The sequence below is a fragment of the Myxocyprinus asiaticus genome, chromosome 5, assembly GCF_019703515.2.
Source record: "Myxocyprinus asiaticus isolate MX2 ecotype Aquarium Trade chromosome 5, UBuf_Myxa_2, whole genome shotgun sequence".
NCBI lineage: Eukaryota > Metazoa > Chordata > Actinopteri > Cypriniformes > Catostomidae > Myxocyprinus > Myxocyprinus asiaticus.
In genome coordinates, this window is record NC_059348.1 from 40,502,656 (window position 1) to 40,617,759 (window position 115,104).

Below are 115,104 nucleotides of genomic sequence, written 5' to 3' on the forward strand. Positions count from 1 at the left end.
TTCAGCGTGCTATAAACCTAGTCTTCAAACCAAATATACTGAGGAGAGTAACTGGACACCATTTGACTTCCTGTCTCGTTTGGTAAAGGAGTGGGAGGGGGCAGGACAGCTTCCTGAAAACAGTGCTAAGAAAACAAGACAAGTCATCATTCGACCAGGTAAATGTCTCAGCTGTGTGCTCAATGTCACCTGCAGTGTAACCATCACATGAAAGCTAATTTACAAAAATAATGAGTACACTTTTAGTAGGTGAAGATACTGGTTTGGCTGGATAGTTTTGTCTGTATTGTAATCATTTTCACCCACTCACCCCCAGGTGCAGTGTTAGGGCGTGATGGTGGTGCTATGAAACAAATGATGATCCCCTTCTGGCTTGGCCTCGGTGGGACTCTTGGCTCAGGCCGACAGCCCTTCCCTTGGATTCATGTCTCAGACCTGGCTGAAATCATTGCCCATGCCCTTGAGCCCCATACAGAACCACCATCCACAGAGCCAGATGTACTCAATGGAGTTGCGCCTGCACTAAATACAAATTTTGAATTCACTAAGGAGTTGGGCAGGACCTTAAAAAGGCCTACTATCTTCCCTGTGCCTGGCTTTTTCTTGGATGCCTTCCTGGGTTCTGAGAGAGCTGTTATCCTCACACAAGGCCAGAAAGTGGTGCCCAAGAGAACTCTAGAGTCAGGCTTTGAGTTTAAATTCCCAGATCTTACTTCTGCTTTAAAGGAAATTGTTGGACAATAGTGATCAGTCAAAACACAAGCCCCTTGGTCAAATAAGGAAGAGCAGATACAGTACCTTGAGAGATTTGGGAAAATCAAAATGAGTTCTCTATTAAAAGTGTGGAATTTAACTGCATTATCTCTACTGTAAATATATTTCATTTTTAGAAAATCATAGGTTTACCTCTCATCATTTTGAATGGCTATATTTGGCTCAACAGTCTGATCCATGATTACTCTACAAATAAAGTTTACAACAAATCTCCTCAGATGCCATGGGCACATCTATACTCAGGCAGCCAAATTAGAATATTTTGCATTACATCCTCTTCTTAAAGGAATAGTTCACCCAAAAATCTTTTACTTACTCTCATTTTGTTCCAAACCTGTATGGCTTTCTTTCTGAAAGGATATGTTAGGAAGTAAAATGTTATTCTCAGGCACCATTCACTTTCATTGGAACTTTTATTACATAATATGAAAGTGAAAGGTGACTAAGGCAAAGTCAACATCTCCTTTTGAATTCCATGGAAGAACGTAATACAGGTTTGGAACAACATGAGGGAGGGTGAATTATGACAGAATGTTCAATTTTTGAATGTTCATAGCTGTCCTTTTAACACCAAAATCAGATCAAAGCTGCCCTTGAATAAACAGCCATTAATCCCTAATTAAGTTTTGTATTTAAAAAAATATTACTATAGACATACTTCAGGATCTTGATCTTAGCAGATGAAGACAGTTGTAATACTGGTCTATTGGGCCTTTTAATTATGCTTTTGTGCAAGCATATTTTGGTGGTTTGCATGTTTTAAAAATACTGTATGTAATATAGTAGTATGTACAAAATACACCTCTTATGGAATTCATGCCATTTCTGCTTTCAATGAAACTGTAAAAAGACAAGAAATAATAATAATAATAATTTAAAAAAAAATTTAAGCTCAAAATTTATTGTCTTCATACAGAACTTAAAAGTACAGTTTTGTGGAACTGATTTTGGAATATTTATGACACTAAAACTATCCTAAATAAATACAGAGACCAAAAAAGGTTAACTATGAAGCATTTAAAGGATTATTCCAGGTTCAGTACAAGTTAAGCTCAATTAAAAGCTTTTGTGGTATACTGTAATGTAGATTACCACAAAAATTAATTTGGATTTGCTCTTCCTTTTCTTTAAAAAAAAGAAAAACTCTGGGTTACAGTGAGGCACTTATAATGGGAGTGAATGGGGGCCAATTTTTGAACGTTAAAATACTAACTTTTTCAAAAGTATAGCCACAAGACATAAATAAGATGCATGTCAACATGATTTTAGTGTGAAAATATCACTCACTAACCTTTTCTGTGTAAAGTTCTGTATAAAAAAAAAAAAAAAAAAATCGTGTTAAATGTAATAAAATTCTTAGCTTCAATTTTCTGCCTTTAAACCCTTCAAAAATTGGCCCCAATCACTTCCATTGTAAGTGCCTCATGTAACACTGATTATTGCTTTAAGAAAGGGAAGGGCGAGACGAAATACATTTTTTGTGGTAATCAATATTATGCCACAAGTCCTGTCGATTGAGCTTAACTTTTATTGAACCCGGAATATTCCTTTAAGCATAAGATCAACAGGTTTTAAGATAATGAAAATATAAATTCAGTCAAGTAAGTTTTAACTAATAGTGTGTATAGAATAAGTACTTCACTAAATGCAAACATCTTGATACCTGGATTGACCAATCATTACAAATTAATTTCCATAAACCCCACCCCGGCTGTTCGACTGAATTATGTCTTCCATGTTTTTCGCCAAACAACGAAATGACAATTGTCTGAGGGAAAAATACTGTTCTAAAAGAACTATTTAAAAAAAAAAAAAATTATTATCCATGAGTGAAAGTGGCCATATACAGGGTGGTTACTGAGATTAAGCAAGTAATATATGGCTGGTCATGTGATCGTATCATGGCAGCCTCCATGAGGAGACCCTCTCCATGTAGAATAAAAAAGCTTAGAGTACAGATATGACTGGAGTCTTCATCTCATGTGAGTGCTCATGATTTTATAAATTTGTTTCAAAATTACAGTTCATTTCTAAAGGAGTACAACTTTTTTTAATGAGTAAAATATTTCAGATTGCAAATAATGATTTTATGTCACATGTGGAACAGTATCAACTTTAAACACATTTGGATATTGGTGCACATCAAGAAAGAAACTACATTCCCTAGTCTTTGTAATAAACTCTTTTGAGGACTGGTCAAGAGCTACAGCAAAATATCAGTACAAAATCATGTTGCATAGATACATTTTCTTTATTTGGAAATAAACATGACAAATGTCTGACTGTGCACAAAAACATTAACAAAATATTGCATTAATAGATGATTGTTCTAGATTTCATAGTTTCTCATCATTTTCAGTGGTTTCCTCTGCATGATTTATTGGCAACAGATCTCCCCAGTTGCTGCTACGAGCACATCTGTACATGTCCCTGTTAGAACAATAAAAACAGCATCTTTTATATATTTATATCATCCAATGTGGCCACACAGTGGTTAACACTTGCCAAACCTACTACAGGTCATTGCTGAAAATGCAAAAAGACCTACTGTAATAAATGAAAGCATAACATACCGTCCATGGTGACGGGCTGTTACAGCAAGTTGTTTGAGTTCTCCATTGGTGCAACAGAGCTGACACTGAACATGTCTGGGCCGGCGATGTACATGTGCAGTCAGTCTAGCCATGTCAAAGCCCTCGGTCTTCCCAGCCTTCTCTCCCTCTGACCTGGATATAATTAGGTAACTGAACTTCTCCTGCTGCCTTTCTTGGCTCTGTGATGATTGGTTGGTAAAGAGAGGTTGGAAAGAGAGATATCACTGGATTGTACACATCTAATCTTTTTAGAAGTAAACAAATGAACTGAAAACTGAGCACTGTAGTCAACTTACCCTGGATAAGGGCAGGGAATAGTAGAACTGGGAGAAGTTGCAAGGTACTATAGGTTGCTTGATCAACTTGGGACAAGGCAGCTCATGAGTACACTGTCCAAAATACAAGAAACAAAAAGAAACTGATCAGAAGATAATGTCAGTTTATGATGTACCATGTTAAAGGAATAGTTCACCAAAAAATGAAAATTCTCTCTTCATTTACTCACCCTCAGGCCATCTCAGATGTGTGACTTTCTTTATTCTACTAAACACAAACAAAGATTTTTAGAAGAATATTTCAGCTCTGTAACTCCATTATATGCAACTGAATGGTGGCCAGAACTTTGAAGCTCCAAAAAGGACATAAAAGGCAGCATAAAAGTTATCCATACAACTCCAGTGGTGTAATTCATGTCTTCAGGGGTTCTCCTGGGAGGGGTTTAATGTGAATAATTGATTCTGTATTTTATGTTGTGTTTGCATGTTTTATGATTGAAAAAATTGTTAATAACAAAAAAATAATTCTCCTCCCTGCTCAGTAGGTGGCGATATGCACAAAGAATGAGAATCACCAGAAAAAAAAGAATGTGAAAGTGAAAGTGGAGATTTATTGTAAAAAAGGACTTAAATATTGAACTGTTGCTCACCCACACCTATTAAGGTGTGGGTGAGCAACAGTTCTGAAGGATTACCTGCCATATTATGATGAATTACATTTAGGCTGCCTTTATGTCCTTTTTGGAGCTTCAGAGTTTTGGCCACCATTCACTTGCACTGAATGGACCTAAAGAGCTGAAATATTCTTCTTAAAATCTTCATTTCTATTCAGCAGAAGATAGTCATACACATTTGGAATGGCATGAGCCATATGAGAGAATTTTCAGAATTTTTGGGTGAACTATTCCTTTAATGCAGTTCAGACTGGTATTAGAATAATTGTTTTATTGATGATATTTCAACGCACAGGGGCAAACACAGCTGGTCTCCTCAAGTCGTATGTTACCTCCTCTTCTCCCTATATTCATACAGCACAAGTTAATATAAAATTGCATGAAAAGCTCACTGCTATTTCTAAAGATTTCTAAAAAAGTTCTACTACTAAAAACTCATGCAGAATAAATCTAACACACTGTAAAACATTTATATAATATGAGCAGTTCATTAGAAACCAGACCTTTAATATAGTATCTCTAGCCTCCATGAGGATTTGATGGCCTTCCTTGGTTGCATTCTCCACCAATACCTGTACAAAGTATCAAGAACAGCATTTAGCAACAGGAAATCTCCAAAAAAAAAAATGAAAAAAGTACATATATCCAATGTCACAATTTAATAAATGTACAACTCAGCTTAATTATTACTGTCTCATCTCAACTCAGCATCACTCACGAGGTAGGAGTTGGTTTTTCTCCACAGTGTGAAAATCACATTAATTCTCTCGTTCAGAGTGGCTAGTTCCGACAAAGAGAAAGCAGCTATCACAAGATCAAACTGCACCTGCAGAAAAGATTGAACTTCGTTATATATTCAGACATGTAAAAGTACTGTAAAACTTAGGCAAACAAAATAAAATACATTTTAGGAGCAGCTAAAAATACCTTAGGTGAAACAGGAAGGAACTGACGGAAATATACTTGTTTGATCACTGGATTATCTATCTCACTGCCCCCTGCATGGTAAACAAACAATCATGAAACACTGAGCAATTTTGCCCCAGATTTGTGTATATAACACTGTGCTCAAAGGTTTGAATGAATGATCTAACCTGTTATGAGTTGTTCTGCCAAGGTGTTCATGTCTCCAGAACTGTCTACACAAACATACTCCTTTAAAGAGTCTCCCCAGAGTGTGTGTGATGCCCTTAGGGAAAAAATAAAAGATTAAAATATAAGCTAATTACACTGTTCTGTAGCAGACAAGACAATATAATCTTAGCAGCTAAAAACACATCTTTTAAAGCAAATTGAGAGCAAATACCTTAACTAGTTCTCACATATAAATATGTACAGTATATTAACATAATACTCACCAAGTACCTGTTCCAAGTCCTGATCCAAAGTCCAGGAGAGAATATGGTACAAATAAAGGATCTCTCTTCTTTATCTAATATGTGTAGCAGTGAAATATTGAAAAAGAGGTAGAGAGACAGTTCATGTCCAAACAAAATACAAAGTGAAGAGAAATAACGCTTAATGTGTATTAAATACCTCATTTAATGCTCGAAAGATGGCAGCATATCCACCCGCTAGCCTTGCAGCCATATACACCAACCCAAGATCTTCATTGTACCTATAAAGATTAAAATAATCTGAGAAACACAGGCATTCCAATATACCAGAGCAATCAATGTTGAGTCTATTCTATGCAAAGTATTCCACACAAAATATGCATTTCTACCTTAAGGTAGTCCTGTGGTATGTTGTTCTTCTCAGTTCAGATAATACTCTCTTTCTTATTCGAGCCTCTAGCTCATGATCATTTCCATCTAAGAAGAAACATTTATATTTATACTCTTAAATGCACAGTCACGCCACTCCATCTGACATTAGTAATACATCTCTCCTAATCTTCTTTACCTTCATTATAACTCACCTTTATGCCTATCCCTCTCTTCCTCCAAAAATGTCCTCTCTAAAAGGATGGCTTTTTTCCTGAGTTGTGAGGTTTCTAATGCCCGCTTCCTGCTCCAAAGGAAGTTAGAGAGCTTATGTGCCCTTTCAGCTAGATCTTTTACCTCTGCCCCTACATATCAAATAAGAGAATCAATTTCACACAAATGTGATATGTAGATATGAGAATACATGATCTGATTATTATTTTTGCCACTAAAACCACTATTTATACTCTAAAAAGATTACAGATGCATCAACGCTTACTCACTTTGTATGATGGATAGTGCTGTGCCCTGAAGCTGCTCTGGCAGGCGCACAATATTAAGGTTTGTCACACCTGGGTGCTTTCTGTGAGGAGCACCAGTCAAGAAGCTGGTCTTAGCAAGAGGTGCTTCTGTACTCTGACACTTTATAAGCAGAAAGACACAATGTAAATGCTTTTGTTAACCACAAAATAAAGCTTGAACATAATTTTCCTTTGCAAAGCTAATGTTTAAATTTAAATGAATTGGTCAATGATGTGACACTGACAAGACACTGTTTTGTCTGGACTTATTAGGTTACTTAAAATACTGTACATTAAAAATGCAACTCACACAAAATAATTACTTAAATACATCTCTACTATGACAAACATGCTTTTCAGCCATTTTGTTGTCATGTGACAAAAACATAAATCAGAGAGGACCCTTTAGACTCTTCTGACTGTTTAAGAAGATTTAAAAAAAAAAAAAAAAAAAAAAGTAAAATTGTATGTATCTAAAAATAGAGATTTAAAAAACAAACAAAAAAATTCAGGTCAAACGGAGCAACCCTAAGAAAACTTTATGATATTCATGACTCAAAAAAATAATGATATATGTAAAAAAGTATATTTTACCAGATTTGTTACAAATTAATTATTAAAAGGATAGTTCACTCAATTTGTTTTTTTCATTTTCTCACCCTCATGTCATCCCAAATGTTTATGACTTTCTTCTGCAGAACACAAACTAATATTTTTAGGTGAATATTTTAGCTCTGTAGGCCTTCACAATGCAAGTGAATGGGTACTAAAATGTTGAAGCTCCAAAAAGGCAGCATAAAAACAATCCATATGACTCCAGTGTTTTAATACATATCTTTTAAAGTGATATGATAGATGTGGGTGAGAATCAGATCAATATTAAAGTCCTTTTTTTACTATAAATTTTCCTCTCTGCCCCGTAGCTGGCGATATGCACGAAGAATGTGTATCTCCAAAAACATACAAAGAAAAATGTGAAATTGAAAGTGGAGATTTATAGTAAAAAAGGACTTAAACATTGATCTGTTTCTCACCTACACTTATCATATCACTCACATATCATATCACTTATCATTGTTTAGCAGCTTCAAAATGTTGTTACCCATTCACTTGCATTGTATGGACCTACAGAGCTGAGAAATTCTTCTAGAAATCTTTGTTTGTGTTCTGCTGAAGAAAGAAAGTCATACACATCTGGGGTGGCATGAGGTTGAGTAAATGATGAGATCATTTTCATTTTTTGGGTGAACTATCCCTTTAATAATTAATAAAACAAAATCAAGGTAAAAATACTTTTTTACAAATATCAATAATTTTGTAATCATGAATATCAAGAAGTTTTCTTAGTTATTAATTCTTTTTTTCTTTTCTTTTCTTTTTTTATCCCCTTTTCTCCCAATTTGGAATGCCCAATTCCCACTACTTAGTAGGTCCTCGTGGTGGCGTGGTTACTCACCTCAATCCGGGTGGCGGAGGACAAGTCTCTGTTGCCTCCACTTCTGAGAGAGTCAATCTGCGCATTTTATCATGTGGCTTGCTGTGCATGACACCACAGAGACTCACAGCATGTGGAGGCTCATGCTATTCTCCGCGATCCACGCACAACTTACCACGTGCCCCATTGAGAGCGAGAACCACTAATTGCGACCATGAGGAGGTTACCCCATGTAACTCTACCCTCCCTAGCAACCGGGCTAATTTGGTTGCTTAGCAGACCTGGCTGGAGTCACTCAGCACACCCTGGATTCATACTCGTGACTCAAGGGGTTGTAGTCAGCCTCAAAATATTATTAATTCTTAATTATTTAGTAAAGGTACAAAGAAAGTATTTTAATACCTTAAAAGAAAATTATATAAATGTTTACATTTATGTTTTTTCCTACAAAAAATAGCTTATGAAACCAAAATGTTTTAAACTAATAATAATAAAGATTTATAATGTTTATCATCTCAGACAACCTTCTTGAAAACTACCTAAACTGATACTAATAATCTTCCTAAAAATTGTTTTTCTCTCTTCCAAAATTTTTTCTTCTCTCTTCAAAAACAAAAAAACAACAACAACAAAAAAAAAAATTTTTTTCTCTCTTCAAAACAGTTTTTTTTTCTGTCTTCAAAAAAAAAATTCTCTCTTCAACATTTTTTTTGTTTGAAATTGTTGGTCTTTCTAAACCATCTATGCCGTAAACACACTGTCTTTAAGAGAGAAAAAATTTTGAAGAGAGAAAACTTTTTTTTTTTTTTTGAAGAGAGAAAAATTTAAGACTTAGGCTCAGGAAGGAACTGAGACACTTTTCCACCTTGCGATTCAGAGCTTCCGTACTTTCGAAACGAGAGACTAGTTTGACCAATCACTGCACTGCGATTTACATAATCCAGTTATTCATTTGTTGCGTTTCACATAACGAAACTCAGTCAAACAACAAATTAGGTCAACAAAATATCATTTCTCAATGACAACTGGCCAGACCAAAATTAAACTATAATAAAAAATAAAAAAAACAAACAAACAAAAAGAAAACATTTTATCCCTCACCGTGACTGAACTGAATCGCTTGTTGGGCATGCTATATAGAGCAACCTCCCACATTCTCTTATTCGCAGCGGTGGGAAGCTCACTGTAGAGGTCACTATCGGAGTGTTAATCACTCATTCACTCACCTCGGGGAAGGTCTGAGAAAAGAGCCAATTGCTGTCCTAACAGGACATCATCTGAATAGATGAGCGAGCGCACAGAAATCATGGGTCACCGCGCGGTATTCTCGTACGAGATGTTGTTCCTTGCAAAATACGCATAACAACGGATGCGAACCCCGCTGACTTGGAAACACTCGCGGCTGGCGCAATGAGTTCAATGTGTGAGCTAGCACAACATGCTAGAACCCAATTCAGACTACTCTCCCTCCGCTGTTTTATTTCTACTCTATAAAATATGCTTATTGATATGTACTCACCCGTTGAGCTTCTTTCAAACATAAAGCAACAAGATATCTTGAACACTGAACATACACTCGGCTGCAAAGTAAAAACATGTTTTATTCGCGATTAATAAACAGGATACATTTGGTCACTCGATCGCGTGTTCATGTGCTCGTCGGTAATACGGCTTCAAAACAAATCCGGCTAGAAACTAGTTGAAATGTGTTCGTTCCTAGACAACGGCCCGCGCCGTCATTACGCTTTTGGCGCCATTGAAAACAAAGTGAAGTTCTTAAATCTCAGGTTGGTGTTGATATCAGTCTTAAATCTCATGTTATGGTTAATGTGTAAGAAAGTAAGCCGTTAATATATATTCCGGTCTGGCTCTAATTTTAGTTTTGACGCAATCTCCATTGCCTGTGCATACAAAAATAGACCCGTGAAATTAAGGAAGTAGACTTAGAGTCACATCATAAGTTTCATCATATCTTGAATAACTGAGTTTGTCATATTGATACACGAAACATTACTAACACATATGGGAAACGTGTCATCTGATTTCAGACGCTTTTTTTGTAAAGTATGCGGCGAACAAGAAGTTGCCGAGGCAAGTCTGAGGCACAATCAGGAAGTGAAGCTTCGGTGGTGAAGACAGGTATATTTCCCCTTTAAGTGAACATGCCTAAACAACTAATAGTTTCACAATAAGCAATGATGGTTTTGTTGTCATGCACTAAAGCTTGACAAGCATTCACACATTGCATATTCACATAGATTGCCTTTCTCAACAAATTACCTTATACATAACGACATCAAGTTGTTCAGTTGTAATTGAATTGCTCAGAATCACATTTATTGGTATTATTTAGTTTTAGATTACCATATGGAGCAAAACACTCTAAAGTTGCTTATGCAAGTCTTTTTTTTCCAGTTTGGCAGTGGAAGGGCGATGATGGTGAGTGGGAACCGTACTCTCCAGAAATATGTGTCCAGTTGGATACAGCAAAGCAGGCTGGTGAAAAGTCAGTGTCACTGGCTCTCAGACCAGGTTATGAGGTGGATCTTGTGAAAATGACACAGATTAACACCGTCACCAAGTATAAGCGCAAAGTACGCCTTCACAAAGTGAAGCCAGGTACGCCAGTGTGTCAGCACTACATTTGTTTGTAATGTTTCCACAGAGAAACTAACAGCAGCTGATTTGTTGCATTACAGAAGATCAGAATGAAGGGGACGCTTTGAATGGTAATAATGGAGGCACTGGTGTTGTTCAGATTAAAGAAGAGAAAGAGGAGGAAGAGGAGCAGCCGGTCTCAAAGAAAAGACGCAATGAAGGGAGGAGTCAGAAGGCAAGCAAAGCCAAACCTATTACAAAAGAGGAAGGTGAAGGTAATGCTTCTCTGATAAATAAGCTTCCTTCTTATTTACAATGGCGTGTGGAACCTGCAGCATTATAGGGATAGTTCACACAAAAATTAAAATTCTCTCATCATTTACTCACCCTCAGGCCATCCCAGATATGTATGACTTTCTTTCTTCTACTGAACACAAAGATTTTTAGAAGAATATTTCAGCTCACCCATCCTACCTCTTCTGCCATTACATTCCCTTGCACTGTACATAACCGATTTGTATTTAGATTTGCACTACGTATGTGTATGTGTGTGTGTATGTATGTATATATGTATATATATATATATTGTCTATTGTGTATTCTATATATACTTTTTTCTTTTCAAAATGTATCTATTTTTTATTCAATTTTAATTATTTTTTAAAAGTCTTGTTGCTGTTTTTTGTATTGTGTACTGGAAGCTCCTGTTACCAAGACAAATTCCTTGTATTTGTAAGCACACTTGGCAATAAAGCTCATTCTGATCCTGATTCTGTAGCTCCATTCAATGCAAGGGAATGGTGGCCAGAACTTTGGAGCTCCAAAAAGCACACAAATGCAGCATAAAATTAATCCATACTTCAGTGGTTTAATCCATGTCTTCTGAAGTGATATGATAGGTGTGGGTGAAAAACAGATCAATATTTAAGTCCTTTTTTACTATAAATCTTCACCTTTGACCAGCCCTGACCAGTAGGTGGCGATATACACGAAGAATGCGAATCGCCAAAAAACAAAAGGAGCAGAATGTGAAAGTGGAGATTTATAGTAAAAAAAAAAAAAAGGATTTAAATTTTGATCTGTTTCTCACTCACACCTATCATATCGCTTCTAATGACATGGAGTCTAATGAATTACTTTTATGCCAGCTTTATGTTCTTTTTTTGAACTTCAATGTTTTGGCCACCATTCACTTGCATTGTATGAACCTACAGAGCTGATTTATTTACCTAAACATCTTCATTTGTGTTCTGGAGAAGAAAGAACGTCATACACATCTGGAATGGCATGAGAGTGTGTAAATGATGAGAGAATTTAAATTTTTGATTGAACTATTCATTTAACAAACAAACAAAGCATATCATATGTATAAGGTTGTTATAAGATACATACATCTGTATGCTTGTGTCTATATAGACCTTGTCTGGTTCAAAATGTGTTGTGCTTGAATCAGCAGCTTAATTTTTGTGGAAAAATCTTGTTTCTTTTGTATAAATTAGAGATCGACCGATAAGATAATGATTATTTTTGTGTTTAAGTGTCTGATAACCGATATGCATAATGGATTTTTAATTCTTGTTTTATTTAAGCTTTTAGACACATTAAAAACTGAATCATTCATCACTAACCTCAGGTGAACTACTTTACAAAACTAATATTGTGCACAGTCTACAGAGAAATAATTACACTAGTTTTAGATACAAAATACACTTGTTCAGAGCCCCTCATTTAGCCTAATGAATGTTTAAAATGAAAGTCTTTTGTGTCCAACATTATCAGTAAACCTGGTATTAAAGAGCCGATGACCGATTAATTAGAAAAGTGTAAATATCGGTTAAAAAGATCGGTCAAACCGATTATCAGTCTATCTCTAGAATAAATACAGAGCAGTGTATATGCAGAGTTTAATGGGGAACTTAAGAGGAAGTGTGTCACTATGTGCATGAAATTTAATGGATAGACTTATTTCAGCTTGTTTGAGTATTGAGGAGACCACTGTGCTTGCACATTTGCTTTAGATCCAGTTACTTATGGCCTTATACTTCTCGCATTTTTAAGCAGAGGTTGTGAAGACGGTGGTTATGAAGGGGAAGGCCCCAGTTGATCCAGAATGCAAGGCTAAAATAGGAAAGGTAATTGTCTTAAATCTGTTGCAGGATCACATGCAAAAATAAAAAACTACTGTACGGTGTTTAGATGATTTTGGTTTAATTGAATACATGTATACTCACCAGATTTTCTGCACAAACATGCATGGTTTGGTGTAAAACATGCTTCTGAGTAGATTTCCTCCCATTTGTTATTCACAGGCCCATGTTTACAGTGAGGGGAATGATGTATATGACATTATGCTGAATCAGGTGAATAATAAGTATCTTCATCAGTCTATCTAGAATGTAATTTGCAGGATATGACAATGTGTAATGTCTTTTTTCCCTCTGATTTCAACTATATTACAGACTAATCTTCAGTTCAACAACAATAAATATTATATGATCCAGCTGCTTCAGGATGACAATGCAAAGGCCTACAGTGTGTGGATGAGGTGGGGGCGAGGTATGTGTGGAGGGTGTGCTTGTCGGTCCTCTAAAATGATATAGAGACAGCTCAGACACTTTCCCAGGAGCTTAAATAAACACCTGGAGCTCAGTTAATCACCATCTATATTCCATTTGTTTTCCTTTGCAGTGGGTAAAGTTGGACAGAACAGCTTGGTTAGCTGTGGGGGGAATCTAGCTCAGGCCAAAGACACCTTCAAAAAAAAGTAAGCTCATCTTCTACCTGTAATTCATCATGCTATTGATTCATGAAAGATACAAGTAGATTATATCACGATAAAGGTGACAGAAAAATTACACGTGGTTTATATGTAGGTTTTTTGATAAAACCAAGAATGAGTGGGAACATCGAGCACATTTCGAAAAGGTTGCAGGCAAATACGACATGGTGTTTGTAGACTACAGCACTGAGTACAAGGTAAGAAGACACCTCCTTGTTTTACTCCCAATACCACGTGATCCATTGCTTTGCCTTTGTTTCATTTCCCTTATAGTCATTTATAAACCTACTTTTACCTTTCGCCAGGAGGAAGACAAGGCCAAGGTGTCCTCTCCTCGCCCAAAAAAGCCCTGCCAACTGAACAGCAAGGTTCAGTCTCTCCTAGAGCTTATATGTGACCTCAAAGCCATGGAAGAGTGTGTGCTGGAGATGAAGTTTGACATCAAAAAAGCTCCATTAGGTCAGAGAGTTTGCTTCTGTGTTTCAAACGCACACATTCTTAGCAATGATGAATGTATACAAACCAAACAACAAAAATCAAAGTGTTTTTTAATACAGAAAATTGTAAATGAAACAGCAGGACTCTGTATTGATAATATTTATTTTCTCTTGAAGGAAAACTAACAGCAGAGCAAATTAGAGCCGGTTATGCTTCTCTGAAGAGGATTGAAGAGTGTTTAAAAAGGAAAGGCAGTAATAAAGAACTCCTGGACGCGTGCAACCAGTTCTACACTCGCATTCCCCATGACTTTGGGTAAAAGAAATTACTCAATGACTCAGTAGTTACATTTCATTGGACATAAAATCTGTATAATGTCCTTTTATTACTGTTGTTATTTTTAAAGCATTTTAATCCTGATCACTTCATTTTCATTTTAGGTTGCGGACACCCCCAGTCATACGATCAACGGAGGAGCTAAAGGAAAAAATTGCTTTGCTTGAGGTTTGACAGAGTGTTATCAGTGCTTGCTTTACAGGCGATACACTGCTGATTGGGTGTTGAATAGGGTCGGATTTTTTAGCACATTTTAACTGCATTCTCATTGTATCGGTCTCTGTTTTTGGTCAGTTCGTGCAGACTTTACGTTTGTGCTCTCATTAAGAATCACTATCAGTCTAAAATAAAGAAATTTGCTCCTGTTTGATGTCTTTCACTCTCTTTCTGTCTCTTAGGCTCTGAGTGACATTCAAATAGCAGTGAAAATGGTTCAGTTCAGTGTTCAGAGTGATGAGCATCCTTTGGACAGACAGTATCGCTCTCTAAAGTGTGGACTGCAGCCACTGGATTCTGACAGCAATGAATACAAGGTACATACAAGAAATACAAAACCTGCTACTTTTATCATTGAAGTATAATCTAGATAGGTTAGGTTTGTCAAAACAAACATGGACGTTGGCTTGACAAAGCCTTGTCCGAAAGTTAGTTCTAAAAAATTGTAGATTGATAGATGGATAGATGGAGACAAAGGCAAGAAAGAGAGAAAAGCAGAAAAGAAAGAGGCAATGAAGAGAGAGTAACAGTTAAGACCTTGTGTGGTTTTGTTTACATTTAAATTTTTGCATTTTTAATTTTCTGACAGTTGGATTTTGAACAGTCTTGACACGTTTAAAAATTGTGACAGTGTAAGACAGTGGGATTTGGGGGATGTTTGATTGTCCGCTGTGCAAAAAATGTAATTCCCATTAGTTAGAAACATCATAGCCTGAAGGTCTGTGCCAAGCTTGGTGGATGCAGCTTAAAGCTCTAGGTCTGGGACAAGTGTCAGAAACTTTGATCTTGGTGTAGGGATAAAAAAAACAACAACAACAAAACAACAAACACTAAACCAATTCTGTAGAATAAAAGTATGTTGACTTTGTCCAGCCAACATAGTTATTAAATCTTGGATGAATTATGCACAAGCTTTTTTTTTTTGCCAATATGTGAACGGCTTGTAACGCAACTTAAAAAAACGAGCCCTTCACGGACTTCCAAGGTTGCTTATTAAAGCCTGTAGACTGATTTTTATGCGAAGGGAGTGGGTCGCCAGGAAAATCCAAAGGATGTGACGTTTATGCGTGCTCCTGAGAGCCTTGCCTCAGACAGTAGCTTCTCTTCCATGTCAACAGACAGTCTGCAACACTAGGTAACATTATCTTAGAGATGGAATCCAGCAAACGTCCGGCTCCTACACAAACTTAGAGTAAGCCAGAAGGACCTGTAGAACATCCGCAGAGGGCACAACATGCTCTCTGGTCCATAACTCTTTAACACACTCCCTCAGAATCTTTAAACACTCTTTAGCTCTGTCCTCCCTTCTCACTTGCTTTTGGGTATGGTTACTTTTGAACTATTTTTTCCAAGGTGATCCATGTAGGCATAATAATCCAAAATGAGGAACGTCTCTTCTGATAATATGATTCTGTTATGATGTCGGTGAATCACGTTCAGTCTCTTTGTACGTTACGTCATTGTTTTGGATAATGCTCGCTCGCTCGCGTCCCTATGGAGTGTGTGCACGAGCACGAGCAACAGGTAGCTGGCTGCAGTTCACTTAACGGCCACAGGTGTCATTAATAACAAGGGTTTCTGAATCTTACATACTGCACCTTTAAATTTATCCTGTATACCTGACTTTTAGTATAAAGAGAAGATCGTTGAAATTATTTGAAAGTTACGAAGCAAGGTAGCTTGCAATTCCTCAGCATTAGCAGGCAAGATCAAGTTAGCTAAAATTACACAGATCAATCCTTATGGCACTATATTTCACATGCTTTGCAGTTATGTAAGCTTACCTTTCCAATAAGAAGAATGCCAATTCAGGGTCGGTTTTGATCCCCAAAACCGAACGAATTTCCCTCCAGGAATCAAATGCCCCGCTGATGTTCACTCTAGTTTTCGCTCGACCACGATCACGTTCCCGCTTAGCCAGACGGGATTCAGTAGATAAAGTAGAAAACTGACTTACAGAGTTTGTGTAGGAGCCGGACGTTTGCTGGATTCCATCTCTAAGATAACGTTACCTAGTGTTGCAGTTTGTTGTTGCTGTTGAATAGCAGAAGAGAAGCTACTGTCTGAGGCAAGGCTCTCGGGAGGGCGCATAAACGTCACATCCTTTGGATTTTCCCGGCAAAAGCGACCCGCTCCCTTCGCATGAAAATCAGTATACAGGATTTAATAGGCAACCTATGAAGTCCGGGAAGGGCTCATTTTTTAAGTTGCGTTACAAGCCGTTTTCACATTGACAAAAAAAAGGCAAATATTACATGAAAAATGTTACATATTGCACCTTTAATCAAATACGCTGGTTTCTTATTCGGAGTACAACATATGACATACAAAACCTACAATAGTGCAACATCTGGTATAGTTCGGTAGTATGTAGCTATATGTGTGTATCAGTATGCTATGTTAGCTGATAAGTAGTTTTAGTTTAGTCTCAAAGTTTTTAGTAAAACAATAATAACTGTGTAATTTGAATTATACTACCTCATCTGTCAGCATGATGCCAGTGATTCACGTTGTCTCTTTGTACGTTAAGTCATTGCTCACGTCCCTATGGAGACTGTGCATGAGCACGAGCAACAGGTAGCTGGCTGCAGTTCATGTAATGGCCGCAGGTGTCATTAATAACAAGGGTTTCTGAATCTTACATACTGCACCTTTAAGGTTTTTTTTGTTGTTTTTTTTGTTTTTTTTTTGCATTCATTTTTGTCCTGATGACCCCAATTTACACCCCTCTATGTCTCTTTGAAGATCATAGAGAAATATCTTCAGACTACTCATGCACCCACCCACACTGACTACACAATGACTGTTCTGGACATCTTTGCTGTGGAGAGAGAGGGCGAGAAGGACAACTTCCACTCTCAGCTGGACAACCGGTACCAAACCACTTTCTCTCATGGTAGTTTTGCCAGTTGGACAAATATATGCTTTTTACACTTTGAATGTCACTTTATGTAGTACTCCAGTCCATATAAAGAGGAACTACCCCAGCCACTTCTTTAGTTCTGGTTTTACTGTGTGTGTGGCTTTGTATAATGTAAGTTTGTCTATGTATTACACATTATAGAAGTTATTGGGTTTTTTAATGTGTGAAAACTAGGATGCTCCTGTGGCATGGCTCTCGTCTGTCTAACTGGGTGGGGATCTTGAATCAGGGGCTGCGAGTGGCCCCCCCAGAGGCTCCTGTAACTGGATACATGGTGAGAGGAAGATATATACTGTACTCTTGCTGCCTCTTTATTTCAAGTAAAGTATAAAACAATGCTAAAAAACTTTTTTCCTCCTCCTGTAGTTTGGTAAGGGGATCTACTTTGCAGATATGTCATCTAAAAGTGGCAATTACTGCTTTGCCAATCAGAAGAACAACCAGGGACTCCTGCTACTGAGTGAGGTTGGTTTTTACAGTGCATTCAGATTGTAACCAGACTTCATTTCTAAACCTCAAAACTGCCACTGCTAGACTTCATTACTAAGATGACAGGTTTTTCCTCTTTCCTTTACAGGTTGCCCTTGGGGAAAGTAATGAACTCTTGGATGCAGATTACAATGCTGGCAAACTACCTTCTGGGAAACATAGCACGAAAGGCCTGGGACAAACTGCACCTGACCCAAACAACAATGTAACATTGTGAGTATGCTATTACATTTTATTGGTGTCTTGTTTTACACAATTGAGTCATATGTTAAAAAATTCTGTCATCATTTGTGCGCCTTCATATTGTTCCAACCTATATGGTTTATTTCCTTCTATGGAACACAAAAGGAGATGTCAGACAGAATTTTAGTCTCAGTCACCATGCACTTTCATTGCATATTTTTTCCACACATTGAAAATGAATGGTGACTGAGGCTGCCAGACCCTAACATTCTGCCTAACATCTCCTTTTGCATTACATGGAAGAAAGTCAGTCATACAGGTTTTAAATGACATATGTGTGAGTAAATGAAGACAGAATTTTAATTTCTGTGTGAACTATCCTTTTAATGCAGTGAACTGAAAAACTGAGAACACTGATCCTCTCTTATTTTGTCTTTCTTTTTTGTCTCTCAGGGATGGTGTAACAGTACCCATGGGGCCATGTGTAAAGACTGGGGTGGGGCAGAAAGGTGGCTACTCCCTTCTTTATAATGAGTACATTGTTTATAACCCTGCCCAGACACACATGAGATACCTCCTCCGAGTTCAGTTTAACTTCTCCTCACTGTGGTGAGGTAGACATGATTCTTTACATTTAGCACATTAACAGTCTTATAAATAACTGTCTGTGGTGGAGGACCTAACCTATAGTTATGCATAGATAATATGTTCATGAAGGGGAACAGGAACTCAAGAATGTTTTAGAAGAAGATATACAGATTGTTCTGCTGATGTCAGTTTGACTGCCAAATCAATTGGCTGATTCCTCAAAATAATCTGTAACATCATAGTGTCTGTTTGTATACTGTTATAAAGTTATATTTGCTTTTGGTGACATTTTTCTTAGTGAGTGCAATCTATAAAATATTTTTTAAATCCTTAACCAGTTATCATAACAAAATAATAAATGGAAAAGGCATGGAAATTCATTGCTCAAAGGGGTGGGAACATATGTATAAATATAGCAAAGTTTATTAGTATTTCATTTAAGCATAACTGAGTAGCAATGGAGTCACATTATAATAGATGAGAAGATAGGTGTTGAGGAGAAAGATAATCATGAATTCATTATTCAGTCAATATCAACAAGATAGACCGTGTGTTTATCACTATAGACATGCCCTTTTGCCATGCACTGTGTGCATATTTGAAGTGCCATGTTATGTATGAGTTTAGTTTCTGGAGCCTCCACCCAGAATCATAAGTATGTAGAGGAATATCATAATGATATCCAGGTAGAGAATTAAGGCAGCGAAGACATACTCTTCAGCACTAAGGCGGTATTTCTGTCTGCCCATCACCAACTGACAGTCCACTGCCAGGAACTAATGAGAAAACAATGAGAAGCAAATTTTGTCATTTACTTTGTCAGGCATTTGCATGTAGTTTTAGGTTCATGGTCAGCATTATTGAACATTGATTACGCTTTACCAGTGCATAAAGAAGGGCTCCCAGACATCCGTAGACTATTTGCAGAATAGTGGAGTAGAACAAAATGCAGAAGAATCCAAACATGAGTAAATCGATTGATAGTGTGAGCAGAATGCCATTACAAACAGTAAAGTCCACACGAGTCTGAAAGAAGTACAGCAAGTCAGAAAAGATGTAACTGAAATACAGTAAGTGGTAAAAAGGAAATTATCCAGAAGGTGCCTTTCAGTGGTTTATTTGATCTAATAGATTTGAGAGAGATCAGATGCTCCTGCAGCAACTTGCAAGTGACTTGCTCAAGAGTAAAAGGGAGGAATTGTGTAGATTTTAGTAACTGATTCTGAGTATCTCTCAACATAGCCCCGGAACTACGAGTTGTTTTATTAGAATGCCTAAACTATCACTGTAGCCTGCTTGATTGTGGTCTTGGGCATTATTTACATGTCCACAATAGTTTCTTGTAACTTGTAATTCTCTATATACTGTATTGTTATTTATAGACAAATTGAACATACCTGGGCTGAGAAAATGATAATGGTAAATGAGATGACCAGAGTTGATCCTAAAGCAATAATCACAGCAGTTGTGTTGTGATATGAGGCTACAGTTCCCACCATGTAGGACAGACTCAGAGTGACCAATGACTACAGAGACACAAGAGTTTAATGTGTTGAGTGTAATTACAACATATTCTTCCTGCCTCAAAGCCAGCCTATACTGTTCAAAAACCCTTTTTTTGATTAATATTTAAAAGGCAACTGTGTTTTTAAATAGATCACACAAAGTCAAAGTCCTAATATGTTCTATAAAAGCTATGCTTCTAATAAAATGCAATTATTAGAAGCATAGTTTCACTTTGCACTTTGTGAGGAAGTGTAGACTGTACCAGCCTGTCTGTGTGCAGAGAAATCGCAAATTACAAGATATGATGTGGTGACCAAAGGTTGAAACCCTGGGCATTACTTAGGAACCAACAAGAGGAATCTGCTAGATTTAGGTTTATACAGTCTGCTGATGTTACCACTTTCAGGGTTATATCAATGAGGAAGTGAAATCTACAACCAGCTTCCAAGCACATCCTCTAAACTGAATATGGGAAAACAGTTAAGTGAGGCAATATAATGAGAAAACTTCATTATATAACTATAGGTCACCGTCATGGATATAGTGTGATGTTATAGATATAATGCAAAGTATGAAGACATTACTGCACAAACTCACCAGTCCCACCAGGTTCCACAGATGAGCTCAACTGAATGATGAACAACAGCTGAGACACATGGCCACCACTAGAAAGACAATGCATGAGCTGAGGTATACCCAAATGTTACTCTGTAGCGCTGCCTTGACTGTGCTTCAGAAGGTGAACACACAGACTATACTGAAGGTGACTAGTAACTGAAGTGTTACCACACTGAACACCTATAGAGGTAAACAGAGATGTGAGATTACAATGAGGACCAACACATTTATGGTGGCACACATACACAAATATAGACTACTCACCTTCCAGATAAATGCTCTCCGAATAGTTTTGTCCTCAAATGATGGCGTGATTAATTGAGTGCTCTCAGTTGGATAACTGTCACCTGTTTTAGAGAAGAAAAAAACCCTAAACATTATTACTTAATACTTATTATGCACATATGATCACTTATGGGGGAGACTGGAGGCTAGTTGTCCTAAGGGCTATGTCTTATACAGGAACAATACGATTTTGAGTCAAAAGTCCATTTTCACAAATGTGCCTATTTTTTCTTTCCTAGCAGTGGTTTTAAACACTAGTTTAAACCCTCTTTATTTACAAAAGTTTTTTTGCAATATCATATTGTTGCTATGGCTGTTGGGTAAACAAGCTATCACTATAAAACCACACTAGCAAGTGTCAACTATAGGAGAGAGTGGGGTAAGATGAGAATTTGTACACATGTTTTGTAATATACAAGGAAAAACAATGAAATAATGCTAGATACAAACATTTGGCACAACAGTAATTTAACTTCCAACATAAAAAAAAATTACTTTGGCCAACAAAAAAACGTGTGTGTGTGTGTGTGTAAAAACACACTTTTCCTGCATGCTTCTCCTCTTCACAACCAGATAAAAATGAGAAAATCTTCCTGCTTACAAGGCCACATGACAAAAATACATAACGTTTAAGACGGGGTTGGTTGGTTCATCGTACACTATCCCTTACTGTAAAATGAAGGTAGATTTTAACCAAAAGGTTTAACTGTTTTTCAGGACAAGTGTATTTTTCATTAATGTCAGGTCGGCAGCCATATGCTGTCACAACATGTCTTGCTATTGAGGCATGTTGTCACAAAAAGTCATGTGTGTTCAATGAACTGTATGCCTGTCTTTTTTGCTCAATAGCTTGTTAGCAGCCAAGATTTTAATGGGATAGTTCACCCAAAAATGAAACTTCTCTCATCATTTACAATCCCAGATGTGTATGACTTTCTTTCTTCTGCAGAACACAAACAAAGATTTTTAGAAGAATATTTCCGCTCTCTAGGCTCATAAAATGCAAGTGAATGGGAATCAACATTGTGAAGCTCCAAAAAGCACATAAAGGCAGCATAAATTAACCCATTCGACTCCTATGGTTAAATCTACAATTCAGAAGGGATATGATAGGTGTGGGTGAGACACAGATCAATATTTAAGTCTTTTTACTATCAGTCTCCACCTCTGACCAGCCCCAACCAGTAGGTGGCTGAATGTAAAAGTCATTTTCACACCAGAATGTGGAAGTGAAAGTGTAGATTTACAGTTAAAAAGGACTTAAATATTTATCTGTTTCTCACCCACACCTCTCATATCACTTCAGAAGATATGGATTAAAACACTGGAGTCTTATGTATTACTTTTATACTGACTTTTGTGCATTCAAAGTTCTGGCCACCATTCTCTTACATTGTGAGGACCAACAGAGCTGAAGTGTTCTTTTAAAAATCTTTGTTCTGCAGAAGAAAGAAAGTCATATACATTTGTGATATCATGAGGGTGATTAAATGATGAGAATTTTCATTTTTGGGTGAACTATCCCTTTAAACTCAAGAACTGTTGTGCAGTCCGTAATAATTTAGTGTACATGGCCATGGCAAACAGTAATACACTTTTGTTAGTGAAGTAGAGTACCTGTTAAGTCTACTTGTGCACTTGGTTCTTCTGCTTTGCTGAAGCCAGCCTCTTCTAGTGGCATCTTGGGTGCAACATAGCCGCCTTGTGCAGGCATGGATGAGGGGTACATCGCAGGGCCTTGTGGATACGGAGGGGGCATATAAGACGGAGGAGAATTCAGTGGTGCAGTCGCTCCATAGTTAGGACTACTCTGAGTCGTATTGTGGCTCTGTTTGTCCGCCATACTAAACATGAGGTTAGTTGTCATTGTAGTGTCAGAATGTCAAAAGAACAGAAAAGAAGCCTGGCACATCAAATAAAAAACATCTCACATCTCACATCTCATCTCACATCTCATATCCAACACATCCTACCTTCTGCCATTACATGCCCTTGCACTGTATTTAACATATTTCTATTTTAATACACAACTACGTATGTGTATGTATGTGTATGTATATATATGTATGTATGTATGTATGTGTGTGTGTGTGTGTGTGTGTGTGTGTGTGTGTGTGTGTATAGTGTATTCTATATAATTTATTTTCTATTCAATTTTTATTTTATTTTATTTTATTTTTTAATTCTTTTTTATTATTATCTCTGTCTTGTTCCTGTCACCAAGACAAATTCCTTGTATGTGTAAACTACATGGCAATAAAGCTGATTCTGATTTTGAATTTGAATTCTGTCACTATTATTAAGTGAATATTAAGAAAAAGCTTTGTAAAAAATTTATTTGCAATTACTTATACACATTTGCCTTTTCATTTTAACATTGGCAGTCTTGCCTCAAGATTGTAGTGAAAATGAAATGTCAAATCATCAATTTTTATTTTTTAATTTGACAGGGATGATGCATTGTTATAGTGAAAATTAAAATGAAAATCAAATCATATAATTGTATTTTTGATTTTGGCACATATTTTGCGTACACGTTTTTTATTTTTATCCTTTTATTAATTTATTTAAAATTGGCAGAATCTGCTTCCCATACACTCCAAGCAACTAATCTAAAGTAAATAATTGTGTGTTTGTTGTGTTTTGAAAACAGCTGACCCATGACACACTTCTGAAAAATTTGCTACTTTTAGTTCACCGCTATCCAATATATATACACTATATTGCCAAAAGTATTCGCTCACCCATCCAAATAATTGAATTCAGGTGTTCCAATCACTTCCATGGCCACAGGTGTATAAAATGAAGCACCTAGGCATGCAGACTGCTTCTACAAACATTTGTGAAAGAATGGGCCGCTCTCAGGAGCTCAGTGAATTCCAGCGTGGTACTGTGATAGGATGCCACCTGTGCAACAAGTCCAGTCGTGAAATTTCCTCACTACTAAATATTCCACAGTCAACTGTCAGTGGTATTATAACAAAGTGGAAGCGATTGGGAATGACAGCAACTCAGCCACGAAGTGGTAGACCACGTAAAATGACAGAGTGGGGTCAGCGGATGCTGAGGCGCATAGTGCGCAGAGGTCGCCAACTTTCTGCAGAGTCAATCGCTACAGACCTCCAAAGTTCATGTGGCCTTCAGATTAGCTCAAGAACAGTGCATAGAGAGCTTCATGGAATGGCTTTCCATGGCCGAGCAGCTGCATCCAAGCCATACATCACCAAGTGCAATGCAAAGCGTCAGATGCAGTGGTGTAAAGCACGCCGCCACTGGATTCTAGAGCAGTGGAGACGCATTCTCTGGAGTGACGAATCACGCTTCTCCATCTGGCAATCTGATGGACGAGTCTGGGTTTGGCAGTTGCCAGGAGAACGGTACTTGTCTGACTGCATTGTGCCAACTGTGAAGTTTGGTGGAGGGGGGATTATGGTGTGGGGTTGTTTTTCAGGAGCTGGGCTTGGCCCCTTAGTTCCAGTGAAAGGAACTCTGAATGCTTCAGCATACCAAGAGATTTTGGACAATTCCATGCTCCCAACTTTGTGGGAACAGTTTGGGGATGGCCCCTTCCTGTTCCAACATGACTGCGCACCAGTGTACAAAGCAAGGTCCGTAAAGACATGGATGAGCGAGTTTGGTGTGGAAGAACTTGACTGGCCTCCACAGAGTCCTGACCTCAACCCGATAGAGCACCTTTGGGTTGAATTAGAGCGAAGACTGCGAGCCAGGCCTTCTCGTCCAACATCAGTGTCTGACCTCACAAATGCGCTTCTGGAAGAATGGTCAAAAATTCCCATAAACACACTCCTAAACCTTGTGGAAAGCCTTCCCAGAAGAGTTGAAGCTGTTATAGCTGCAAAGGGTGGGCTGACGTCATATTAAACCCTATGGATTAAGAATGGGATGTCACTTAAGTTCATATGCGTCTAAAGGCAGATGAGCGAATACTTTTGGCAATATAGTGTATATATATGAAAATTCTGAGTGGATTACAACAAAGCAAATGGGCAACATTTTTCTACTTTCGAGAATGCACCATTTAGTGTCAAAAACTTTTGATCTTATGTTTATGACAACTTATGTTAGCACGTCATAGTTGATTAATCATAATAAGATCAAGGTTTTCTTACATATCTAATGATCAGAGCATAATTACATGAATTTTTGCATGTATATTTGATAAGGAGATTTTTCAAAGACATAACAGAAAGTAAAAATCATGCTTACCTTTTCCTCCTCAGTCTTTTTGTGTTTGAGGTCTGAACACACAACGCTCTTTGATGTTTAAAGCCTCACGTATTGTTTCATATAGGCTGAAGTAGTTTTCACATCCTCTGGTAACATGACTTACAATAACTTATGTGTGCAAAATCTGCTGGTCTTTGCCAAAAGTTGTTTATGGAGTATTTTACGCCACTGACTTTCTTTCTCACTGCCAACTTTTTGAATCTCTACACAATTTACCAAAAACCTCAAGGATTCACCTGATAGATTAAATGGCAAAAAAAAAAAAAAGTTTTATTATGCTTCAAGTATGTAAGCAGCTGTATTTCTGGATAGTGACAGAAAGACTGGTTTATCTAAATACTATGCAGCTCACTTAAAACAGTCTTTTGACTAAAAAAGTGTCTGTAGTCAATGCCCTTTATAGCACATTATTTTACACACAAACATTTTGCTGGTGTGTGTGTGTGTAGGCCCTTTAACATGACCCAAATAAAATTGTGGGTCTGCTTTCAGTGTCATGTTTTGCATGATTGATTCACATGTAAATGCACTATAGCCTACTGAAGAACTGTGAACACTCAGATTCTCTTAACAAGAGAGAAATAGTACAATATCATTATTAATCAAAATAACACTATATGTATTATATTTAAATGCAATATATTTAGTATATTTATGTTTTGTAATACATCTACAAAGGTGAGACAAAGAGACCCAAGAGTAGAGGAACAGTTCAAAGGATTTATTAATAATAAATTATAATTTCAGCAGAGCCAGGTGAAGTGTAGAGATCCCAGCACTAACCACAGTAGAAGGTGATGGGCGTGTTTGTCGATGAGAGCGCGCTGAGCACGCAGTGAGCAGATCCATAAGGAATCCTTTGTGAAGAGTGTGTTTGTAGGCGAGTGTATACGTTGTGGTAGTCAGGAACAGATTCGGGAGGAATCCTCAGTGGTCGAAGAGAACAGACATACAGCAAACTGGAAGGCAACCACACTCCCAACACGCGGGCTGAGACAGGCAACCAAAACAGATACACAAGACAGGACCAACTAGGCAGAGAGTGCGAGGTGAATAACTTCAACACCAAACAACAATCTAGCAAAGAACATGACACAAAGAAGGGCTTAAATAAGCAGTGGAGAGACAGGTGCTGCTAGCACGCTATTTAGTGGCGTGATCAGTGTTCCCATGGAAACACTGATCATGCATGCTGACAGCACCAGAGACACATAAGGGATAGAAATAACAAAACAAACAGAACAGACAGACAAACTCACCGGAACCGTGAAAGAACCACCCCACCAAGTTCCTGATTCGCCCGCTCTGCTTGCCCATTTGTCTGGGGGTGGAACCTAGAGGACAAACTCACACAAGCCCCCAGCTTTCGGCAGAATTCTACCCAAAAACGTGACACAAATTTGGGGCCTCTATCAAAAACCACATCAATTGGGAGGTCATGAATGCAGAAGATGTGGTTAATGACTGCCACTGCTGTCTCTCTCGCTGTTTGGGGAGGGGAATGAAATGAACCGCCTTCGAGAACCGGTCCACAACAGTCAAAACTACTGTGTTGCCATGGGAAGGGGGAGACCAGTAACAAAATCCATGGCTATGTGCAACCAGGGTCTCGAAGGAACTGACAGCGGTTGGAGGAGCCCGGCTGGGGGGTTACTGGAGATCTTATTAGTCGCACAAACAGGACAAGTGGCCATGAATCGGCGTACGTCCTGCGCTAGTGATAGCCACCAGAATCGCTATCTAATGAACGTCTGGGTGCAAGCCGCCTCTGGAAGACAAGTGACATTGGATGAGTGGCACCACTGTTGGACATGCATCCGAACTGATCACAGAACAAACAACCAATTCGTTGGACACGTAGCGGGAGACGCAGTGTTTCGTATTACAACACGGACTTTAGTCTCCACATCCCAGGATACCATGCCCACCACCCGAGTGGTGGGTAGAATGGTATCCGTGGGATGGTAGAGGTCTCGATTTCGAAACACTGAGACAATGAATCGGGATTGATGTTCTTAGAGCCTAGGCGATACAAAAGGACGAAGTTGAAACGGGTGAAAAATAGTGCCCAGCGAGCCTGTCTAGAGTTAAAATGTTTAGCACTATGAATGTACTCTAGGTTCTTATGATCAGTCCAGACCATGAAAGGTACCCCCGAACCCTCTAATCAATGACGCCACTCACCCAAAGTCAGCCAGACAGCCAGCAATTCTCTGTTACCAATGTCATAGTTCTGTTCGGCTGATGCATCACAGATGCATCTTTCTGTCCGAGGAAGAGCATTGCGACAGGACCGCTCTGACACCACCCTCCGACGCATCCACCTCCACCACAAACTAACATGCAGGGTTGGGAGTTATCAAAATTAGCGCAGTAGGAAACCACTTCTTTAATTTAGAAAACACAGCCTCGGCCCTCGGGGACCAACAAAAGTCAGTGCGGGTGGAGGTGAGATCAGAGACGCGGCAATTAGGCTGTAATTATGAATAAACCTACGATAGAAATTAGTGAACCCCAGAAACCTCTGCAAAGCCTTGTGAGAATCTAGGGTTGGTCAATCGGAGATGGCTCTGACCTTGGCAGGGTGCATGAAAGACTGTGCATGAAAAGTGCACTTATACGCCTTGACGAACAGCCGATTCTCTAGCAGTCGCTGAAGCACCTACCTGACGTGCTGAACATGGTCCTGGATATTCTGGGAGAAGATCAGAATATCATCTAAATAGACAAACACAAAATGGTCAACCATGTCTATAAGCACGTCATTCACGAGCCCCTGGAAGGTGGCTGGGGTGACCAATCTGAAAGGCATAACCAAATATTCGAAGTGCCCCCTATGGGTGTTAAAAGCCGTCTTCCACTCATCCCCCTCCCTAATCCGGACAAGGTGATAAGCATTGCATAAGTCCAACTTCCTAAAGACGGGCTCTCCCTGCAAGAATTTGAAGGCTGAGGACATCAATGGCAAAGGATAACGATTCTTCTCCATGATGTCATTCAGCCCCCGATAATCTATGCATGGTCTAAGCGAGCCGTCCTTCTTCTCCACGAAGAAGAACCCCGCCCCTGCTGGTGAAGAGGAAGGGAGGATGAGACCGGCTGCCAGAGAATCATTGATACACCTGTTCATGGCCTCCCTCTCAGGAGCCGAGAGCGAATACAGCTGCCCGTGAGGAGGAGAAGTGCCAGGGAGCAATTCAATGGCACAGTCGTACGGGCGATGAGGAGAAAAGGTCGCAGTGTGTGACCAACTGAACACACCCTCAAGTCATGGTATGCCAACGGTACTCTGGATAAATCCGCTGGTTCATCCTGCAATGAAACACAAGTCTGGACAGGGGAGACAGCAGACTTAAGATAGTGTGACAAACAGTAAGAACTCCAAGCAAGAACAGTATTGGTTGATCATTGGTCTATGTGTGGGTTGTGCATTACCAACCAAGGATGGCCCAATACTATTGGCGCTGATGGAGATTGGATCAGGTAAAAGGACAACTGCTCTGTATGATTTACAGAGATGAAGTTGACTGGTTTGGTGGAGTGGGTGATGACGTTCAAGGGTGTGCCGCTGAGGGTGTGGGCTGTGACAGGTTCGTCCAACTGGATCATTGGAACTCGCAACTTGGAAGCCACATCGAAATCCATAAAGTTCCCTTTGGCTCTGGAATCCACCAATGCAGAGACAGTGTGACTGGTTGATCCGTACAGCAGCCGGGCTGGGAGAAGCATGCGTAATCCTGGGGTTTTGTCCAGGGGTGTTACGCTCTTCAATAACCCCCTGTCTACTGAAGTGCGGTGTTTTTACTGGACAGGAAACAGAGAATTGACCAAGATGTGCACAATGAAAACAGAGTCCTTGAATGAGGCGTCCTTGCTCCTCATGAGAAATCTGAGCCCAACCGATCTGCATGGGCTCTGCCTCGGACCATGATTCCGGTGACCTCGCCAAAACTGGGGACTGGGTATAGTGGTCAGCTGCCCGGGTAAGTGGAGAACAGCAGCGGCGTCGTAGGGCTAGACATTGATCCACTCGGATGGCCAGATCCACCAAGTCATCGAAGCGGGAAAGCAGGTCCAAGGGATAGATTTCATCCTGATGTCGTCAGAATCCCATGCAGGGACTGATCCCACTTGGCGTGATTGTTCCACTCACAAGATGCAGCAAGGGTGCGGAACTCATTGGCATAGTCCGCGCCCGCCGATTTCCCTGAGACAGTCTGGATAAAACCCTCGCCGCCTCATGACCTTGAGCCGAGTGATCTAACACCCGGCGGAGCTCCATGGTGAATGCTTTTAATGAAGAAAAACAGGGATGTCTGTTGTCCCACTTGGCGGTTCCCCATTCACTGGCCCTTCCGGTGAGGAGCGTAATAATGCATGCCACCTTCATTGTCTCTGAAGGTAAAGCAGAGGGCTGCAACATGAAGAACAAGGAACATTGTGAAAGGAAAATGCTGCAAGACCCTGCTTCACCTGAGAATGGAGCTGGAGGGTTGATGCGAGCCTCTGAGCATTTAGAAATGTTGGGAACCGCCAGAGCAGATGAGGGCTCTTCCTGGGTGGAACCGGAATTGGGAGGCTGGCGGAGTTGTTGAATGAGCGAGCTGCGGCGCCATCATCTCCAGAGCCCGGTTAGAAGTGGAGAACTGATCCTGCAGTAAGGCTCCCTGTAAGGCTCCCTGCAGAGACAGGGCTGAGTGAAGAGTAGATTCCTCCACTGGGTCCATCCTTGCTTGATTGTTCTGTCACAAAGGCGAGACATAGAGACCCAAGAGCAGAGGAACAGTTCAAAGGATTTATTAACAAAAAATTATAACTTCAGCAGATCCAGTGGAAGCATGCTAATTAGTGGCATGATCAGAACACTGATTGTTCCCATGGAAACACTGATCAAGCATGCTAACATCACCAGAGACACATGAGGGAGAGAAATAACAAAACAAACAGAACAGACCAACGAACTCACCGGAACCATGAGAGTTATATCCCAGATAGCACACGTATGTCTCCTAGATGTCTGTTTCAGAGTGTTTAATCTGAAAAGCATCACATTTTCATTAAAATCTGTTAAAAATCTTAAAAAGAGCAGATTTACAAACATTCTAAATCATAAATGTCTCACAGACATCTGATGAATGTCTCTTTGACATCTGAAAAGAAACGTCTTATAGACGTACAGTATGTCAGATGAGCAAACAAACAAATAAATATGTCTTCCAGAGGTAAACACACACATCAAATAGACTTGGGTCATGTACATGTGCTATCGGGGACATGTGCTTTTATTGAAGCATCTGTGCAGTTCTGTGAAGCAGAACAATATTTATTAATCTCAAGTAGAAATAGAACAGAATTTATTGATTTCATTAAAGCATAAATAGAGTCACATTACAGCGTGTATAACCTGTTGACTGGTGTGTTTATTATTGTAGGTCATTTACATTTAAAGGGATAGTTCACCCAAAAATGAAAATTCTCTTATAATTTCCTCACCCTCATGCCATCCAAGATGTGCATGAATTTCTTTCATCTACTGAACACAAACAAAGATTTTTAATTTCTCAGCTCTATAGGCCCATACAATGTAAGTGAATGGGTGCCAAAATTTTGAAGCTCCAAAATCCACATAAGGGCAACAGAAAAGTACTCCAGACAAATCTAGTGGTTAAATCATGTCTTCAGAAGCGATATGATAGGTCTGAGTAAAAAACAGATCATTATTCACATTCTCCTTCTTCTGTTTTTGGTGATTCAAATTATTCTTGCATATCGCCCCCTAGTGAGCAGGGAGGAAAATTTATGATAAAAAGTTACTTGAATTGAGTCAAAATTGAAATGAACTGATCTGTTTCTCACTCACACCTATCATATCGTGTCTGAAGATATGGATCTAACCACTGGAGTCATATGGATTACTTTTATGCTCCCTTTATGTGGATTTTGGAGCTTCAGAATTTTGGCACCTGCATTTACTTGCATTGTATGGACCTACAGAGCTAAGATATTCTTCTAAAAACCTAAATTTGTGTTCTGCAGAAGAAAGAAAGTCACACACATCTGGGATGCCCAGAGGGTGAGTAAATCATGAGAGAATTTTTATTTTTGGATGAACTATTCCTTTAAGGCATTTAGCAGACACTCATGCCTCACATGTGAAACTGGAGAAGAAGTGCTCTTGTACAAATATAACACTTACCCTAAAACCTGTACAATTTAACCTTATTCTATAACTGCTCTCAAACAGATGCCAGAGAATGTTACCACTTTCAGGGTTACATCAGTGAGGAAGTGAAATCTACAACCAGCTTCCAAGCACATCCTCTAAACTGAACATGGGAAAACAATTAAGTGAGGCAATATAATGGAAAACTTCACAATATAACTATAGGTCAGAGTCATGGATATAGTGTGATGCTATAGATATAATGCAAAGTATGAAGACATTACTGTACAAACTCTCCAGTCCCACCAGGTTCCAAGGATGAGCTCGACTGAATGATGAACAACAGCTGAGACACATGGCCACCACTAGAAAGACAATGTATGAGCTGAGGTACACCCAAATGTTACTCTGTACCGCTGCCTTGACTGTGCTTCAGAAGGTGAACACACAGACTATACTGAAGGTGACTAGTAACTGAAGTGTTACCACACTGAATACCTATAGAGGTAAACAGAGATGTGAGATTACATTGAGGACCAACACATTTATGGTGGCACACATACACAAATATAGACTACTCACCTTCCTGATAAATGCTCTCCAAATGTTTTTTTCCTCAAATGATTGTAGTTTGTCATCAAATAATTGAGTGCTCTCATTTGGATAATTGTCACCTGTTTTAGAGAGAGAGAAAAAAAACCCCAAAACTTTATTATTACTTATTATGAACATATCTTTACTTATGAGGGAGACTGGGGCTAGTTGTCACACTGGGAAGTTGCCACAAGGGGTGTGTATCTCAGGAACTACAGTTTTGTGTCTAAAGTCCAAATACTCTTAAACTTTAGCACTGGTTTGGTATATTGGTCTTAAACACCTTGTTCTAAACCATTTTTATTTACAATACATTTTGTGAATTTTATCCTCCAAGCCAAAATTCAGAATGCATTATATTTTTTGCTATGGCTCTTGGGTAAACAAGTGAATGCAGTAAAACCACACTAACATTTCACTATTTAATGAAGTTAGATTTAAAGAAGTAGTTGTTATGTTGTTAAGTAGTCATATTTTTGGATAGGTAATCAAAATACTTTTTGAATGTAACTGTATTCTAATTACCAACTATTTAAATTGTAACTGCAGTGGAATACAGTAACTTATATTTTGTATTTTAAATACGTAATCCCGTTACATGTATTCCGTTACTCCCCAACCCTGACATCATGATAGACATATACATGTGGGATAATTCTTTAAACATAAGAGGGATATTTCAACGGTATTGTTATTCATTAAAATAATATGAATTCTAAATATGTATTGTGACACATGCATTGTATTTTCTACTTATACAGTGTACCGTGTTAAATAATGTGCTTTTGTTGACATTCTGTGAAACTGAACAGAATTTTTATTGAAATATATACATAAAACAATGCATCGAACAGAAGTTTTATTGAAATATATAAACTAAACAGAGTTTCTCTATTTGGTAAAACTTTACAACAAGGTTGTACTTGTTACCATTTGTAAATGCATTACGTATCATAAACAAATAAAGAACATTTCTTTTCTACTGCATGTAAAAGCATGTTAATTCATAGAAATATACTTGTTCATTGTTAGTTCATGTTATTTCATAGTGCAACATAATTAACAACTTTTCATTTTAAAAATGTATTAGTATTTGTTGAAATTAACATTATCCAATATTAAGAAGTGCTGTAAAATATATTGTTCATTGTTACTTCATGTTAACTAATGTTAACAAATGGAACCTTGTAAAGCATTACCACTGATTTAATTAAAGCATAAATAAGAAAGAGTACAGTCACATTATTATAGCTGAGTATAAGTTTGAAAGGATTTCATGATCCACATGTTTTCTGTGTTTATTACTGGGAACTAGTCATTTAAATTTAAAGCATTAAGCAAACACTCTTATCCAAAGCATCTTACAAAAAGTGCTTTAGCTTCACAAATTGTGATCAACAGATGACAAGCAAAAAGATTATCTGCTAGTAAAAGAAGTGTGCCCTGTACAAATATAAACAAGTTCCATTGTTTTAATAGCCACCACAAACTATTGTTTACTTAATCTAAATATTGTTTACATTTACACATTTGGCAGACACTTTAATCCAAAGCAATTTACAGTGCCATTTTTACAGGGACAATCCCCCTGGAGCAACCTGGAGTTAAGTGTCTTGCTCAAGGATGGTGGTGGTGGCGGCTGTGGGGATCAAACCAACAACCTTCTGCTTACCAGTTTGGTGCTTTAGTCCACTATGCCACCACCACTTTATGAGCCTTTAAAGAGTTTAAAGAGATGAGCCTTGAACCTGCACTCGAATGAAGATTGTGTAGGGGAAGTTGATTCTACTATTTGGGTAAGCAAAGTTCTTAGCCCTTTTGGAGGGGCATTGAGGTGAGGGTATGACAAGGCATGTTGTGGTGGTCAGTCGAATTGGGTTAGTCTAGGCATCAGAACAGGAACAGGAAACTATATAGGAGAGTGCATGTCCATTGACTGACTGCCTTGTATGCCAGGACAAGTGTTTGGAACAGAGTAAGGAGTGTAGCAGAGGTGTGACGTGAGAGTACTTGGTCAGTTGAATATCAGCCAGGCTGCAGCATTCTGGATAATCTGCTGTGGTTTGCTTAAATCCTTTTGAAAACAAGATGTCAAGTACTGTGCACATACTGTGTGCAGACTTGGAGCATCACTGAGTGTGTGCACTGTACTGAATATGTTAATGTGTTTGTGTCTGTATGTATGTGTGCATGGATCTATATGTACAGTATGGGTTTAGTTTTTGGAACCTCCGCCCATAATCATAAGTATGTAGAGGAATATCATAATGATATCCAGGTAGATTATTAAAGCAGCAAAGATGTACTCTTCAGGATTAAGGCTGTATTTCTCTCTGCCCATCACCAACTGACAGTCCACTGCCAGGAACTACAGTAGAGATAGAAACAATGAAAAGAAAATTATGTCATATACTGTACAATCTCACTTATTTACAGTAATTCACTACCAGTCAAGAGTTTGGACTCACTGAATTTGTTTCTTACAATCAAAACATTTTGATCTATAGGCTTATTGTAACAGTAAATACTCTAAATGAATTTTGTAGACAAATACACTAAAACATTTTTTTAAGCTATATACTGTACATTTCAATTACATAACAAAATTCAATCAAACTAAATTGTGTCATTTAAAAAAGTTAATCAATCTATATATATTTTTAAATTTTTTTTATTAAAGATAACTCATTCAATTTAATGGAATTTTGTTATGAAATTAAAATGTGTAAATCTTAAAATTATACAACTATAATAAGTGTTTAAATTGTGCATACATGTAAAAAAACAAAAACAAAAAAAAAAACATTTTCATCGATGAGTTGGACCAGAAAGTGAATAAAAAAACCGCCAACAAGTTCCCAACTACAAAACTGTTTAAAAAGCATGCATCCCAGGTGGCACCTCATGTACTTGTTTGATATAATGTCCTCATTTCTTAAATGAGAATGAAGCTAAAACCGTTTTGATTTGCTTAACATGTTTTGGTTACTACATAATTCCCAAACTTCCAATTGCGTTACTTTAGTTTTGATGACTTTACTATTCCTCTAAAATGTGGAAAATATGAATAAAAAAGAATGGGTAAGTGTGTCCAAACTTTTGAATGGTATTTTATTTGGGAATTTGGCACACACTTTTCTTTGCCAATGTGGCAAACTCCTTTTCTCTATGCTTGACAATTGCATTTATTTATTTATTTTGCATATACTGTAGTTTTAGATTTGTGATCAGTCAAATTTGGATGCCAATTAATATTGATTACGCTTTACCAGTGCGTAAAGAAGAGCTCCCAGACATCCGTAGACAATTTGCAGAACACTGGAGTAGAAAAAGATGCTGAAGAATCCGAACATGAGTAAATCGACAGAAAGTATGAGCAGAATGCCGTTACAAACAGTAAAGTCCACACGAGTCTGAAACAAAAGAAGCAAATCAGAAAATACATAACTGAAATTAGCCTAGAGGTGACAGAGCAACAAGAAAGATGAAAGCTCAGATGATACTATTCCGATTGTCTTTCATTGGTTTCTCTGATCTAATATATTTGAGAAGAGATAAGTTGCTCATACAGTTGCTTGATCAAGGACAACATGCTGATTCATAGGGAGGAACTGTGTAGCTCTTTGTAACTGTGGTTCAAGGTTAGTTAGACTATGGTTCTCATCTTGACACAACTACACAACTAGGACTATAATTTTTTGGTATTCTTCTCAGATCTGTATCTATTAGAATGCTTTTTGTGGCCATAGGCATAATGTACATCATGTTCATTATTTCTTCACACTTGTAATAGCTGATGTCAGATTAGTGCGAATTATAAAGTAACTGAACATACCTGGGCAGAAAAAATGATGATGGTAAATGAGATGACCAGAGTTGATCCTAAAGCAATGATCACAGCAGTTGTGTTGTGATATGAGGCTACAGTTCCCACCATGTAGGACAGACTCAGAGTGACCAATGACTACAGAGATACAAGCGGATGTTGCATGAAACACGACAGTTTTATAGAGACATGTAAACAGTGTATATTGTGTTATAATGAACTGCAGCCTCTATGTCTGGCATGTACAGCTTTATTAAATATAATTACATTAAACACAAGTTATATTAGATATAATTACACAGCTCTTTGGAATTCTTGATTATGGCTGGTCAATAAGTATGTATGATGACCTCTACACTTCATAATTGTCTGTTGTCAACTATTTCTTACATAGCTGCAGGGCTGTTTCTAGCTATATGTGGTATAAGCGGCTGCTTAGGGCCCCCGAGCCACCAGGGGACCCTGCAAAGCAAGGTTATGTATTTTTTTATTTTTTTTTATTTCCAAATATACGAAAAGCTGCAACTAAGACCCAGGCAGCTGTTATGGCTCAATTAGACAGTTTCATGGGGCCCCCTTGTGGCCAAAGAGGGAAGGGAGAATGTAACTGCAAGGAGGGAGTTGTAGCTAGATGTTACAGGGGCCTCCAAGTAGGATTTTGCTTAGCGTCCCCATATGCTCAGAACTGCCCTGCATAGTTGTATTTTGTATACTAGTTGTATATCTCTTGATATACTGCACAGACCTTTTCTTCTCATATTATTATAAAATTTCAGCTCCATTCAATATTTCATGCCCATTTCTTGATTCATCTGGCAGTAGCCATGTAATAAGTGGGATAATGGATAAACCTTTTCACCCTGTCTGGGTTTATTTTGCAGTAATGACTGGCTGACGGTACTGTACATTTTCCCTTACTTAAACCTTAATATACATCTATAGATTACTGCTCTTTGTGAGGGGGAAGTACATTTTGTACCAATCTCTCACAGAAAGGATATCACCATGTTACAAAAAGTAATTGTCCTATGGCTTAACCTATATAATTATTACTAAATGAAGTAAAGATGGAAACTTTGGAAAAGACTGAGGAGCCAACAGGAGGAAGCAACTCAGTGTAGACTAGTTCACTATGAAGCTTTTAAAGTTACAGAGTTCAAATGCAGTCAGTTTATAAGCTAACCCTCCACAATTAATACGGAGAAGAATCGCGTGAGGCATTCTAATGGAGACTTTCAGTATCTTTTAATCCATAGGCAAATTTTCAAAGTCAGAGTTTTAGTGTAAAGCCCTAAATGCAATGCAAAGTATGAAGATTTATTACTACACAAAAACTCACCAATCCCAGCAGGTTCCAGGGATGAGTGCGACTAAATGTGGAAAATATAGCAAGACACCCAGCCACCACTGCAAAAACAATGTATGAGCTGAGGTACACCCATAAGTTACCCTGCACAGCTGCCTTGACTGTGCTTGAGAAGGTGAACACACAGACCACAGTGAAGGTGACTAGTAACTGAAGTGTGACTACACTGAACACCTGTAGATGTAAACAGAGATGTGAGATTAAAATGAGGACTGACAGATTACATTCAGAGTCATTATTACATTTAAGGTGGCACACAAGCACATGCATACTCACTTTTCTTATAAACGCTTTCCGAATTTTTTCATCCTCAAATTCTGACACAATAATTTCAGTTTCCTCAGCTGGATAAGTGACACCTGTTTAAGAGGAAAAAAACAAACAAAAAACTTTTCCATTGAGATGCATTTGCCTCACATTCCTACAAGTCATTGGGCTACAGAGCTATTTTGCAGCACACAGAATGTTTTAATGTCATTAGGTGGTCATCGATATGAAACGTCTTGAAATGTACTTAGATTATTTGATTACGTGATTGCTATATGGATCTTGGAAACAATAAAAAAAAACTCTCCTGTCAATGAAGAAGAGCAGCGATTCCTGACCAGGGGGAACTTGGAAGAGAGTTTCAGTTTTGCATCTTTAAATTTGTATTATTAGTGATGATGTCCACTATAATAAATTTTAAAACTAACTCTAAACTCTAACTAACTAATTTATGGTTTGATGTCAATGAAGGGGTACTTGAGCCTTACTGTTGTAGTTGTGGGTGTACAAAAGACAAAAACCATTTGGAAACACTGATGTAAAGTACCTGTCATGACCACAGGTGCACTTGGTTCTTCTATTTTTCTGAAGCCGGCCTCTTCTGGTGGCAGGTTGGGTGCAACATAGCCGCCTTGTGCAAGATAGGGTATGGGGTACATGATAGGGACCACTGGATACGGAGGGGGATCATACATTGTTGGGGCAGTTCCATAGTTAGGAACACTCTCAGTCGCAGTATCGTGGCTCTGTTTGTCTGTCATCCTAAACAAGAAGTGGTTAGATGACATTGCAGTGTCAGAATGTCAAAAGAACAGGAAAAGGTTTTGCCACTTTGGAGTAAGAGTGACTTTTTCATGTTTCAATTAAGAAAGGTAAATTAAACCATTTATTTTTGTGTCATCTTGTGTGAGTGTGCTTCACAGTTATATTTAGTATGTCAACACCTTTAGCCTGAAATTCATTCATTCATTAATGTAAAAAAAATGTGTTGCATGTTAAATGGAATTAATGGATACTGTTGTAAAAGGTACACTGATAAAAATCAAAATGTGATGTTTTCATTGATTCTAAATTTCAAGTAGTTTTCAAGTATATCTATTAAACTATATTAAAAAAATGTCCCCCTTAAAATGGCACTAACTGTTTAAGATGTCAGGAAAGACAGCAAAAGAAGAACATAAAAATGAAAATTCTATGCCTATGAAAATTGTACACAACATATGCTGAGACACTGACATTACTCTATTGCTTAATTATGATGAGAGGAATTTAGCACACAAGTATGTTACAAATGCTCCCAGTTTATTTTCTACATTGTACCGCCAGCTTTAAATAATAATTAAAAAAAAGTAAAAAAATAAAAGAAGCAGCACAGCAGTTCATTTGAAATAGCATTGCTGAGTGCACTTCAATGACAAATCCACAATTTGTTGAATGCAAGATGATTACAGACATTTTCCACCCTGATATTATTTATTTCAAATGATTTTATCACTTCATTTTAAAGAGTTCACTGATTATTTATAATTAGATCAGATTTTCTTTACAGATCTACAGATCAGACAATAGATTTACAGTGCATCTTCATTCACTAGAGCAATCTTCTCTGTATGATTTCTGCATGGATATCAAATTAAAATAAATAAATAAATAAATAGTTTGGATTTGGATGTTATTAAAACCACAACTGGTTTTTTTTTTTACCTTTTTTCCTCTCAGTCCTGTAGGTCAGTGCACACAGAGATCTCTGATGTTTAATGCCTCACCTTTGTTTCACACAGGCTGAAGTAGGTTTCACATCCTTTGATTACATCACTGGCAAAAAACCCAGTGTGGAAAATCTGCAGTGAAGAAGTTCAGATTGCATCTACAATTGCAATACAAGTTACTAATGGAGAAGTTCACACTACTGGCACGTTCTCAAAGTCCAAATTTTGAACTGGTGCATTGCTAACACTTTACAATAAGGTTCTATATTGTAGAGCCGAGGAGGGCGGGGCCGGGCTGGAATGAGACACACCCGGTCCCCAATCAGCTTGATGGGGCGCGCGAGGGATAAAGGCGGCCAGGGACGACAGTTCGAGAGACAGAGAATGACAGACAGCTGTACTGTGTGTTTATAGTTGTGTGTTTTGTTTAAGTTGTTTATTAAATTATTATTTAAGTTGTCAAGCCGGTTCTCGCCTCCTCCTTTCCACCGAACCCCCTTACACTGGTGCCAAAACCCAGGATTGAAGTTTGGGTTGAAAATGGATGGAAGTCGTCCCGTAGAGTCCTCCCAGTTGGCGGAGATCCTCCAAGCCCTCGCCAGCCTACATCAGAGCCACCAACAGACACTGCTTGAGCTCCGACAAGACCAAGATCGCCGGTTTGTCGAGCTCCTGCATGCTCAAGCCAAGGACCGGCGATCTGGAGCCTCCTCAGCCAGGAGGCGTCCTCAGCCGCGACCCCAGACGCTCCCACACCATTACCCCCGCCAGCTTTACAGAAAATGGGGGCAGCGGACGACCCCGAGGCCTTCCTGGATTTGTTTGAGCGGACCGCCGAGATCTGGGGTTGGCCGCTCGGCCAATGGGCGGCCCGACTGATCCCACTATTGTCCGGGGAAGCCCAGCTCGCGGCTCAACAACTACCAGCGACAATCCTCCTGGCCTACGGAGATTTAAAGAGAGCCATCTTGCAACGGGTTGGTCGCACTCCGGAGGAAAGTCGTCAACTCTTCCGGAGCTTGAAGTTTGAGAGATCCGACCACCCGTTTGCCTTCGCCCAGCGGCTCCGTGACACCTGCCGAAGATGGCTGCTAGCGGGGGACCGTGACGTCGATGGAGTTATCAACCAGGTGGTACTGGAGCAATTCACACATCGACTGCCAAAAGGGACGGCGGAGTGGGTCCAGTGCCACCGCCCGGCGTCATTGGAGGAAGCTGTCCAGTTTGCGGAGGACCACATGGCGACGATCCCAAGAGCCCTCCTACATTTTTTCTCCTCCCTCTGTTTCTTCCCCCTCCCCTCTCTCCTCCCGTTCTGCTCTCTCTCCAGGTCCCGTTCCTGCCCCACGCAGACGAGGAGGACTTCAGCCCCTGAGATCAGTTCCCCGGGTGTGGGAGGCGACACTTACCCCTATCCCAATGCCCCGCTGCTCTCCCCCTCGGGGGGGGGGGGGGGGGGCGCCCACCGACGCAAGTGTGGGCGTAGCGCCTGGGCCGGCCTGTTGGAGGTGCGGAGACCCGAGTCACTTCCGAGATCAGTGCCTTCTGATGGAGCTGGGGACGGTGGTGCGGGTCTCTGACCTCCCACAGGCTGCCCCCGACCGGGCCGGAGCGTACCGGATACCGGTAAGTGTCAAGGGGGGTACTCACCAGGCGCTGGTGGACACAGGATGTAATCAAACCACTATCCACCAATGCCTGGTTCAACCCGAGGCATTGGTCACAACTAAAACGGTGAAGGTGAAATGTGTACATGGGGATATTCACAAGTATCCGGTGGTGACCCTGAAGATTAAATTTCGGGGGAGTGTAGAGCCGAGGAGGGCGGGGCCGGGCTGGAATGAGACACACCCGGTCCCCAATCAGCTTGATGGGGCGCACGAGGGATAAAGGCGGCTGGGGACGACAGTTCGAGAGAGAGAGAATGACAGACAGCTGTACTGTGTGTTTATAGTTGTGTGTTTTGTTTAATATATGTTAACAGTAATTAATGCATTAGGTACCATTAACTAACAATGAACATCTTTATGCAGTTTAATAATCCTTTAATTAAAAAAATAATGTTAATTTATATCTATACACTATATTCCAGTAGCAAGAAAAATTATTTAAACCCTTTGGAATTAGCTGCATTTCTGTGTTAATTATTCACAAAATGTGGTCTGAGCTTCAGCCAAGTCCTAATAAGCAATCTGCTTAAAGTAATGATAAATAAATAATTGTAGTTTTCATGTCTTTATTGAACATGTTTCATTTTTCCCAGTCCATGCTGGAAAAATATGTGAACCCTTGCATTAAATAACTGTAGAACCTCCTTTGACAGCATTAACCTCCACCAGACGTTTCCTGTAGCTCTTGATGAACATTGTATATTACTGAGGAGGGATTTTACACCATTCTCCCTACAAATATGTTTCAGTTTATCTGGGATTTCTTGCATGAACAGCAGTATTTAGGTCATGCCACAACATCTTAATTGAGTTAAGGTCTGGACTCTTGACTTGGCCTTTCCAAAACATGAATTCCTTCCTCTTTAACCATTCTGTTGTTGATTTGCTTTAGTTATTTTGGGTCATTGTCTTGTTTCATCACCCGAGCTCTTTTCAGTTTCAGATGACAGACCACTACCTTGACATTCTCCTGTAAAATCTCAAGGCAGTTTTAAATTCATTGTTCCCTCAATGATTGATGATGCTTCACAGTAGGGATGAGGTTTTGGTGTTGGTGTGAAGCGCCTTTTTTCCTACAAATAAAATGTTCTGTGTTTCTGCCAAAAGGTTCAATTTTCGTATCATCCGTCCACAGATCATTATCCTAGAACCTTTGTGGAGCATCAAGGTTGTCTTTTTTTTCTCTCAGTGGTTTCCTCCATTGTGTCCTCCCATGAACACCATTTTTGTTCAGAGTTTTTCTCACAGTTTGTAGAGATTTTTGCAGATTGTTTGCTGTTACCCTTTGTTTTGTTTTTTTACTTCCTTCGTCACTGCATGTTGTGCTCATGTGGTGATCTTTACCCACTCCTAGGCAAAGTATATCAACAGTGCTGAATTTCCTCCATTTGTAGGCAATTTGTCATACAGTGGACTGGTGAACATCCAGGTCTTTACACTAAGTGCCCAATTATTAGGCAAATTGTATTCCTCAGGATTAATTTTATTGTTGAACATACACAATGCTCTCAGTCAATCCAAAAAGTTATTGAACCTCAACCCTGAATGTTTAACAAAGAATAAGTGAGTTTTGTCTTTCTCAGGGGAATATATAAGTGTGCACAATTATTAGGCAACTAAATTACAAAAATAATTTCTCCCAACTCAATTGTTTATTCTCAATTTTTAGAGTAGGTGCAACAAATAAGTAACACAAAATGTGATCAGTCTCCGGTCGCTGCCATCTCACTTGACGCCGAAAAGGCATTTGATATGGTAGAATGGGATTATCTTTTTAAGATTTTGGAAATGTATGGGTATGGGAGTACATTTATTGGTTGGATTAAGTTACTTTATAGACACCCTGTAGCAGCGGTACAAACAAACAGATTAATTTCAGATTATTTTACTCTGAATAGGGGCACTCAGCAGGGTTGTCCTATTTCCCCATTATTGTTCTGTGTTGCCCTGGAACCATTAGCAGCCGCGATAAGAAAGGAGGATGATTTTCCAGGGGTGGCGGGAGGTGTGGCGCATAAGCTTCTGCTTTACGCGGATGGTATTTTATTATTCGTTTTTGACCCTACTAGATCTATGCCTTGCCTCCACAGAATTATTAATTCCTTTTCCAAGTTCTCAGGATACAAAGTCAATTGGTCTAAATCTGAGGCTTTGGCTCTGACAGCATACTGTCCAGTGACGGCCTCTCAGCCGGGCGCCTTCCAGTGGCCTAAACAGGGCATTAAGTATTTGGGTATTTTTTTCCCAGCAAATTTGTCTGATTTAGTCAAAGTTAATTTTGACCCTTTAATAAAAAGGTTTTCGAGCGATGTGGGCAGGTGGGCTTCATTACATTTATCAATGATTGGGAAGGTTAATGTTATTAAAATGAACTGCATTCCAAAATTCAACAACCTGTTACAATCTCTCCATATAGATGTCCCCCTCTCTTATTTCAAGCAATCTGATAGCATAGCGAAGTCCTTCATTTGAAATGGTAAACGTCCCAGACTACATTTCAATAAATTACATAGGCCAGTTGACAAAGGTGGGCTATGCCTACCCAAGATTTTGTTTTATTATTACGCATTCGGTCTCAGACATTTGGCCCATTGGTCGCTTCCACCTGAGAGAGCCCCTTCCTGGTTTTCTACTGAACAGGAAGTTCTTGACCCTATTTCGCCACTGCAAAGCCTTTCTATCAAACTAATCGGAGAAGTTAAGTCACACCCCGTTATTTCACATTTGCACGTGATTTGGACAAGAGTGGCCAAAGTGTTTAATTTGGACATTTATTTAAATGTTGCCTCAAGCATATGGCTGAACCCCATATTATGTATCAACAAGTCCCCTTTCTGTTGGTCAGAGTGGATTGTTAGGGGGGTTACTACACTCGGTGACCTGTATGAGAGTGGATTGTTGAGATCTTTTGAGAATTTGGGTCATCAGTTTGGAATTCCCAGATCTCAGTTTTATAGGTATTTACAGCTGTGCCACATGCTCTGTACTGTTTTTGGGAGTAGCACACCCCACCCTAAGGTGGCAGATGCTTTGGGAGAGGTGATTACTGCTTTTGAAAAAAGTCATGAGGTATCAGTGTATTACTCCCTGTTAATTCAGAGTCTGGGGGACGGAGCTTCAACTTCTCATGAGTTTATGGGAGAAAGATTTAAACTTGGTATTGGAGGAAGGAGTGTGGGCTAGGATTCTAAAAAATTCAAGTCTGTATCTAGAGATGCAAGGGTTCGCCTTATTCAGTTCAAGATTTTACATCGATTCTATTGGACCCCCTCTAGACTGTATAGGCTTGGTCTGAAAGACACACCTACCTGCTGGCGATGCCAATCGGAGGATGGAGATACAACCCATGTTTTTTGGGGGTGCATTAATATGCAAGGGTTTTGGTTGAGAATTCAGAATTTTGTATGTGATGTTTTGGGCACTCGGGTTTCGTTTTGCCCTAGATTCTGTATTTTGGGAGATGAGGCAGAAATCATTGTGGAGAATAAACATGTTGAGGATTGGGTCCTAACGTGTGTTATGGTCACCAGGCAGGTGACTTTGAGGGGTTGGAAGTCGGTTGGAGCACCCCCGTTTCAGGAGTGGTGCTCGGAGATGGGGAGAGTGGCAGCCTTAGAGGAGGGGTCTTATAGAAGACTAGGGAATCCGGCTTTGTTTGTAAGAAAATGGGGTGGATATTTAGCATTCTTGGAGCACAGAGATTGTTTTTGGGTGGAATAGTGTAGAGAGAGGGGTAATTGTCAGTGTGTGTGATTTTGATATTTTTATATATATGTATTTTTTATTATTTATTTTTTATTTTCATCTCTTTTAGTTGTTTGGTTTTTGTATTCTTTTATATGTGTTCATCTAAGACCACAGGGATGTTTGTTGAGGTTTGGTGTGGGGTTGGGGATGGGGAGGGGGAGGAGAAGGGGTGGTAGTGGGTGTTAAAAGTTGATTTTGTGTATTTATAATTATGTTTTGTTTTTCTGTGTTTTAATAAATAAAAATGTTAATCATAAAAAAGTAACACAAAATAACAATTAAATAACATTTTTGGCCTTTCAAAAATATTCAGTGACCAATATAGCCACCCTTCTTTTCAAAAACTGCCATGAGCTTTCCATCCATGGAGTCTGTCAGTTTCTTGATCTGTTCACGATCAACTTTCACTGAAGCAGCAACCACAGCCTCCCAAATGCTGTTCAAAGAGGTGTATTGTCTTCCCTCACTGTAAATCTCACATTTGATAAGGGCCCACAAGTTCTCTGTAGGATTTAAGTCAGGTGAGGAAGGGGGCCAAGTCATTATTTGGGCATCTTTGAGGTCCTTGCTGGCTAGCCAAGCAGTGGAGTACTTGGATGCATGTGATGGAGCATTGTCCTGCATAAAGATCATGGCCTTCTTGAATGCTGAGCACTTCTTCCTATACCACTGCTTGAAGAAATTACTTTCCAGAAAATGGCAGTAGGTTTGAGAGTTGAGTTTCAGTCCATCTTCAACTCAAAAAGGTCCAACTATCTCATCCTTAATGATAGCAGCCCATACCAATACCCCTCCTCCACTTTGCTGGCACCTGACTCGAAGTGGTGCTGTGTCCATTAGTGATCCAGCCACGGGCCCATCCATCTAGTCCATCAAGAGTCACTCTCATTTCATCTGTCCATAAAACCTTTGAAAAATCTGTCTTCGTGTATTTCTTTGCCCAATCTTGACGCTTCAACTTGTGAATATATTCAGTTCTTGACCTTGGCCATGTCTCTGAGCACTTGGCACCTTGTACTTCTGGACACTCCAGGTAGGTTGCAGTTCTGGAATGTGGTAGCATTGGAGGATAATGGGTTCCTGGTAGCTTCACGTTTAATTCAAGTCTTTTGCAGTTAATTTGCGCCTTTTCTTCTCCATGCGTTTTTTTGCGCCCCAGTTGACTATTTGCAACAAAATGTTTGATTGTCCGGTGGTCACGCCTCAATAGTTTAGCTATTTCATGAGTGTTGCATCCGTCTGAAAGGCATTTTATAATATTTGACTTTTCAGTGTCAGTTCAATCTCTTTTTTGGCCCATTTTACCTGAGGTAATGAAGCTGCCTAATAATATGCACACCTTGATACAAGGTGTTAGTCACTTTTGCCACACCCTCCCTCATTACACAAATACATACCACCTGAAAATGATTGAATCCAATAAGCATTCAAGTTTATATGGTTTGGAGTTGGGAAAGTGCATGGAAATAATAAGATCAGAATACTCACTTGCCTAATAATTGGGCACACAGTGTAGAAATGTTTTGAGCCTTTTCCAGATTCATGCATCTCTGATCCTCTGACATTTGTTTTGATTGAAGCATGGTTCACATGCTTCTTGAGAAGCTCAGACTCTGTCAAAACCCAGACTCTACTGTTTTAATATAGCAGGGCACCTCTACAGTCCACACTTACAATCAAAACTCAATGACTGAAACACCTGCCTCCGATTAGCTTTTTTTCTTTCTTTAGAAGTCATTAGCCCAGAGGTTCACATACTTTTACAACCCTAGACCTTGAATGTCTTTTTCTGTCTTGCTGCGTTTCTTTTTTCACCACAAATATGCATTCCTTTTTTCAACATTTTATTATTTACCCTTATTTCTTGTTACTTTTCTTTTCCCCCTCTTCTTTTAGCCTGTAGGACAGGAACCGACTGAAAATCAAATCTTTTGAATTAGGCCAGGAAATAATTTTCTTTCGCTTTTAAACTTTTTTCCCTGTATAAATAAATAATCTCAAATGGTATATTTAGTATTGACAAGAACAAGTGCAATTATTTTTTTATCATTACTTTAAGCAGCTTGTGTTTGTTAGTTATTAGGACTTAGCTAAAGATTAGACTAATTAGAATAATTAATGCAGAAATTAAGGTAATTCCAAAGGGTTGACATACTTTTCCTTGCCACTGTTATATACTATTAATTACCATGTACAACCGCATTTCACCAGTGCATTTTTTTTTTACCACAAAGAATTCACCAGACAGATTAATTAAAATAATGCGGATATGTACAATTAGTATTAAGCAACAGTAATTTTTTTAAATGACATAAAAAGGTGTGATGAAGATAGACTGGCAAATCCTGCTTGATTACGCAGCTCCCCTCTGACAACTTGAGGAAGCTTGTTTACATTTGCAGAAATAATGCAATGCGCTTGGCTGTGGTTAATGCACTTTTTTTTCACACATTATCTTACAGTCTTTTGAGCGCTTTCCTGGGCTGAACAGTTCTGAGCACCATGAGAAGTAATGCTTTCTGTAAAATTTCAACTTGAGCATGAATTTACAAACTGTTCCCAGCCTGGAATTCTCAGCACGGTTGGCTAACCGCACTCAAGACAGAGGAGCGTTTTGGTGGAACAGCTTTACTCTGGTCAGGGTAAATTGTTTCAAAGAAATGCTGTCGAAAATAAGAAGAGCTGTCGAAATATAGGATATACTGGATTATGACACTATGTGGCAAAACCCTCAACTCAACTCTGCTTCCTTTCTCTCCAGGAAGAAACCACTCTCCATGTGATATGGGAGCACACTCTAATGTACATAAAGATGATTAAATCCAATTATAATCATAAACAGCTAAATGTGATTGTAATCTGACTACTGCAAAAGTTTTAGACAAACAAATTTTCTGCCACAGTGGGGTCACAATGATCTGCCACTGAATGCCCCCCTTTAAAAACATGAATTCAAAGGTAAAGTAGGGTCAAATCAGATCAGTGACAATTCACTAATATTACATGATATCTAGGGTGCAATGTTAATAATTTTCATCAATGACATCAATAACAGTTATTTTAGATTAGGAAAGATGGTCAAAAACATGAAAGGAAAATAGCCATCATCACACACAAGCATATTTATTGTAAAAAATACATATAAAATTTTTTCTCAGACATACAAAAGTTTTAGGCATAGAAACAACATCATGGACAAACAAAAGACAAAGCCATTTTGAAATACATATTTACACTTTAATAAATAAATACTCAATTGTTCTTTAGCAGAATGAAGGCAGATTGTCTGTGTCTGGGGATGTGAATATACGCATTATAAGAACATTCCCACCGCATTCATCTTTGACCAACCATTGTCAAAACACAGGATCAAGAGGGTAAATACCTACCCTAGCACTGAATAATTACACAACTTTCTATGGTATTTATACTGTAAATGTAATCATATTTGAAGGAAAAAAAACACTACCTTTGGAGTTAGCAAAGCTCAAATTAGTATAGTTAATATGGAAATATTGAGGTATGGCACCACTTAAGTTAAAGGGCAAAAGCTAACTTACAGAGCTTAAAAGATTTTCAAAATACTCTGACAACACTTCCCTCCACTGTCCACTCCAAAATGTACTACACCATAAACACTAAACAAATGTAACTGTAAAGATGATTCTTTCCTTTGACTCAAACGATTTATTTTCAAAAAGAAAAGAACCGTTTGACTCTCCTCTAAAGGAAACACATTACAATACTTTCAAAGGTAGGAGCGATTGGAGATGATATCCCTCTGATGAGGTAAGCAACCTTCAGTGCTTTACCGACAAGCCTCAGAAAACCTCTTTCAAATCAAAGCTCCAAATATAAACCCTCAAGATAAGGCAAAAAGGTAACAGACCAACTGAACACTACAAGACAATAAAACTGAGAACATAACACCCACAATCAAGAAACCCCATAAACATTTCATCTGAAAGATCTTCTTTAAAAATATTTAACCAGCATCTCTGTGCTGGCCCCCCCAAGAGTATTGCCTCTCCGCTGTATTTACTCCTGTTCATTGTTCATTCATGGGGCCAATAACATTGTCATAACTATCACCTGTTCCAAATCACCATCCTCAGACTAGGTATGCGCCACTTGGCGTTAATGTGCCTGACATACATCTCCACACCACAGATGGCTTGATTCACATGCATACAACATAGCAGAGAAGGCCTTGTACTATCTAGGTCTACAACATCTGAAAAGCATATTCCTATTTCAGAATGTTCACAGTCTGCATTCATCTCCTGCACACAAATCAAGCCAAACCTGCCCTCCAAGCCTAATACATGAAGCCTTGAACCAAGTCAGGTCATCAGCATCAAAATATAGGAGCACACACTTATACACACTTCACTGCAACCAATGATACAGTCGTTAATCTAACTACTAGTGGAAGTATTGCTTGGGTCTGTTAACATTGTACAGTTCAACCGAACAAAAGCTTTCAGACCAAGAGGTTTAAAAGAGCTTAATGGGTTAACAAGAGCGAGTTTAGTCTTTGCCTCAATTATATGGATAAAGTGACTACACTTGGTAGCATGAATTTAAATTTAATGAATCTACGGGAAATATCACTCTGCCTTTGAAATGTTTTTATAGTAACAAAAAAGGAAAACCAATAAAGAAAACATCCCGAAACATCATTTAGTATAATTCAAAATACAAAATACAAAAAACATCATGCCTCATATGTAATCCTGTGCAATATTTACGCATGTACAACTAATTCCTTTTAATCCAGGATCTGCCCGAGAAACTCAACAAATTCAGGAAGTAGCTAACTCGTTCAAGCCATTGCAACACCAGCTGCGGTTTTCCCAGCATGCTGCACAAAACCAAACACAAAGCCCAAAAACCCAGCAAAAATGACAGTGTTTCAATAGTATGAGAAACCCAAACACCATCCCACAGAGGGAGACCAAGATATCCACGAAGAGATGTTCCATTTGTTACTTTTTTCTCCATTTAAATATAATTTTTCTTATGTGAAGGTTCCATCTCAATCTGAGCTTTATAGTAAAGAGTTAAGAGAGGAAAGGCAAGCAGAGCATACCTGCCATACAGACAGGTGCTTTAGAGCAGATATAAACCAAGTTTCAAGAGTCACATCAGATAGTAAAATCCAGGCTTCCTCGAGCCAGACTGATCCAGTTGGCCAAAGGTTTTGATGCTTGTTATTTGTTTTGTTCATTTGTGTCTTTTTCTCAATCCTCTCATAATACAATATATGCTCCTGCAGGGGGTATTGTCTCCTAAAGAGATGACACAGAAAACAAACATGTTAAGGGGAAAGCACCTTAATGGACAATGATGCACATCATTGCAAACATACCTATAACATCCGTCGACATCAAATACTGAAGTAGCTATAATGCACATGACATATATATATACATTATATATACATTATATATATATATATATATATATATATATATATATATATAAGGACTGCTAGCATCACAGTGACATCTGCCCTACCGGCGGATATGCACGTGACGTTAACATATCAACTTACATAAAAAACCTTACGAAAACTTGAAATAAAATCCTGAAATATTTAATGAGTATAATAAAGTATAAGATTTTTAGTAACTGTGTTGTGGATTATTTATCATAGAGACACAATTTTCAATTTTTTGGAGACCTTGATTTTGTGCATTGATCTGGTAATGTCATATCCACAAGATACGCATTTAGTGGATAACTCAAGCCAAACACACACCACGAATAGGTGCATCAAGTATGCCCATTCATCCCCGACTGAAGTTACAATTCCTAAATTCCTTTATTCGTGATAACACGTCAACAAACGAACTCAAGCTCCGTTGTGCATTCGCTGCCTTTATTGGTTCACAGATTTAAGTTATAATATTTTATTCATGTTGTTGCGATAGCTGATTAAGCTCATATTTAGGCTATACACAAGACGCGTTTGAACATAGGTTATCAAAAAGCGTTTCAGTTTATCTGGGCTCATGCACGAACAATCCTCATTACTCTCTCTGTTCAAGCTCTGTTGTGCATTCGCTTCATTGCAGATGTAAGTTGTACTAATATATTTATTCTGTTGATGGCTTGTTTATTTCATATCCATATGATGCATTTGAAAATAGGTGGTTATAAAAGTGCTTCACCTTGGATTAGCCCTTTCATCTCTCGACACGCAGTTTTGACGAAAAAGAAAAATCCTCAGAATACAAAAACTGGATTATTTGAATAAACAAGGTTTTATTCAACAAGATTTTTTCTTCTAAAACTTTGTGAGTGCATTGGTAATATCTTGCAGTGTTTATTTATCGTCATATTTTCATCAACAATGTTTGAAGTAAAATTGTTACTTCAAAATTGTCGCAAAAAATTAAAAGCATCTAACAATTGAAAAGCTTCCAGCAAAGGACTGAACTATTTAATTACTGTCCAGCTGTTTAGTGATATTTAGTCATGTTGAATATTGGAGTTTAACAATATTAACAGAATTTGACATCTCGAATATTTTTAGTCCATGATGTAAACACGTTACTGACGTATCAGATCGACTGTATAGTCCAATAACACGTTTTGTATTTATTCATTTTTGGGTATTTTGTGATGTTTTACAAAGAGTTTAATTTTCATTTCGTGTTCAGTGACGCACTTTTTTAAAGTTTTATGCACAATAAATGTGTAATTTGCACATACTCCCTCCCCCGCCCTTCAACCACCGTTTACCGGTGGTGATTGGCCCTTAATCACGGCGATGGTAAAAAATTGCCACCGGAACAGCCCTAGTATATATACACACATTTCTAAGTTATTGGGAACTAAACACTGAACAAAACCCCCAATTCTTTGCCCCCGCATTTGTCATTTTCAAATGGCATTTTGTCCCGAACCCTTGTAAATTTTTTGACTCCGAGTGAAACCTACATAAATATACTTTAGTGAATGCACAAGCTCACCTGAGTCAAAGTGTCATTGCACATGGACACATGAATCAATCAAAAGGATGCTCAGGGCAGCTCGGCTTCACTTTGCTCCAAGTGTCAATGCAGCTTTTTTAGATATACAAAAAAAAATAAAATAAAAAAAAATATAAAGCATTAGGCCTACATTTTTGAAAGCATACCAGTACATTTATACAGTCCATCTAATTAGAAGCATTAATATCAGGTTGTAATTAAATTCCAGGTGGTTAGTATAATTTATGGTTACCTTTTATGGTAGACGCACAGGCAGGCAAGTCGGGCGATGGTCTCTCCCTGCAGTAGGTCCTCAAGACAGATAGAGCACTCTCCACTGTCCTTAGCCAGCACATCCGCTGATGGGCAAAGATGATGAAATAAAATTAAAAGGATAGTTCATCCCAAAAAATAAACATTGTGTCATCAACTAGAATGCCTTCCGTGGAACACAAATGGAGATTGTGAGGCAGAATGTTAGCCTCAGTCACCATTCACTTTCATTGCAAACAGAAAATGTACAAATTAAAGTCAATGAGTCTAACCTTCATTCTGCCTAACATCTCCTTTTGTGTTTCATGAAAAACAAAGTCATACCCTAGTGCTATTCCAAAAGCACAAGTTTCTGGGTGAACTATCCCCTTAACACTGCAGATATTGTCAGGAGAAATAGACAATGAGAAAACCAAATGGGAAGCTTACTGTTATAAGGAAGAGGTGGAGAAGTGAGACAACTTAAAAGGTGGTCCTCAATCCGCCCTCCAGGGAACGGCTTGGTGCAGAAGGGGCAACGAATAGCTGATAAGAAGGGAAAACAATTTTATGAACAAATCAACAAGTAGGTCTTCACAGAAATAATGCATAGCCTATGGGAGACTTCCATGCCATGCCGGCCACCTCATTATAGAGGATGGGACAGTAAGCACCCATATGGCTTACTTTTCCAAGCCCTCATGCTGGGCCGTGGCCAACTGACCCATATAGTACATAACAATATACCACACATACAGACCCACAAACCATCAGTAAACCGGGTTTAGCTTTGGTCTTTGCCTCCCAGTTGATCATGGATCAACCTTTCAGGAACTCCTGAAATGTCTATAAACCCAAAGCCTAACTCCACTACAATACCATTGCTCTTGTGCAGACCCATTAATCTCTTTTAATAACCTTGAAATGGAAAAATACGTGCCTGGAAAAACTAGCATAAACTGTAAAAATGAAAAGACACCATTTGGGGTTCCTCTGCTGCCACAAACTGGCAGAGCCCTCTGAAGATTCTTCAGACATCCTTTCAGTTTTTGGAGAAACTTTTAATTCCTGCAAGAACTCTGAAGACTCCTGCACACTTCCTATGAAATCGAAGAACGAACGGGTGTGAGGTCATTTAGAACAAAATCTGGTCAAATAGAAGGTGTTTTTGATGACGTTTCGGTGGTTCGTAGCAGCTTGCTAGAGCGAACTTTCAGGAAAACTTCATACCAGCTGTTAAACACCTTCTTACTACCATAAGTCCAGTCTTGCCTACATCTGTACGATCATTCGCACAGAGACATTTTCCAAGAACATGTCATGCGATTTTTTTTGTTTAATTATTAACAATTTTAAATACTTCCATTAATCATGCAGCCCTACTTTAAATTATTTATTCTGAAAACAGTGACTGATGGGCAACAATTCTTATTGTGAAGGCTCATTCACACATGACTGCACTATGCATATTTCTTCAATTAAATTACAATACAAAACTCATACTCTTAAAGAGCCTCTTATATGCACATTAGGGCTGGGGAATATATTGAATATTAATGATATAATCGAGAAAATTTGCTGACAAATGTAAAACTGACCAATATATTGAATATCGTGATGATTTTAATGTGCTTTTATTTCGCCATTAAGTTTCATAAAGAGCGCATCAGTAAACTAATTTCACGATTCTTCAGGGCTGCACAATTAATCAAAATAAAATCAACATGGTGAGTTGGACATATGCGATTATTAATCCACAAAAGGCTGCGATTTAAAGATAGATAAACATGGTCTGTGAGTGCTTCAGAATAAACCGGTGACGCGCTGATCTGTGTGCATGTGCACGGAGGAGCTCTCAGATCAGTTCATGTGCATTGTGAAATCAAAGCAATGCAGGTTCAAGAATTCACGCAATTACAAACATCGGTAACAGTTACAAGTTATTATACAAATCTAAAAACAGGCACCATATAACAGAAAAGGAGGAAATTACAGCGTTTCATGGAAATGCGGAACATTGTGAAATATCAACTATACATCGACTTTTCTGTTTCGAAATAAAAACTTGTGAAGTTAAAGTAAATACGGCAGCTCTTTCGGTGTCAAAATAAAAGCCCCAGGTGAAGGTGAAGTAAACAGGACAGAAATAAATGACATTTGTATAACAAAAATCGAATAATCAGAAAAATAATGATAATTCAGCATTATATTATAATAATAAACCTGACGTGTCACACAGTAATAATTTTGTATTATGCAATGTTCAACTGGGGTTTCAAAAATTAGTCAGTGAAGTAGCTTTGCACACCTTGTTCATTCACACAAATGTATTTGTAAAAACATTTGAAGGTAAATAATTATTTTTAAGCTACTATGTATCATTGTACATGCAATATAAATATAAAGTGCATATCAATGAAAATGAATGAATTTCATTCTCCCTTGTGTTTGTTTACTGAAAAATGAATTATTATATTTTAATTTAAATGTCTTTAAAGTATTGCATCTACTTGGATGAAATGATGGTTCCTCTGATGATAAAAAAAAAAAAAAAAAAAAAAAAAAAAAAAACACTTCAGCTGATTTGCTAAAGACTAGAATGAAAGTATCGTCAAATCAACGTGCAACGCAAGGAAATTGCTTCTCTTCTCTGCAAACGATACCAGAGACAATAGCGAGGAGGACAATGAAATTCAGTGAGATTACCAGCTAAAACCAGGACATAATTACATTTTTTAGAGAATTGTCGGGACACACCTCTTAAAACCGAGACTGTCCTCTGTTCTTTGTATACTGAATGTTCTTGAAAATATATTTTTGCAATGTTTTGTCCGTGGAAAGATCCAAAAACACTTTAAACTGCAGTACAGCCCATTGAAGAAACTGTAAGTCTATCCCTCACAGCCTCGTTTTTTTCCAGTCAAAAATCAAAAATGGCACTGCTGTGAATAAGGTCTATAGAGGTTAGGGATGCCGCACTGTGAGTTTTTGACGGTGAGATTACCGTCTGAGAAAAAAATCTCAGTTAATTATTTGCAATTTTTCTTATTTTACAACAGCACTGATGCTAAAAAAAAAAAATGCATATCATATCACAGCTGAATGTCTTAGTGGATGTATTTCCTGGGGAATATGTGGATGCTAAGGGCAGCCCTACAATAAGAAAACTGATAAATACACAACAAATAAATAGGAGGTATATAATAACAGACGCTCCAATACAGAGCATGACACCGCTTAAGTGCATCCTGAGCTCAGTGATGTGCTTCAATGTAACCAGAGTGCTGTCCACAACACCTTACAAATAAACCTGTGGACTCCGCATAATAATGGGAACATTGCTCACATCAGGCAATTTAAAGTCCGATAATGACTAAAATGTACATTTATTGTTGAACTTGATGAATTTGTACAGAAGCAATGCTTTAAATGAGGATGAAAAACTAAACTTCTCAAAGTTTACTCGCTGATAGTAACTACATGCAATGCACCGCACGCTGTCAGCATGCTTAAACATTACAAAAAGTAGCATCTTTTAATTCATCACTTTAAAATCACCACAGCTAAAAATATTAAACTTACTAGTTTGTTGTTGTACAACTAGTGGAGCATCCTGTCCCATTTGTTGGATGTGTATATTTCTATGACTTCTGTCTGCATAATTTACATCCGTCGTCTTCAGTCAGTTATTTAAATACTCCCAGACAGCCGATCGAATTCCTCCATTACATTTTGGAGTTTGTCTGTTTAAGCCCCAGTTTCACTTGAATTCAAAGTTCACGTTCAGTCCGCGACACCTGGCCTTAGCACCACGTGGCCACCATCCGTAACCATAGCAACAGCTTCAGTTACCCACATAGGCACAAGAGTTTTCACATTTAGGCTTACAAAATCTTATGAATAACTCTTATGTATTATATATTTATATATTATATTATTTTTGCCATGTCTAAATAAAGCATTTCACTGTTTTTAACTGTACATTCTACATTTTTGCGGTTAAATTAAACGTGGCATCCGTAATAAGGGTGGGTAAAAATATCGATTTTCTGATGCATCACGATTTTCATTTGAACGATCACGATATCTATTCTTAAATCTTAAATAAGATCGATCTTTTACACTCTGCGCAACCCTCTCCTACAATGAGAGGAAATCACTCGCACTGGCAACCAAAATTCGCGCTATGCAACTAAAATGAATATATTTTTCAACTGGCTGTTGAATGTTCAAATTTCAATTGCCAGTGATTGTGTTGTAAAGTGGTGATATATTCAGCAGAGAGATCCTTTCACTGCATGTGGAGAGTAAAAGTTGTGGCATGCATCACGTTTCCAAAGACGAGATCCATGCAATCCATTTATCATTTATTGAATAATGTCTCTTTTAATACCCTTTCTGTTCTTTACAATCAGTTGTTAATTAAAAACAACAACAAAGAAACATTTACTTCTAGTAATGCATAGCATGGATGAGGTAGAGCGGTTCAAGTCTCTCTCATTAACATGCACTTATTTACAGACATTCTTTACAAACATGCTGGTTTTGTTAAAGAGACAGTACCGGTTTTTAGCACATGTTCAACAATTCAATGTAAATACCTGTAAATAGTACAAACGATGCAATTAAACAATAATCATGTTATAAAAAATAATATATGCAATAAATATGTTTTGGCCAAAATTTAAGATAGCATTGTATGTATCCTTCTCTGGGTAGGCGGCCCCGAATGCACCGTGATGAGCTTGGTGGAAAAAATTAAATCCAAGATGGCGGATGAAGCGAGAGACATTTTAAATATAAATACACTCATAATCCTTTCAATCCTGTAAAGTATCGATACATTTTTTTTTAATATGATAGAAAACTCACTATTTTACTTAAAATGTGTGAATGCTGTGCATATTTATGCTCATTATAGGACTGTGTCGCTTCTGGAATCACCTTTGTTAAAATCAGCACTATTTGAATGATGCATGGAGATTCTGCTTATGTAGAGTAGGGCTGAAACGATTAGTTGGCGTTATCGACAATAAAAAATTGTCGACAAAAATTTTCGCTGTCGAATAGTTGTTTGATCTTAACGTAACATAAGATCATATGAAACTCTAATGATTGCACACAAGAGCAGTACTGCAGCTTGCGCCTGACTGAGGAGAGGAGAATTACACAGCTCACAGTCCAGATGCACTCTAAACTTTCCAAACAGCTTCAGGTGATATAGATCGCAAAGTATGAGGGAATTATAATGCAAAAATACAAAATAAGTAAATACAGAAGCACTCTTGTTGTGGAATAAGCAGAGCCGGAGCTGATGCTCAGCTTAAGCAAAACTTGCGTGTCGAGCGTCTTTAAAGGAAACACCCCGGCGTTACATCTTTAATGCAGTTCTATTTAATGCGTTATAGCTGTATTAAAGTTAAAATAATAAGGAAACTGGCATTTCTCTGTGAGGTCAGCGCCTCTTCTACGAGTTGCGCGAAGTGTCCCGATCTAAGGGGAAGAGATTGAAACTGCACCCGGCTGAGGTACACTCTGTTGCGGGGGCGCTCATCCATCGAGGGCGCGCACTTAATGCAGCTAGATTATAACGCAATACCAACTTACTGAATCATAATATATGTCACTGTGCATTTCTTATCATGAAGAAAATTGGCAATACGCAGTTTTATTAATAAGAGAGAGTTTGTTTTTTTGTGAGTTAAAAATGGATTGAAGTGAACAAAAAGGTGAGAGAGGGTAGTCTTCGTCCCATTATTCACTGCAAAAAAATACATTTTTGATTTGTTTTTGTTTTGGTTTGTTTTCCAATATAAATATCTAAAACTCCTTTAAAACAACATACATTTTCTTTAGCAGCTATACTGCAGAATAATTAATTTTTTTTTATCTGAGAATATTGAATATAATATTAAAAATACAAATATTTTAAAATATCTAAAAATCCTTTAAAAAAGATCCATTCACCTGAGAAGCAGCATAGAAGATGTTTAGACTTGCTTTTAGAGAATAGATCTTGAATATAAGTATATTTTGTCTTTACTGCACTCGCAGAAGTATAACCAAGTGAAAAATTACACTTATATACAAAATACACTTATATTTAAGATACATTCTCTTAAAGCAAGTCTAAATATCTTATATGTTGCTTCTCAAGTAAATGTATCTTGTTTTAAGGATTTTTAGACAATTTTAAATGGAAAACAAGACAAATACACTTGATAATAGAATTTTTTTGTAGTGAAGTTTTTACTGAATTAAACATAATAAAAAGTATTTTTTTCCCTTTAATTCAGAAAGTCATTTGGAGGTATTTTTAAAAGATGATTTTGTCCTCTTTATTGTTAGTAAGCACGTTTAATACAATCTTTAAGTCGGGGCACAAGCTGAATAATTGGTTAAGAGCTAATGATTAATCGTTGCAATAATCGCCCAAATAGTCGAATAATCGTTCTAATAATCATTAGATTAGTCGATTATCAAAATAACCGTTAGTTGCAGCCCTATGTAGAGTGTTCCAAATCGCTCTCTTATGAGGCTCCATTTCAGTTAGGATGCTGCCATAGAAGACAGCACCCAAGTAGGCAGGAGATAGCAAGGCAGCTCACTAAGTTTTGGAACAGACCCTATAACTGAAATATACCCATATGAATCGATATCGAATCGAAAGCTTGTGAATCGGAATCGAATCTGGAAATCTGTACCAATACCCAACCCAATGGCATAATATTAAAAAAAAAAATCTAATCGTCTCTTGTAATCACTTTTTATAAACAGTAAGGCACTTAAAATGGCAATGAACAGGCCAGTCCATAAACACTCAAATAAACACGGTTTCAATAGTATATCCACAATATATACATGTTAAACTGATTTGTGTGATAAAACAGCTTACTAACCTAATCTTTCAAAAAATTATAACCAAAAATGGGATTACAGGGTTTTGTTGTCATGATAAAGAAGGTGTAATCTTGAAAATAACTTTACACAGATATGTTCAGTAAGTGATTTTAGCCCACTAAAATCACGTTAACATGTATAATGTTTACATCTTGTGTGGCTTTACTTGTAAAACAGTGTGTATTTTAATGTTTATGTAAAGACATTAAACCCCATTGACTTCCATTGTCGGACTGTAACTGCAATTTTTTTTTCTTTTTTTATAAATGAGGGGCGAGTCCACATAAAGTTTTTGTGGTAATCAACATTATGTCACAAATGCTGCTGATTGAGTTTAGCTTGTATTGAACCCAGCCGGAACATCACTAATGGGTGTCTAGAGAATCTCCAGAGGATTCCCCAAAAAGTGTCAAGTTTCTTTTAATTTTACAGTGAGCAGGTAAAATCGGGCCACTCCAAATTTCCTCCAAATGTTAAATAACATACATATAATAATAATAATAATAATAAAAAAAAAAATTTAAAAACACCTATATAAAAAGTGCCATACATAGGTTATCTTTGGGTTTTGCTGAAACGTTGAGCTCTGGACAAACCTGTAGGCTGCATTTTTCGGAAACAACTCATTACAAACACTGCAGTTTAAATGCGACAAAACTGTAAACGGGGAATGAATAGGGTGTAACGTTTGAAACGACTGTTTAGGGAACGGAATGCTTTTCAACTTACCACCGTGGCGGTTGTTGACTCTATAGAGGCCGATCCACGCCTCGGACACCGGTCGAGCGTTGGTCCCTCTCACCCGTGCAGACCTGGCAGTGACGCCGCTCCAGGAAGAATGGCGTCCAGCGGGCAAACGCTCCGAGAAAGTGCGCTGCGGTGCACGGCCCATTTCCTCCCCGTTGACAGGGCCTCCCAGACTGCCATCCTCCTCGCGTTTCTCATCGCCTCCATTCTCGTCAGTCGGCGAGACCTGGCTGCTCAGCGACGGCGACATGTGGCCATCTGCGGGGCTGCCGTCGCTGCTCGCCTGCTGCCCGGTATCCGAGTCGCAGCCCTCCTCCTTTGCCTCTGATTCATGGTCGAAGCTACCGGAGAACTCCACCATAAGACTGGTGGGCCTGGTGCTGCGGATTCGTCGACAGGACTCTCTCTTGATGCCATCTTTATCGAAAGGCGAGGAAACAGCCTCCTCATGTAAACGGCTCGATCTCGTCCCCATGTTCAACCGCGCGCAGAGCTCGTGCACTCCCTAATACCGATCGATCGACGACTGATCAGCTAACCCGATTGCTTCCGTCACTAAGCCCCTAGGCCATATAACCATACGCAACATTTATTTAAAAGTCCTAAAAACAATACTGAGGTGCACTGTATATTTTTTTAATTCTCTTTCAGTTATGCCAACTGTCTACCGCACTTTCTTTTCAATTATGTTCTATGGTCCCTATTCAACGGCAACGCACCAAACCGGAAGTTTGCCTCCTTCCTTCTTCGCTCAACCTATCGTGTGACGTTACGAACTGAATTAACTTTTTATCCAATCACAGAACAAGCGCATGAATCGTTTGAAAAGTATGTGATTTTGTTTTACGAGAATTAAATATTAAGCTTTATGTCATTCATCCCAAGATAGTTTACAAGAAGAAACGTTTTTACAGTGATTTCCTCTAAAAGAATGACTTGGGTAAGACTGTGCATCTGCCCTATTAATCTCAAAACTATTTAATGAAGAAGAATGCAGCAGAAGCTGATTAAATCTGAGGTATGTTATTTCTGCGCTACTTGCTTTACCACACAGAATTACAAAAATATTCATTTTCAAACAGGTTTCCCATACTCCCTCCATCTGCCATTGATCAAAAAAGCAGATAGTCCTGCCCTAAACTTAAGCAGATGGTGCTGTGTCAAACTGGAGAGGTCGCTCAAACAAACGGCAATTTTGGAAAGCGTTACAGAGCTGCAGTATTTACTCTTTTCGTGGAAATAACTTGTCTCTACATATTGAAGGTGCACTCAGTAATTTTTTGTGTATTTAGTCTTGGACTTACACTGACACCTAGGGGCGTGGATGCAGCATCATTCAAACGCAATAGTTTTCAGTTATTGATACCATTGTTGAAACTGAATCTTCACAATCAGCCATGATTAATTTAATCCATGAGTGAAATTGTCCAATAACAGGGTAGTTACTAAGATTAAGCAAGTCGTTTTTGGCTAGTCATGTGATCACATCATGGCAGCCCCCATGATGGGACCCTCTCCATGTAGAATAAAACAGCTTTTACAAGGTTACAGATTTGACTGGAGACTTCATCTCATGTGAGTGCTCATGAATTTTATACATATTAAAAAAGTACTTTTCATTTTTTTTTTTTTTTTTTTTTTTTTTTTTGTTGTAACATTTTTGAGGAAAAAATACTGAGTGCACCTTTAAAATGGGATAGGAGCAAATATTTTGACATCGAAAAAATTACACACATTAGCTTTAATATCTGCATTGGAATTGTGTTAATCATGTGGCCTGGCAAGAAAACAGTGAATACACTTTATAATTTTCCAAATATTAATTAGAAAATATACTGCAGATATTGGATAATATTGAATAATATGCCAATTATATCAAGAGTTTAATCATTTAATTATAAAATTATAAAATGTTATTTAAAAATGGTACACAGTATCTTCCCTTACAAAAAAAAAAAAAAAAATCTAAATTTTGCCACTAGTTATTTTCATATGCAAATGAGCTTGTGACTCTCAGTCTACAAAATAATCTTCATTAATGCCGGAAAGGCATATGACCCAAACACGAGTCATTTATGCAGTTCATAATTCTATGTATGTACAATGTGATGTACATGTTTACTCGTATCAAAGTAATAAAAGACCCTCCTGTACAGTTCCTGAACACAAATGTGTGTGTCTTGCAGATATTTTTACAGCACCTGTGAATGGAGTCTATTTCTTTAGATTTTATGCCCATTCTCATCCTGGTAAACAAATGGCAGTCAGTCTCTATAAGAAGTTTCTAAAGCAATGCTCTGTGTTTTCACTGAAGCCTAAGACCAACGCTAATGCCAGCAATGGTGTTATTCCTACACTGGAGAAGGGTGATCAAGTGTACACACGGCTGTGGGAGAACAGCTGGGTGTATGATTATGAAAGCAGCTACACCGGTTTCAGTGGTTTTCTACTTTTCCCCATTGTAAATGTCAGATTCTTTAGTCCACTGAATTCAGAGTTGGATGTGACAGAAAAGTTCAAATAACTTTCTGTCTGAAAAGAGAGTGTATATGTCTTTAGGTGAGATTTTATGCCTTGAGCCTAAAAAAAAAAGTGAAAAGAATAAATTCAAAGATGCCTGATACTGTTTATGTATAAGGTAGGTAATTAGGGCATATTAATTAGCCAAGACCCATAAAATAATTTGTTAATAAAAAGTAATTACTTTTTAAATCTTTAGTATTTAGACAGCTGGGTGGAGGACATTCTAGTGATTGAAGCACACCTAGATCTGTTTTGTTTCTCTAATCAACTTCATTGTGACCTTTTATTTCTTTCTTGCCAACTTGCCAGCATGGTTGTTTTAAGTTGAGATCTAGCACAGATTTCTCCAGTTCAAAGGCAAATGAAAATTACTGATTTATCAATGTGCATTCATCTGATTTATCTGTGTGTCATTTTCATCAACCATAATATAATTGTGTAACTACTGGCCAATCGGTATCATAATCATGGTCTTACAGGCAATTGATTACAGTAATAAAGGTATGAAGAGGTAATTAGTTGGAAAATATAAATCCAAATGTCCAGTGTCTAAAAAACAACAAAAAAACAAAAACAAAAACACAATCACTTGAATTTTACAGAACAGTAAAATGTGTTAAAATATTAGTAATTAAGTTGATTGTTTTTAAGAGGATTATATTAAGTCACTTTACTCTGTATTCCATAAGATTACCTTTATTCCATCTTCATTCAGACATCAGAGCAGAGTCATCATGTCTGTTAACAATAAGAACTGATGTCAAGGATGAGACCAGAGATTCAAGTGCGGAGGCAAAGTAACAGACTGTGACGAGGAGGGCGGGGCTGGGCCGTGAGGACATACGCCCGGCCCTGAATCGGGCTAATCACCCGGGATGGGAAAAAAGAGGAGCTGGAGGCGCCACTTCGAGAGAGCCAATAATAGGGTTCAAAATTTAAAATTTCCAACATTCTTTTGAATGTCCATGTACTTAATAAAATATTTGATGTCATGAGTGTACCTTCATTTACTATTATTTTGAATGGCCATGGAAAATGAACCAATGTGATAACAATTTGACCTGGTCGCAAAATGTAGTCCATTAATTTACCTGATGAACTTTCACCTTTTGCTGACCCTTTGCTTCGCAGAGCTAATTTGTGCTTCTAAATCACTTGCACCTTCACTAGCAACTGACACATAAGTGCCAGCTTTACATGTCATACATTCTGCTTCCCACAGATCTCGACCTGGACGAAAGCATGGGAATATTTTGTGCAAATCTTCTGTAAATTTGCACTTTCGTTTTGGCATTGTTTCCACTCAGCGGTCATTTGCTGCTGCTGTCAAGCAACTGTTTGATGCCGAACACAACAGCACTTTGCGTGTTCGCGGAGAGATTGACAGGCAGGAATTTGGCCAATAGTTTCTGCAAGCCTCTTATAATCAACCAATTGGTGTGCGAGAAGGCGGGACTTACAAAGAGGGGTTAAAGCATTGCAAATATGCGCACACACACAATGAAGTATTAGATCAGATGAACATCATAATGCAACTAAAGCCGAATCCCGGACATTTTCAAATTTAGAAATCCCGGCCGGACGCTTTTTTAAGGTCCGAAAAACAGGACGTATGGTCACCCTATCCAGTGTAGAAGAATAACCGATGAGGAATACTCAGGTGAAGCGTCTAGTCGAGCGATGCAACCAACAGGAAGGTAACCACAATCCCGGCACTACAGCACCTGAATCACATGAAGAGAAAGTAAACACAAACGGAATAAACCAGCAGTCTCACCGAGACCATGACAGCTGAAGATTTCCAAATCCTTACTTTAAAACTAGGGTTCACACGCATACTGGAAATATCAGGGAATTTTATAATTGTGATTTTCAGGCCTGGAATTGTCATTAAAAACAAATAATAAAAATTTTTTTTTTTTTAAATTGATCAAAAATAATCTAAAAAGGTCATGGAAAAATCATGGACATTTCTATAATCATAATATATTTTCTAGTTATGCTATTGGCTAGAAATTGATCGAGTGTAATATCTATATAATGATATAAAAAAAAAAATTCCTTATCCAGAAGCCAAAAACAATTGGAAAACTCATGGAAATGTATTGGTCAAAAAGTGTGGGAACTCTGTAAACTCATTCATTACATTAAAAGTAATCTGACTGTAATCCGTTTCACAGTTCGCACACCACATGCCATTCCGAGTCACAGTAAGTGTCGTTCCATTCACCAATTTTGTGAAGAACTGTACAGTGCTCCCACTGTTAGCATTGTTAGGCTAATTTTTTTCCCCTCCATTTGGTGAAAGTTAGAGGTTGGTTAGCAATATCTACAAAATGCCCCTCTTTCTGGTTGTCTGTTGCATCGATGAATATGTAAGTAGACTCAAAATCAGCATGCATTGAAGCTAGAATTTATTTTCAGCTTCATTTCGGAGGCAACCAGGATTCATCCTCCGCCACCTGGAGTGAGGCGAATCACTACGCGACCACGAGGACTTAAAGAGCACATTGGGAATTGGGCATTCCAAATTAGGGAAAAAATCCAATATATATATATATATATATATATATATATATATATATATATATATATATATAAATTTGCTGCCAGCCCATCGGACACATATGTTTCTCTTATTTTCTTGTACAAGCGAAATCCTAGGACAAACCATCATTTAAAAAAGGAATGTTAGCATTATCTTACATGTAAATTATTTTTACATGAATAAACACAAACATGTAAGGCACAAATATTACTTAATAAGGGACAGTCTACTTTACTGCAGTGAGTCTGTCTGTTAGGTATTTCACATCTGACTGAAGTTTCATTATTAATGTGCTTTGAACACTGGTGCCTGTAAAAGATATAATTACGTAACTGACAGAAATGCTCAGAAAATGTGAAAGACAAATATTAGATCACAGTCAAGTTCTTTATTCAACATTCATTTTACACTATGACCTAATTTTTTTATTTTCTGTAATCTTAATTAGACAAGAAAAAAGTTCAACTAGAAAATGTCATGTTTAGATCTTTTCAAATATAAAAAATAGCTTGCTATTGTCCAATATTTTTGTTTTTCTGTTCTAAGAGATATGGTATTTTATTTATTAGCATAATCCAATGTAATTTTTATTTTTTTGAAGCCAGTGCGTTGAAAATAATCACCACAGGATACAAAAATGCCACAGCAGATCAGGGGCAGATTCCAATTGCGAGTGATCCTCCCTATACTCACTCTGAACTGCAGAGCCCTTGAAGTGGGTACTCTGAAAGAAACATGGCATTACTGTATGAATGTACCCTTCGCTATCAGTCATGTGGAAGGGCCCTCCGAAAAAAGATTCATTTTCTCACTTTTGTTTTGAACAAGTTTTCGAAGTGCTGGAGTGCCCTTCAAGGAAGCAAAAAATGCAGTTTTGAATTCGCCCCAGAACATCGAAGTGCTGTTACCTCAGACTAGTAACAAGTCAGATAAAAAGTCTACTCCATGTATTGTGTTGTAAGTTTATCAAAAGAGTAATACTCGATTGCTACCGCATTTCCGACATCGTGTAAATGCTGTGTAGACAGATTTATTAATTATAAATGGAGCAGTCATGTCGTTTTCAGAGATATAAATTAAATGAGTGTTTTATAGAATATTGACATAAACTGAAGGAGTTGTCAGGTTCAGCCAAAGCCAATTTGGTTTTGTTGAAACTAATAAGCCATTACACATCACTTTCAGAAAAATACCATTAAGCTATCACAGTATCGCAGCTCCATATAGGCATATTACGCAGTCTGCATAGGGCACCAACTCCCTAGGGGGGTACCAGAAACTCCACTGGCTGCCCTTACTCGCATGATATACATTATTCAAGGACCCTGTAGCATTCGCGGAACACAGTCGATCACCCCTTGCTTGCACTTTCTCATCGCGTCTTCGCACCTTGCACCACGTTACCAAGGTAATGCCATGGTACTGAATGATTGATCATGTTCATATTTCATGATACCGTCATACCATGGTTTTACTACGACATGTCATAAACATGGGGTTATCACAGACCATGTCTGAAAATAAATAAACAAGTGTATTACCATGGTGCTTTTTGTGAGAAATATAACAGAATAGGATATTATTTGTGATAAAGGAAAAATGGAAAAAATATGTACAGTATATACAAGAAAATGGTTAAATACTCAAAGCAAAGAAATTAGTTAAGTATTCATAATTACTACTCATTCAAAAAACAAAATTACAGTGCCCTTTTTTGTTGTTGTTGTTGCTGTTTATCCTTACGCCCCTGTCCCTACTAAGGTCTGTGCACGTCACTGCTTAAACCACTCAAAGCATTCCACGCATCCAACACACGCTTAAATCACTCAAAACATTCCATACATTCCCAACCAGACTCCAAGGACATGTTCAACAGCAAAAAAAATACAGCTCACATTTTCACATTTAACAAGAGTAATAAGTATTACACTTATTCATTAAACTGGAAAACACTCTGGGCCACAAATCAAACAAGACATAATCAATTCCAAATTCACACAACCAGTCCTCACATGTGCACCAAAACGTGGTCAAACCCTACACATGCAATGCAATGCACATGCATCCCCCAATAACGATCCACAACAAACACCCAATTCCAACATATAACTCCTCTGAACACATTTAATGCAATTCATAAGCACCCTGTGCAAAACCCTAAATTTTCCCAAAGAATTCTCAACTAATGAACAAACTGGGATCTCTCTTGCACAATACCAGTTCAGTGCCGGAAAGCAGGTGTCGCAAAACTCGGTTCTTAAAGGGGCCACGTACAATTTAAGTTAAATTACATGAAATTTCTCCTCTTGGTTAATTTGATTTTTATTTTATTTATTTTTTAAAATCTATTTATTGTGTTTTTATTTTACCTGGTAGACCATTCAGACCTTGATTTCCTTTCTCTCCTTTAGGGCCAACAGCACCTGCTGGTACTATTTTCACTGAAGGTCCCTGTGCACCAACCCCTGCAGAGATAGAGTGATGACTTAATTTCTCTAATCTGCCAAGTGCCACCACCTTTCCTTTCAGCATTAAACAAGGACAGTTCAACATGCCAGCAATACCAACAACAACAAAACAAACAGATAATTTTTTTTAAACCCCTTTTGGTCCAGCAAGCCCATCTTGTCCATCCCTGCCAGGGCTTCCGTTGTGTCCAGGTGTACCTGGCACCCCAGCATAAGCTGGACAGCTGCTCTCAGAGGAAGAAACAGCGCCATCTGCCGTTGACTGTGGAAACAACAAGGACTTTGTTTCAGCTTAGTTGCGTTCAGCAGTCAGACAGTAAACAGCCACTCTTGAAAGCACATTCACGTCAACAAATGCTGAAAAATATTTAACCCAAAATGTATGTACTATGGGTCCCTATTACAGTGTTCTTCTCTGAATACACTAGTGATGTTTGATGTAGTGGTTTTAAACAGTTTTAGTTTCCATTCCAAAAAGGTAAAACATAACTATCCTACATTCAGAACATTAAACATATTTTTCTTTTACATTTTTAAATTCTCTATTGAATGTCAAATAAATATATAGATAGATAAATAAATGCATAATAATAATAATTTCCGACAGCAAAGGTTGCTCAAACTGAAGTCATAAAGTCTTTTTTTTTTTTTTTAATTTTGTATTATTATTGAAAGGTTACAAGAAAACAAGAAAATTACAAGCTGTTGTTTACTCCACTCTTTCAGTTAATTGTTTAAGGAGCCTTACCTGAAGCATAAGAATCTTATCAACAGATCAAGGCTGGAGGTCACTGCTAAATCTCTGTGGATACAAATGTATGCAAACCCTTGAATAAATATTTCAATGACGTGGTTTTCCAGTGTAGAGTTCACTAACAAAACAAAACAAACTAAAATACTACATCATTAGAAACATGGCATTTTCAGACCTCAGTATTCCTCAGTGTATCAGTGTCATGTTTTTCTTTGAATATCTAAGAATTTGGAATGAAAAACAGACCTAATACGATGTAGTAATCTAGACCTGGTTTATGACCTAATAAATAGTTTTAGTGCCTCTATAATATAGCCTCTAAATAATAATAATAATAAAAAAAGAGTCAGTTTGATAAACTTAAATGTACGTATGTAGTTTCTCAGCATCATTGAAATATCTGGGCCTGTGAATACTATGGTGAGTGCACAATCAGGATGGTGCAAAGCACTTATCATGTAATTTTGCAGCTCCAGAATAAATATATGATACTCCAAAAGCAGAACAGATATTACAGTTCAAGACTGTTTAGAGGGTAGCATCTTCAGTGTGGTAAAAATCCACTTCTCATATCCAACAACTTTATTCTGACAATAATTCTAAGCAAATTCATGAGTAGAAATCAGAGGTTTAGAGACTGTTAGCTATCACAACTCAAGGGTGTAACAGTAATTTTAAAAGTGTTGCTTCTGTTTTACACATGACAATAAAAGACTGAGCACAAGCTGGTCTTGAATAAATTATTTAATCAATTACAAAAGAGTTTTGACTATTCACCAATGGTTTGTTAAAATCATAATGATTATAATCATTAATATCATAATGATTTGTTCAGCGACCATTTCTGGTGATGCCATAAGGTAGAAACAAATGAGTGTCTTGTGTGAAATGAGTTAGTTACTGAAACGATCAAAAGAAAATTTTAATCCTTAAAAATATGTATGTCTAAGAGTTACAAAGAGACTTTAGTAGAGGTTTTAAGCATTAGAAGAACAAAGCAAATCTATCATTTCCCTACAGTTTGTGAGCTGCTTGACTTATCAAAAGATAATAATAGACTTATAGTAAGAGTTTAATGTCTGTACGTTTTAATGTATACAAAAGCGTGTCTACATATCTATTCAATTCAGTAAATCTTAAGTATTCTAAGAACACAGCAGATCTATCTTTTTTCCTACAGTTTGTCGACTGCACACCAATATAGACGTTAAAAAAACAAAAACAGGAGCTGATATTAAAAATAGCTTTACATATTTAACACAGATCTAGTAAACTGCTCAAATTGGCAAAAACAACCTATTGAAGTTTTACCTCACAAACATAAAGTAAAAAGCATAACTTAATGAAGACTCATGCGCAGATATAAACTCCACTTACAATGTGTGCTCAAAAGAAGGATTGTCCTTTTATTTTTTTTCTGCAGTGCATTTAACGTAATGCTGCCAATCAAAAATGATATGCCGATAAATAACTCTCATTTGTATGTTCCTCATCTCTAGATTATTAATTTAGATCAACATCAATGCTGATCAAAAAAACAAGGACAAATGAGCATTGTTGAAAGCAACTTTGTAGAAATGAACGGAGCCATGTTGATTAGACTGTCTGACTGACAGCCTATTATTTAAGGGTTGTTTCGGCTCATGAAACTCACCTGTGATTGGCTGGATGGTCGCTCAATCAGCCCAAAGTAACAAAAACACAAAGAATACTATATATAAATCCACCATTTGGACTCGATATGGGTTTAGATTGAAAAAGTGCGGGGGACCAAATCAACTTTTTAAAGAGTGTGGGGAATGCATCCCCCACGTCCCCCGCGGCTGCTACGGCCTTGTCACAACTAAAGCACATTAACTTGCGATTCATGTTTTAAACTGTTTATTTATATAATACATGTTTACATTCTTAAAATAAACATGTTTATTTGTGTTGTAGTTCACACACTACATTCCATTTTGAGTCACAAGGAATGTCATTCCATACACCATCACTGTGATGTGCAGCACAGTCCTCTGCCCCCTTATAATTGTTCGGTTCATTTTTTTTCCATTTGGTGAAAGTTAGAGGTTGGTTGTCCAAATCCACAAAAGTCCCCTCATTCTCTTTGTCTGTTGTCCCAATCCATATATAGGTAGATTTAAGGTCAGCATGTATTGAAGATAACACTTTATTTTCATCTTCATTTGTTGGGAGGACAATTTTTCCTCCAGCATTAGTGCAGAATCTTGATCCATCATCAAAATTTGCCACCAGCCCATTAGACACGTAGTATTTCTCTCCAATACTCTTAAATATGCGAAACCTTAAAGCTTAACATAAAGGATTAAAAGTTTTAGAATGACAGTGTAACATATTACTGTTTTACATTTCAATATTTGTCACAACAATAAACAAATATTCTTTTTTTTTAGAAGTAACCTACTTTTCTCTATTCCGCTGAGTCTGTCAGTTAGATGGTTGACCTCTGATTTAAGATTTGTTATTAATCTATTGCCAGCCTCCATGTCTGTCAAATAAATCCCAAAGCATACAGTGAGGCAATGACTTATTAACAACTTGGAAAGCTCCATTGGGATGTGGCATAAATAACTTTTGTATTCACAATTGCAAATGTTAATGTTACATTTATGTATTCAACATCATTCAGTTTAGTATTTCATATTTCGGTCCAGCTTTCCTTTTAACTTTAAAACATTTTAAACCTAGAAATCACAAGTAAAAAAAAAAAAAAAAAAAAAAAATAGAAATAGGCCTATATCACAATTTCCGTAAAAATGCTTCGTAGCTACAGTGACAATTTAAATCATAATTTGAATAATTTGAGATTAGTTTACCTTTTTCTATGACAGTGAGCCTGTTGGTTAGAAGACTAATGTCTGATTGAAGATTTGTAATTAAACTGCTGTCTGCAGGAGCACCTACGAAAAAGGTCCAGAATGAGACAGTGGAAAATGACAGCTTGACTTCAGCCATCAACAGAGTTTGTATGTATTAGAATATATATATATATATATATATATATATATATATATATATATATATATATATATATATATATAAGAAAATGAAGTCTACATTTAGGACTATTCAAATTACTGCATATTACTGTGTATTTTACTTTTACTATTCCCATTGTTTTCAGTGATGATTCTCATTACCGTGAGACAGTCCTTTTTTTAATGCATTACAGTAAAGAAGTTGTTCAAAGATTTTTTAAAACATACCGCAAAAAAAAAAAAAAAAAGGCATTACCAAGGGGGTACTACTGCATTGTTTTCACATAGAGGTAAGAATATCATGGGCATTTTTGTAATTTTTTTTTTTTTTGTTGCATTGCGGTAATGTGAATTAGGGTGTAAAATGTGCGTAACTGTGATGAAATTAATGTCGCAATGTAAAAATAGACTTCATTTTCTATATGCAAAATATAATTATTTATTTTGATTTTGGCATAAAATAGCTGCAACCAGGTCATTTTCTTGACAAGTTTCATGAGAATCACCCTTACAGAGAGAGGGGGGATTTTGGCTGTTATGTCCTGTTTAAAATATTTATTCATTTTCTTTTACCTGGTGGCCCTGGATTTCCTTTCTCTCCTGTGGGGCTGATGGGACCTACTGGACCCATTTTCCCTGGAGGTCCCTGTGCACCAACACCTGCAGTGATAATTAATGTAAATCTGCCACCACCTTTCAGGAAAAGGAGAGCTGACCCCAAATTTCTTTCTCTAATGGATAATGTGGATTTTATTTAATAAAACTGCCTTGTATTGACTAAAGCCAAATAATCAACACTTAGGGCTTACTACACACTATCAAAGAAAAACACTTATAGACCTAACCAGAAACAAACAAAGAAACCTGGATCTCCCTTTTCTCCTTTTGGTCCAGGACCCCCATCTCTTCCATCCCTGCCAGGGCTGCCGTTGTATCCAGGTGTGCCTGGCACCCCAGCAAAAGCCGGACAGCTGCTCTCAGAGGCAGCTAATAGATGCAGCCCAAACTGCATTAGGAGCAGCGCAGCACAAAGGTAACGCTTAAACAGCTGCATTTTCTGTTGATTGTGGAAATGGCAAGGTTTTTGTTTCAGCAATGTTTAAAGTGCTCAGGCTTCAGGGGAGATGTAAAATGTGCTGGTGTCTGCAAAAAGATTAAAATTATTTAGTCCACACTAATAGGATAAGGTTTTTGGGTTGAAACGTTTTCCATTTTCTCACATCAGTAAATTTTATAATTGTATGACATTTAAAACGCATGGGACAACATGCCCCTTCCTGACATTCATGAAAAATACCTTTGTCCTAAAAACACATTTAAACCTTTCGTTAAAATCTGCCTTCATAGTTGACCCGTGCCCTCGAATGTATGCCAGTGTGGTTTCATTATGTTTGCTTGTTAATGCAAGAGCTAACAAAAACCACTGCTAGAGAAAACATACATTTGCACATTTGGACTTTTGCCTCCAAATCTTTCCATTACTGACATATAGCCCATGTGACAACTTCCCCGTGAGACTACTAGCCCTGGTCTCCACAATTCAATTAGAATCTCTAAATATACAAATTACATTTGTTTCAGCTTGATTATAGATCATTTTTTATTAAGCTAAAAACTTTCACACATTAAGTTATTGGCACAAAGGTCTAAATGATTTTCCACTACCTATTCTACTTTGAAAAAACAAAAAAGCAAATACAAAACTTGAGGTATCTCATGATAAAGAGTTTAAGAGTTTGTTCTTTTCTTTTTAAAACTAATAACCTAAATTAATAATAAAAAAATAAAAAATAAAAAAACTTTAATAAACAGCCTTACCTAGGCTTCTAAAAATGTCACCAACAAGAGAGATCCGACATTTGCTGTGGGAGTAAGTGGGGATATTTGTGCACACCAAACTTTTCACCAGAGTACAACAGGAGGGCAAACTTTAAAAATGTTATGTAATCTCACCAGCTATTTGAAATCAGTTTATACAACATGTCAGATTTGTAATTAAATGAATCACACACTCTCCGATTCATGGCCAATTATCATAAGAGATAAATAGTATAGTTTCTGAATAGGGGCTCAATGTTTTTACTGCATATGTTGTTTAAAAAAAGCTTTGATTTTAAAAGGTTTACAAAGGTTTGAACAGTTGAATGAACCACAGGGCATAAAACACAATAATCTTTGTCTTAAATGAGTTAGCTGTTTTATTGTTAATTTGTTTTATACAGCCTACCTTTGCTATATAACTTTTGCTTTCTCAAAAGACTGAAAGAACACTCTGCCAGAGACATATGTTGCGATTATTTGCATTTATTAATTTGTCACACAACTTTATCTATAGTGATTTGAGGAATACAACACAAGTGATAATCATAGTCTTATAATAGTTACCTGTTGCTGGTCTACAAGTACTTCCAAATTTTCACAAAACATACTGTTACATACTCCCCCATACTCTGTTGGTAAGTCACCAGCAACCCCATGTACATGTCCACAAAACTTCTTCTTTGTTTATTTAGCTACTGAGACCATTAACATTATGTAGAGAAAGCTGTAGGTTGAAACAAAAGGTCAGTTTTCAATTTCAGGTCTTAAAGAATTGTTAATCTCAATCAACAGCATTTGTGGCATAATGTTGATAACCACAAAAAAATAATTCAGACTTGATACATTCCAATATTACAACTTTGTTGTCATGACAACGTAAGGTTGGTAAACACTTTAATCAAGTAAACACTGTAAAATAGTCAAATCATGTTAACATGCATAATGTTTATCTATACTTTGCATGTATTGTGGCTATACTTTTGAAACAGTTTTTGTTTATGAACTAGGACCATTTACTTCCATTGTAGGTGCCTTACTGTACGTTATTTCACAGATGTTAACGGTTTATCTTAATTTGTATAGAACCCAGAACATTCCTTTAAGGCAATTGTTCCAGGTCAACTTTGAAATTAGAAATGTTATGAGAATGTTAACTGCTGTTCTGTTTGTGTAAAGTAATCCATACGACTCCAGTGGTTTAATCCATGTCTTCTGAAGCAATCCAATAAATGTAGGATGAGAAAAAAAAATGCACTTTATATCTTGACATCAGCAGTCTCCTTGGCAATCATAATTTCAAGCTCGACTACAGAAATCATGATCGTGCATAGAGACTGCAATGGCAAGATGTACAGTGAAAAAGGAGTCATATGTTGATCTGTTCTCACCCAATATTAATTATATTACTACAGAAGGCATGGATTAAACCACTGGAATTGTATGGATTACTTTTATGCTGCATTTATGTGCTTTTTGGAGCTTCAAAGTTTTGGTCTCCTTTCACGTGCATTGTATGGACCTACAGAGCTGAGATGTTCTTCTAAAGATCTTAATTAGTGTTTTATTATGACTTTCTCCAATCATTTGACTCAAAAACAAAAATCAGCCTTTATACATTTTAATTGGAATAATTTGGTTTACACTAGCAGACAAGTTTGTAGAATACATGGATATAGATGCATGCATCAATAGTGGAGCAGTTTAATAATAAAATTTAGGTGTGACTGGATTCAAATAAACTTGAGGCACAATGTGCAAATGAAAAACAAATATCATTAGTGTTATGCACTGTTTGGCTATGATGCAAGGAATTCAAGTGAGCAAGGCATGTAAAGTGAAATTGCTGTGAGGAGGCATATTTTTGTGCTTTATTAGTCTATATCCTGTATGTTTAAACTACAGTATTGATTATTACATAAGGTTTCATATGAACAAAACATTTGAAAAACTATGTAACTACTACATTTATAGCAATTACAGTATTTGTTAGGTAGGCCTATATCTTATATACTGTATACTGTAAAAGTTTTGGACAATATATTTGACAGTCAGATTTAAAATGTGTGCCTATTAAACACTGATATTAGAAGATTTGTATACTTTTTTCTGAACATGGTATAAATTCTGTCTGATTTCTCTTTCACATATGATCGGATGTTGACCATTGCAACCAACGTCATCCTAATGTCCAGAGTCAGCTATTATAGCACCACAGTCTTGTGTTCCCTTATAATCATCAGGTTGACCATAATCCCAGTTGGTGAAAACTAAGAGCCTCCCCTCAGTGTCCACAAACTGTCCCTTTTTTTTCTTTGTCCGTGATGCCAATTAAGGGCTTTTTACTTGCAATAAAGCTTGGTTTTCTATGCATTTCTGGGCAAAACAATTGTTCCAATGTCCTTGCAAAGTCATTCATGAAGTAGGTGAAACTTGCAACTTTCTCAGTCATGGCAGTCTTGGCATTTAAATGTTGGATCTCTGATTTTAGGGATTTAATCACACTTTGTCTTCCAGCAGACTCTGAAAATAGATAAGTGTTTACTACAAAATAAGTGTTTACTACAAAATAAGTGTTTACTACAAAATGCTATACAGTACAAAACATTTTCAGATTGAGCAGGCCTGAACCCTGTTAACACAAAGTTCTTTAAGAAAGGTGTTTGATAATACATACACCGATCTGCCACAACATTAAAACCACCTGCCTAATGTTGTGTAGGTCCCCCTCATGCCACCAAAACAGTGCCGACCCGCATCCCAGAATAGCATTCGGAGATGCTATTCTTCTCACCACAATTGTACAGAGTGGTTATCTGAGTTACCATAGACTTTGTCAGTTCAAACCAGTCTGGCCATTCTCTGTTGACCTCTCTCATCAACAAGGCGTTTCCATCTGCAGAACTGCCACTCACTTGATGTTTGTTGTTTTTGGCACCAAAAATAAATTCTAGAGACTGTTGTGTGTGAAAATCCCAGGAGATCAGCAGTTACAGAAATACTCAAACTAGCCCGTCTGGCACCAACAATCATCCATGGCTGATTAGATAATCGCAATCGTGTGGCAGCAGTCCAGTGCATAAAATCATGCAGATACTGGTCAGAAGCTTCAGTTAATGTTCACATCAACCATCAGAATGGGGAAAAAATGTGATCTCAGAGATTTGGACCATAGCATGATTGTTGATGACTGTTTGGGGCTCTGGCCGACCCACTGCACGATAACTCTCTTCAGGTCTTTATAGACAAGAAAGTTGGCTGCGGGAATTTGTTGGGCCGAAAGTTGCGCTTCCCCGGAGAGTAGTGGCAACAACCGGGCTACCCACTGGTCAGGCGGCCATCTCCACACATCAGCCATCTTCTCGAAGAAGTCAATGTAGGCTTAGGAATCATTGGCGGGCCCCATTTTTACTAGGGTAACTGGTGGGACGGTCGAGGTGGGCTCCGGAGTCGCAGCAGCAACCCCCTCGTGGGTGATCAGTCTCCGGAACGCCTGTCGGTCTTCCGCTTGATCCTGGAGCAGGAGTTGAAAATGCTGTTCCTGCTCCAGCTGCAGCTCGACGAGGGCTTGGTGCTGGTTCTGCTGGATGCCAGAGAGGGTCTTGATCATTTCGCCCAGTGGTGAAAATTCCATGACGACATATCTCCTCAAAGATTTTCCCGGGTTTCGGCACCAGTGTAACACAGCTCAATGTTCAGATGCAGAAAGGAGGAGGCAGGGAGCAGTGACACAGTTCAAGTAAGGCTTTATTTTTCTGCCTTTAGCACACTTGTTCGCACTCTTCTCTGTGCTTTTCTTAACACTCAGGTCAGTAACAAAAATACTAAGTGAACACGCCAACGCTGCACTCTCGTGTCGCCCTCTCTGCCTTCTCTGGCGTTTTGGCTGCTGTCTCTCCCCGCCATCAGTGTAACAAGAATCAGCTGTTAGAAATTATGCCAACCATGTAGCCTTTCTCTTCGTAAAGGGATTAGAAGCGATCAGATATCATTTGAGGTGGATGGTGAAAGAATCACGGTGCTTGCAGAGCAGCCCATTCGAAGTTTAGGAAGAGAATACACAGCAGATCTTTCAAATAAACACATGGCAGGGTTGGTTCTGAAGCAGCTGAAAGAGGGCTTGGATAAGATAGATAATTGTTATCTCCCAGGTAAATACAAGGTTACCAATTTACATTGTATCATCGCCTGATGCGGCCGCTAAAGATGTGTGAGATCACTGCAGCGGCAGTGGCAAGGATGGACACCAAGGCTAACAATTACATCAGGAAGTGGCTGGGCTTGCCGTGTTGTCTTTCAGACATAGCATTGTTTGGAAGAAATGGCTTACAACTGCCAATAAAGTCCATCACCCTGGGTTACAAGCAGGAGAAGACCAGACTGTTCATAGAACTAAGGGAATCAACAGACCAGTCAGTGGGAGCTTGTCAAGACATTGAGTATGTTAAAAAGGGAGTTGCCACACAAGGCACAGCACGGAGGGAGGAAAGGGCAATCCTGGCACATGGAAGTGAACAGTCAATGATGGTTGACCTTGGCCAGCAGCTAAAATTTCCTTCTGAGATCGCCATCACCTCCTTGAGGCCAGACATAGTGTTATGGTCAGCATCAGCTAGGAAAGTCATAATAACTTACTGTCTCATGGGAAGAGGGACTGGAGGCATCATATGAGAGGAAGAAGCTAAAATATACTGATCTGGCTGCCGATTGCAGGTAAAATGGGCGGAGGGCTGCCACTTACCCTGTGGAGGTCGGGTGTCGTGGGCTTATTGGAAGATCAATGCAGCACCTGTTGAAAAGCATAGGTATCTGTGGATCAGCATTGAAGAAGTCTCTGAAGGAAATGGCAGAGGAAGCAGAAAAATGTAGCTTCTGGCTATGGCTAAGAAGGAATGATGAAAGTGGGGTGTGCAGGAGTGAGAAAGTAGTACTAGGGAACAACTGCTATATGCGGTGAGGTAGCTAGTAGAAGAGGAAAAGGTTGGGGAGGAACTATTTCCGCTGACCCACTCGGTCCTTATCTGGGGTTTCTGGACAGGGATTGAGTGGGGAGCGAAACCAGGCCAAGCTAGGCTTTGGAGGGGCGGCTGACGTAGTCTTGTGGCTCGCCTCTCACGCTGCTCTCCTACTTAATCTTCTGGAGGATTGGTTTAAGGACAGGCACTTGATGGGTGGTAGGCAGAGTTTGATAGCTTATGTTTTTTCTATCAGAGAAGAGGTCTTGGACATAGGGTAGGTATGCTCATGGGGGGTGGGTACTGAACCCTGGTTGTATGGTATGTCTTGACGGGAAAGGAGGAATGTCTTAATGGGAGAATAAGAATGAGAGGGAATCAAGAGGATCTGGTGTCCAGCTGCAGGGGATGGCAGGGATGTCCCTGACTGCTGCCCCACCACCAGGAGATGTTCTGTGATTAATGGGGTGAAACATCCGTGATAGGTGGCTCCCATCTGATGACCCCGTAGCTGGACAACTGAAGGCACCGGCAGAGGTGCGGCAAGCAGTAATGCCCAGCAGGTTTAGACATTTATCTGTGCATCTGAGCCACTGTTTTTACTGTAACTGTGTGAAATTCCCTATCAGTTATGTAAATTATGTAATAAAGCCTTTTTTATGTGAGCAAAATACAAATGTAACCGGAACAAATTCCATCTCACATGTAGTGGTGGATAAAAGTGTTTGTGATTTGTTTTTTTCTATATTGTAACCAGAACAAATTCCATCTCACATGTAGTGGTGGATAAAAGCAGGCCCATGGGCCCTGCCCAGTACTGGGCCCTGCCCACTTCCTTTCGTTTGATTTGTTCAGTTATATGCCGGTCATTTTATTTTTCATTTAAAGTTTGTTGATTGGTCTAGCATAATCAACAAACTTTCATTTAAAGTTTGTTGCCCACCCTGTGTACAGAATGATGTAATTTAGTTAACTAATCTTGATGTTTGCTGATTGGTTATTGGTGGTTACGATGTGTCACATTTACACATCGTGTTACACACCTGTCTGCAACATGGCGGACAAGTGGTATAGGAGTGGCACGCTTAAAAGAAAACTCAAAAATGAAAGACAGCAACCGCGAAAAGGAAGCACTCAGTAAAATGAAAACAAGCACAGGATTTTTGATACCTGTGCAATGCTGTTGATTTGGTGAGGTCACTGCGGGAATATATTGTTGGTTTGAGAGAGGAATTTGATGTGTTTGAGGCCCAAGCAAAAGTAATGTCTCCCACAGTTTCAGCAACATTACAAACAAGACACACAAAGACAAAGAAAATGCAAGACTCATGTGGGTGAGTCTGCAACACCTGAGGTTCACTTGTCAGGAAGAGAAAAATTCTCATCTGGTTTGTTTCTGGTTGTGAAGGATAGGCTGCTGGCTGAACTTGATCGCTGTTTTCAGTCCTATAATGACCTCAACAGCACTTTTGGTTTCCTGAACAACATATCTACCCTTTCTGCAGAACATCTGCGTAAAAAAAAAAAACAGCAGATCTACAGAGGAGCTACCACACTGACCTGGAAAATGAATTTTGTGAAGAAATCATCCAGTTCAAAGACTTAATCTGCTATGATGAGCCATCATCTACAAGGGAACATTTATTGTCCATTAGAAAAAGAAAACTACAGACTGTTGCTCTCAGACTTTACCTGACATTACCAGTCACGAATGCAAATGGGAAGTGCAGTTTCTCCAAACTGGGACTGGTAAAAAATAGACTGAGATCCACAGTAGTACAGGACAAATTAAATCATCTCACTCTGATGTCAATTGAGAGTGACCTTCTACGTAAAGTGGATTTTACTGATTTGATCACAGACTTTGCTGCTAAGAAATCCAGAAGACGCCACTTCTAACAAGTAAGCCTTAATCTCATCATTTGTACTACATAAATATCTTTAAAATGAGATAACAGACAGTACATACATTAAATCAAAACCTGATTACCTATTTCTCTCTGGCATGTTGTTGTTTTAAATGATCAGCCTCTGGATCCTGCTGTTTTATGGTGTCATGCTTGTTTAAGCAGTGTGAGGGGGATGGACAGTGTACTATTTATTTTATTTACTGTAATTTTTTAATTGTATTTGTGTGCATGGTTTTGATGTTTTTCAAAGTTTGCTAAAACTCACCCACCTACTCACTTATGTACTCACACACACAGACACACTCACCCAACCACTCACTCATTCTTTATCTTGCGCTTTGTTTAATGTGTTATTTTGATATCTTCTTGCAACCGAGATCACTTCCTGTATTATATTGTATTATAATTGCTATCTAATATTACCCCTAAAATTTTAACTGAGCTAGGCAGTTTGTAGGCAGGTTGTAGTAGTTTGCTAGAGTGAATCAACAGCTGTTGGAGCCAACACTAAATTATCTTTAAAATGCCACGATAATGAGAGAGAAAATGCTCATTTACTTTTCTGTTATAGATTATACTCTAAAATTGCCAGTGATGGGATGTAGTCATACATGGGTGTGAGTCAGCCTAACGCTGCCTCTGTATACAATTTATACAATATGTCTGCACTTACCAAGAACAGTTTTTTTTTTTTTTTTAAGATTCATACACTCATTATAGAGTTGCTGTTTATCTGTTATAGAACATTTTATTATGACTTCAATCTTACAAAGTCTTTATATGTTTTTCAATATTTTCCATGTAAAGAAGTTTTATCATTCTGCCAAAGAAACAGTTGTGTTTATTGCAGTGCACAAAAGTCATGATAACTTTGAACTTTTATTATTATTTTTTGGAAACGTTTTTTCAAGCTTCAATCAGTTGTCATAAATAAATGATTCAGTTTTTGACTGGACTTATGTAACTGCTTTAGAGCTATGATACATGTTGTTCTATTTAAAGTCATTTGTAGAGTAAGTAGGGCCTGAAAATGACTAAAGCCCAGGGGCCCCCTCCCCCCTAAGTCCGGCCCTGGATAAAAGTGATTATGATTATGTTTTTTTCTATATTGCTGTATCAAACAAACATCCATAATAGCCAACTTCATTAGTCTCATGCAAATACAGAGGAATATAATTTTTCATTGCTCCAGATTGGTGGTACTTGTATACAGGAAATATCTGTCACATGGGAAGGCGGACAGAGGCAAGTTACATACAGAGTCTTTTCGCAAACGAAATGAGAGTTGCAAAATTGCACCTCTTGCATCAGTTTTTATGATCCGTTTGACAATAAATTCTTTCACTATATTATACAGTTTAACTTTTCTTTACCCAGTCATTTGGTTCGGGTGGATATCATCATGCATTTGCATAGATCTCTTCGCAGAATGAGTTCATGCCACTTTATTGAAGTTCACTGTTCCTGTTATTTTCTTTTTCAAATGTACTTCATTTATTCTCAGCTATTTTCAAATAACATTCAGTATATACCAGGGTGTTGGAAGAGTCCAGGTGAAAGCAAAGTCCAATGCCCAACAAGTCAGCAAAACTAAAATCACACTGACTGGAGAGAGGAGGGTCTTCTGTTTTTCAATCTGAGAGGTTTGTTATTGTTAAATCTGGTGTACTGGAAAAACTGACTTAGCACTCAGGAATGCGACCCACACAATGTGTGCATGTGGAATGTGTTTTCAGACTTGAAAGCATCTTGTCAGTCTGAAGAAGACAAAGCCATAAAAAGAGCTACCTTGTTCACCTTACCAATTAGAGGAAATTGGATTGAAAATTAAATGTACTTAATTATTATTGCAAAAAACAAAACAACAACAACAACACATACAGTATGGGGGGCACTATTCCTTCCCTGTAAATTGTTTTCGATAAAAGCGTCTGCCAAATGGCTAAATGTAACTGGATTAATTGTATACATTAATTGTAGAATGCACAAAATTGTACATTTATTATTTGTTTGTGTACATATATTGCCTATATGAATGGCTAATATATTGTAATATTTCAGATTGTCCACATATAACATATTTTGTTAACAGCATATTATTATTGCAGAATTATATATTCTCAATTTTTTCTGAATGTTGTATAGGGCCAATGACGTGGCGCACATTTTTCTCCAGATCTTTTAAATTATTCAAAAATACATCAAACAAATGCAATTCACACAAAACAAATATCTGAATTCAACTCTGTTATGATGAACATGTTTTCAATTTCTGAGTTCAAAGTCACTTTGATATTTCTTCTGGGGCTTAAAGTAACAAAATTATGGTGTAATCATCAATAGACAGTAAAAAAAAAAAAACAAAAACAAACAAAAAAAAACAATTAAAAGCATGTTGGCATGAGTAATACAGAATACATTTTAATGAATGTTTTTGATTAATATGATTCATATTTTAAAAACTTTTGTCCACCAAATTAAAGTCATGTGGTGCACCCAACATGTGGTTTTTTACCACGTATACCACTGCCTACTAATACTTTCAATAAAGCTTGGTTTTCTACTTCATCTCTTGGCAGAACAACTGTTCCACCAACATCCTTGCAGAGTTTTAACCCATTCTGAAAAGTTGCTGCAATTCCGTCAGTAAAGTAGTACTTCTGTCCAACTTTTCTGAAGTTGGTGAAACTTGCAGCTTTCTCAATCACAGCAATCTTGGCATTTAGACGCTGGATCTCAGAATTTAGGGATTCAATCACACTTTGACTTGCAGATGACCCTGAAAAATTTTATAATTACATATGAAGGTCTTTAACAAGATGAACAATGACCCGTTTTTTTGTATCTTTTAAAACTGTGCATGGAAATATTCTAATAACTTTCTAGAACTTATACATTACCTGGAGGACCTGTGTCCCCCTCTCTCCTTTGGCTCCAGGTGGGCCAGGCGGTCCTGCTTTACCTGATGGTCCCTACACACTCACTCCTGTGACAGAGGCAAAATAAAACCCCATCTTTCTCCATCATGCATTATTTTCACTAACCAACTCGCTTCTCAAATAGACTTTATCACACACACTAACCTGGGTCCCCCTTCTCTCCTTTGGGTCCATACTCCCCGTCTTTACCATCTCTTCCATCTCTACCAGGCAAACCATTGTGTCCAGGAGTTCCTGGAACTCCACCATAAGCAAGACAGTTCATGTTCTGAGGTTCAGCTCCATCCAACAGTTGCAGTTCAATCTGAAGGAGTAGAAGAGCGCTGAGGGACAGCTGTAACAGCGCCATCTGGAGGTACATAATGAGAAACTTCACAGAACTTACAGTTGCTGTTCCAGTTCACCCCAAAAGTGATCAATGGGGTTCAGGTCTGGGCTTTGTGCAGGCCAGTCAATTTCTTCCACGCCAGACACAGTAAACCATTTCTTTATGGACCTCACTTTGTTCACAGGGGCATTGTCATGCTGGAACAGAAAAGGGCTATCCCCAAACAGTTGCCATAAATTTGGAAGCACACAAAGCCCAAGCCATTACATAAAGAAACATTAAGATTTTTCTTTACTGGATTTAATGGAGTAACAAAATTTGTTAATTAGAAGGGGGTGTCTACAAACTTTTGGCCATATAGTGTATTTAGCTTGAAGTTTCTTACATCTTTAATTCTGATCATTAAAATTATCTTCAAGTTCACTATATCATTATTTTCCTATTATATCTGGAAATGTTGTAGGAAATGTACTGCAATTATTCTCAGATATTTTTATATAACATTTAGTTACATACCAGTTTAAAGGAAGAGCCCAAGTGACAGCAAATATCCAATGCCCAACAAGCCAGGAAGACTGAAATCACACAGCTAACTGCTTTAAATCTGAGCAGCCTGATATTGTTACAGTAAATGTGATGTTCTTAAAAACTAACCTCTCAGGAATGCATAGAGGAGTACAGCTTGATCCAATGGAAAGACCGGTATAAACACATGCCAGGAGTCAAAGTTGAGTTAAATCAGTTCAGAGGGAGTTTACTGAAGACAAAGTTCCCCACATTTCCATAGGCAGAAGAGAGTGCTGCAGAAAATGAGTTGAGGATCTAACCTCGAACTATACGCAAATTAATTGACATGATATCTTTCACGTTCAAAGAATTCTGATAGTTGCAGTACAGATAGTACAGAAAAAAAAACAAAAAAACATCCAAACATGGTCCTGTTCAATTACAATACACAAATGCAACCACTGAAAGATCAGCACAGACACAGGTCATATATGAGTCATACTGTAGATTGAGAGGGCTTTTCTCCTTTTAGAGTCCATTTCCTTTGGCTTAATCACATGACTCTCAAAACTCCAAATAATCCATGCAAAAAAATCATTATACAGAAGACATTACACAGAACAAACAGAGGGCCTGTCATTCCCTTAAGGTTGAGTCAAGTCTTACTGGAACACAGGCTTGTACCAACTGGAACAAGCATGAAGATAGAGCAATTAATCAACAAGCAACAGAGCAAAATTAAGCTGAAATATACTTTTAATGACTGCTAAGAATGCATATGTGTCAGTAAATACATGGGATACATTAGTAACCTATAAATAAACAATGTATCTCTTGATTTATTTTTATGATCAATGAATTATTTACAACTCATATGTTCTCTCTGAGCCGGGCCAAACGAGTAAGCACTGTTACAGCATTCCTGACATGGGTCAGCAGTCAGTTACAAGAAACCCCTTAAGCTAAGAAAACCGTTAGTGTCAATAGTCATACAATTATAACAGTTTTCTGAAAATTATTTGTAAGGGGGTTTAGTGGAAAGGAGGAGGCGAGAACCGGGCTTGACAACTTAAATAACAATTTATTAAAAACACAACCAAAACACACAACTAAAAACACACAGTATAGCTGCCTGCAATTCTCTCTCGAACTGTCGTCCCCGGCCGCCTTTATCCCTCACGCGCCCCATCAGGCTGATTGGGGACCGGGTGTGTCTCATTCCAGCCCGGCCCCGCCCTCCTCGGCTCTACATTATTATTATTATTATTTATTTTTTTTTGCAACTTCAACCTGTTGGTTATAACGATTACTAGTGAATGTATTATACTCATAAGTAGGCCAAAGAGAAAGCAGTAAATCCACTTCTTCATAAGTGACCCACACAATATGTGCATGTGCAACGCTTTTTCAGACTTTAAAGCATCATGTCTGAAGGAGACACACATAAAAATCTTGTTAAACAAACCATAAGAATAAGAGGAAAATAATGTTTTAAAATAATTGATGGAAAATGAAGGAAAATAAAAGGTAATTATTACTGCAGAAACAGTTGATGTTCTGTTGAGGTTCATCTCATGCAACACAAATTGTCTTTTGATGCTCCTAACACACATAGCTCAGCATCTACTGTTAAAAAAACCCTAAAACCTCTAATTAGGTTGGCCTAATTTTCTAGAACCTGTGAGCGAATAGTTTTAGCTGCTGGTTGATTTTGAGATTAATGAGATTAAAATGATTTATTAATTCAAACAACAATTTTTGTCTTATAATGGCAAATCATTTTTCAAAGGGGTTCAATAGCCTACAACAAATTGTTCCCAAATGTGATTTTTGATTGAGTTTACACACACAAAACTAGAATGAGGATAAAATTTTAGTGCCTCACACAACAAACATAAACAGTGCAATGGACACATTTAAGAAATTAAGGAATTATCTATTTATTGCAGCCATTTTAGTCAACACAAAGGCACTTGTTAACACAATAGGCAGTTGGTAGTCTGATTATAAATAAAATAAAAATATAATTAACTTTTTGACCAGGTATGTTATTATTGCTTTAATGAATAAAGTATCATTGCCTTTTGTTTCCATAGACCTGATCAACAGATTATTTCATGGATCATTGTTCCTTTTTTTCTTTCCTGTTTTTGGAGTCAGTGTTCAGTCAGTCAATGGTTTTAGCTAAATAATTAATACTGCTGTATACAATATATTACTAAATATTACAGTCATCTGTCAGTATGGCTTAAATATCTTATATTCACTTATCATGGTAGTGTTTTGTTTTTATTTCAGGATATAATTATTAAGTAATTTCATCATCATTTAGAAGCCTTTTACTTTATAAGTCAATATTTGAGGTCGTGGTTGAACAGCATTGTGAAACATTTTAGTGTGAATTTACAGTACATTATACTCCATGTTACTAGTCGCCATAGTTTCACAGTATTCTTTACAGCAGTAGTTCTAAAGTTTATGACAATTTATTGACAACTGTATACTGTGACAGACAGCATCAGAAAATCACGTGATGTATCCTCAACAGTATTGTGCTGTGGATAATCTGTGTCATCATTACAATAATCTCTTGTATATTTACAGATTTACTGTAATAGTGTGATGTCAACAGCACTACTGTATAGGAATTATAAAGATGAGTGCATTAATAGTAGAGCAGTTCAGTAATTGAATTCAGGTACAACTGGAAAAACATCAACAACAACTGCAAAATCATTTGTGTTACTATGCCAACTGTTTGGATATGATGCAAGGAATGAAGACAAGGCATTTACAGTATAAACTTCTGTGAGGAGGCATGTATTGTGCTTTATAAATCTACATATATCTATAATATAATGAATATAGATAAAAAAAACATATGAATAAATTTGTAACTATTTGTTTGACAATTATTGTTGGTGTAAATATATCTATATATACAGTATATGCAGTATATATACATAGCATATTGTAATATTTTATTTAGGAGGATTGGATGATGAAATATTTCACAACCAGATTTAAACTGTGCATTTTCTGTGCATATTAAACTGTTAAAATCATATTAATATTGCATATTTGAATGCTAATGTTTTCTGAATATGGTATATATTCTATGTGATTTCTATTTCACAAATGATAGCTTGTTGATCATTACAACAAGCATCATCCCAATGGCCGGAGTCCCCTATGATACAACCACAATTTTGTGCTCCCTTATTATCATCAGGTTGACCATTTTGCCTGTTGTTAAAAACCAAGAGCCTCCCCTCAATGTCCACAAACCATCCCTCTATTTCTCTGTCTGTGGTGCCAATGAATGACCATCTACCTCTTAAACCAGCAGCTACTAATTCTTTAAATTAAGCTTGGTTTTCTATCGTATTTCTTGGCAGAACAATTGTTCCACCAGCATCCTTGCATAATTTTAGTCCACCATCAAAAGTTGCTAAAAATTAACAGGCAGACCGTTGTGTCCAGGAGTTCCAGGAACTCCACCATAAGCAAGACAGTTCATCTTCTGAGGTTCAGCTCCAACCAACAGATGCAGTCTGAACTGCAGGAGCAAAAGAGTACTGAGGGAAAGCTGTAACAGCGCCATCTGTAGGTACAGAGTGGGAAACTTCAGAGTTGACCTAATTTTAAATTAGTAAAAGATTGTGAGTGAACAATCTTGTTTAGTGACTGAATATTATTATTTTTTTTTATAGATCAAGTAATTTAAAATTATAGATTATTTTATTAGTTCAAATAGCATTTTTCCAATTGCTCAATATTTATTACAACAAATTATATGAAGGTAAATCAGTAGCAAAATTGAGAGCTTGCATTTTTGGATTTAAGAACTTGTGCAATAAGTATGTGTACTCATAAATTGAAATTTACACTCAAAGCACCGATGTGAAAACTTGTAAAATAAAAATTTGAAGCTGAATGTTGCAATCTGGACTCACAGACAATAATTCAAAGCATGTGTTCTGAATTCACAATTGCAGACAAGTGGTCACAAATGTGTAAAATGACATTCAAATAAATACAACTACAGACACAAACTTCATTTCATTTCAAACTTTCATTTTCGCAGTACAACCACAAATCGGCACTTACAACCTCTCAAATCTGGCAGTGCAACTTTAAATCTTCATGCCTTGACTTTTGCAACTACTTTTGTGAAAAACCTGTAGCAAAACTCACTTGTGCACTTGTATATACTGATGCGAGAGAGCAAGACCAGTGTTTGGTGGGGGAGGAAGCAATGAAGTAGTTTTATTGGTTGATGCCAAGCCAATGAAATGGGACGTTTTTGTACATGATGACGTCACGCCACGGCACGGCACCAGCCCACACCTTTTTGTCAGGGCAAAGCAGAAGCTGTGTCCCAAATTACACACTATACACTATGCACTTTTAAAATATACTATTCACTCAGCCATGTAGTGTATGAATTTTCAAAGTATCGTCCCCAGTGGAACACTTAATGTTTTTTTACTACATGGAAGCATTCGCCGTTTAACAGCTGACAGAAATGACGTTTCAAACGCACGTGATGTGTTGCCACTAGCTTTAACAGGTTAGCCAACATCAGTTCAACACTTGTAACTTAAACAGCGTACATATTCACACAGCTTGTGGTGATGGTAAAGCATTCAACTCACATTTGTAAGGTGCTGTATCCACTGAAGCTTTGCCAGCTGCTACATTCTTCATTATTTACAATTGTTTTGTCAGACCAGCAGCACAGCCAGGTAACTCCGTCCCTTCCGCTATCTATGGCAAGCCGCATGCGCTGAGTGCATGAAGTGTCCAACATGCCACACTCCGTTTTGACGGTTGAAAAAGTGAATCATCCGGGTACTTAAAGTACACTTCTTTTTGCTGCATTTTCAGTGTAAACGTACTACTCGCACTACTTACACTACAAAATGGCATAGAATAGTGCAGAAGTGTGCAGTTTTGGATGCACCTAGAGCCTCTGCTTTTCCCTGACAAAAAGGTGCAGGCTGGTGCTGTGGTGTGACGTCATCACGTACAAAAACATCCCATTTCATTGGCTAGGCATCAACCAATAAAATGACATTACATCTCCCCCCCACTGAACACTGTTCTTGCTCTCTCGCATCAGGATTTTACAAGTGCACAAGTAAGGTTTGCTACAGGTTTTTCACAAAGACGTTGCAAAATTCAAGGCGTTTAAAGTTGCAGTGCCAGATATCAGAGGTTGTAAGTGCCGATTTGTTGTTGTACTGCGAAAATGAATTAAAGTACAAAAGTTAATGTGTAATACAAGTTTGTGACTGTAGTTGTATTTATGTGAATGTCATTTTACACATTTGTGACTACTTGTCTGCAATTGTGAATTCAAAACACAAGCTTTGAATTATTGTCTGTGAGTGCAGATTGCAACATTCAACTTCAAATTTTTATTTTACAAGTTTTCACATCGGTGCTGTGAGTGTAAATTGTGACTTACGAGTACACATATTTATTGAACAAGTTCTCAAATCCAAATATGCATGCTCTCGAGTTTTGCCACAGATTTGCCTTCTTAAAATTGCTCCCACTGAGCTTTTTGACTGAGTTTCCATACACGAAACAAATCTAAACTAAGATAAATACATCTTTCAAACAAACATTAAAAGAAACCAAATGCATGATGAGAATAGAAAAATAATCATAATTGAAGTGTCAGATGGTGACTTGTAAACAGGAAATATCTGCCTGGTGGGAAAGTGAACACAGATTACAATGACCTTTTGCAAAATAAATAAATAAATACAAATAAAAGAGTTCCTTCAAATGAGCTATGCTAAATTTATCTGACCAATCTTAATGTGTTGCTTGACAAGAACCTAATTCACTTGTATTTACTGAGCAATGTACACTTAAGCTGCTTGAGAAACAAAAGTGTTATTTCTCGCAGCCAGTTTAGTATACAGTGGCACCAGTTTTACAGGCAGTTGGTAGTCTGACAAATACAATTGCATTTTTTTTAAAACAAATTTTGGCAAATTGTATTTTACTTTGGCCTGGGAGTGAGTGGAAGTTATTATGTATAGGCTATAATGCAAAAAGTAACAATGGATTTTTTATTTATTTATTTACTTGGTCACTAGATTGTTTTATGCAAATTAGTTATTGTGGATCATTGTTTCTGTTTTTCTTTCTCAATCAGATTACTGCATTTATTGTTCTTGTTTACAGAAAAATAAAACCACACTACTGACTGGAGAAAGGAGGGTTGTCTTCGCTCTTTTGTCCGTTCACACCATCCATTTTTCCGTCCTTCCACATATAATGCGCTTCACTGACGTCTTTGACCGTTGCGTTTTTTTTCAGCGTCTTCAACGTTATTTAGACGACATGTAAAATTAAAAATACATTTAACTGCTAAAATGCGTCTCGAGACACCTGTGTTTTTTTTTAGCGCATGAACGTGCTCGGTGTGAACGACCCCTAATTGTGAGATACGTTTTCCCGTCATTGTAGGACGCTCATATTCGGTTCATTACGGTGGCGAGTTTACACATGACAGGTGAGGAAGCTGAGCAGCTTCACCCATAACAGAGGCTTTTCGTTGAGGTTTCGCACCTTTTTCTAAACACAAACAGCATTAAAGTTTGGTTTAACTAAGTCTTTTTTCTATGTTACAGTCACACTTGCTCCCATATACCGTGAAGCACGTAATAGCTGTACTGTTGTAACTGTTGTACAAAATAACATGTAACTGTTATTTTGCAACTTCCATTTAAAAATCACTGTTATATTTGCCAGCTTTGTGTGTTTGTGTCCTAAATGTTTTTACACGTATTTACAACCACACTGTGTGCATTCAATAATGACCAGTAAGGCTTGTAACAAAGGGAGACAAAGTTTATTTTATGGTTACACTTAAACATGAACTGAAACTGAACGAGTGGGGAACATTTCTTGTATGTGGAATTGTTATCAGGAATGCAAACACCCTACGGATCAGTGTTCTTTATTATCTGCAAAGACATGAGAACTCTGGCCTGCAGTCACCGACTCTACTTCAGTCTGATCTGAGGGTAAATACGAATGGAAGACTACAACTAAACTATATCAGACCAAGTCTGGAAAACTACTTTCTTTCTCGAACACTCTCAGTTTTGTCCCAGCACCTGTATGCATCTCCATCCTGGACCACCACATCCTCAGCATGCCCAGCCAACCAGTCTGTCCTCCACCACGACCACCTTAAATCTTCTGTTGTCCACAACCATGAACTCACTTTCCTCTCCTTACTCTCTGCTGACCACCAAGAACACCTTTCTAACAAAGAGCCCAGTTTTCCTTCCATTCTCATCCTCGCTTACTTCTACCTGTTCCTATAATCCTTTACTCACTTGCTCACAGATGTCCTCTACTGGTACTGTTCCACCTCTCGGCCACTATATGTCTACTTCACTGGAGAATATAAAGGGCTCAAATGAAAAGAGAGTAGTGGAACAAGGCATGCTGTGTTCATCTGAAGGGCAGCTGGATTACAGTGAGGAGCCCTGTCAGGTAATGTTTTTTTTTTTTTTTCTTCTGCAGAAGTTGCTTTGTAAAAATGTTACATCAGTTCACTTGTTATAAGATTAAAGGAATATTCCAGGTTCAATACACGTTAAGCTCAATCAACAGCATTTGTGATATAATGCTGATTACCATAAAAATGAATTAAGACTCATCTCTAGTTTTCTTAAAAAATCAAAGCAAAAATCGAGGTTACAGTGAGGCACTTACAAATGGAAGTGAATGGGGCCAATTTTTGGAGGATTTAAAAGAAGAAATGTGAAGCTTGAAATTTAGTAAACACACTAACATTGAGGAAGAACAAGAGTCATTGAGGAAGTTCTGAGAACAATGTAGTTCTCTTTAAGCTGGTGGACGTACGGTGGAGGTACCAAGCTCTAGTGTGGTCCTGCGCGAGATACTGAAGAAACTGCCAAAGAGCAAATGCTTTCGCTGTTACAAGTGGGAAACGACTGGGCGCAAGAGACTGAGGGTTACAATGTCTTTGCCTTATGTCTACCGCATATTCAACATCAAACGCAATCTCCTGAGCAAGGCAAATTGTGTGCTGCTGAATATAACTATGCTATTTATTACTGAAAGGAAATCATTCTATTTTATTATTAGATACATTTAGATAAAAAGAAATTAACTCATTAGCACTAGCTGATATGACAATGAATTTGGACCAGTTAGTTGCAACTAATTTATTTCACAATTAAAATTACTGAGTGCACCATTGCATTAATCAGTTTGTTTTATTCCTTTAATGACATGTTTTTTGTTGGTGGTCTAAACTGATTTTCCTTGCCAGAGGCTGTACACTCAGGAGATTTTGTACAAGTACTCTTTTGCCTTGGAGAAAGCAGTTCAGATCTCCTGCAAATACAATATCCCTCCTCTCCCTGCCCAGAGGAAAATTGTATTGCTCAATGGTTGATCTTCTAAAGCTCAGGAGACAAAATTGTGATTCTCATTTCAGCCTCATTTTAGTTTCAGTGTTGTCTGACCTGTTTCTCATACGTTGCTCCTAAAATTCACTAGGAGAAATAGGTGAGACAGAGCATTTAGCAGCAGCAGTCATAGTTGAGACTTGAGGGAGATATCTTGCTCAGTCTCATTAATGGCTCATTTTTTTCTCCTTAGGAGAAGAAAATGAGCAGTACTAGAGCTACTATGGAGCAATATGTGAGTCATGCATTTTATATATATATGTGTAAATAAATCAAGGACACTTTCACAAATTCTGAAACAAATGAACCCTTTATTAAAATGGCCAAGTTTACTCTACACAAGATACAGCATTGCTCTGCGTATTAGTGATTTGTTTTGAACAGAACAAGCAGAATAATGACATTCAGAAATAAGTGACTTCAGATTGCATTTAAGGTACAATAACTGGTGCTGGCTGTCCTGAACAAGCTAGTCCCCGTCTTGTGACAATAGATGAGTGATGGAACATAAAAAGACTGGTAAATTGAGATCTGCAAAACTGAGATATAGAAAATATACAAATATACGTTTTTGCAGTATGCTACACCCTATTGGTTTTGAGTGTGGAATATGAGGCCCAAGCTTGTTCAATTGTATATATATAAAAAAATAAAAATAAAAACCCAAATCACAATCTAGTATTTTAGTTAGCTGTGTAATAACAGGTTAAAACTTGTAAGACAGCAAGAACTTGTCCTATTCATCTTTTAGAAAATCTGAACTATAAATGTGCATCTTCTCACTATGACTATGTATTTAGAACAGTGTAACAGTATTCAGCACAGCTGCACAACACACAATATTCTGCAACTTACAGTCTTTTTTGACCATGGTCATCTCAGCAAATGTCCATCCCTCCGGTATGCCACATTCAAGAATTTATAGTCTTTGCGGCCCTCGTGCGGCATTTGTTTATCAGGGCTTTTTTGACCTTAGTTTTCTCGACTGGTGTCCATCCATCCAGTGTGCCACAGCGCATGATGTAGGCTGCAAGAATAAAAGAATGCACAAATTATAGATGAATTCCCCTTACATACAGTAACAGTGGTGTGGAAAATCATTACTAAATTGTTACCAGGGAAATAGTCATCAACATCAGTTGATGCCGGAACCACAAACATCTGTAAACACACTAAGCCCCTCCGTTTCTCCTTTCCATATACTGGTGAATCAAACATTCTGCCACATTGATAACTTTGAGACTTTTGTTTGTCTATTTGGAGCAGTTTGTTTATTGCATTTGTGTGACTGATGTTTATTAGCAGAATGTGCAGTTTCAGGAAAGTTTTCAATGAAGTTGACAGCTGTAGACAATGTGGATGCCTATATATTGAGTGATATTTGGGTTTTGTCTGATTTAATTCATCCCTCTCGCAAACAAATGCAAGGTACCACTACAAAACAAAAATTAAACAACTGCTATATCATCTTTCTACCATGGGTTGGCCTTATTACTACAGGCATATTTATGTGTTTTATAGTGTATGTATGTACTATGCATGTATTTTACAGTGGCAGTAAAGTTACACATAAAGAAATGTAAAGACACAAAAACGATCATAACATTAGTTATAGCTACAAATCCCATTATACAGTGTCCAAACACTTCAGAAACTATGACCAAATTTGGGTAGATAGCACCATGACATTTAGGAGAAAAACAAAAACTGAAGGAAATTTGTGCTTCTTTAGTTTGAAAAAGTTATATTAAAAAAGTAATGAAAAAAAAAAAAACCTCATGAAGAGCTACAACTATTAATAAGTTGTCAACTATTGAATTAATCACCAACTATTCTGATGCATGGGGAAATAATTAATAATAAAATGTTGTAAAACAAAACATGAAAAAGTCCAACTGGGTGAATAAACACACACACACACACACAAAACACGGATCTACAAAACAACACTGATCTACAAAATGAACAATGTTCTTACTTAGAATCCCATCTACTTTGGACTTGTCCAGGACTGCTTTCCCTTCAGGCACCTTTCCGTGTTTCCCAAATGCCACCGCATTTTGGCACTCCTCTGCACTGAAGAATTCGTCAAAAAGAAGATGGAACAAGCGAAGGCATTCCTTCCTTGCCTCTGCATGGATTGCAGCCAAGTGGGTTGAGGACAGGAAGAGGCCACTATCTGGATACAGCTCTTGTTTCCCAGATCTGCTTTTTGTAGCCATAACACCAGCCTGAGGTTGTATCTGTTCAACTTTATCCAGAAAGCACCTTAATGTCTCAAGTTGTTCACCACCTGTAACACAGAAGATGAATTATTACTTTACAGGAATATAGCAATGTTTAAGAAATCAAGAAAAGGAAGGAACAACTTCTAAAATATCCAAAGATTTCATGGCATAAAATATATTTACTAAGTAGTTTATTTGTTTATGGCTTTTAACTTTTAGCTTAAGCATTCAGTAACTCCCAAATGTCTACAATTAATTTATGGCACAAAATTTAGTAAAGCTTAAAAAAAGAATATGATATAATTGATAAAAACATTTTTTAATACAGTTAATCACAATAATAGGCTGTGATTAATCACAAGTTTAAAATACTTTATTTACTTGTATTTTTGAGGGGAGATAAAACAGTGTGGTGTTGGAATGAAGAAATGCATGACAAAATGATTAGAGGAAATTATAACATCTCAGCTAAATTTTTATGATTTCTCAATGAGAATCTATATTATGATCTATATTAATTTGGCATTGGCATAATGAATTGCAGACTTTGCAGAGTTTTTTGGCCTCTTTATTCAAATGGAAATGCATTTTGCCAGTGAAACAGGGCCCCCAGTCTAATGAATTGCCATTTGAATTTTTAGACGCTCTTTTGTGTAAAAATTCAAATGGCAATGCAATATGTCAGAACTCTCATCAAGGCGGGGCTTCAGTCTTAAGGACTTCGACAACGCTGACACTGTGCTTCCTGATCGCTAATGCTGAGTTCACACTACACGACTTTCAAAGTCATCAGATCGCTGTACTGCACGACTGTTTCTCTTGCAATCGGGTATCTTGAAGTTGTTTCACACTACATGACAGGGGGTCACACATTACAAGATTTTTCACGAGGACTCGCAGACAATTCCCAAACTACGTTTAGTCACGCAAACACACGCGAGAAGTTATGTTTCCAAAAATGGATGCCAGCAAGAAGTTAGAGGCTTATGGTGTTTATGCGCTGGTTTGCAGCGAAAAAAACAACAAAAACAAAAAATATGTTGGCGAGAATGGCTAGGAAGACGTGCACCGGATTGTCTGTTCTGCAGAGAGTGTTAGATGTAAATAAATAAATTTGCAATAAATGTAGGTAGCTGCCTGCTCGTTATTGTTATTACTTTGTTTTTGTTAGAAACAACTGAAAAGCTAGTGTGTAGTCTATGACAGTTTATTATAAAAGAAACTATATGACAATTTATTCTGTTAGAAACTAATGTTCTCATTGGCTGTAGGCCGTCACTGCTGTCGTTGTCAGTCTCAACACCTCACACTACACGATTTGGAGTCACTGACTGGTCAAGATATTTAACCTGCTAGATATCAGTCTCCCTGGCATCATAGACATAATTCTTAAAATGAATGCATAGATTTGCGAGATTGTTGAGATCAAGGATTTATAACATGCATAACAAAGTAAAATGCTTCTTGACATTGACACATCATTGACTTGGCATAGTGCTTTTTAGCTTTTAAGCGAATATATAGCCCCTCTATGTGAGCCACGGAGGAATAGGCAACCCGAGTTTGAAAAGATCCTACTACTAATATACAAACATTCCCTCCTAAATGTTTATATTTTGTGGGAATGCACCCCAAGTGCGTTTAGGTTTGCTGTCATTTTACTTCATGATTGTCGCTGGAGTTCGAGTTAGCAGTGAGCGCACAAGGGAGCCCTTCAGCGACAGCTACAGAGCGACTTGGCTACAATGAGCTACAAAATCACTGGCAGTGTGAACGTAGGGTTAACACTGACACCCCTAGATATAATATAGATAGAAAACATAATTACAATCTAATGTTCCACAATTATTAATTATTTCTCATTTTACAGTGCTTGTGTATTGAGTAGCACTTCAGGTTCCTTAGGTGAATTGTGCAAAGAAAAAAGGTGCTAAAGGAACAAAGCGACCTAAAGCGACATACATACACAACAGAAAAAAATTTACTTACTGATACTACACAGCACATCCTCCAGTTTCCCCCTCTCCTCCATTAATTTTGCCACCTCTGCCTGACATGCCTTGCATGGCTTCCATGCTCTGCCTTCTCTTGATTCAGCTCGCACACGGACGCACTCTTGTGATCTGCGATACTAATTTAGAAGAGAATGAGGACTGGAGTGGTGCTCAGGACCTCTGCTTACCTCCAGATCATACTGATACCACTGGAGAGACTAAACTCTCAGCATCGGTCAGATATGAACTTCTCATTGTTTAATTTATCTGCTGTCTAACACAGTTTTGCCATTTTCTATATGTATTTTTTATTTTTTTGGAGTGGCTCTGCATTTTTATTTATTACATGTTGTATAAATAGTTGCACATAATTTAAAGGTATAGGTTACCCCAAAATTATAAACCATAATTTACTCATCCTCATATAATTGCATGGGGACCAAGGGCTGTCACAGGCTCCAAAAAGAAAAAAAAAAAACACCAAAAGAGCATCATAAAAGTAGTCAGTATGACTTGTGGTATTGCCATATGATCGTTTGTGTAAGGAACAGATTGAAACAAGTTGTTATTCACTGTAAATCTTACTTGACAGCTGTAGACACCATTCACTTTCATTGTATGGTAATGAGCCATTTGGACATTCTGCTATAAATAACATATTTTGTGTTCCATGGAAGAAAGAAAGTCACTATACAGGTTTGAATCAACATGAAGGTGAGTAAATGATGACAGAATTTCATTTTTGGGTGGACTTTGCTGTTAATTATAAAATTAGGCTTCTAAATCCCAAACATATCTTATCAGTGAACTATGTTTTCCTTGCTACTGCAGTGCTAGAAAGCTGCATTATTATTATGTATGATGATAAACCACTGCAGTGAGTACACTCAACTCATGCTGCATTCCTACAGAGACTTTCAAGAGATCCAGCTGAAGTCCGATGTCCTATTGGATAATGTGAGGCAAGCAATGAAGCAAGTGGTGGTGAGAATTTCCCCTTCTTTTTTTTTTAATCGCATAATTTTTCATAATAAATTGCGATTAATTGCAGATTTTGAAAGTGCTGAAATTTAACTCTATACATACACTGGCAGCCAAAAGTTTGGAAAAATTTACAGATTTTAAAGTTTCGGAAGGAAATTGGTACGTTGATTCACCAAAGTGGCATTCAACCGCTCATAAAGTATACCCAGGACAATACTGATGTAAAAAACAGCACCATAACTATTCGAAAAAATCATTTTTGATCAAATCTAGACAGGCCCCATTTCCAGCAGCCATCACTCCAACACCTTATCCTTGAGTAATCATGCTAAATTGTTTATTTGGTACTAGAAAATCACTTGCCATTATATCAAACACAGCTGAAAGCTATTTGGTTCCTTAAATGAAGCTTAACATTGTCTTTGTGTTTGTTTTTGAGTTGCCACAGTATGCAATAGACTGGCATGTCTTAAGGTCAATATTAGGTCAAAAATGGCAACAACAAAAAAACAAATTTTGAGGAATGAAGGATGTACAAGGCTTGAAATTGCCAAAAAAACTGAAGATTTCATACAAAGGTGTACACTACAGTCTTCAAAGACAAAGGACATCCAGCTCTAACAAGGACAGAAAGAGATGTGGAAGGCCCAGATGTACAACTAAACAAGAGGATAAGTACATCAGAGTCTCTAGTTTGAGAAATAGATGCCTCACATGTCCTCAGCTGAGAGATTCATTGAATTGTACCTGCTCAACATCAGTTTCATGTACAACAGTAAAGAGAAGAGAAGGGGTACTTAGCCACCAGTGTATATACTTCCTTTCCTGTCAAAATGCCTTTCAGGTCCTCAATGCCAGTGTCAAGCTCCACTTTGAACTCCACATGAAAAGCGATTGCAGACAACGTCTCATTCTGCGGTTTTGTGATAGTTAAGAATTGACGTGCTTCTTTGGTAATTAAATTGCGCCTTAGATGGGCTGCAAAGTACTTGATTTCTGTCAGAAGTCCCATCTTGGCTTATTCTGTTCAACAAATAGTGTTAAGAGGTCATTTCTTCATCACTTATCATTGACATGGAGTGCTGTTGTGTGGGTGTGTTGTGTGCGTCATTGTAATGACCATGGGCAGACACATTGCAAAGGTTTCGCCCTACTGTAACAAGTGTTTACAACTGACACGGAGCTGAATAAAATGCCAGAATCTGATGTCAAACCGGTAAATGCGTTAATGGAAAAATTAACGCGTTAAGCGTTTTAAATTAATCGCATACGCTAATGCATTAACTTTGACAGCTCTAGTTTGAGACATGCAGTAGTAGCAAATAAATCCTTGATCCTTGTATATTCCGCTTTGCTCTCAGGGCTATCTTTGATCTCAGGTTTACCCAGCCTGTAAACTTCAAGGAAAAATGCTTTAAAGGTCACTTTAAAGGCCCAAACATACTCTACATAAGTATGTGAACGCAGATGCATCTTGCTACGCAAGCTCGATTTCACGTGTCGTTGCGTTTTGAAATGTGTTGGAGCGCAATTCATAACTTAACGCAAGTACATGCTGTATTCTCAGCACTGCTGCAAGGGGCAGTATGGCGAATTTTCTTTTTCAATCAACATCTGTCTTGGAGGAGCAGCAATTTCAGGAGAGTCTTGCTGAACAAGTCAGATTATACAATCATATTTTTTCTGTCATCTTTTTAGCAAAAACACACTCCTCAACTGTCAACATGTTGACTCCACCACATCCGGTTTCATGGCGCCTAAAAATCTCTTTCGCCCCCTTGTAGTCCAAGGTTATTAACTGCCAGAGCAACGCACGAGCGCACGTAATGTATATACAATGGGACCACGCGTTGGCCATGCGTTGGCGAAGCTCTCGCTTCTGCGTTTGCATACTTGCAGTAAGTATGTTTGGGCCCTAAATGTCGGACAGATGGCCCCTTCCCATCTAAGTGGGCAGTTCTTAAATGGAGACCAGACTTTATGCTTATGGTAAAAGTCTGGCTATTCAAGGCTAATAAGATCTCTGGAAATAAAGTGCAAATGACAGAAACTTAATCTGCACTTGTCAATTCTTCCTTTTTCTCCCTGTAGATGGAAAAGTGTGCAGGTGTTCATCTCTTCTACATTCAGGGACATGCATGCAGAGAGAGACGTTCTTGTGTGAAGCGTGTTTCCAGAGCTCAGGAGGCGTGCAGCGCCACACTGCCTCTACCTGCAGGAGGTGGAGCTGCACTGGGGTGTTACCAAGGAGGAGCCTAGCCGCACTGTGGAGCTTTGCCTTTCAGAGGTGTGCCGCAGCCAGCTGCTACTTGGAATTCTAGGAGACAGATATGGCCTAGTGCCATCCCACCCCACCCTACCTGAACTTCCTCAATACAGCTGGGTAAGGCTGGAGTTTGCCATGTAATTTCATTTATGCATTTGTCAGATGCTTTTATCCAAAGCTAGTTGCTAGCAAGATACAAGACAAGAGGTACAAGGTGGAAGGTCGACCATACATTCAGTTGGGTATAAATTAGTTAAAGGGTCATTTCTGTGCCATTAGCATCACCAAACAGAATTCCAAGGTTGGTTTAGTTGCACTCCAAATTCACGCAAACGGTTGAGCCAATATTGGTGTGTCAGGCTGGTTGGGATGCTCAAACAGAACAATGTTTGATAGTACCACAGAGCCACAGTATTTACACTTTGGGAGACTCAGCCTAAACATGACTTGCTCATTGTTGAGTCTGCATATTAAGCTGGGATAGAAGATATTTTTACATTGAAAAAAATTGACACTTCAGTTTTAAGAGACTAATTACCTTTTTTTTAAATGGAGTGCAGTCTCAATAACAAGTATAACCTTACCTTTCGTGTATACTGTAGAAGATCACCAAAATAAGCTATTCTTGTCTCCATTTCTTTATTTATTTTAAATGACCATATATAGTGGAAGCAAGGTAACATAGAAATGCACTGTATGTTTATGGGCTGCTTTTCCTGTAGTTTCATGCTATTGCCTTAATTCTCCCGTTTAACAGCTGGACTCTGTGCCCCCTGGGTTGTCCATCACTGAATTGGAGATTTGACAGTTTGAAGCTCTTTATCCAGACTGTGCATTCAGATCACCTGATGTCTCCAGGTTTTCACTCATCTATCATTTGTCCACTACTGTGTCTCTCAGTAGTTTGTTCTTGGTCACTTGCCGATGTCTCCTCTCACTGTAGTTTTTAATCCACTTATAATGGATTTAATAATGAGTAATTGTAAGCAGCACAAATTAACAAGAGATGTTAAAGAGATGTTATCGGTTTACCACACTTTATCACATCACATCTGATTAGACCATCATGTCAGTTGAATTCACACTATACCTTAGAGTGAGTAAATGTTTCTGGGGCACATATTGCTTAACCTTTCCAGAATGTCACCTCACCTGCATTTTTTGTGTCTGTATATTTAGGTCAGTGCCAGTGACATGGAGGTCAGACTTTGCTGCAGAATCCAAAGAAGCTGAAGCTAAAATGAACAGCCTGAAAACATGGATCCGGAACAATGAATTCAAAGTTACAGAAAAGTATGTTCGGTACACTGGTTTCTTATCATGTCAAGTTATGCACAGTGAGGAATGAAAGTGTATTTATTCTTTGTGCTCTGCTTCATGTTCTCTTAGTTACCTCTGTGAGTGGGGTGGGGTGGTGGATGGAAAGCCCTATGTGAAAGGCCTGGAGGACTTTGTGAAGGCAGCGCTGGAGGATATCTGGGAAGCCCTACAGAAGCTCTTTGTAGAGGTCTTAAAAAGAGTCAAAAAGAATTGTTTTTATTTTGTCCCACTTATGATCTACTCCGCAGTGCGTTATTTAATCTGTTAATTAGCTGTGCAAATAGAAGCTTTAAATGGAAGGCCTTCCGTTCAAATACAAACTTTTTTACTATTACTATATTTGGATTGATTGCAGTCTAGTTTATACACTGATTACATTTTTCAGTATATAGTAGCTACTGTTTTGATCATAGATTTTAAATGTGTACAGTTTCTTCATTTTTCCAAGTTTTTTTATTGTGTTTTTAGGAGACAGATGAAGATTTGATCTCAGAGATTAAAGAACAGGAAGTGCATCAGGATGCCCAACAGCGACAGTTTCATGGCAGGGCAAAGCTAATTTCTATGGCAACAGAAAAAGTGGAATTCTGCTGTTTGAGGGGAAAACTGTGTTCATGGTAACCACTGTATAAAAATGCATTGTTCAAGTAGCCATCGGTCTTCATATTAATAACCAATATATGTTAAATTACTAGCCAGAAATTAAAGCAGAATTTAATCTTTCCCTGTTTTTTTAAGGCTGCTCTTGCTCAGGCATGCAAAACACCTCACAAAACCAAGAAAGTCCCTCTTTGCTATGTCATATCCTACTCTAGAGATGCTAGCCAATCAGCTTGCAATGTTGAGAAGCTTCTTCGCTGTTTGGTTCAATAGCTGAGGAAAAGAAAAGATGATTTGGAGTTGGCTCCAAATACATCTTACAGGTAAGAAAGTTTCTATAGGGCATTGTTAATATCAGTGTGTCTGATTTAACATGCCACGTCACAGTATATAACAGCATACATGTACTGTATTCATGTACAAGCATACTTTTCACTAATAAGTCACCATATTTTGTAATTATTCTCTTGTTGTGCTGCAGTAAATTGTTGTCAGAGTTCCACTTGCAGTTTTGAGCTGAGGAAAGGGCAGCCACTGGCTTTGGTTGTTGATGGGGCAGACCTAGTATATGACAGTCGATGTAAGAGGATATCAGAATGGATCCCTCAAGACCTCCCTAAGGTAAGAGAAAGGAAAACACACACACACACGCACACACACACACACACACACACACACACACTTGAAGCTGAAGTGTGTAATTTCTGCACCATTAGCATCATGAAAGCGGAATTTAAACAATAATTGGTGTTTTCAAACTGATTCTAGAAAACTCTCCCTGTTTTTAATTGGTTGTACAAACAGATAATCCCACCCCAAACACACACCGTTGATCAAGCCAATGCAAAGTCCCTTACAAGGCAAGTCAGTCCACTCTGTTGCCATATTGGGAACGCTCCCGTGCAGCTATATTCTATGGATTTAAGCAGCATAAAATGTATCTACTTCAATGGGAAAACCCGAAATCTCCAAAACAATAGGTAAAAGTTAAATTTAAAGAGCTTATTTCAAATCTTCAGTAAAACAATGGTATCATAAATTGTGCTTCTTTAGCTAAGATCACATAAGAAAAATGCAGTTTTTCAGGCAGGTCCAGCTAATGCGCATGTAACTGGTCCTGCTCGACCCGTTCCAAGCGGGAATCGAACTGACGTCAGCAGGCATGGGAGGTGGGCATGCTAACGAGAACGCTAAAGGCTACAGCCTTTATCATCAGTCGCTAATGCACCTCTTGAGGCCATGGGAGTGAGGTTTACACACACCACTCTGCTATCATGTACCAGCTGGCTCCCGTTACACTCACCCCCTAAACCTCACTCCCATACGGGTCACGGCACCACTCTAACCGGTCCTGCTCGACCCTCTCCGAGTGGGATTCGAACCGGTGTCAGCCAGCATGGAAGGCGGGCACATTAGCGAGGAGGCTAAAGGCTACAGCTCCTAGCGTCAGTCACTGGTGCACCTCTTGAGGCCAGGGGATTGAGGTTTACACATACCGCACATCTATCACAGCTGGCTCTCATTACACACATGTGCATTCTCGAGATGACTGACAGACGATGTCTGTATCTAAAAGGTCATTATTTCTTTTACCTGTAAGGCAGGGCTTGCTTTTCTTCATCCGCCACTTATTCATTTTAATACAAGTACTCCATTTAGGGCTAAACTCAGAAGAAACTCAGTTGTTCTGGACGGGCCACTCAGAAGAAATCAAGGAATGTGTTAAAAAGCGGCACCACTTTTTTTTTAGGTGAAATCAACCTACAAATGGCTTACTTACTTTTAAATTATTCAGATTAAGATGTGATGCGAGAGAATTTTAACATTGGAAAAATTATGTAAAAAAAAAAAAAGCTTTAAATATGCTGAGTAGAGGTCGAAACTAAGGTGGAGGGAAAGGCCGATAACAGATTAATCAGCCAATAGCTTTTATTAAATTGATTTATAGAATGATACAAAATTTCTTAGTCTTTTCTCACTATGACTGGCATAGACATTGAGGCTACAAGAGTCCAAAATGAATAAAATCCCAATTTATTGTACAACCAAAATAGCAATAATAACCAGAAAATATAAGATTTGGTGCATAATGTGGGACTTTTAACTATAAACAAGCCTGAAATGCACCAGGGACTTGTATTTTGAAATGACATAGACTTGGCTCTGTACCAATGCTCTATATGTATATACCAAATTAAGCTTTTTGTAGCCTATACATTCACCAGATTTTTTTTTTTTTTATATACTGTATGTTTTACCAGATGAGGTGAGGAAATATATTGGTCTACCTCTAATGCTGAGTTATACAATGAAACCCACAGTTTTAATATCTAGGGCATGTTTGTCACTTTCTGTGGCGTTTTTGGTTAATTCTGACCCTGGTTTACATTTATACATGTTTGGGTGCAGTCAAACCCTCAGAGGAAGGATACATTTCTTCACTCTGATGCTGATATGCTGTCTCATCTACCTGCCCACCTGGTCAGTATTCCCCTACTCTCTCCTTTGACCTACTTTGAGATTTTATGACCAATGTGAGATTACAGATCTCATGAGATATCTATTGATATTTGTTTTTGCTCTCTGCTCAGATGAACAGCGATCAGTGGGAGCCGCTGCATTTGACTCTTCTCCAGCTCTTTCCCAGTCTATTAACAATTGCCATGGCGACTGGATCACAGGATGTGCTTGGACATCATCTGCTGTGGTGAGAATGTCATTTGCAAAGTACAGTTTAGTTCATAACAATATCATATGGCATTGTCTATAGCAAAAATGCATGGATCTCATGAAAACTCTCTCTCACCTCAACTTAGCTGCTCTAGTTACTGCAGGCTTCGTATGTGGGATATCCAGACAGGAAGTTTTCTAAAAGAAATCCTTTGCACAGTGTGCTGCTGGGTAAGACAGTTGCACCCTAAAGCAAAGTGAAAAAGTTGGCCAAATACTGTTCACAAAGAGATTTCTGTCAAGTGCTTCAGAAAGTGGAATTAGTTTATTTAATGAACTGTTCATTTAATGTCTGTAAGAGGATTATGTAATGGCAGGCATTGCAGATGGACTGCTGATGGTGTAGAATTGGGAATCAGGAGTAGAAATCACTAGGATTCAGGCCCACAAGTCACATCTGCATCACTGCACTAATGTCTCTCAGCCAGGTACAAAGAGTAATACACTAGTACACACAGCTGCTTAAAACTCTCATAACAAAATAGTCATGGAAATTGGTAAAATCTTAAAAAGCGACTGAGCAGTTTAGAGGTGCACTCAGTAATTTTTCCCTCATTAAAAAAAGTTTACACCTTTTTGAAAAATTTAGATTTAAAGGTGCACTCAGAAATACTTTTGTTTATGTTGCGCTTACACCTAGTGGAGTAGGTGCAGCATTGTGCAAAAGCAGAAATTTTCAGTTACCATTGTAGAATTATTGTATTTGCTGCCAGCCATGATTAATTCATACAGTAAGAGAAAGTGTAATATAATAGGTGGGTTATAAAGTGTGCAGTATTCGGCTGGTCATGTGATCTCAACATGTCAGCCCTCAGGAGGCTTAATATAAAATAAAACAGCTTAAATTAGGCTACTTGTATGGCTGGATTCATCTCATGTAATTGTAAATGATTTTAACCATTTATTTAAAAGATTGGTACCTGACAAAAAAATTTTAAAAATCAAAAATGGAAATCTGCTCAGCAATCGCTGTTAAATTAATTATAAGAATTTCCATGGAAGTCCATGGAGGAGTCTTGGAAATTCATTGGTCAAGAAATGTGGAAACCCTGTGTCTTACTTACACAGAAACATCTGCTCTAGCAATGCCATTTTTGTTGCATACGGATTTGGGGGGGAATTTGAAACCAAAGGACTTACAGGTGGCAACAGCATCAGAGGATGGAACTGTTAAACTCTGGTATCCACTGCAGGTAACCAATCCTCTCTTTGAAAACTCTCTTGTTTTATCGTAACCTTTTTCATAAGTAGTGTATAGTTCATTTAGGCACACAAAATGTAACTTACTATGATCAGATATTGATTGTAGATTTTAAGTAATTACAGAGAATTTGTCTACGTGTATGTACATCATCATAATACACTGCATGGCCACAGTGCAGAGATCGAGGCTGTTGTGTGCAAACAGGATGGACTGCCAGAGTTTCTCACTGTCTCTAGGGATCGTTCACTCTGGTCATGGAGTGTCATCATGCAATAGGTACTGACCAGTCAGACTAAACAGACTCTCTCAGAATAAAATGTTCCTCCTCAACCAAACTGTCATATTGTTTCAATAGAGTGCCTTATACAACCCGACAAAGCCAAAACGTAGTAACTGGCAACACTGAAACTGAGAAAAATGACTTTGAAGTTGACTTTGAATCTTAATGCAGATTATAAAAATAGTCTCACATAATTTTTTTGGAATCTGAGCATAGTTCAGCCAAACCCATCTGTCACAGGACAGATCATAAGCGCATATGGCCCGAAGGACCATAAATAGAGTATAGCATGTCATACCACAGGACATGTCCAAATGTATTCCATGTAAACTACACAAATACTGCTGTATGTCCAAATGCAGCATTGGTTTGTTAATAATACCTTAATAACATAGTAACAGTTTTTAAATACATTCACCCATAGAAACTGCTTCCTGCCAGAAGGGCAGCATCATAGCTGTGTACTTCCTGGAAATTGATCAACTGCTGGCATGTGGTTATGAAACAGGCAGACTGGAGATATGGCATCATAATTCAATGGTTTACTGGAAGAAGACCTTTTTTTTTAATCAGTTGGTCACACACCTCTTCAGCTCGTGTGTGTGTAGAGAAACTTGTTGAAAACCCACTAGTGAGGACATTTTAGGTGGTCCTTACTAGCAAAACAAAAAAAGGCCCATAAATTAGTCAAATCATGTTTAGCTTTAAATCTACAGGTTTCTGTAAGGGTTAGGTTTAAGGGTAGGGTTAGGGTTAGGGGATAGAAAATATAATTAGCCTGCTATGAAATCAATGGAAGTCTATGAGATGTCCTCACTTATATAGTGAAACAAACCTGTGGGTGTGTGTGTGTCTGTGTTGCTTTTTGCTCTAAGGTCTGTGATGGCGGTGTGACTGCAGTCACTAGTATGCCAGATGTTCAGTTGGCTGTGGGTTGCAGTGACTGCTCTGTATGTGTCTGGAAACTGGATTGGGACTCCAAAAAGTGCATTGTGAGGTATTGTCTGTTAACCTCTTAAAGGAATATTTCACCCCAAAGACTTTTTCTTCTGTGGAACAATTTTGATTTATAGTGAATCACTTTTAAGCTATAAGCTTTAAAAAGCTTTAAAAAGGGCCCCAAAAGTGTTTTAAAAGTAGTCGGTGCAATTTGTGGATCATATTCCAAGTCCTTTGAAGGCATATGATAGGTTTTGGTGAGAAACAACCTGAAATTTTCATTTTTGGGTGAACTATTTATTTTACTTCCATGCTTGCTTGTTTTTCCCCCCCACTATTTTAAGGTGCTCTCAGTAGTTTTTACCTCATTAAAAAGCATTGCACATAAAGAAATTAATGGTACTTATGTTAAAGTAACATGACCAAATACTACTCGCTTTATCTCTCGTATAAAAAAATAGTCAAACATTTTTACCACGATGTTAGATTAAGAAATATGTCAGTTTATGTTGTAATCTTGATTCTTTAGCATTTTTTAATCAAGTTATTTTAATATAACTTATTTTAAATAATTTCAAGTTGTCTTGAGGCCCCCTTGTGGCCCCCTGCCCCCTGGTTGTGAACCACCTAGAGTGTGTTTGCCAACTTCTGAGAGTAATTTCTCATCACAAAAAAAGTTGCCAAACACACTCTAGGTTGGCTGGTGTAGCTGATGTTGTATGTCAGTATCTGACAGTTTGTAATGGTCTCATGTTATTTGTTCCAGGCTTGATAAGGTGTCTACATACAAAGTGGAGCCTCCTGTAAGCTTTTTATACTACTGTGCCACTCTGTATGGAGTGGATATAAATGGAAGAACCATTGATGTGTTCACCACCATAAACGAGTGGACCAAGGATTTTCATAAGTACACAAACACAACACACAGTTATTTATAAACATGCTGTTAAATATATACACCGATCAGCCACAACATTAAAACAACCTGCCTAATATTGTGTAGGTCCCCCTCGTGCCGCCAAAACAGTGCCAACTCGCATCTCAGAATAGCATTCTGAGATGCTATTCTTCTCACCACAATTTTACAGAGCAGTTATCTGAGTTACCATAGACTTTGTCAGTTCAAACCAGTCTGGCCATTCTCTGTTATCCCCTCTCTTATCAACAAGGCATTTCCGTCCACAGAACTGCCGCTCACTGGATGTTTTTTGTTTTTGGCACCATTCGAAGTAAATTCTAGAGACTGTTGTGCGTGAAAATCCCAGGAGATCAGCAGTTACAGAAATACTCAAACCAGCCCATCTAGCACCAACAATCATGCCATGGTCCAAATCACTGAGATCATATTTTTTCCCCATTCTGATGGTTGATGTGAACATTAACTGAAGCTCCTGACCCGTATCTGCGTGATTTTATGCACTGTACTGCTGCCACATGATTGGCTGATTAGATAATTGCATGGATGATTGTTGGTACCATACAGGCTGGTTTGAGTATTTCTGTAACTTCTGATCTCTTGGGATTTTCACGCACAACAGTCTCTAGAATTTTTGTGCCAAAAACAAAAAACATCCAATAAGTGGCAGTTCTGTGGACGAAAACACCTTGTTGATGAGGGAGGTCAACAGAGAATGGACAGACTGGTTCGAACTGACAAAGTCTACGGTAACTCAGATAACCGCTCTGTACAATTGTGGTGAGAAGAAAAGCATCTCCGAATGCTATTCTGAGATGCGGGTTGGCACTGTTTTGGCAGCATGAGGGGGATCTACTTAATATTAGGCAGGTGGTTTTAATGTTGTGGCTGATCAGTGTTATTCAGAAATCATCATCATTATTTAGTCACACTTCCAAACTCGTATGATTTTCTTATTTCCATGGAACACAGAAGGAGACATTTTTTTTGTGTGTGTGTGGATTTTTTCCCCTTTTTCACCCAATTTGGAATGCCCAATTCCCAGTGTGCTTTTAAGTCCTCGTGGTCACGTAGTGATTCGCCTCAATCCGGGTGGCAGAGGATGAATCCCAGTTGCCTCCGCGTCTGAGACCGTCAACCCGCGCATCTTATCACGTGGCTTGATGAGCGCGTTGCCACAGAGACATAGCGCGTGTGGAGGCTCCATGCCATCCACCGCGGCATCCGCGCTCAACTCACCACGCGCCCCACTGAGAACGTACCACATTATAGCGACCACGAGGAGGTTACCCCATGTGACTCTACCCTCACTAGCAACCGGGCCAATTTGGTTGCTTAGGAGACCTGGCTGGATTCACTCAGCACGCCCTGGGATTCAAACTAGCGAACTCCAGGAGTGGTAGCCAGCGTCTTTTACCACTGAGCTACCCAGGCCCAAAAGGAGACATTTTTAATAATTTGCTGGTTATTTTTTAAATACAATTACAATGAATTGAGACTGAAGCTCTCGGCTTCAATAAGGATGCAAATGCACCATAGAATTATCATGAAAGTGTTGCATACATCTTGTGCGCTATATTCCAAGTCTTCTGAATCCATTTGCTACTGTAGCATTGTGTGAGAAACTGATACAGTGATCATAATTCACTGATAATCTTCCCTTCTTATGTGCTCTTAACTAGAGAACTGCTATGATTATTGAGTCCATGAGTTGAAGGGATCAGTTGTGAGTGAATAATTCAGACTAGTTTTGTGAACCAGATCGGCTGATTTATTGAAAAGTTCAGACTCATATGTGCGATCCCTTCACAAATTGGACACCACTGCTTCTCTTATGAATGTACCAAGAAGAGCTAGGGTGAACGTCAAGATTTTCAGTGAATAACTATTTGAGTAAGTGATGACAGTATTTGTCAGTTTTGGCTGAAAAATCAAAGCATTTTGCCATGCAAGACAGCACATGTGTGAAATACTGTGTATAGAAAAGGGTAGCGTTCCTTCATTGGGTAATAGAAATGAAAGTGACTATTTGTGTGTTATTATAGCTGGGAGAAAGAAGTACGTGCTGTCGGAGTGATGGCGAATGATGACAAGAGCTTTTGGATACTGGGTATAGAAAAGAACTTGGTCCGCATTAGTTTCACTGTAAGTACGCCATCATCACTTTCATGTGATAGTATTGACATATTAACAATTGTAGTAATAATCTAACATCATTGACTTTCGGATTTCTTTTAGTCTCAGTGCTTCTGACTACCTAGACCATTGTGAAAGTGTGGTGGGTGAGGAGCAGAGTAAAGGGAGTAGATCCTGGATCACAGCTGCAGCAATGCAGAATGGTACATCTTTGTGGTTTTTATACTTCAATAATTAGGGACCAAAATCTTACTTGTAAATGAAAACTTTATGACAGTTTACTATGATAATGTTTCAGATGACACAAACAGGTTGCTTTCCAGGGCCCAGTTGCATGAAACCCCTTAAGTTATAAAACCGTTAGTGGGTCCTCTGATACTTTAATACAAAACTTGTGACACAATAAGACAAGGGAAACAAATTCATACAGCACTGAGAAAAACAAGACATGAAACAATATAAAATTAGCAACCTTTGTAACTACTGAAATACTCAAATATCTATTTGGTATGTTTTCAAATGATGGATTTTGTTTGTTTTTTTCTTTACAGACTTTGTCGTGTGTGGCGATTCTGAAGGGAACATGTGGTTCAACCAGCCCTCTAATCGGTCCACCTGGACTTCAAGAAGACCGGCAAGTATCCTTTAGATTTTCTGATAGACATAAGGATCTGAGCAGTTTAAAGTCATACTTTGTTTATGTTGATGATAAACTGAGTGTCTTTTGACTGGTCCCTAGGCACACATAGACAGAGTGTCTGTACTGCGGCTTACTGAACGCCTCATCATCTCTGCATCTTAATACAGAACTGTCAAATTCTGGGACAGACATTCTAAGAAACAAGTATCTTTATTCTTGCCTTCTGTAACTGGTTCACAAGTGGGCAATGAGGAGGCGGGAACCGGCTGAGCAGTCAGCGTAAACTTTTAATGACACAAACGAACTTAAACAAAACATAAAGAGTGCTTTGCAGCAAAACCCCCAGACATGCACACTCACAGCTCGTGCGTCTCTCTCCCGAACTGGCCTCTCTGGCTCCCCTTTATCCCTTTCCCGCTGATTGGCCAAGTCAGCGCCAGGCACACACCTTGACAGCCCAGCCACGCCGTCCTCCTCATCACACCTCCTCGTAAGACCCTATAATGCAAAAATCTATCACAGTACTGTGGCCCCCCAAAAAATATTTCTATACTTATAGGGATAGTTCACCCAAAAATGAAAGCTCTGTCATCATTTACTCACCCTCATGCTGTTCCAACCACATATGACTTTCTTTTTGCCATGGAACACTAAAGGAGATGTTAAGCAGAATGTTAGGGACTGACAACCTTAGTCATCATTCACTTTTATTACATCTCTTTTCTAAACAATGAAAGTAAATGGTGACTGAGGCTGTCGTTCTGCCTGACATCTCCTTTTGTGTTCCACAGCAAAAAGAAAGTCATATATGTTTAGAAAAACATGTGGTGAGTAATTCATGACACTATCTTTTTCTTTTCTTTTTTTTAACCTAACAAACTTATTTTTGTCAAATGTTTCACTTGAAAGTTATATTTTTGTTAACTTTCTTTAAAATAAATGACACATGCTTTGATATTTGCTATCTAATGCAGTGACTGTCAGGCATTTTTAGTGTGACTTAAGGATCCAAACACTTTTTTGGGTGACTATGTATACCAGTGGTTTCATTTTGCTTATTGTTTTCTGCTTATTCCCTGTATTCCATAGCTGGGCATGTTTGTGTGTGGAGGCCCTGTCAAGGTGTTGGAGGTTAACCGCAATGACCCCAAGGAACTGGTCTGTGGAGATGTACAGGGTCAGCTGTTCTTCCTGTCTTGGAAAGCATGATGCCTGTGAATGAAATGTCATTCAATCCAAGGACACCCTTGCTTGGTGCATGAAAAAAAAAAAGTGAACATAGGCTTGTAATCGATACACTCGTACTCTTTATTCTTTTCTTTTATCAATTACCATGTTGCCTTTTACACAGTCATTTATTTGGGACATGCACGTAACCTTTTGCATTTATAGTAAATTGGTGCAATTGCCATAAACGAAGCCATAATTTGTAGAATACGGACTCATTTTGTGGAAATATAAGATATGAATATGACAACCATGTGATTCTGTAGTAAATGACATTGTAAAAGATCATACATCTAAATCTTGTGTGATTACTGTCTATTAAGCTAAAAGGACAGTTTTATTAAACCCTCTGCATGTTTTTATTACATGGGGAAAAGTAGGTCTCCATTGAAGGTGCTGTGATGGTGTTCACCACTGTCAAAAATCCATGTTCCAGGATAGAGATCTACATTTGCTTTATCCCCTACTTCTAGCAGCAGAGAAAATCAATTTGAAGAGCCGATAAATCCACCTTTTTGGTATGCATGTGTAGAAATTATATGCTGGCTATTTTTAAACAAGCCTGTAGTAACGGATTTCTCTCGATTTCCAGAGGCCATAGAGAAGACCCTGAATACATAAACTCACCTTATAGGTGCTGTAAAGATTCCTGTAATGGACAAAGATTAATTGTATGAATAAATAAATAAACTAACTGCTTTGCTTTAATAAAGCATATTTTAAAAATGACTTTGATCAAATTCACAGTATAGAAATTGAATTACCAGTGTTTGGATCATAGGCGTTCCCAGTGTTGAGGAAGATGTGTTTATAAATCAGGGTGTATAAACCATCCTGAAAGGGTCCAGCACTTTGTGGTTCATAAGAAGTCAGCAGAGAAGCTAAGAATGCCACTTTTGAAGCTAAAACATTTATCATCATATATTTATTGTACAACTTTATCATTCAGATTACATTTAAAATGTGCTTTCTACAGTATACAGGAAGTACAGCAATTCTTTAGGTTTCTTAAGCTTATATGAATATAAATCACAAAATGTAACCTTACTAGTAAATTAACCTTGATTTGGTTAAACTAAAATATACACTGGTGGCCAAAAGTTTGGAATAATGTAAAGATTTTGCTCTTATGGAAAGAAATTGGTACTTTTATTCACCAGAGTTGCATTCAACTGATCACAATGTATAGTCAGGACATTAATAATGTTAAAAACTACTATTACAATTTGAAAAAAAAAAAAAAAAAACAATCTGAACTTCTTAAACTACTTCAAAGAGTTCTCATCAAAAAATCCTCCACATGCAGCAATGACAGTTTTGCAGATCCTTGGCATTCTAGCTGTCAGATTGTCCAGATACTCAGGTGACATTTCACCCCACGCTTCCTGTAGCACTTGCCATATGTGGCTGTCTTGTCGGGCATTTCTCACACACCTTACAGTCTATCTGATCCCACAAAAGCTCAATGGGGTTAAGATCCATAACACTCTTTTCCAATTATCTGTTGTCCAATATCTGTGTTTCTTTGCACAGTCTAACATTTTCTTTTTGTTTTTCTGTTTCAAAAGTGGATTTTTCTTTGCAATTCTTCCCATAAGGCCTGCACCTCTGAGTCTTCTCTTTACTGTTGTACATGAAACTGGTGTTGAGTGGGTAGAATTCAATGAAGCTGTCAGCTGAGGACATGTGAGACGTCTATTTCTCAATCTAGAGACTCTGATGTACTTATCCTCTTGTTTAGTTGTACATCTGGCCTTCCACATCTCTTTCTTTTCATCTCTTTTGGGAATTTCAAGCATTGAATAGCCTTCATTCCTCCAAACAATGATTGACTGATGAGTTTCCAGAGAAAGCTGTTTCCTTTTTACCATTTTTGACCTAATATTGACCTTAATACATGCCAGTCTATTGCATTCTGTGGCAACACAAAAACAACAAAGACAATGTTAAGCTTCATTTAACGAACCTATAATCTACAGCAGACTTTAAACTTTTTGTTTGGTCTGTTTCTAACATTGTGTCATGTTACCTGTGTTCTCTGCTCGTAGTTGCTCAATTTCATCCTCCATAGATTTCAACCTTTTCTCCATGGTCTTTATCTTCTCCAGTTCAACAAGGATGTTTATGTTTGGTGCAAGTACATCTTCTGCAGGTATGGCACACACATTAAGTATTAAATGTGTAATCAGTGACAACATTATTCAATGTGCTGTCTGTTACTTTTGAGACATCATCTGAATTTCTCTTGCATAATTGTTTAAACAGTCCAATAGACTCTGGACTGCAAAAGCTAAATTTGATGGCCTTGAATTTGTAGGGTCTCACTTGAAATTAAGATAAATAAGTCACAATTCAGAAGAGTATGGAGAAATAAATGTAGATTTATGTCAAATTATCTAATGATAAAGCACAGTGTCACAGGCTCTACTTTCCAACAGCAATGTTGCATTACACAGGATTAAAGTATTTTAAAATATACATGATCTGTAACTGCAGTGAAAGTAGTCTTCCTGAAACAAGTCTGATTGCAATTCAATGGCACCAAAACACTGACTGTGATAATGGTGTATAACAATTCTACTGATCAGTCACCATAAAATGAAATGTGGCAACTTCTAGGTGCTCATAAGGAACCATTTAACAATAGTGTACATATTTTACACACAATATATCCTTCATTTTCCTCATACAGAAGCACCCTGCTATTGTTGGAATATGTTTAGACTTTAGTTTATAAGCAATCCAAGTCTCTTTATTCATGTAGCATACAGTAATAACAATGCACATAAATGATTCCAACAGTAAAGGAGCAAGATTAGCAAGAATCTACATAGCAAACAATGGAAAAAGTTGTACAACAGTTGCTTTTAGGGGTTACATTTGGCTGATTTGCACATATGTGGGTCAGCCACAAACATAAAGCATGGCTTATCATAAAAGTAACCTAAGGATAAAAATTGAATCAGAACATACCACACAAACCATTGTGCAGTAGCCTATTTCAAATACAAGAAACTATTTTATTATTTATAATATAATAATGAACCACATCAGTATGATTTATGCTTATGATAATGCTTTATCACACTTTGTCTTTTTCCTATTTGTCAATTTCAACTCAAATTTAGATAATAAATTAAAGGAATTATTTGACTAAAATGTTGTTCTCTCAAGGGGGGAAATAGGTAAGCTCTGAATGTGCTGAGGTTATGCTAAGTATTCCGTATCCACCTGCCTGACCAAAGTTTCATTTAGACTACATCTCCAACCTCAAGGAGCAACACAACAGCATTAGAGGTGTTAACTGAATGCTGAGGTTGATGAGCATGTGCTGCAACTACTTCATGTCCATTCCTAACAATGCCTACAGTTGTTGGGTTTTTATCACTGCAAAGACCATATATAAAGACTTTAAAGATGTAAACTCCTCTCAGCGGGGCAGTGAAAATACCTTAACCAAACAGCAAAATAGATACAAAGAATCGGTTCTTTGCTGTTTTATTATATCATGAGCCAACAACAGTTATTTTTTACAGAATGTATTAATTGTCATTTATGTTAATTTACAAATTTATAATTGTTTATTGCTAGTTTATAATGCATTAACTGTTAACTTGTACTATTTTTAATGTTAAAAACTGGTTAGCAATGTTGAAATTAGCCTTTATCAAGATTAATAAATGTTATAAAAGTATTGTTCATTTTAGATTGTATACAAATACAATGATACATAATGAATAACATGCATAACAAAAACAGTATAGAAGCAGAGAAGGAGAGAAAATAAGGAGAATTGTGAGAGAGTATTCATTGTATATAACATCTGAACGGCTGGCTCACTGGTGCAGTCAAAAGAACCTTGAGCTGAACACTCAAAACAGTGGAGATGATAGTGGGCTTTAGGAGGAACACCCCAACACTGACCCACCTCACCATTCTAAACAGCACTGTGGCAGCAGTGGAGTCATTCAGGTTCCTGGGCACTACCATCTCTCAGGACCTGAAGTAGGAGA

General features: G+C 38.0%; 7 protein-coding genes and 5 pseudogenes across 9 annotated transcripts in view; 4 read left to right on the plus strand and 8 right to left on the minus strand.

Moving 5' to 3' along the window:
* The window catches only part of sdr39u1 (short chain dehydrogenase/reductase family 39U, member 1), a 3,689-nt gene extending 1,947 nt beyond the window's left edge, over window positions 1-1,742 (plus strand). Inside the window, exons 5-6 of the mRNA XM_051697370.1 lie at window positions 6-158; window positions 317-1,742. Of these exons, the coding sequence (XP_051553330.1) occupies window positions 6-158; window positions 317-744 (581 nt within the window). The 3' untranslated portion in view covers window positions 745-1,742. The remainder of the gene's footprint in view (window positions 1-5; window positions 159-316) is intronic.
* Window positions 1,743-2,733: 991 nt separating this feature from the next.
* Window positions 2,734-9,694, minus strand: mettl17 (methyltransferase like 17). The gene is made up of 14 exons (XM_051697366.1): window positions 9,499-9,694; window positions 6,527-6,665; window positions 6,239-6,388; window positions 6,044-6,131; window positions 5,854-5,935; window positions 5,676-5,749; window positions 5,412-5,506; window positions 5,245-5,315; window positions 5,036-5,143; window positions 4,821-4,889; window positions 4,611-4,661; window positions 3,665-3,757; window positions 3,348-3,547; window positions 2,734-3,204 (listed from the first exon to the last, which is right to left on the minus strand). Exons 1-14 carry the CDS (start codon window positions 9,574-9,576, stop codon window positions 3,111-3,113), a joined length of 1,392 nt encoding a protein of 463 aa, XP_051553326.1. The 5' UTR covers window positions 9,577-9,694; the 3' UTR covers window positions 2,734-3,110.
* parp2 (poly (ADP-ribose) polymerase 2) lies at window positions 9,630-18,853 on the plus strand. 2 transcript variants are annotated; one of them, XM_051697346.1, is made up of 18 exons: window positions 9,630-9,766; window positions 10,028-10,118; window positions 10,395-10,598; window positions 10,679-10,852; window positions 12,636-12,709; window positions 12,887-12,937; window positions 13,037-13,133; window positions 13,266-13,341; window positions 13,451-13,553; window positions 13,662-13,815; window positions 13,971-14,109; window positions 14,235-14,298; window positions 14,529-14,663; window positions 17,092-17,219; window positions 17,444-17,543; window positions 17,636-17,734; window positions 17,847-17,971; window positions 18,395-18,853. In XM_051697346.1, the coding sequence occupies exons 2-18, from the start codon at window positions 10,046-10,048 to the stop codon at window positions 18,552-18,554; spliced, it is 1,956 nt and encodes a 651-aa protein (XP_051553306.1). In that variant the 5' UTR covers window positions 9,630-9,766; window positions 10,028-10,045; the 3' UTR covers window positions 18,555-18,853. The 2 variants fall into 2 exon arrangements, with proteins under 2 accessions (XP_051553306.1, XP_051553307.1); XM_051697347.1 differs by having other exon boundaries at window positions 12,639-12,709.
* Window positions 18,854-19,152: 299 nt separating this feature from the next.
* Window positions 19,153-23,823, minus strand: LOC127440646 (protein lifeguard 1-like; annotated as a pseudogene).
* An 8,914-nt stretch (window positions 23,824-32,737) lies between these two features.
* LOC127440645 (protein lifeguard 1-like) lies at window positions 32,738-39,248 on the minus strand. Its single transcript, XM_051697369.1, has 7 exons — window positions 39,107-39,248; window positions 37,950-38,164; window positions 37,412-37,494; window positions 37,109-37,309; window positions 35,779-35,907; window positions 35,213-35,356; window positions 32,738-34,311 (listed from the first exon to the last, which is right to left on the minus strand). The coding sequence occupies exons 2-7, from the start codon at window positions 38,161-38,163 to the stop codon at window positions 34,159-34,161; spliced, it is 924 nt and encodes a 307-aa protein (XP_051553329.1). The 5' UTR covers window position 38,164; window positions 39,107-39,248; the 3' UTR covers window positions 32,738-34,158.
* A 157-nt stretch (window positions 39,249-39,405) lies between these two features.
* Window positions 39,406-47,328, plus strand: LOC127440652 (zinc finger protein with KRAB and SCAN domains 7-like). Its single transcript, XM_051697378.1, has 2 exons — window positions 39,406-40,737; window positions 46,991-47,328. Exon 1 carries the CDS (start codon window positions 39,894-39,896, stop codon window positions 40,689-40,691), a length of 798 nt encoding a protein of 265 aa, XP_051553338.1. The 5' UTR covers window positions 39,406-39,893; the 3' UTR covers window positions 40,692-40,737; window positions 46,991-47,328.
* A 307-nt stretch (window positions 47,329-47,635) lies between these two features.
* zgc:66427 (uncharacterized protein LOC406256 homolog) lies at window positions 47,636-60,167 on the minus strand. The gene is made up of 5 exons (XM_051697379.1): window positions 59,390-60,167; window positions 52,211-52,306; window positions 51,762-51,867; window positions 51,509-51,601; window positions 47,636-49,819 (listed from the first exon to the last, which is right to left on the minus strand). Exons 1-4 carry the CDS (start codon window positions 59,880-59,882, stop codon window positions 51,544-51,546), a joined length of 753 nt encoding a protein of 250 aa, XP_051553339.1. The 5' UTR covers window positions 59,883-60,167; the 3' UTR covers window positions 47,636-49,819; window positions 51,509-51,543.
* Window positions 60,168-64,104: 3,937 nt separating this feature from the next.
* On the minus strand, window positions 64,105-67,703 carry LOC127441200 (mannose-binding protein C-like; annotated as a pseudogene).
* A 1,861-nt stretch (window positions 67,704-69,564) lies between these two features.
* Window positions 69,565-73,149, minus strand: hbl4 (hexose-binding lectin 4). Of its 2 annotated transcripts, none has more exons than XM_051697373.1 (6): window positions 73,085-73,149; window positions 71,564-71,842; window positions 71,273-71,359; window positions 70,538-70,621; window positions 70,126-70,209; window positions 69,565-70,012 (listed from the first exon to the last, which is right to left on the minus strand). In XM_051697373.1, the coding sequence occupies exons 2-6, from the start codon at window positions 71,751-71,753 to the stop codon at window positions 69,624-69,626; spliced, it is 834 nt and encodes a 277-aa protein (XP_051553333.1). In that variant the 5' UTR covers window positions 71,754-71,842; window positions 73,085-73,149; the 3' UTR covers window positions 69,565-69,623. The 2 variants fall into 2 exon arrangements, with proteins under 2 accessions (XP_051553333.1, XP_051553334.1); XM_051697374.1 differs by lacking the exon at window positions 73,085-73,149 and adding an exon at window positions 72,518-72,598.
* A 7,085-nt stretch (window positions 73,150-80,234) lies between these two features.
* Window positions 80,235-83,263, minus strand: LOC127440659 (pulmonary surfactant-associated protein D-like; annotated as a pseudogene).
* A 6,774-nt stretch (window positions 83,264-90,037) lies between these two features.
* Window positions 90,038-111,089, plus strand: LOC127441201 (telomerase protein component 1-like; annotated as a pseudogene).
* Window positions 111,090-111,453: 364 nt separating this feature from the next.
* Window positions 111,454-114,076, minus strand: LOC127441202 (complement C1q-like protein 2; annotated as a pseudogene).
* Window positions 114,077-115,104: the final 1,028 nt, after the last annotated feature.

What these genes read in the sequence shown, in the direction of transcription:
- mettl17 (XM_051697366.1), bottom strand. Translation starts at nt 9,576, where the DNA reads ATGTTTTTACTTTGCAGCCGAGTGTATGTTCAGTGTTCAAGATATCTT. An exon ending in AGAGAGGGATAGGCATAAAG is followed by an intron (nt 6,132 to 6,238) that starts GTGAGTTATAAT and finishes GTTTCTTCTTAG; the next exon opens with ATGGAAATGATCATGAGCTA. An exon ending in GACCAGCTGTGTTTGCCCCT is followed by an intron (nt 3,758 to 4,610) that starts GTGCGTTGAAAT and finishes TATTTTGGACAG; the next exon opens with TGTACTCATGAGCTGCCTTG.
- parp2 (XM_051697346.1), top strand. Translation starts at nt 10,046, where the DNA reads ATGCGGCGAACAAGAAGTTGCCGAGGCAAGTCTGAGGCACAATCAGGA. An exon ending in CCTTCACAAAGTGAAGCCAG is followed by an intron (nt 10,599 to 10,678) that starts GTACGCCAGTGT and finishes GTTGCATTACAG; the next exon opens with AAGATCAGAATGAAGGGGAC. An exon ending in GCAAGGCTAAAATAGGAAAG is followed by an intron (nt 12,710 to 12,886) that starts GTAATTGTCTTA and finishes TGTTATTCACAG; the next exon opens with GCCCATGTTTACAGTGAGGG.
- LOC127440645 (XM_051697369.1), bottom strand. Translation starts at nt 38,163, where the DNA reads ATGACAGACAAACAGAGCCACGATACTGCGACTGAGAGTGTTCCTAAC. An exon ending in TGCACCTGTGGTCATGACAG is followed by an intron (nt 37,495 to 37,949) that starts GTACTTTACATC and finishes CCTCTTAAACAG; the next exon opens with GTGTCACTTATCCAGCTGAG. An exon ending in CCTGGAACCTGCTGGGATTG is followed by an intron (nt 35,908 to 37,108) that starts GTGAGTTTTTGT and finishes GTATCTCTGTAG; the next exon opens with TCATTGGTCACTCTGAGTCT.
- LOC127440652 (XM_051697378.1), top strand. Translation starts at nt 39,894, where the DNA reads ATGGGGGCAGCGGACGACCCCGAGGCCTTCCTGGATTTGTTTGAGCGG.
- zgc:66427 (XM_051697379.1), bottom strand. Translation starts at nt 59,882, where the DNA reads ATGGGGACGAGATCGAGCCGTTTACATGAGGAGGCTGTTTCCTCGCCT. An exon ending in AGTCAACAACCGCCACGGTG is followed by an intron (nt 52,307 to 59,389) that starts GTAAGTTGAAAA and finishes CCTTCTTATCAG; the next exon opens with CTATTCGTTGCCCCTTCTGC. An exon ending in TCCACCTCTTCCTTATAACA is followed by an intron (nt 51,868 to 52,210) that starts GTAAGCTTCCCA and finishes TTTGCCCATCAG; the next exon opens with CGGATGTGCTGGCTAAGGAC.
- hbl4 (XM_051697373.1), bottom strand. Translation starts at nt 71,753, where the DNA reads ATGCAGCTGTTTAAGCGTTACCTTTGTGCTGCGCTGCTCCTAATGCAG. An exon ending in GCTCACTGTCATAGAAAAAG is followed by an intron (nt 70,210 to 70,537) that starts GTAAACTAATCT and finishes TTTATTTGACAG; the next exon opens with ACATGGAGGCTGGCAATAGA. An exon ending in ACTCAGCGGAATAGAGAAAA is followed by an intron (nt 70,013 to 70,125) that starts GTAGGTTACTTC and finishes CTTTATGTTAAG; the next exon opens with CTTTAAGGTTTCGCATATTT.